This window comes from Callorhinus ursinus, unplaced genomic scaffold, assembly GCF_003265705.2.
Source record: "Callorhinus ursinus isolate GAN/ISIS: 27379988/994484 unplaced genomic scaffold, GSC_fseal_2.0 scaffold54, whole genome shotgun sequence".
NCBI classification, from domain to species: Eukaryota; Metazoa; Chordata; class Mammalia; order Carnivora; family Otariidae; genus Callorhinus; species Callorhinus ursinus.
The window spans coordinates 3690870-3834029 of NW_027397116.1; the positions used below are offsets into that span (position 1 = coordinate 3690870).

Here is a 143160-nt window from a genome sequence, read left to right on the forward strand (position 1 = left end):
GGGTGCCGGTAGCATCTGGGCGAGACTACTAAACTCCTGATGATATCCCGGTCTTACTTTCATAGCATCTTGTTAGAAAATACATCCCTGGGGATGGGAGACAAAATCGGAAAACCTCTATGGAGCGAAAACCTGTATGTTTACATTTTCTAAGTCTGGGAAACCTTCTTAGGGCATATGGGATTTCTAAAGTTGGGCCAACTAAAAGGCCCATGGGGCGCCTGGGTGGCTCAGTCGGTTAAGGGTCTGACTCTTGATTTCGGCTCAGGTCATGATCTCAGGGTCATGATATTGAGCCCCACGTCGGACTCCACCCTGGGCGTGGAGCCTGCTTAAGATTCTTTCTCCCTCTCCTTTTGCCCCTCCCCCCCTAAAAAAAATAAAGGCCCTCATATGACTATTATCTTTGCAGGGGAAAGCTGTATGCACAAAAATCAATGTGTTGAACTTAATGAAATTAACAAAACTTGAGTTTATGTAACATTTTATAGGTTCTAAAGTCTTCTAATGCTGCCTTTTTAATTTTCAGTCTCTCTGTGCCTTTGCTTGTTTCTGCCCCAATTCCTAAAAATCTCTTTCCTCTTCTAGCCTGCTGGTTGCAGCCTATTCTTTAAACAGCTTTATTGAGATATAATTCACATACCACATAATTCATCAATATAAATTGTACAATTCAGTGGTTCTTAGGATAATCAAAGTCGTGCAACCATCAAGATAGTCAATTTTAGAACATTTACCTAAAAAGAGGGGGGCACTTGGGTGGCTCAGTCGGTTAAGCATCTGACTCTTGATTTTAGCTCAGGTCATGATCTCAGGGTCGTGGGATCAAGCCCCACATTGGGATCTGTGCTGAGCATGGAATCTGCTTAAGTTTCTCTCTCTCCCCCTCTCCCTCTACCCCACCCCCCTGCTTGTGCTCTGTCTCTCTAAAAGAAATTTTTAAAAAATAAAAAGAGGGGTGTCCGGGTAGCTCAGTGGGGTTGTATGCAGACTCTTGATTTCGGCTCAGGTAATGATTTCAGGGTTGCGAGATCAAGCACCACATTGGGCTCTGCACTCAGCAGGGAGATTGCTTGAGATTCTGCACCCCCCTTCATTTGCTCTTCCTCGCTCTAAAATAGTAAGTAAATAAATCTTAAAAATAAATTAAAAAATTAAAAGAAATCCTGGGGGCACCTGGCTGACTCAGTCAGTAGAACACTGTTGATCTCAAGGTCATGAGTTCAAGCCCCACTTTGGGCGTGGAGGCTATTTAAAAATAAATAAATAAAAAGAAATCCTGGACTCATTTAGCAGCCACGCCCCATTTCCTTCCTAACCTTCCTAGCTGTAGGCAACCACCAATCTACTTTCTATCTCTGTAGATTCGCCTGTTCTGGATATTACCTTTTTTACCTTAAAGTGACCTTGGGGATTAGGAATTCTTATCTTTGAAGCTCCTAATCCCTAAATGGTGGGGCTTCTACGGGAAGAGCTGTGATCTGTGATCGAATAGAAGGGGAGAGAAATGGAATTTGACAACGGCTATATACCAATATATAGTCTTTATTTTCACAACCACCTTAAAAGGCCCGTTACCATTTAACAGTTGAAGAAACTGCATTCTATAGAAATTAAGTAACTTGCCAAAGGTTACAAAGTAGTAACAAAGCAAGGGTATAAACCTTGCTTTCCCAACTAGAGCTCATTGTCTTCTTTCCACTAGATAAGTGATTCTCAAACTTGGGTGGGTGCTTAGAGGTACCTGGAGGGCTTATCAAACACAGATTGCTGGGCTCCACGCACAAGAGTTTTGGATTCTTTAGCTGTGTGGGGATGGGGTCCCAGCTTTTGTATTCCCAGCTGCTCCCGCTGCTGGGGTTTGAGACAGCTCTATCATGCTGCCCACAGTATCTGAGAATGTACCTAAGATCACAGAGCCAGATGTAAGCAGCTCTTCAATATCATCTGGTCATCTTTTCAGAACAGTATTTATGATCTGTCCAAGCAATTACTGATTGATAAAAGGCAATACAGGCAACTACAATGTTTCGGAGAGAAACTAAAGTTTGATGACCTTTCTTTTTTCCGGTTTGGAAATGGGATAAGCAATTAGAGAATTAACCATGGTTTGTGAAGCACCCAGAGGTAGAACTTTTCCGATGGAGACCAAACATAGTGTTCCTTGCCTAGTTCGGACCTACAGCCACTTAGAGGGAGGGCAGGCAGACGAGGACCATGAGCAGAAATGTCTCTTGTTCTTTGACTATAGCTGCACACTCATGCTGACTTCATCCCCATATGTTAACTAGGCCAGAACTTGATCAGACGGAAATCTGTATAGAAACGAAAATGATCACAGATACCGAGAAAATAGTATTTCCTTGAATCTGTTCTAACCCTGGATTTTACTGAACATGTTTGATTTTTTTTTTTTCCTGGTGGGAGGGGAAGGAGGACAGTTAGAGATCCTTTAATTCAGAATCTGCAGTGTAATTGCTATAGGAGACTCAAACGTGATTTGAACATCCCCAGCTATGGGATTTGGTGACCAGGCTCCTGAGTGAGGATGACACAGCACAGGGAATAGCACAGACAGCCTGGCTGGCTTTATAGAGAACAGACACACAAAAGTCCTTGTCGAGGTCAGCAGTGCTCAGAATACTCTTAATTTAAATGGACTTGGGTAACTTCCTTACCTGTAGGTAAGGCAGCCCTAGGGACAGAAGAGAGTGAAAACAGGGAGTGCAGAGTGCAGCGGGATGTCCTTGCTAATTAGGCCTTACCTTTGTATAGACATCTTTTGTTTTTCTTTCAGGACACTTTTATGTATATTAACTTACGCACAGAGGTCAAAATTATTAAACAAGGTACAGAAAGGGTGCCTGGCTGACTCAGTACAGAATGTGACTCTTTATCTTGGTTGGGGTTGTGAGTTCAAGCCCCACATTGGGGGTAGAGATTACAAAAAAAAAAAAAGATAAATCTTTAAACAAGGTACAGATAAGTTTAATGGGTTAGCTCAGTTAATGAGTTGGTTCAACTAGGTAATAGACGCACATAGGGGACTAGCTGTACACAGTCACTTGGAATGCTGGGAAAACAAAACATTTGGAAATAAGAGTAGTAACCATGTAAATACCATCTAGGGAATACCACCTTTCATTCCAAAATGGTGGCAGTGAAGTTTACTTGTTGGTACTTTTTGACCTTTTCCATATTCTTCATTTGTTCATCCAATACAGTGAACACGTATTGAATGTTTCCTACCTGCCTGTCATTCTGCTCATTTAGCCTTGGGAATGTAGAAATGAGACATGGCGTTTCTTCATTTGTTCAACAAATATTTGCGAAGGCCCTACCAGTGCCAGAAACTGTTTTAGATGCTGGGAATACAGTAATTAAAACAAACAAACCCCCCCCCCAAAAAAACCCAAGAAATGTATATAAGCCACTTCAGACTAACCAGGTAAAGGCAAATAAATACTCCAATAAAAATGTTGTGCCGGATAGAGGGATGGGCCGATGACTAGTGTGATAAGTATGGTACAATGTTCATGGTAGAATCCAGATGGTCGTTATATCAGTGTTTATTGTAAAAAATTTCAGTGTTTGAAAATTTTTATGAAATATCATGGGAAAAAAAGCTAGAGAAGGAAGGTGGGGATTTGGGAAAAGTTCATAGAGGATGTGGCACCCTCTCATCCTCCTGTTCTTTCTCTAGCTACCTGATATCCCCTTAGCTCTGGGTCCATCGAACTGTCCAAGTTCCAACAGGCTTTTTTTTTTTTTTAAGATTTTATTTATTCATTCATGAGAGAGGGAGAGAGAGAGAGAGAGAAGCAGAGGGAGAAGCAGGCAGCCCGATGCGGGACTCGATCCCAGGCCCCTGGGATCAGGACCTGAGCCGAAGGCAAACACTTAACCATCTGAGCCACCCAGGCGTCCCCAACAGGCTTTATCTTGGGCTCTAAAGAGCTCTGCAAAAGTCCTTGAAGACTTAGATCTCTTTAGTGGAGAAAAGACGTTGGGGAGAAGAGGCAGCCTCCTGAATCAGCTACAACCCACCCGCCCCACAGCCCTGTGGTAAGGCACCCTCCTTCTAACTGACCTCTCCCAACCAGTGAGCCACTCTCTCCATCTTAGCCTCCTGTCTGAGCTTTTGTGGAGTTTGATTTTGGATGGAGACACGAAATAATGTCAGAAGTGAAAAGAACATTGTGCTTTCTAATCTTAATTTTATTTAGCAATTTTTTTTTCAAAATAATTCTGAATTTAAGGTAACTAAGTTTGAAAAGAATGCTGTTGACTTCAACTCTCTTTTAGCCTGTAGTAGCCAGTCAGCTCATCGGTTCCAAATTCACAGGGGCAGAGACTGGAAGCTACCCATCTAATCCTACCTCTCCCCCCTGTACCCCAACAAAAGTTCCCTTTGGGGTCCCAGCTTTGTAGGGGCCTCTTTTCTTCCAACTCTTACATAGGGCCTAGACTGTGCCAGCAGCTATTCTAAGAACTTTGATATAACTATTCATTTAATACAACAATCCTAGGATAGAGTGGCCATTATTATTCCCATGTAACAGATGAGAACACTGAGGCACAGGGAGATTAGGTAACTTGCTGGTGGAACTGCCTGTGAATGGAGAAATCTGCCTTCAGAGGTGGGGGCTGCTGAGTCACCAGTGGATCCTGCCTTTCTAATCAAGTGACTAATTGCCCATCTCTGAATGAAAAACCAGTTCACTTAAAGGTATTAATGGGTCAAAATGGCATTATTATTTTAATGTTTCCACAAATCCTAATTCCACAGGAACCTCAGTATTTGTGATTTCAAACTATGGTTTGAAACTGCCTTGCTTTTTGGAGGGAGTGTGCCCTTCAGATACCCCCCCCCCATTACCCTTCTCTAGGGACAAGGACTCTAGGGAGTCGCCTGCTAAGGAGGATGGTGTTTCCAAGAGAGGAAATATTGAAAGCCAGCGTCTGACATATTTTGGCAAACGGGAGGGGGAAAATTTTTCATTTGGGGAAAACACAAGTTTTTAGCCTGAATAATGGGCAAATGACATTAACTCTTTGCTTCGTCTTAATCATCCCTGCTTGTTCGAATTTTGCTTCCCAAACCTGGGGCGCTGGCATTCTGCCCTGGTAGCTTCGTATCCCCTTTGAAAGAGGGGGTAGCACACCCAGTTAAAGCGCCGAGCGCGTGTTTGCCTTCCTTCGGTCCGCCGGAGGTCGCCGGGGAAAGGGTTAACCGGGCGGGTTGGGGGGAGGGCCGGGCTCACACCTCTCCGGGAGACCTCGGGCGGCGGCGGCGGGGCCCGGGAGGGGCGGAGGCTGGGGCCGGCCGCCTCGCCGCCTCCGCCTCGGCGAATAGCAGCGCGCTGCCCGCCCGGATTGGAGCATTAGCATCACGCTGACCCCCGCCTGGGCTGTAAACCGAGCCGGCCGCTGCGGGCAGAGGCAGGCTCTCGGCGCCTCCGAGAAAGGCAGCCCTACGGCCGAGTTCCGGGCGGCTCGCAGGGACCCGGGCAGCGCCCTGCGGCGGCTGCGGGGCAGCGGGGGAGCCCGACGCGGGCGCGGGCGGGGAACGTGCGTCCGTCGGCAGCAGCGGGAGGAGGGGCGGCGCCAGCCATGGCCGGGGACAGCGAGCAGACCCTGCAGAACCACCAGCAGCCCAACGGCGGCGAGCCCTTTCTGATCGGCGTCAGCGGGGGCACGGCCAGCGGCAAGGTACGGCGGGGGTCGCGGTGCCGCGCTCCCGGGCCTGGGGCCGGGCGGCGGCGCATGTGGCGCGGTCGCGGGCCGTGTCAGTTGCTGCAGCCACCGCGTGGCCCGCGCGCCTCCGCTCCTGGCCGCGCTCCAGCGCCCAGTCTTCTCCGCGCCGACTGCGGGCCGGCCGGCCGGGCGGGGATTCCGGTCATCGGGGTCCCAGGGTGCCGCCGACCCCCGGTCGCGGGGCTGGCGCGCTCCCGCTCGCTCTTTTTCTCAGCTGCGGTAACTCGTGGCCCGGCTCCTATGGGGGACCAGCTGGGAAAGCGGATGCTTATTGTTTTGCGGGTCCGACGGTGGGGGAGAGGGCTTTAGGCAGGGTCGCCGGCGAGCCCCCAATGCGCCCCAGCCCCTCCTGGAGGTCTCCGGTACCCAGGATGGGGCGAGCCGGGGAGCCGGACCTGGAGGGCTGCGAGAGCGCGCGAGGCGGCGTCCCGGGGACGGGAGCCTGTCTTGGGCTGGGGATTGCAGGGCTTTCTGGGGAAAATCCTGAGCGCCAACTAGGTGCGGTGACATCAACGAAATGCTAATAGCAGGGGCTTCTGGATTTTTATGGTTATAAGAGGAAACGTGGCCGGCTTCAAGGAGAAAGTTGTACTGGCTCCGTGCTCCTCGGTGTCCGGGGCTTAAGCGTCTGGGGTCCACCGAAAGGGGTCATCGTCTGGGTGTCCGACTCCCCTACGTGCCTCTCTTTGTTTTATCAGCAAGGCAAGGAGAAACTAGGGAAATGCTCTTTTAGCTTTATCCCGGGCTTTTTCTGCAGGTGGGGAAGGGTGGAGTCCTCCCAGATGTTTCTTTTTCGGCCCCCCCCCCCCATGCTGCCTTTAAGGTGTGGGTACTTGTTTCCTTGGGCGTTTAGCAGCTTCGGCTCGCGGTGGGAGCACGGGCTCCTTCCTGCAGGGGAGCCTGCGAGCTGGGGCCGTGCGCGCCGCGTCTGGCGACGTGGGATGCTGCCTCCCAGGGCCCGGGAGCGCGGAGCAGGAAGGCTGCTTGGCGCCATGAGGAGCGAGCCACGAGGTTCTCGCGCCGGAGCTGACTCCTCCCGAGCCCCTCCTCCATCTTGGCCTCGCAGTTTCCACTCCAGGTCCCGACTACCTGGGCGCGTGGGGCCCAGATCCGGCGGCTGGCGCTCTGAAACTTCTTTCTAGATCAAGTTAATCTCGTCTCTCTAGCTCCCGGGGCTAGGAATCTGGCCGCTTCAGGTCCCAGAAGCTGATGTGGCATTTGCCCCGGGCTGAATGCACCCCCCCCCAATTGTTCTCTGTTCTCTGCTCGTTCTGTTAGTCGTAATTAAAAAACAAAACCACGATGTCAGCTCTTAGGAAGTTTTCCCTATTCTTTTAGGATTATCCTTGCTCTCTTTTTATAGCAAATGCCTGTTGCATGGGACGTTTTTGTTGTTCATGGCTGTATTCCCAGCACTCCTAGCATGATGTCTGACACAGTTGGTCCCAAATATTTACCTGAGGTCCGGTCTTCCTGGGGGGAGGGAGACTTAAACTGGCAGATGAGTGTGGCATTTAGAAACAGTGTTCTTGGCAGTCACCTAAATGATAAAGTCACTGCGGAGGGGAAAACTGAGACCCTAAAGGGGGAAATAAGTCCATTCTCTTTATTTTTGTGGCCCTGAGTCGTCACCTGGTCGCAGTTGATACTCAGTGTAAGTCCTAAGTGTTAACTGCTATAATGTGTCAAATGGGAGCTAGTGGTTAGCCATGATGTGAGTGGTAAGCGCTGTCCCTGGGGTTCTCATCAAGGAGGAAGATTATAGAAACTCTCAAGAAAGGGTCTGTCTTAAAAACCAGGTTCTTGTATTTGCTCCAAAAGGACAGGTCTAGCGAGAGCAAGAAGTCAGCTGGAAGAGAAGAAAAGCAACAGCGTAAAGCATGTTGTACGCTTTCGGCACTGATAAATACTAGTCATTGTTTTAAGATTATTTTAATCATTTTTTTGTTGTTGTTGTTAAAAAAAGGTCCAAAGGAGCATTGGACTTCTGTAATTCCATATTGTAGTCCATTTGCTGCAATTCTATCTTGGTTCTCTTATTCCAGTCCTTAGTGCCTTTCCTGCAAAGAATTCAGATATTCAAAGTTGCTTTTTTTTTTTTTTTTTTCCTTTAGAAGATGATCAGCATCAACAGGCTGGACCTCCTTTGGCAGTCTGAGCATAGTGGGGCAAGAGGATCTGGAAGCAGGATTGATCCTCTGCTCCCTGGCTTTTTATTATGCGCCTGTTAAAAGAGAATTTGGAAGAAGCCAAAGGATCTAAGAACATCATCAAAAATGACAATCTTAGACCTAGAAGGCACCTCAGAGTCTCTGGAGTCCAACATAGTCTCATCACTTATAGATGAGAAAAATAATGTATCCAGGTCATATATTTAGTGGCGGCGCCGGTTTCTAGTTTGTAGACTGGTGCTGTTCGTTCCCTGCTGTTGCCTTGTTGAGGAAGAATTGACTAATATGGAAAAATAAGACTTAAGGTGCTGGGGGGCAGGGAGGGACACATGTTTACAACCTTCACCTTGGAAAGGGGCTGCTTGGAAATGGCTGTGGAATGATTTCAGAAGCACTTGATCCAAAGGGAAATGGAAATGGAGATTGCTTTGTACCCTGGGCCCAGCCCTGTAGATCTTGATTGTCCCCCCCCATCCCTCCTTTATAAGAAAAAACAACTCCCTGTTCAGCTTCTCTTGATGGCCCTAAAATGTCTCAATGTTGTGGCTGCCCTAAGTACAAGTATTGTCTCTCAGACTAAATTATTTTGGTTGTGCAAGGCAAAAATAGTGATTGCAGCTCTGTAGATACATTTTTTAAATTTGTTTTATAGGTGAAGATGAATTAGAACTTGAGAGTAAGCCTTGCCAGGCTGACATGGCAAGTCACGGTTAGAAACTCATCTCAAAACTGTAGTAGGTTGAGAAAGTTGTTCTGATCTGTGTTAAAAACCAGGTTCTCGTGTTTCCTCGGAAAGGACGGGTCTGGAGAGAGCAGGAAGTCACTGGAAGAGGGAAAAAGTAAACTTCTCTGCCTGCGTCTATGTCCATGACAGTGGGGGCCATTCCCTCTCCTCCTTGCTGTGACTTCTTCCCCAGACGATGCAAATAGCTTCTCAGTCTGCTCCTTCACACTGCCATCAGAGTGGGCTTCCTTGGCTGTAGTTCTGACTGTGTCACTCTCCTTTCTGGAAACCTTGGGCCACTCTCCATCACCGAGACTGCTGGTCAAATGTTTCAGCACACAGTGCACATCCCCTTGACCCTCATTATTCCCCACCCCCCAACCCGAATGCACACAGACACATCTCTGGAACTGCTTTCACTTACTTTTGCTCTGGGTCTTCTCCAGAATGACCTATAATCCTTTTAAGCCTTCAGTTCTGCAAATACTTGCTCCAGGGAACTCTGTTATTCACTTCCTTAGTCAGAATTGTTTTGTGTGTCTAATGCTTCCCTAGTTATACCGCAGTTTGCCTTGCAGTGTGGTTGCCTTGTAGTGTGGCTACCCGTAGACTACTTCCCACACCCTAATGGAAGTTCTATAAGAGCATCTCACGTATTTATTTGAGCCTTATTTGGGTGTTTGATACAGCATTGGTGTTTGGTGTGTGTTGAACTGAGTTAGGCAGGCCAAAATTTTTATTACTCTTTTATTATTTAATTCATAAGACTATTTGAATTAGGATTTGAGGCCACAGTGGAAACCCTGTTTAACTGTTACTCATGTTGCAATGACCCAAATATAAAAAGCTCCCCAAACGCTAATACATTGGTATTGCTTATTCAGAGCCTGGTATTTATTTAATATGTACTAAGTAGGTACTTGCTGAATGAATGTCATTGTGTGAAATACTGTATTAAGTGTTTAAAAAAAAAGATTTTATTTATTTGAGAGAGAGCCCATGCATGGGGGTGGGGGGGGAATGGCAGAGGGAGAAGCAGACTCCCCACTGAGCAGGGAGCCCGATGCGGGGCTCGATCCCAGGACCCTGTGATCATGACCTGAGCCTAAGGCAGATGCTTCACCGACTGAGCCACCCAGGCGCCCTGTATTAAGTGCTTTTGAAGAGAAGTCAGGATATGAGGATACCTGAGAGAAAGTCTCTGTTAGTATTTATAGTTAAAACTTGCTTAAACCAAGCAGTTTATCTTTTTTTTTTTTTTTAAGATAGTTTCTCTCCATTTTTTTTTTTTTTTGAAGTAATCTCTACTCCCAATCTGGGCTCGAACCTACAACCCTGAGATCAGGAGTTGAATGCTCCACTGACTGAGCCAGCCAGGTGCCCCTAAGCCAGTTCACTTTTAAATCCTTGGATTATCTCTTCCCTTTGAAGTCAGACAGGTGTGTTTCCCCTTGATGGATAGCAGAGGAAGATGAGGTTAGAGTTTTTGACTTGCCTGACCTCACGTGGCTGGTAAGTGATACTTCTTGGATTGGAATCCAGATTTTTCCTTTCCTAAATCTGTGTCTGTTCTGAGCTGTCTTCACAGGCAGCAACCAGTCCGCTGAGGTATTTTGGGGGAGGTCGGTCTGACTGTGTATCAGTAAGACAGACCAAGAAAGGAAAACTGCAGTCCCCTCAGAGGTGTGGGCTGTCACCTCAGCTCTCCTTGGCCGTGACTCAGCATCTGCTTTGGAGCACTCTTGGAATATGCTGTGGGCCCGCATCTCCTTGGCTCCGTCACCCTGTTCCTGAGACCTCAGCAGCCATCCCCATCTGGCCAGCTTGTTCACTCCACACTGTCCTTCTGTAGGTACTTTGAGAACCACGGGACTGGTTTGGTCCTGCTGTTTTTCTCAGAGACCACCCTGAACTGCTCCCATGGCCATCAAGGCCGTGTGTGATCTGGCCCTGCTGACCTCTTGCCCCTCTCCCCCTTTGCTCTCTCTCTTGCAGCCATATTGGCTGCCCAGCATGCCTGGCTTTCCCTCTGCCCCAGGAATACTGCTGGCTCTGCGGGAAATTCTCCTATTCCTTGTGCCAGTGCCTAGCATGGTTCCTGGGAGAGGGAAGCAGCAGCAGCCTGCCTTGAGGTGTCCGGTCGGTTCCTCTTCTGCTGCTTGGCTTCCCCCAGCTGTGCCTGTGCTCAGCTGCCTTCTCTTTCATTCCTTGCTTGTGTGTCTTTGAAGTGTGGCTTCTGATGCTCGCTCTCTGTGGTCACCTAACTCCAGCTCGCTCTATAGCATTTGCTGAGATCTTCTGCCTGATGTCCTCATTTTTTTGTTGAGTCTTGCTTTTATGAAGTTCTGGGCTGGGGACAGATTGTATTGGGGAGTTTCACTGTTGAGGGCCTGACGTTTCTTGCTAGTGGGCTCTGAGATGGTTCTATTGGACCATTTAGATCTGTGAGGTCTTCCAGATGTGTGTCTTCAGTGTTTGAAACCAGTAAGAAAGCTTGAAGGGTGTACTCCTTTGCACGTGTGCACGCTTTCTTGTCCATCAAACCATTTTTATCATTAAGCCAACTTACTAAAGGATTTGATCATCTCTTTATCATATATCGTGTATAAGTATATATGAACTGCATAAGTATAATCTGTAACTATAAAACAAAAATAGGAATTATAAAACTGAGGAAAAAGAAACACTTAAAATGGTTTCTTTAATGGTATAAAACTTTTTTTTTTTTTTTAAGGATTTTATTTATTTATTTGACAGAGAGAGACAGTGAGAGAGGGAACACAAGTGGCGGAGTGGGAGAGGGAGAAGCAGGCTCTCCGCCGAGCAGGGAGCCCGATGTGGGCCTGGATCCCAGGACAACGACCTGAGCCCAAGGCAGGCGCTTAATGACTGAGCCACCCAGGCGCCCCCGTATAAAACCTTTTGATTGTTACTAAAATATTTTTTCTTTGTGACTAAAGAGTGTTTTATTTTTAAAAATCTTGTCTCATACATGATGATTCATGGATCTTGGATGATCTTGGTGATATTAGTCTTGGTGACTACAAGGCTGAAGGTTTGGTTCTAAGTTTAGTCCTTTGAATCCTTTTTTTTTTAAAGATTTTTTAAATTTTTATTTATTTGACAGACAGCGAGAGAAGAAACACAAGCAGAGGGAGAGGGAGAAGCAGGCTTCCCGTGGAGCAGGGAGCCCGACGGGGGGCTCCATCCCAGGACCCTGGGATCATGACCTGAGCCAAAGGCAGACGCTTAAGGACTGAGCCACCCAGGAGCCCCTGGAATATTCTACAAGTTTTAACAAGTTTCTGTTTACAGGTTTTATAGGTGCACACACAGTTTTTGGCAACAGAGTTGCTCAACAGTGGAAGCATTTTCAAATCTCTAACAGATAATTTGGTCATCTAACTTAAATAACTGTATTTGTTTTCTTTCATTCCTCTGTAAAACTAGAAAGTCAAAACTTTATTTACTTATTTTCTTTAAAGGTTTTATTTATTTGAGAGAGAGCACAAGCCGGGGGAGTGGCAGAGGGAGAGGGAGCTGAGCCAGGGAGCCCATTGGGGGCTTGATCCCAGGACCCTGGGATCATGATCTGAGCCAAAGGCAGATGCCCAACCGACTGAGCCACCCAGGCATCCCTCAAACCTTTATTTTTAAGAGAAGTATTTCTAAATGAACAAATAACTGCAAAGTTTACATGAAAATAAAAAGGGAAAGACAGGAGTGTCTAGCTTGTTTTTTTTTTTTTGACAGAGAGAGAGAACGCAAGCAGGGGGAGCAGGAGAGGGAGAAGCGGGCTCTCCGCTGGGCAGGGATCCTGATGTGGGGCTCGATCCCAGGACCCTGGGATCATGACTTGATCCAAAGGCAGATGCTTAACCCACTGAGCCACCGAGGTGCCCCAAAGACAGTTTCTAAAAAACAAAATAAAAGGGGAACAGTTGGTAGGCTTTTTTTTTTTTTTTTAAGATTATTTATTTATTTATTGGACACAGAGAGAGAGAGAGAGAGAGAGAGTGCACAAGTAGGCAGAGCGGCAGGTGGAGGGAGCGGGAGAAGCAGGCCCCCCGCTAAGCAGGGAGCCCGATGTGGGGCTCGATCCCAGGACCCTGGGATCACGTCCCAAGCCAAAGGCAGAAACCCAGCTGACTGAGCCACCCAGGCGCCCCATTTGTCAGGTGTTGACAAAAAAATACTAATCTGTGTTTAGGTCACATGCTTACAGAAGTTGAGTAAACATGAAAGTTCACACAGAGAAAGCCAAAGTACTTAAAAATCATAAAATTGCCATCAGTAGACGAGTTAACATAATAACCAAAAAGTCTGAAGGATCCTAGAAAGCACTGAACCTTCAGGCCTCTCCTGAGCAGTAATTTGATGAGATATGGGGGCATTGGTTCTAAAGTGGATCACGTGTGCTTTGAGAAATTTGAATGATGATGGGAAAAAGTGATAATTCTAAAAAAATGAGGGTTGCTCTGTTTCTGGCTACTAAAAGTGGTCTTTCCATGGTATAGGGAAAAAGCAGTTATTTCCATATGGTTACAAGCTCTGAAACTGCAGGAGAAGTAATCAGGAGTGTCTCTGAACCTCCCATACCTTCTGTAGTAACCTTGCCTCCCCTACATGGTAACCTTGAGTACCCTGTGGAGCAGGTGGTCAGCAATTTTATTCCTGCCCTGTGTGGTCCCCCACTTCATTTGTGGTAGGGTATTCCTTTTCACAGGAGTGGTGATGGAGGGTTCTGCCACATGCCCTTTGTGTGACTTGTGGAAACATGGGAGGACTTCTGTAGGACACTAGATCCGAAAGAGTTTTGTGTGTGCAGGTGAAGTGGGGTTGTGCTTCTTCATTGCTTTAATCAGTCCGTAAGTGTGCTATCTTTTCTTAAATTTTGGCCTTTCTTTTCCCCTTAGCTGAAGGGCCATTCTGTCACATCCCAACACACATTTGCTGTCGGCCTGTCCTCTAGGAAGCCCCAAGTTTTGCAGATGTCTCTAGCATGGCCTCCTTCCCCTTAGTGGAGGGTGAGTGCTGTCTCTGCCCTGTCCAGTTTGGTAAGTCTCAGGCTATAGAGAGAGAGCCTGTAGAAGAAGGGCAGGCTAAGAGTCCCGACTTGTGATTTGCACTCTGGTCTTCAAACACGTTTGCATCCTCTAACAGCTGAAAGAAGTTTTGGAGAATTCTTGATCCCATTGCATACTTTTGCTATAAGTGTTTTTCACCCTGATTAAAGAGTTGCAAAGGATATATTTCTGATATATTGTAAATACTGACACTCTGAACTAATAATTGTTTCATTCTTTTAAGTGTATCTAGTGGGCTCTGAATACTGTAATAATTTGGCCTATTGTTATCCATTAAAAAAATACACAAATAAGCTCTTATTTGAGCCAGAAAGCTTCATTTTTCCCCCTCCATGAAATCACACTTCAATTCCATTTTCCCCGCAAAATATTAACTTAATCTCATCTATTTTTATGCAATATTGATGATTCTATCATCCTTATGCCATAAAAATAGATGTGTACATTGGAATGATTTTATTTCCCATTACAAGTCTCTTCAGTGTTAAGTTCTTTCAGATTATATTACTGTGGTTTTTGCCGTGAGTTAATTAGAACATGTAGATAAACATTTTGATAAATTCTTAAAACATAGAAGGTAGACTTTTGTTGGAAAGCAACTCGATGAGATCGATGGAGCTCCCCCACCCAAGTAGGTCATGTATAGCTGGGTTATTACCACTTAATGCTAGAAAAGATTTTTCTCTTGTATAGGTAGAAACTTCAGGAAGCCCTGTTGGCATAAGTAGATGGGAATGGGAGGGCTTTTGTTATATCAGGGTCATTCAGTTTTTACCTTTCAAAATATGTGTCAGAACCCAGTATATTTTGAGGACTCAACTAGCTTGCCACCCACCTCCTATAATTTTGTCAAAAGCAGAAAGTAAGAGACCTTCAGATTTGTAAAAGGGTTTTGTTACATCATTAGCCATTCATTTTTTAGTATCAGCGCTCGTATTTCACATTGCCCCCCTTCGTATGGCCACTCATTTAGGGAACATGGGTTCCAGCCTAGCTTTGCCAGGTACTTAGTAGCTATCTGTATATTCATCTCCAGGAGAGGCTCCTGTCATCCCTTAACATTTCTCAATTCTGTAGCTAGCCTCGCGTTCTATAGTGGTTTTCTCACCATTGGTCACACATACCAAGTACTTCTCCCGTCCGCACCTGCACAATGCAGTTGGCGTTTGTGATCTTGTGGTGGGGTCCTAAAAGGCTTTTAACCTCCTGCCATGGGCCAACATTCACTTCTGCTGGATATTAACTGGGTTTCTCGTAGGTGGGGGACCCTGTATCTTCACTGTCAAAGATGTTGCTGCTAGCGTCCCTCCCTCTACCCACCTTCCTTTTCCTTACCTGGGTAACCCCTGCTCATCTTTCTATATGTGTTCTCTCTTGGCCTCACTTGGGAAGTCATCCCAGGCATGCTTGGGTGTCCCTCTTCTGTGTGGCTGAAGCATCCTAACAGACCTCAGTCATAGGATTTCCCCCAGCCCGTGTTGCCCTTGCTTGTTGAGTCTGTCTGCCACTCTCGAGACCGAGTCTCTGCATCAGAGACTTTGTTTCTCCTCACTGTTCCCTGAGGCTAACACGTGGGCTAGAAAGTCTAGGTAGGTCCTCAATAAATATTTGTTGAGTAGCCAGATATTAAGGACCTCTTTCTGAAACTCCTTGCCATTTTCTCTTGGGATCCCCACGAGAATCTCGGTATGGCCAATATTTAACTCCTGAGCTTACCCTCACGTGTGTTCACCCTGCCCCCTTCCCCATCTCGGCTGCTACAGCTTCAGCCTTCTTCTGGTTGCTGAGACCTCAACCTTGGAGTCATTCTTGACTACTCTCTTCCATTGGTTTCTAGTGCATTCAGAGAGTTTGTTGGTTCTACCATCACAGCAGGTCCTCAGTCTGTCCCTGTTCGCCTCCACTGCTTCCCTGCCTCGGTCTAAGCCACCATCTCAGAGTTGGGTCATTGCAGTAGATCCTGGCTCCTCTCCCCCTCCTGCCTCTGTCCTTGTACATTCCACTCTCCTCACAGCGGCCAGAGTGATCCTGCTCAGGTGAAGATTGGATAATAATTTCCCTGCTCTGCTTAAAACCCTGCTGTGGCTTCCCATTTTACTCCCAACAGAGAGGCCAAAGTCCTCGCCAAGACCCACGGGGTCCTCAAGATGGCTTCGCACTGGCTGTTCCTTCTGCCAGGATAGCACCTCCCTCAGATAGCAGTATGGTTGGCTCTCTCACCTCCTCATGGTCACAGTGTTTAAAATTGCAGGGGTGCCTGGGTCGCTCAGGCGGTGGAGTGTCCGACTCTTGGTTTGGGCTCAGGTCCTGATGTCGTGGTCCTGGGATTGAGCCCTCCATCGGGCTCTGCGTTCAGTGTGGAGTCTGCTCCAGATTCTCTCTCCTTCTCCCTCCCGCTTGTGCGTATGTGCTCTTCCTCTCTCAAATAAGTAAATAAACAAAATCTTTAAAAAAATTGCACACGGTAGGCACTCAATTACTTGTTGAATAAATGGTTGAAGAATGTATTCCTTCTTCGCTCAGTTATCTCTTCTAATATTTAAACCTGGTTGCTTTGGCTGTTGCCGGGAGATGTGGATAGTTGTCCCTTGGCTGTTCATACTTGCACTTCTTCTTGGGGTCCCTTTACCTGGGTAGGATTACTGGCACATTGTCAATCACAGAGCTCAGTGTAGGTGTACATGCTAGATGGCTTAGGTGCCTGTTTAATGGTGCATTTGTAAAAATATGAAATCAACTGGAGGGTAACCTTCACATCTTACCAAATTCTTATTACGGATGCTACCTATTTTGTTTGAGTGCTTGTTCATATGAACTGGATCTTTAACTCAAGAAATGCAAGTAGAAGAGTAGATCCTTTTTTTTAAAAAAAATATTTTATTTGAAATATTTCAAATACTTATTTGAGAGAGAGAAACAGATAGCGAGAGAGAACACAAGCGAGGAGGAGGAGAAGGAGGCTCCCTGCCGAGCAGGAAGCCTGACTCGGGGCTCGATCCCAGGACCCTGGGATCGTGACCTGAGCCGAAGGCAGATGCTTATCCGACCGAGCCACCCAGGCGCCCCTAGAAGAGTAGATCTTTTAAGCCAAAATGTTCATCTTCCCTATCTTAGGGGAAGACACATCCATCATCTCTGGAGAAAAGCTATCTCCACTTTGGGGCAGCTTGCCTTAGTCTGAATACTAGGCCTTCTGTAGCTAGGATTGGAGCCGGGAAAGGGCTGAGCAGAGCTACGGGTGGGGGCATGGTCGCTTTTTAGCTTCTGAGTTTAGTGTGGCTTGTACGGAGTAGCATATATATCCTTGTTGAGTTGTAGAGATTTGACATGACAAAGACACTTTCCAAAGCTGTCATCCTATTGGGATTATTAATGTTCTTCCGTTCAGCAACACAGACGATAAGTAATTACATGTATTATAAACTTCAGTTTCTGCTGTAAAACAGCAGTTTTAAGATCTGAGGTGCTGCCATTTAAAACATTTTTTTTTTTTTTTTGGACAAAAGAAATGCAAACACAGTAAACTGGAGTCGTTAAGGTCTTTACTGTTCAAGTCAATTTATGACAGGATTGGTAATAAGTACTTCTGACTGAGCAGGAATAGAACTCAGAACCCGGGGAATATACCCAGGGGCCGGGGGTGGCCTGCCCCATCTGTGTGGCTCATGGGTTGGCATCTCCACCAACAGGTGCCTGGGAATCAGTGGACATTTATCAAAGCAGCTGTGGCATGACTGCCCTTTGTCTCTGTGGGGGCTTCTGAGGGTGTGTTTCTCTTGGGTGGCATATTGGTTGTCTAAGAGAACTTTCTCCATGCATTGAGTTTGCTGAGGAGATTGGCCAAGAGCCTTGCCCTTTAGGGTGAGGCCTATCTCCTAAGGATCTATTGATTTTTCTACTGAGGCAAAACATGCTGTTTTGACAAGTTAGTGGCTTTATTTTTCTCCACGTCTTGGTAGAGAGAGTAAATATTTGAAACCAGACAGGACAGAATAGTATTTGACACATAGTATTGAACACAGAGTATTTGAACAAGAGAGGCAGTGAATATTCCTCTGGAAGGAAATGCAAGCATTAGTGCTCTGCTTGGCTCACTATGAAGGACACAAGCCTGTGTGCATGCTGGGTGGGCCATTTGGTTTCTGGAGGCTGTGATCAGGAGAGGTCACGCTTGACCTGCAGAAGCTTGTGTTGTGGATGTGTCCTCTAAGAAGAGCTAAATCAGGCCTGCGACGAGGCTCCTTTTGCAGTCTTGGTGGGGTTTAAGGTCTGTATGGTGTGATAGAATTGAGGCTTAATGAGGTCTCTTCTGGAAAATGCTTTCTTGCCCTAAGTCCAGACAGCTTGTAGTGGTTGAACAAACATGGGCTTTGGAGTCAGCCACGATTGTGTCAACATCCCAGCTCTACCACGTTTAATCTCTTTCTCCTGAACCCATTTCTACATCTGTGAAAAGCAGATACTGTCTGGTTTGGAGAGTTGCTGGGAGGATGCAGTGAGAAAAGGCATGCAGAAGTTTCTCCATTGTTCCCTTTCTGCCGGCGGGGGGACCATGGTTTGTGCTCCAGGCAGGTGTGTGGCTGTCTTGCTCTCTGTCCGCTTCTAACCAGCCCAGCTTCCTGGACGCGTGAGCCAGATGTGTCCAGGTGTGTTGTCACTGATAACGATGAGGACCTGTTAGGACAGTTTGATTTCTACTTAACGAAGGTGATGTGACTTGCTTTAGGCGGTGGCCCTTTGCTGATAAAGTGCCCAGAGAGTCAGATACTGGCCACTCCCTTCCGTGGGCCAAGGCGTCTCATCTCTTCTCTCATTACCAGCTTGCTGGAGGCCTTAGCAGTCCTTTTCTGCCCTTGTCAAGTTGGGCCTTTTCTTGAAAAACAAGCAGACTTGTTTTCTGATGGGTGGTTAGGGGAAGAAAGAGCAGCGTACTCACACTCCTTTTTAAAAACCCTCCTAATTAAAAATAGGACCTGTGGCAAAGTGTACAGATTTTAAGTGTATGGTTCAGTGAATTATCCCAGCGTGAACACACCTGGGGAGGTACTTGCCAAGTCAAGGAATAGAGTGTGCCCAGCACCACAGGTAGCCCGTTGTCATCACTGCCCTCACCGCCCCTTCCATCAGTGAATTGATGAGATGGTAGAGACAAGGCCTGTTTTATGGCTGTGAGATCACCAAGACTTACTTGTGTGACTCTAGGAACTTGGTCTTGTATAGAAGATACATTAGAAAACATTCAGTCATCATGTGCCTAGCAAAATCCTGCTGCTCCTCAAATCCAGATCACGGATGCCTCTTACTAAAGTTTTTACCCTTGGGGGTGCCTGGGTGGCTCAGTGGGTTGAGCATCTGGCTCAGGTCATGATCTCAGGATCCCGGGATCGAGCCCCGCGTCGGGCTCTGTGCACAGTATGGAGTCTGCTTGAGGATTCTCTCTGCCCCTGCCCCTGCTTGCGCGCGTGCGCTCTCTCTCAAATAAATAAATTTTTTTAGTCAAATTAAACAGGTTTATTGGAAATATGCATTATAATCTTCAGAGAAAATTATGTGCAGCATTTTACAAATGTGTTTGACAGCTAACCTTTCTGCAAATAAGCACATTAACATCTCTAAGTGAAACACAATTTGGAAGATATTGACTTAATACATTTATTGTGGAACTAGATTTATCAAAACACATTCAAATTTTTAATATTTCCCATTGGTATCAATTCCTAGAAAAATACACTATATTAGTGTAGTAGCACTTTTATTTATGTAGCACTTAATTTTCTTATAAAAGAGTAGCATGTATCTTTTTATTTTATAAAATAAATAAATAAATCTTAAAAGGTTTTTACCCTTGTCCGCCCCTGAAAGAATAGGTCATGTCTTCCATTCATTTATTCATCCAGTAAATGCTCACTGATTGCTTACTAAGCACCAGGCGCTGTTAGGTGCTGGGAATACAGCAGTGCAGTAGATAAAGCCCGTGACCTCATGGAACTTACATGTCCGCGTCTGACTCATCTCTGCTCACCCAGGGCCCAGCATAGTACCTGACCACATGGCGGGTATTTCATAAATGTCTGCCAAACCCAACTGAACAGCCTCGCCTCACTCTCTGGTAGCATTCATCCTCTTATGTTGTGGTCGGCTGGCAGATCTGTGACTGCTGGATTCTAGGGTCTGGATGGCAGGCTATCCATCTTTGTATCCTTAGCCTTGCGCACAGAAAGGACTTTGTTCTGATTATGGAAGGCGTGACAAGGGCCCCGTAAGTCTGTCGTCAGTCAGTAAGCGCTGTCGGAGATCTAGAGGAGTGGGAACGTGTTACCGGCTGTTGGAAAAGCTTCCCCAGTAGTCCCCTAGTCCCCACGTCGTGTTAAAGCTGTTGATAAGGAGCTCACTTTTCTATAACATTTGACAATGACCATTTTCCTCCAGGGAACTTTCTTTTTATGTCCCCGCTCTTGGCTGGTTTTCTGCCTCTCTCCCTGTTATTTTCTCAGCCATCTCTCTGGGTTCTTGTGTGCCTGTGACTGCGTCGTGTTTCAGGACCCCCTGCTCAGGTCAGTGGTTTTCTCCTGCTCCATCTCTGGATCCTCCATCTGTCGATGACTTCCACGTGATTTCTTGTCCCGAGTCCTTTTCCCGTTCATCCAGCAGTCATGTGTCACCTCACCTGGTACCACGCACAGACCTGCGCCGTCTGTGTTGTCTTTCTGCACAGAAACCCGGGGTCCAGCCAGCGCTCCTGCATCTTCCCTCATCCCCCGGAGTCTGGTCAGTTCTGCTTTCTCCTGAAATTCACCTCTCTTCCCTGCATCCATCATTTCTTGCCCAGATCACTCTGCAGTGGCCAATTGCCAGCTGCCAGCCTGGACCTTTTTCAAAGCATTCTCCACATTGGAGTTGGAGCAGAGCAGCCTTTTGAAAAAATGCAGCTGTGATCAAGCCTGTCACTGCCCAAAAATTCTTTGGCAGGGGGGGTTCTCCTTCACCTTTGGTCTTGCAGTCAGCACTGCCTGCCCCCCCCCCCCCGCCCCCCAGGCTTCTAGCTTAATCTCTCCAGTCTTCCTTCCTGCCACCCTCCCTGTGCCATCCTGTCCTTTCACAAAACTCATTCTCAGCTCCTTCCTGTTCCCAGATCTCAGAGCGCTCACCTCCGCACCTCTGGACACGTTGCTGCGTGTCTTACATGCTGTCCCCTCCTCTTCTGTCTGGTCACTTCAAAGCCAGAGGAAGTGTCTGTCAGTCCCCTATAATTTTTTTTTTTTAAAGATTTTATTTATTTATTTGAGAGAGAGAGAGAATGAGAGAGAGAGAGCACCAGAGGGAGGAGGGTCAGAGGGAGAAGCAGGCTCCGTGCTGAGCAGGGAGCCCGATGCGGGACTCGATCCCGGGACTCCAGGATCATGACCTGAGCTGGAGGCAGTCACTGAACTGACTGAGCCACCCAGGCGCCCCAAGAGCAGTGTCTTTATCTCTACCCACCGTGCTTAGATTATCATAGGTGCTCAGAAATACTCGAGGGAGTGTAAGGAGGTGTTGTTTTTGTTTTTGTTTTGTTTTGTTTTGTTTTGTTTTTGCCACGAGCATGGGATGGGGTCACATACGGAGTTCATCTGGCTTGTTTTTTTGCTGTTGTTGGTGGTGGTGGTGGCTTTTTGTTTTTTGTTTTTGCTTTTATTTTGTCTCGGGCTTTTCATCTGATTTTGAGATCTGAAAAGTTAATCTTACATCTGTAGTTCTTGGTCGATAAAGCTCCTCATCGTCACGGTGGTTGCTCTCCACAGAGCTGAACGTTAGGCTAGTGTGGGTGAGAAGTGTTCTTGCAGGAGGCCCCCTTGTTTATGTTGGGAACAGTTTGCCCTCTGCCTTGCTTGTCTTGTGAGTTGGGCCCCGTGAGTGTGTAGGTGTGTGGAGGGTGAGGGGGGTAGGCGTGGGCGGAGGGATGGCAGACGGACTGTCACTGTTGCTTTGGAACACAGGACTGGTGCAAAAGACTTTGACCTTGTGAGATTAAAAACTGTTAGTTCATATGAAGAGTTCTTGTGGTTCAGTGTGGACAACTCAGCTTTAAGTGAGCCCTGCACTTAGAGCAAAAACCATAGCTATTGGGCTCTTAGGCAGTTGTTTGAGTTTCAGGTTTGAATTGAGGTATTTTGAGGGGTGGCGCAGATTTTTAATTTATTGGAAATAACTTTCATCATGTCTTGCCAGTTTTCTTTCTCAATCAAAAGTGATACATGCTCTTGCAAAACATTGACATTACTAACAGGGCATCTCTGCATTCCACTGCCTTATTTTATTTTCCTAATTTAATGCCATCTGAAATTATTTATATGTGTTTATTATCTGTTTCCTTTCAAAATCCATCTGCTACTAAAAGCTCAACTTTCTGAGCACCGACTCTGTGCTAGGTGCCATTCTAAGTGTTCAACACGTTCTAGCTCCTTTTAATTCCTCGACAGCCCCAAGGGCTAAATGACTGTGATTGTCCCCAATTTCCAGATGAGCAGATGGCAGCCCAGAGAAGTGAAGTAACTACCTCGTGGAGGCAGCACTAAGTGGTGGGACTGGAATTTAGAGGGTAGCCGCCTCGCTGGAGTCCACTCTGCTGTACTGAGTCTGCGCGTAACCTCGCATCACAGATCCTCCAATCTGGTTGTTTTCCCCAACACAAGAGCTCTTTCTTTTCAGTTACAAACATACGCTTATGCACAGATACAGTCTTTTTTACATAAATGTTGCCCCTCTTGGGAAACATATTTTTTCCTCCATGACTCCCTGGGGACCCTGTCCCTAGAGGTGTGACATTATCTTAACTCTACAACAATTAACAGGATCTGAGGTCAATTTATGGTACCTAAATTTGTCAGTCTCCTTGAGATTTGGGAAGCATTTTAGCCTCAGCAGCAGTATCCTGGGGAGAGGGATGGTCTAGCAGATGGTTGCTGCTGTATCTTGCTGCTGTTTTTTGCTGGTAGATGTCATCCCTGTAAAGAAAGTCAATGTCACTGAACTCTAAGCATATACCTTATTTGGAGTTTTGAGCATCCTGGGTACTGACTGATCTTTTCTAGGTTTCTGTAATTGGGCTGGTAGGAAAAAAGACTGCTCAAAAATTTTTTGTATTATTTTATAGTAATATTTAGAAGGTGGTTAAGTCTTGTCTTTCCTTTTCTTCCCCTCCAGCAGGAGCACAGGGTTGTCCTGTAGGGGAGGGGTTCTTAGACTAGCCTGGGGTCCATGGATGGGCTTCAGAAGGGCTGTCAATCTCTTGAAACTTTCGTGCAGAATTTTGTCAAGTGTGCACATTTTGCTGGGGCAGCATTCCATCCCAGGACTGTGAGGACTGCAAAGAGCCATCTTTGATATGAGCATTAACATACTCTCAGTCTCTGGCTGCAAGAATCCTGGAAACTGGCTTGATTTAAAGATTAGAAATCTTTTTTTCTAGTCCCTAAAATAAGGTGGTGGTGTGACTAAAACTCAGGAGTGGATAGTTTGGACTTTTCTCACTAATCGGGTGGATACATGGGCTTGGCCTGTTATAGGGGGGCACCTATTCAAATTAAATAATCACATTTTGGTGTGACAGCACTGTTAACGCTTTGTCCGCATCTGAGCCTTCTCTCATGGAGACTGGAAATAGCTCACACCCTCATGTGTAACTGCTTTTCTTATGTCCACACGCTACTGCTTGTGTGCAAGTACACGATTAAAAATAACCTGGGGGGCGCCTGGGTGACTCAGTGGGTTAGGCATCTGACTCTTGAATTTGGCTCTGGTCATGATCTCAGGGTTGTGAGATCGAGCTCCGCGTCGGGCTCTGTGCTGAGCTTGGAGCCTGCTTGAGATTCTCTCTCTCTCCCTCTGTCCCTCCCTCTCTCTTAAAACAGACAGACAAAAAAAAAAAAAAAAGATTTAACCTGTATATTGTTACTTTGGTAGACATTTAAAAAAGTATATGGTGGGGTGCCTGGGTGGCTCAGTCAGTTAAGTGTCTGCCTTCTGCTCAGTTCATGATCTCAGGGTCCTGGGATCGAGCCCCACGTCGGGCTCCTTCCCTGCTCAGCACAGAGTCTGCTTCTCCCTCTCCCACTGCTGCTCCCCCTTCTCATGCTCCATCTCTCTCTCTCTCTCAAATAAATAAAATCTTTAAAAATAAAAAAAATAAAGTATATAGTATAAAAAGATAGTATTGCCTCAGCTCTGCTACTTCCTAGTGCAGTGATCTTGGGCACGTGACTTGCTATGTGCCTCGTTTTTCTCATCTGTAAGATAGGTACAGAATAGTGCCTGTCTATCAAAGGTTGGAAGGATTATATGAAATACTAGAAAGCAGTTGAAACGCTGTTCGGTAAGTGGGCAGCAGCCAATTAGTGTTAGTTCTTAGGAAGATGTTGACGACAGTCAGGACCGCTTCTCCCCCACCCTGCTGTGAGGCCAGAAACCAGTTGGCCCTCCTCCTTCACCCCATCCCATTTTCCCACTTCCCAGAGACCACCACTTTCAGCTCTTTTGTTTTTTCCTCCTTTTATTTGTCTCCGTATCACATTCACATGGCATTATTCTGATTTCCCCCTCTCAATACCAGGCATGCATTATTGACTTCCTATGGTAGATGATTAGGTTTTAAGTGACAACTTTCCCCTTCCCTGCACGTCTCTTCTGCTATGATTATATCAGGTCTGGTTAGAGCGACAAGTAGTGTTTTACATTACGATCACATAAACAATGTTCACAGCTGAATCACGGAATCACGTGTGGGGGTGCCTAGATGTTATCGAACATTTGAACTGTGGCTCTGAGTTGAAGAGAACCAGAATGGGGAATTGTTGATTTGCCCTTAATGATGAGTGAAGTTAAAGTTGGCCATGTGGTTGCTGTCTCTCTAGGTTTATTCTCCTCCGATGTTCAGTCTGAACTCATTCGTTTGTATAACCGTTCTAGAATCTTAGGAAGAACTGGTAGAAGTTAAGCTTCTAGAAGAAATGGCGACAGTTAAGATAGACTGGGAGCTTGGAGTAGCAGTGGATGATCCTTAGGTCTGCGTCAACTTTTGGGACTGGCTGCCCTTCACCTTCTTACCCTTAGGCTGATTTCATCTGTGGATAGAAAGCCTTAGCTCCATGGGGGAGTCACAGGAAGGCACAGAGATGGGACTGCCTCAGTGGACATGGAACAAAATAAGCTCATTGTGGGAAAGGGCAGATGAATGTGGTGATGGAAAAGTAAGTAAGAATGATAACAGGGAAGAGCAGAGTCTTAGAAGTGCCCTCGACGGAAGGACTAGGCAGATTCTCACTGTTGGAATGTCAATATTGATTTACTCGGTACAGGTTACCAGGGTGGGGGGAGGGGCAGGGGATTAAGGAAAAAGGTGGAGTTGTAGTTCTGTGGTTCTCTCTTGTTTACCAGTGACCCCGATGGAGGAGGTCAGGTGTCCTGCTCTTAGAATCACAACAGGAGGCAAAGCCTTGTGTTCTGGATCCGGGAAGGAGTCGGGGGAAACCCAGAACAAGGCAGAGTTTCTCTCTGAAGCCGCACTAACAGCACTAATGTAGGTGGTGGTCCTTGAGTGAACTTGGTTCTGGGACTTCCAGGCCTCTGAGATTTCGAGGGAAGGGGGCAGGGCAGGGTGGTGGAGGAGGTGGTACAGAAGCAAGAGGAGAAAGCCAGTGCTTGGGTACTAGGTATAGTTTTAAACAAAATTACAAGATCCAACATTGGCAGGAAAATGAGATGAATTTCTGCGTCAAACAGTTCCTTCCCCATCTTTGGCTCTAAAGTTTTTGTGTCGAGAGTTAGAGGCCAATTTTATAGGGTGATGGTAGTGAGGGAATCTGAACTACCTGTAGAAACTGGAAAAGCTAGTTTTCAGCAGGAAAACCTGTCCCTTCGAGTGAGTCGCAGGGAGTTTTCTTGTTCGGGGTAGTTTTTCTTCTCTCCTATTCTTGGTGTGGTGCCTCAACTCCATGGTTTCACCCAGCCTCTGCTGGGTTTTGCTGAATAGCTACTAGCAAGTCATAAGCTTCTGCAACTTTGTCATCTTCTGTACAAAGTGTGATTCACAACACCATGACTCAGGGAGATTGACTGGCTTAACAGGTAAGAGATTCGATGAGGGGGACCGAGAATGGCAGGAATGGCCCAGAACCTGAGATCTCGCCATGTCCCAGAACAGTTGCCCAGTGTTTACCAGATTTAGGTGCTAGTGATGTCACGGAACCTCTTCATTTTACTCTCCACACCCTAACTGTGTCTCCCTTCTTGAGTATTTCACAACTCGGGACAAATGAGTTATCTTCTTGGGAGCTCTTCACTGACAGGCAAGCTCAAGGCTCTGGCTACACAGGGCTTTTGGAATGTCTGTTTATGAGAGCGGTTTGTACTGAGTTAACTTGAATGTAAAGATTTCATCTTGCCAAGTGTCTTCCTTAACAGTTCCGGCGTCTGGGGTCCTGAGCTGCCTCCAACCTGCTCAGCCAGAGCTGTGTGTACAGTCAGAAATCCGTGCTCTCTGGGCAGTGTGAACGTTCAGGCCCCTTTCCCAGTTGCCTTCCCTTTGGCCCTGAGGGAGAGGCAGGAAGCAGTGAAGCAGTGGTTTCTGGAATGGTTTTGCCCAGGGACCTTGGAGCACCTTGGAGGCTTGAGAATCCCTGTGCTGTCTCCCACAGAAAGCCTGGGCTTGGTCTCTGAACTAGCCCTGCAGTAAGGGATGTCGGGTCCTGGGATAGTCATTAACTTCATTCAGGTGATTCCATGCACGCTGTGGGAAGGTGAACTGTGATTTCCCTCTGGGACCTGATCACTGGAATGCGGAGAACTGACAGGCCGTGTAAGTCCCCGTTACTAACCTGACCAGGGCAGCACTGTGTCTGTGGCCTTCTCAGTGATGTGTATCCCCACCCCCAGGCCCTGACTCCCTCTCTCAGAGTTCATGACTAACCCGGTATTTTATTTTATTTTATTCTGTTTGTTTTATTATTTTGGGAAAGGGAGAGAGTGTGGGGGGGAGGGGCAGAGGGAGATGGAGAAAGAGAATCCCAAGCAGGCTCCATGCCCAGCGTGGAGCTCGCTGTGGGGCTGGATCTCAGGACTCTGACATTATGACCTGATCAAGAGTCAGATGCTCAACTGACTGAGCCATCCAGGCGCCTCTTGATCTTTTGTTTTTTAAAAGATTTTATTTTTAAGGTACTTGGGAGTGAAGCCTGCTTAAGATTCTCTCCCTGTCCCTGTGACCACCCTCCCTTGCTCTCTCTAAAAAAAAAAAAAAAAAAGATTTTATTTCTAAGTGATCTCTACACCCAATGTGGGGCTCAATCCCATAACCCCGAGATCAAGAGTCGCACGCTTCACTGACTGAGTCAGCCAGACACCCCAGTCTTTTTTTTCTTAAATGTAATTTTGGAATCTCTTTAGATTAAAAAATGTCTTTTCCTATATTATTGTTGATTTTTGTTCTTTAAGTCACTCTGAAGCAGCTCCCTGCTAGCCTTTACTACACCACATCTTTTTTTTTTTTTTTTTTTTTTTTTAAACCATAGCGAGAGAGGGAACACAAGCAGGGGGAGTGGGAGAGGGAGAAGCAGGCTTCCCGCGGAGCAGGGAGCCCGATGCAGGGCTCGATCCCCGGACCCCAGGACCCCAGGATCATGACCCGAGCCAAAGGCAGACGCTCAACGACTGAGCCACCCAGGCGCCCCTACATACATCTTTTCTAGTCCATAGATAATACCTTTCTTTAGTCCAGTTCACAAACTTTTTCCTTTGGGCTTCTGTTTTTCTAATAGATCCCCAACATTTATTACACCCTACTTTGAGAGCACCTAATTGAGAAGGTTTTAACTGGGTTTGAAAAGTAACTTAAGAACAAGAATTCAACCAAGTGAATTAGAAGATCTCGTTGGCTTTATTACATGATTCATAAATCGGGCAGCATCCCACCTAGCAAGTCGAGGGGAGTTTGGAGGAGTTGTACAAAATGGAAGGTTTTTATAGGAAGGAGTGAGGGCGAGGAAGTTACTAGCAAGAGAAAAGATTGTTCCAGGCATTGTGACCTTCCCTTAGGGGAGGGACTGGGGGTCTTATTAGGTGGATGACCCGCAGCTTCCCCCAGGGCCCATGAGACCCATTCCCTCATTGGTGCTTAACAAAAAATTACTGACAGGTTAAGACCACATTTCTGGGGAAGATGGAAACCACAGTTAGGTTAGGCCTTAAGCCCTGGTTTGATGACCCGGCTTGGCCCAAGTGATGATGCCATTTTGGGCTTGTGGTTTTCTTTGTAACAGGTGTTTCTAATAATTTGCTAAATACCTTGAACACATGGACGCTGAAGAGAGAAGGGACAGAATCTGTAAAGTATCTCACTGGGGGAAATGAGGATTGCCATTTTTTTCAGCTTTGAACAGTAAGTAGTACAGAATGTTTGGCAGCGTCTGTTGTTTTCCTTGTTTTGAACTGTTCTCCCTTGGATGGACACTTGTAAAATAAATACATGAAAAGGACCCTCTTTATCTCTGGAATGACATAGATTGAAATTGGCAGGGTCCAGCTAGCTCTCTTTAGGACTTCTTTCCAGAAGTAGCGGACCTGAGTGTGTGAAGGTTAGTTGCAACGAGTCAGGCTTCCTGAATTCATCCTCATTTAAAGCCTATTTCCAGTCCCTGTCTAAATCTCCATTTATTTTGCAGCAAAGATGTCCCCAAATAAGGCGCTTATATATAGCAACAGATCCTACAGCCTTGCCATCTTGTTTCAGAAGAGCTTACTGTTCACACATCTTAGCAGGCACAGAATTCACCATGGTAGGAAGTGAAACCGTCTTTGCATAACTCAGACCTTTCCCAGTTCCTGCATCTTCCATCTCCAGCTTCTTCTGTCCTGTCTAACAGGGACCCACATAGCCTCTGTCAGCTGGCCATTACATGCACGCAGGGCAGTAGAGTATGTCCTTTTTTTTTTTTCAGATCTTATTTATTTGACAGAGAGATAGAGAGAGCCAGAGAGCACAAGGCAGGTGGGGGGAATGGCAGAGGGAGGAGGAGAAGCAGGCTCCTGCTGAGCCGGGAGCCCAAGATATGACCTGAGCCAACCTGAGCTGAAGGCAGACTCTTCACCGATTGAGCCACCCAGGCGTCCCAGAATATGTACTTTTTTTTTTTTTAGATTTTATTTTTATTTATTTGACAGAGACACGGCGAGAGAGGGAACACAAGCACGGGGAGTGGGAGAGGGAGAAGCAGGCTTCCCACGGAGCAGGGAGCCTGATCTGGGCCTCGATCCCAGGTCCCTGGGATCATGACCTGAGCCGAAGGCAGACGCTTAACGACTGAGCCACCCAGGTGCCCCGAATATGTACTTTTTGAACCTTGCTCCGGGTGGTGTGCCAGGAGTCACCGCGTGTGACACTGTGGTGTGCAGAAAGCAGGGGCCACGTGTGAGGTACAGCATGGAGGTTCTGGGACAGCTGGTGGGTGCAAGGGTGAGGATGGTGAGTCTGTGCAGCATCCTCGAGCTGCCCTGGGCGGGGAAGACCTGGAACTCCGTTTCCTGGCCCCGGCCGGCATGGGGCAGGGGTGAGAGTCGCTGAGTAGAGCAGTCAGAATACTGTGACTGCCCCTGCCCAGCCCCTGGGTGTGCCCTGGTCCCAGCCAGCTAACCCCCACAATTTTCGATCCTCTCTGTAAATGCAAGGTGTCCCTGGCACCGTGGTGTTGAGAGAAGAAAATGTGAGAAGAGGTATGAAAATGTGTTTGACTCATAAAGAACTCTCCCTTGGCAAAGTGGTGTGTGTCTTCCCGTGCAGAAGAAACTGTGTATTATATGTTCTAAACAATAATGTTACATATTATATAAATTGTATAACCATCCCCACTTATAATAGGTGATAAAATGAAGACTTTAGAAGTTTCTTACCATGCCCACACAGCTAGTCCCATGCCCACACAGCTAGTCTGTGGCATAGCCAGTCCTGCAGCTTCGAAGCCTGGTTTCTACTAACCTAATCAGGGTCCCCTGAAGTAGTAGGCAACTTATGGTTAACACATTAATTTTTTCAGCAAACATTAAGTGCCTCTTGTATCCCTAATACCTGACATTTGAGGTATTTTTTTTTTAAATGTGTATTTCTTTTTTCTTTTTTTTTTTAAGATTTTATTTATTTATTGGAGAGAGAGAGACACAGCGAGAGAGGGAACACAAGCAGGGGGAGTGGGAGAGGGAGAAGCAGGCTTCCCGCCAAGCAGGGAGCCCAAGGCAGGGCTCGATCCCAGAACCCTGGGATCATGACCCGAGCCGAAGGCAGACGCTTAATGACTGAGCCACCCAGGCGCCCCTGAGTTTTTTGTTTTTTTTTTTAAATTTTTTCCCTTAAGTAACTTGTAATGAGCTTTAAAGGCTCAAAAAAAAAAAAAAATCTTCCTCTTCGTAACCACTCCACCCGTGTTTCTTAATTTCTTAGTTGACATTCTCGTGTATATTTATTTATCTTGCAGCTGGCCAGGGGGGTGTCTCTTAGGAAAAGAGACTTGGACTGACTTCAGTGAGCAGATGAGGAGTTGTGACATGTGTCAGCTTGCTTGTGTTCCAGTCGGCCAGGTGGTGATTTAACTGTTGGCCTTCCTGGCTCCAGCTTTGGGCTCATCCAGTGGGAGTGGGAAGGCTTTAATAGATGCATTAATTGGAAAACACTGTGAGAGTCAAATGTCACTCCTTCAGCAGCTGCACCTGTTGACAGAGACCCGTATTAGAGCCTGAGAATTAAGGATGTATACATTAAATACAGCCCTCTGGGAGATCTGAGGCTTGGGGGCTTTCTTTTTCACGTTTGGTCACATGTTGACGCGGATGAGACTCAGAAGCAGTCCGACCTGTGCCGTGGCTTCATTCTCTGCAGACAGAACCTTTTGGGGGCTTGGGGTGCCTGGGTGGCTCAGTCCTTGAGCGTTTGCCTTCGGCTCAGGTCATGATCCCAACGTCCTGGGATCCAGCCCCGCATCAGGCTTCCTGCTCAGCGGGAAGCCTGCTTCTCCCTCTCCCACTTCCCCTGCTTGTGTTCCCCCTCTCGCTGTGTCTCTGTCAAATAAATAAATAAAATCTTTTTTTTTTTTTAAAAAGAATGGGGGCTTGAGAAAACATTTGGACTCGAGCGCTAGCAGCTACTAGCCTTCTCGCACCTGCTTGCTTTAGTGATCCTGAGGTCAGCCACAGTCATGTGAAGTAGATGGCCTTATTCCTCTTCCTTCTTTTAATGTGTGGTAAAACTGAGGTGTGGAAGTGAAAATGTCTTCCTTAGGCACACATAGCTGGCACTTGCTACTTGACCCCTGTTCTCTCTGAGTCCCGGGGGCTAGAAGCTGACGAGGTGCCTTGGGTAGGCAAGCTGCGGCCCTGAGTATCACCCCGAGTCCCTAGTGTATTCAGCAGAGCCAGACTGCCTGTTGTGTTCCTCATCGAGCGATGAGGACAGGGATCGGATAGAGGGGGTGGCCGTGCATCCACCTGGTGACTTGGTGTGACTCGCAGCGCGGTGTATGCTGGGAGCGCCCAGAGGGAGACAGGCGGCTGAGGTGATGTCCGAGCGGGAGTAGGAGGGATGAGCAGTGTGTGCTCCCACCTGGTCCACAGCAGGGGTGAGAGGCAGGAACAGCAGTGCCAGCCCCGCTGGACTGGCCTGTGTGCCAAGCCACGGTGTTTGAATGGTGTCCTTGACATGTCCTTCACCTGCTGCTCTGGCTGCCCTCTGAGGATCATTCTGCGTACCCACCCTCCTACCCCCCCAGCTCTCTTTGTCCCTTTTACCTCTCAGCTCTTGCCTTAGGCTGTTGGTGGCCTCGCGTATTAAAGGGTTAGTATTGGGGACACCTGGGTGGCTCAGTTGATTGAGCATCCAACTCTTGATATCAGCTCAGGTCATGATCTCGGGGTCCTGGGATCAGGCCCCCCATCGGGCTCCCTGCTCTGCGGGGAGCCTGCTTCTCCCTCTCCCTCTGCCGCTCCCCTGGCTCGTGCTGTCTCTCTCTCTCTAAAATAAATAAATCTTAAAAAAAACCTTAAAGGGTTAGATGCTGTCACCAGGCCAGCCCTGTCATCTGGGAACAGCTTCCCTTATGTCTATTTCTGCTGGAGGGACTGAGAGAGTGGTCTGGAGGAGTTCCAAGGATCCTAGCCTCTAGAATTAGCACTCTGAGGAAGTGAGGGAGGTGAGCGTGGTCTGAGGACTGGAGAAAAGTGGTGGGTTCTTCCAGACCATTACAAAAAAATCTCGAGGTAGGCAATATCCAGGTTTGGGCGTGAGGTAGGCACATAAGGGACCACCAGCATTACTGAGTGTTGGAGCCACTTCTGCCAGATGAACATACAGATTAAAAGGTGCCCATTTGGGGCGCCTGGGTGGCTCCTGTTGGTTGAGTGTCTGCCTTGAGCTCAGGTCATGCTCTCAGGGTACTGGGATCGAGCCCCGTGTTGGGCTCCCTGCTCAGCGGGGAGCCTGTTTCTCCCTCTCCCTCTGCCTGCTGCTCAGCCTGCTTGTACCCCCCCTCCCCCGGTCAAATTAATATATAAATAAATAAATTGGAAAAAGAAAAGGTGCCCATTTACTTATGTCTGAGGTGTAGGCATTGGTCTTCTCTTTCAGGGGAGGGAGTGGAGTCTGAGAGAGGTTTTAAGTAATCTGCTCAAGGTGGCTCAGCCAATGAGGGGTGGAACCAAGCGTTGACATGTGGGTCTGTCCAGTTCTTCCTTCGTACCTCCTGCACCTCGTGCATGTGTCGTTGCTCTGTTGGGACTGGCCCTGTGTGTCACACAGTGAGTGACTGTGGTTCCCTGTCCACCCCCTTGGCAGCCTGGCCCATGAGGCTCAGTTTTGCAGACAGACGAACAAGCAGGCCGCCGGCTGCTCTGACAGGCCTGGGAGCTTGTCCCTGGGGAGACCGGCCAAGTCCAAGAAGGTTATATCAGGCTTTGCCGCGGAAGTGTCTGGGCATGCTGCAGGATCTGCTGGGTCAGCAATACCTGTTTCATCAGCCATTCTGCAGGTGTGCAGGTGGTTCCTGTGCTGACTCCCTGCTGCGCCTCCCTCTGCCCAGGAGAGGACCACCGGCGGGAGGGAGAGTTTCAGACTTTGCACCTGTGCCAGAGGAACATTCCTTCCTTACCTCCCAGAAGGTGTTCACAGAGGCCAAGGCAGGCAAGAACACAGATCAGTGGCTGATGGGCCGAGGGTGACCTAGGCATTCCAGCTCTGTTCAAAGCAACAAAAGTTGACCGTGGGAGCTGGTGCTGGATTCTGGACTTATCTGTCTGAGGCCTTCAGGGTGAGCAAGGCCTGTTCGGTTAGCAAAGTGAGCGTGTCGAAAGGGGCTGAGTAAACTCTTGGCTTCTGCTGGATAACCTCTGCTGGGGTTGCTTTTTGTTGCTACGACGTGTTTACTAACCATACGTTTTGAGGGATGAGCGAGGTAAGATCGTTTGCTGAGTTCTGACACAGGGAATGAAGGACTATAATGAATGAGGTCTAGGCCAGCGTGGAGCCCGGTGTGGGGCTGGAACTCACGACCCTGAGATCAAGACCTGAGCTGAGATGAAGAGTCGGACACTAAACCGACTGAGCCACCCAGTAGCCCTAAGGCCTTGTTCTTCACGTGCACTTTGAACATCCTGGGACAGGTGTTCGAGTGGGTGCCATCCTCTCCTGCTTAAGGAGGCTGCCGGTGGAGGCTACTGGTGATTGGAGAGTGAAGCGTGACACCAGTGGCTACCCCTGAATTTGTGGGATGTCTAGGGAGAGGCTCATAGCTGTCACCTTCCTCCTTTTGTTGGAGACTCTTGGCCTCCATCCTTAGCTGCTCTCAGAATTGGTCCTGCCCTCTGCTGCTGCCTGTTACGTGCTCTCCTTGTTACGTGTTATGTGTTCAGGCAAGTGTCATTTGTCCTTTGGGTCCCATCTCTGAACCTTCCCCTGCATTTCAGACCTCAGTAGCACCCTGTTAAAAGGGTCAACTGGATCAAAAGCGAAAGACCCATCCCCAAAATGATTTGTATCAGCAACAAGCAATAATGGGATTAGCTATGGTTTATTGACCACTAGGATGTGCCTGTAAGGTAGGTGTCCCCTACCTGGCCATCTTAGGAGAAACTTAGGCCAGAGGAGGTTAACCGCTTGGCTCAAGGTCACCCAGCCGCATCTGGATGCAAACACAGATCTGTGGAACTCCAGCCTAATTTCTCTTCATCATGCTATCCAGTCTCCAGGGAAATAATACCAATTTCATGATACCACTTTTATCATTTCAGTAAATTATGTTACATTTTTGGTAAACTGATAATTATCAGGTAGCCCGTGGGAATAGAAAGCTGGGCTGGAGGTCCCCATCATTTTTATTCTGTAATGACTCCCACTTGAAGGTCGTTGGTCATTGGAAGGAAAGTGCTAAGTCCTCCCATCAGCCTTGGCAGAGATCCTCACTAAATACTTGAATGAAACATGAGAGTCCCCTGCTCTGTGCTCCCAGCAGTCTCTCTGCTCATGTTCAATCCCTTATTCTCCATCTTCGCTTCCTTCTGAGTGGTCTCAAGAGAGAAAAGTCCTGGAAGCTAAGCCCTGCACCTGTGCTCTATAGTGTGTCTTCTGCTGCATCCCGAACACTCTTGCCCTTGCTAAGGCAGCCCCGGGCCAGGACCGAAAATGTCCCCAGGCTGTCTTCTGGCCACACCTCCACTGCTCCGAGGTCCTTGGGAGGAAAACCCCCATCAGCCCTGAACCTCAAGGCCATCGTGTTTCAGATACGCCTCTTTCAAGTCCTGACACCTTGGAAGACTTCAGTTGTAGAGAGAAATGATTGAAAAGGATTCTAAGCACCTTTGTTTCCATAAGGAGCAGTTAGTGAATGGAACAGCTACAGTCTGAGACTTAAGTCAGCTTTTTTTTTTTTTTTTTTACTGCCTTAATTGTCCAGTCAGGTGGTTGCTGGCTGCTGGCCATGACTCAGCCTCCGCTGACTTCAGCACCAGCCAGGTGGCGCCTAGTTTCAGGACCCAGGTCTGAATGTCATTGCTGAGTGGCCTTGACAAGATGCTTAAACCTTAAACCATCAGTGAGAAGAAAATATTGTCCTACAGAGAAGCTCAACAATTGTTACCTTTCCTTTCACTTGAAATCTGGAAGAGCATCTTGTTAAGAGTTGCGTGTAAAAATAACGCATAAATAACCTCTAATTGAGGATCTCCCAGCATAGGGAAAAAAACCACAACAAAGCTTTATTTAGATTAGGGACCTTGGTAAGCATTTGGCTGTTTAGAGTTTTTTTTTTTTTTTTTTTTTTTTTTTAACTATCTGGTTCTCAGCTGCCCCAGCCAGATCTGGAACCTAGAAAACATGTAATTCCGTGCAAGCCTCTGGGCGCCAAGAAAAGAGATGCACAGGTTCAGGGATGTCCATTCAGAGGGCACTGCCTTTTCCTGTGCCTGGAGCCAGCTATGCTAGAGGTCTGCTTTGCACATTGACCCTAAGAGGTGTGATGCACTTGAGGGCGTCCCTCTGGGGGGATGCACAAAAAGTGGCAGGGCAGAGAAGCACGGAGGAGAACAGTCTAGAGGGAAGTGGGCTGGTTGTGTGTTGAACAAGCCACTTCAGAATAACGCTTCAGAAACAGAGGTCTTTCTATATCCTCAAGCACCAGCATTTACCTGTACAGATTCTCTTTTTTCCTTAAATTGACAATCGCAGCAGCATTGTTTTCTCTATTTTGTAGACAGATTGTCAGTATTTTGTCAGCAGTATGGGTCAAGTTGACATCAGAAGCTATGCTGGGAACCTAATCCTTACTCATTTGTACAGAAAATGTGTTCCTGCCTTTGCACAGCCCGTGAACTTTCGGATGGCAGTGTGTTTTTAAGTTGGGGGCTACTTGTAGGGTATTTTGTAAAGAAAGAAACCACCTTTTCAAGCCAAGGCCTTCCATGGGTTATAGGGGAGTTGTCATTGGAACCCGATGCTAAAAAAGCATACTTGAAATTATTTTGTTTTTTTTGTTTTGTTTTGTTTTGTTTTTTTTGTTCTTAAGTAGGCGCCACCACACCCAGCGTGGAGCCCCCAACGCGGAGCTTGAACTCATGACCTAGGATCAAGACCTGAGCTGAAATCAAGAGTTGAACACTTAACTGACTGAGCCACCCAGCCGCCCCTAAATTAGTTTTGGAATTGACCTTGATAGGGCAGAGCCTGAATAACCTTAAACAGGATGTTCTAGAAATGAAGAATGTTGGGGGCATAGAGATCATCTGGTCTTCCTAACTGCTGGATTGCAGACTGGCTTTGTCATTGATAAAGATTACGTTCTCCAAAATGTCTATAGAAAGCACATTATGTGGGGTGCCTGGGTGGCTCAGTTGGCTAAGCGTCTGACTTCGGCTCAGGTCATGATCTCAGGGTCCTGGGATCGAGCCCCCACATAGGGCTCCCTGCTCAGTGGGGAGTCTGCTTGTCCCTTTGCCCCTCCCCCTGCTAGTGCTCATGTACGTGCTCTCTCTCAAATAAATAAATCTCAAAAAAAAAGATAGCATTTATGATGTATGTCAGTTACATTATGTATTTGTTAAACATGGCAGTCACCTTGCATGTATTATAAAAATCATGTCATTTATTTTTTAATAGTTCCTGCCTTGATTTTTCCAGTTACCAGGTAAGCGGCCCCACGTATCACGGTTCTGGATCTGCCACCTGTTTTTGTGCATTCTTTGGCTTTTGTAGTGGTCAGACTCGGAGTGCCAAATGAGAGTAGGAAACCACAGACATTTTCCCGTCTCCACACAAGCACCACATATCCTAACGGTAATGGATGGTAAACCTCCCCAGAGAGCATGGCTTTTCCTCTTAGCGGTCATTTTTAAGCGTTGTAAACAGCCTGATTTTTTAAAATAACATTTCAGACACAAATGTCATTTTATGATTTGCATGAGTATTGGCATCTCACATGTGGGATTTTGGGTTGGACCTCTTGCTGCCTGAGCTGTGTCATTTGGTGTATAAAAAATTAATTAGAATAGTATAAAGAAGAAAAAAGTGACTTCTGCTTCCTTCACCCAGACCTAATCTTGTTGAAACTGTTACTATTTCTTTCTGAACTTTAATATATATAATATCCATGAAACTTATTTTGTCTTCGGATAAGACTGAGAAAAAAATAGTTTTGTATCATAATTTCTTAAACTTCATGTCTCCTGAGCATTTTTCCATATTACCAAATACTCTTTTTTTAAAAAAAAAGATTTATTTAGTTGAGAGAAAGAGAGTGTGTGCGCTGGCTGGGGGATGGGGGGAAGGGGCAGAGGGAGAGAGAATCCCAGGGCAACTCCCAAAAGCACAGAGCCTGTCGTGGGGCTCGATCCCAGGACCCTGGGATCGTGACCTGAGCCGAAGTCAGACGCCTAACCGCCTGAACCACCCAGGCGCCCCCCATATTACCAAATATTCTATGCAAACGTGACTAGGTAGCCAAGACTTACTGAACAATCCCACCCTCCTCATTGTTTGACCGGGTAGGTTGTCATCAAGTGTTTTGCAGTGATGGACATTTGGTTCCTCTTTAATTATTTCCTTAAGATCGATTCCTAAAAGTCGAATTATTGGTTAGAGGGATGAACGTTTTTCATACTGCTGCCTGGCGGGCAGAATTCTTGGTGCTTGCCTTTGGCAGTGCTGTGAGTGGTTTCTCAGGACAGCCGGGTCCCAGATGCAGGGTGTTGCGCGGGGTGGCAAGGCAGTGAGCCTCCCCCAGCAGGCATGGTGAGAGCCACTGGAGAAAACACTCGGAGAACTGTCATTCCTCACATTTTCTGTTCTTGCCCTTTTTTTCAAGATTTTATTTATGTGCCAGAGAAGGGGGGGGGTACAAGCAGGGGCAGCGGCAGGCAGAGGGAGAAGCAGGCTCCCTGCTGAGCAAGGAGCCGGATATGGGACTCGATCCTTGGACCCCGGGACCATGACCTGAGCCGAAGGCAGACGCTTAACCTACTGAGCCACCCAGGTGTCCCTGCTCTTGCCTTTTTTTTTTTTTTTTTTGGCGGAGAAAGGGGGCTTGGTGTTCTTTTTCACTCAGCCCCATTTATATATTCCTTACCTTTTTTCATGTAAAAAGATAGGCTTGTCTCATACTGTCTCTCTCAACCTCTCCCCCATAAAAAAGTGAGCCAGTGGCTATGCATTCCATTTCAGTAGGAAGCTCTTCAAACAAAGTGTCTACCCTGAGAGCATCATAAAGGTGATCTGAAATGAGCACACTTGTGATTGTCACCAGGGACCCCGTGCGAACACTTGGAGGAGGAAGGGGCATGGTTAACGAGGATAACCCCAGCCGTAACAACTAATTACAGAATACCCATAATCAGACTCAGCTCCCATCAGTAGTGACAGAAGTCCTGCCAGGATTCTTGGTTCTAGGAAGGTGAGACCAAGCTTAATGCTTCCGCCTGCTTAGCAGAAGGCTCTAGTTCTCCTTCACTAACTGTTTCTTCCACAGATACTTGGTGTGTGGCCGGAAAGGGAGTGGTTGTCCGGTGTGGGATCAGGGAGAGTAAGAAAAGGACTAGGAGCAAAAGTACTTGTGGGGGCAATCCTTTAAATCTTCCTGGAGGAGGAAGTTATCTCTGGGAGATTGAAGCCTGTGCTTGTGTGTTCCCCATGCCAGGAAGTAAGTACCCCTTAAGAGTGGGGCCTGAAGTTGGTAACTAGTAATACAGGCTATTGATTTGTTTTAATTAAGTGTTTGTTAATGAGGGAATTGATTTCTGTAGTTGAGAGAAAGGTGTTTTGATAAGGTTTTTCCCTCCTCCCCCACATGCCCCTGTCATGGTTTCAGTCCTCAGACTCGGACCCTGGAGGACATCTTGGTTTTAGAGACTCTGCCTGAGAAATGTGACTTCGGTTCAGAATACTTTTATTGAATGGTTGGCACTGGGATAGGTGTACAAAGATTAAGGAGATGAGATCCTTGCCCTTGATTTAGTGGTAGAGAAGAGAGTAGGAATATAATTATTTTATCATGGTAAATATACATGACATAAGATTGCCATTGGAGCCATTTTTAAGTGTAAAGTTCTGTGGCATTATGTGCACTTACATTCTTGTACAACCGTCACCACCATCCATCTCCAGAACTTTCTCGTCTTCTCCATTTTATTTATTTATTTTTAAAAAGATTTTATTTACTTACTTGAGAGAGCAAGAATATATGAAGGGGGGAGGGTCAGAGGGAGAAGCAGACTCCCCGCTGAGCAGGGAGCCCCATGTGGGACCTGATCCCGGGACTCCAGGATCATTACCCGAGCCGAAGGCAGTTGCTTAACCAACTGAGCCACCCAGGCGCCCTCGTCTTCTCCATTTTAAACTCTGTACTTGTTAAACAATAACTCCTCATTTCCCTCTGCCTCCAGCCCCTGGAAACCACCATTCTACCTTCTGTCTCTATGGATTTGACTACTCTCAGTACCCTCAGTACCTCATTTAAGTGGAATCGAATAGTATTTGTCCTTCCGCGATTGGCTTGTTTCATTTGGCTTAATTCTTCGGGAAATTCTTTCAAGGTTCATCCGTGGTATAGCATGGGTCAGAATTTTCTTATTTCTTTAGGGTGAATAAGTATTTCTTTGTATATACCACATTTTGTTTGTTTATTCATCCATCAGTAGACACTTGGGTTGTTTCCATCTTTTCGCTATTGTGAATAATGCTGCTGTGAACACAAGTATACAAATACCTACTCCTGCTTTCAATTCTTTTGGGTATATACCTACAAGTGGAATTGCTGGCTCTATGGTAATTCTATGTTTAATGTTTTGAGGAGTCGCCATATTGCTTTCCACCAGTAGTGCACAGGGTTCTGGTTTCCCCATATCCTCAGTAACCTTTATTATTTTCCATGTTTTTTTTTTCTTTTCTGATAGTAGCCATCCTAAATGGGTGCAAAAAGATATCTCATCCAAAATAGGTGCGAAGAGATACCTCACTGTAGTTTTGAATTGCATTTCCCTAATGATTAGTGCTGTTGAACATCTTTTCATGTACTTACTGGCTGTCTGTATATATTCTTGGGCGAAGTGTCTGTTCAAGTCTTTTGTCAATTTTTTAATTGGTTTTTTGTTGTTCACTCATAGGAGTTCTTTATATATTGTGGATACTAATTCCTTATCGGATATGAGAATTACAAATATTTTCTCTCATTCCTTAGTTTGCTTTTTTACTCTGTTGATAGCATCCTTTGATGCATAAAAGCTTTTAATTTTTGATGAAGTCCATCTTAATTTTTTCTTTTGTTGCCTGTGTTTTTGGCATCATATCCAAAAAATCATTGCCAAATCCAGTGCCATGACGCTTTTCTCCTGTGTTTTCTTCTAGGACTTTTATAGTTTCAGCTCTTAATATTTAGGCCCTTGATCCATTTTGAGTTAATTTTTGTATATTGTGACAGGTGGGGTTCCAGCTGCATTTTGTGTGTGTGTGTGTGTATCCAGTTTTCCTAATAACGATTTTAAAGGTAATTTTTTTAAAAGTGTTTTTTAAATTTATTTTCTTTAAAGATTTTATTTTTTTATTTGACAGAGAGAGAGAGAGAGAGCGAGAGCAGGAACACAAGCAGGGGGAGTGGGAGAGGGAGAAGCAGGCTTCCCGCCGAGCAGGGAGCCCGATGTGGGGTGGGACTCGATCCCAGGACGCTGGGATCACAACCTGAGCCGAAGGCAGATGCTTAACGACTGAGCCACCCAGACGCCCTAAAGATAATTTTTAATATATGAAAGACGATGCTTAGCTCCTGCTCACAGGGGTTATTGAGCCAGTCTCTGGCAGGAGGGTTCTGTTTGAATGATGTAGGAAGAAGAGATGCAAGACTCTCACTCCGTTCTGGAGAGTGAGCACACTATAGGATGCTTTCCCAAGGGAACTGTCTTGAGTACCGTTTCCTGGAAGTGTGCAGGAGCCATTTCAAGTGAGATGGGGAAGGGGGGTGAGGATATCATTAGGGTAGATTATAAACACTTGGTATGCAGTGTGCTTCTTCCTTTCCTGTCTTCAGTTATGGATGCATCATTTATGGAAGGCTTGTTTGGACTGAAACTCCCCATGGGTCTGTAGTTTGTGGTGTTTTTTTTTTGGTGGGGTTGTGTGCTTATTTTAGCTATTTGCCTTGGTAGGGAGAGACAGGATTTCATACTCTTAACAGAATATCCTGCACGGGGTGGGAAAAATACACCTTGTAAAGAAAGGTAACTTTACACATGGCCTTCGTCTGTGACGTACCCCATACTGGCTGCGCATTCCCACCCTTACTGTGGGGCCACAGGCCTGATCCCTTAGCCTGTGTGCAGCTGTGGGCCTGAGGGTTGAACGTAGAGCCTTTGTCTCTTTCCGGAGGAATTCCAGAGGGACACAGCTGCAGGTTTTTCTATAACTGTTTGTATGTGCACAGGAAGTTCTTACAACCCACAGTGCTACATCTCATTTCCGTTCAGTTGCTTGCCGTCCGAGTCCCTGGCCGTCTGGCTGGAAGCTCCTCATGCCCTCTCGTGGTCCTCCCTCGACCCAGGCAGGATCTCAGGAGCTGAAGGCAAAGCAAGGGTGTGAGGGTCATGGAGGAGAAGACATCATAGGGCAATTTATTATAAATTTTTGTGTAAGGAAGTTCTCTCTAACTATAACAGGATAAAGAAACATTGGAAAATGTATCAATTTACAGAAATAAAATCTTCGGGAAATACCACTTCAAAGTAAAAAGACAGTAAACTGGAAAAAATATTGGTGATACAATGAGAAACAGCCCATTTTCTTAGTATATAAAAACCTTTTGTGAATCAGGAAGAAGAGACCCATAACTGAGCAGGAAAGTGAGGATAAGGTATCAACAGCGTGGTTTCAGAAAAACAGAGGGATTTTAGGCATATAAAAGATGTTTATTCTTACTTAAAACAGTGGTAAATTAGGTCGATAGCATGACGTTAGATATTCCTCAAGAGTAGGAGGAAGTATGTGAATCATTGAAGGGGGCTATTGGGCTTATGTATGGAAATTTTTAAAAATGCAGATTCTTTGCTTTAGCAAATCCAGTACTAGAAACTTGTCCTATTTATATAAAGCTTGTTTTATTTTTTATTTTTATTTTTTAAATATTTTATTTCTTTATTTGAGAGAGAGAGAGAGACGGTGCGCGTGAGATAGCTAGCACGAGCGGGGGAGGGAGAAGCAGACTCCTCGCTCAGCAAGGAGCCCGATGTGGGATTCAATCTCAGGACCCTGAGATCATGACTGAGCCCAAGGCATACCTTAACCCACTGAACCACCCAGGCATCCCTGATTCTCATTTTAAAGGCCCTGAAGCATATTGCTAGACCTAGAAGCAACTTCTTGGTCATGATGCAAACCATAGATTAAGTTCAGTGCTGTGCAGTTTTACTTTTAAGTATAGCTGAAGTGTTCAAAAATGGGTTGAATCTTGTTGAGGATGCATGATGATGATTAACCAGGATATTTGAGGAAGTCGACACTCGATAATGCCAGTTAGTGATAGTTTACCCTTAGAGCAAACAGAAACACCAGGAAAAATTCTGCAGGAAAAGATTGTAAAGTGAAACGGTACGTCATTATGGCACATAGCCTCTGGAAGAAGAAAAAAAAAATTGTGTCCGGGAGTATATAAAAATAGAAGTTGAAGAAAGTGCTCACATCCTCTGTGATTAAAAAAAGAGAGAAATCGAGCCCACTAAAAAGTGACAGGTGCATTCACTTCCTAGGGCTGCAGTAACAAATTGCCACAAATGTGGTGGCTTAAAACAAAACAATTTTTTATTCTCTTAATAGTCCCAGAGGCCAGAAGCCCAAAATCTAGGGGTTTGGCAGTGTTGATTTCTTCTGGAGGTTCTGAAGGCAAATCTGGTCTGTGCTTTTCTCCTGGGTGCTGGTCGAGTTCCTTGGCTTATAGATTCTGGTCCCTACCCCTGTCTTGACATGGCATTCCCTGTATGTCTCTGTGTTTTGTCCTTTTCTGTTTCTTTTAAAGACCCTTGTCGTTGGGTTTAGTATCCATCCTAATCTGGGATGATCTTGAGATTCTTAACCTTAGTTACATCTGCGAAGACCTTTATTCCAAATAAGGTCACATTCTGAGGTTCTGAAGGTTGGAACATAGTCCTATGTTTTTGGGGGCCACAATTCAACCCACAATAGTCTGTTCTTTTGTGCTCCCCCCCCAATTCCATGTCTGTCCCACATACAGAATACATTCACTCCATACCAATTAGTTATTTGGGGTTTGTGAGAAAAAATAATTTTGAGAGGGGAGAGCCTGAATTTCTGGTATTAAAAAACACATTGCAGAAGACGGAGGATCATTTAACTTTTTTTTTTTTTTTGAGATCATTGTCCATTCACATACAGTTGTAAGAAGTAATACAGAGGGATCCCATGTACCTTTTCCATAGTTTCCCCAATGGTAATGGCTTACAAAACACAACCAGGGTATTGATATTGATACACAGTAAAGATACAGAACATTCTCGTCACCCCTGCCTCTCTGCACTTCCATTCCGTCTTGTCCCTAATTCCTGCCAACCACTAACCTGCTCACCATTTCCATAGTTGTCGTTTCTAAAATGTGATGTAAATGGAATCCTACAATATGTACCCCTTTGGGATTGCCTTTATTTTCCTTAGCAAAATTATCTGGAAATTTATACAGGTGGTAGTTTGTTCCTTTTCATTGCTAAATAGTGTTCCATGGTATGGACACACCACAATTCGTTTAACCATTTACCCCTTGAGGAACATCTGAGTGGTCTCCAATTTTGGCTGTTAGGAATAAAGCTTCTGTGAATATTTGTGCACATGTTCTAGGGTGAGCATGTGTTCATTTCTGTGATATAAATGCCCAGGAGTACAATTTGCAGGGTCATATGGTAGTTACATGTTTAGTTTTTTAAGAAAGCGCCAAATTGTTGGGGGCACCTGGCTCTGTCGGTAGAGTATATGACTCTTGATCTCGGGGTTGTGAGTTCAAGCCCCACGTTGGGTGTAGAGATTACTTAAAAAAATAAATAAATAAGAAAGAGCCAAATTGTTCTCCTGAGGAGATGAACTGTTTGCATTTCTACCAGCAGTGTATGACTGATCATTTCTCCCTATTGTCACCAGCATTTGGTGTTGTCACTATCTTTTCTTGGCTATTCTGATGGGTGTGTAGTGACATGTCGTCTTGACTTTAATTTACATTTCCCTAGTGGCTAATGATGTTGAATATATCTCCATGTGCTTATTTGCCAGCTGTGTATCCTCTTAGGTGAAATGTCTCTTCATGTCTTTTGCCCGTATTCTAATTGGGATTGATTATTTGTTTTTCTGCTGTTGAGTTTTGAGAATTCTTTATGTATTCTAGATACTAATCCTTTGTTGGACATGTGTGTTACAAGTATTTCTTCCCCATCTGTAGCTTGTTTGTTCATTCGAAGAATGTTTTCACTGAGCACATTTTATTTTATTTTATTATGTTACGTTAATTACCATACATTACATCATTAGTTTTTGATATAGCGTTCCACAATTCATTGTTTGCGTATAACACCTAGTGCTCCATTCAATATGTGCAAGCACATTTTATTTTTGATGAAATTCATTTTATCAATTTCCCCTTTTATGGACAATGCTTTTGGTATCAAGCTTAAGAAAACTTCGCCAGTGGGGTGCCTGGGTGGCTCATTCGTTAAGCGTCTGCCTTTGGCTCAGGTCATGATTCCAGGGTCCTGGGATCGAGCCCCGCATCGGGCTCCCTGCTCTGCGGGAAGCCTGCTTCTCCCTCTCCTACTCCCCCTGCTTGTGTTTACTCTCTTGCTGTGTCTCTCTCTGTCAAATAAATAAATAAATAAATAAATTCTTTTTTTTTTTTTTAAGTTTTTTTTATTTATTTGTCAGAGAGAGAGAGCGAGCACAGGCAGGGGGAACAGCAGAGGGAGAGGGAGAAGCAGGCTCCTCACTGAGCAAGGAGCCCGATGTGGGACTCAATCCCAGGACCCTGGGATCATGACCTGAGCCAAAGGCAGACACTTAACGACTGAGCCACCCAGGCGTCCCAAATAAATAAAATCTTAAAAAAAAAAAAAAAAAGAAAAGAAAAGAAAAAGAAAACTTTGCCAAGCACTAGATCCTGAAGATTTTCTCCCGTGTTTTTTCCTTAGTAAATCTGATCAATTTTCTTTAAAGATTTTATTTAGAGAGAGAGAGAGGGAGCACATGAAAGGGAGGAGGGGCAGGGGGAGAAGCAGACTCTCCACTGAGTGGGGAACCCAACAGGGGGCTCGATCCCAGGACCCTGAGATCATGACTTGAGCTGAAGTCAGACACTTAAGCGACTGAGCCATCCAGGCGCCCCAAATTTGATAAATTTTTGCCTGTGGTCCATTTTTTATTTTATTTTATATTTTTTAAGATTTTATTTATTTGTCAGAGAGAGCACAAGCAGGGGGTGTGGCAGGCAGAGGGAGAAGCAGGCCCCCCGCGGAGCAAGGAGCCCAGTGCGGACTCGATCCCTGGACCCTGGGACCATGACCCGAGCTGAAGGCAGCTGCTTAACTTACTGAGCCGCCCGGGCGCCCCTGGTCCATTTTTTTTTTTTTTTTTTTTTTTAAAGATTGATATATTTATTTTAGAGAGAGTGTGAGTGGGGGAGGGGGAAGGGGATTTTTGAATTCCTTTCTTCAAGGCTATGAAGAATAAACACTAAGTTGAGTTTTCAAAGACACTAAGAGAGACTTTCAAAAAGGAAGGGAAGTGGGTGCTTGGCACAGTGTTTTCAGTTTCCTTTCCTGCTGCTCTGTATTTAGGCCTGGGTGCTGGAGGAGACCTAAAGAGGAAATTAAAAAAAAAAAAATCTTTTGATAACCTGCTAATTTGACTTCCGGTTTTCCACAGCGTAGATGAGGCTTGCTGGGAAGGAAGAGTTAACTCACATAAAGCTGGTACAACAAAGCACCGTTGTGCTGTTAAGTCTTCATTAAACGTTTACCCATGGGTGGCCTTCAATTTGGAAAGATTCAGCAGAGGATCCAACTGGCACATTGTGCTCTCCTTTATCCCATTTATTTTATTTTATTATTATTATTTTAAACCGGGGGAGAAAGTCAGCTTTTTTTGTGTGTCTCTCCCTCAGAAGGACTTTGAATCCTGGGCCATAATTTCTGTGCTAGACCGATTATTCTTGTCCAGTAAGCCAGACTACAGCAGGTAGGCGGGTTTGGGTATGCCTGTTCAAAGACATCCTTGTCTTTTCCTAGGACAAGGGGCTTGGTTTGCTGGGTCTTAACCCTCTCAACCAGCCTCCTGACCCTCAAGTAAAAAAAACGGGAGGGCGCCTGGGTGGCTCAGTTGGTTAAGCGACTGCCTTCGGCTCGGGTCATGATCCTGGAGTCCTGGGATCGAGTCCCACATCGGGCTCCCTGCTCTGCGGGAAGCCTGCTTCTCCCTCGGCTTGTGTTCCCTCTCTCTCTCTGTCAAATAAATAAATAAAATCTAAAAAAAAATTAAAAAAAAAAAAAAGGGGGAAGGAAATAGATCCAGCCTCACTTGGCAGCCAGGAGGCAATAAGAATTGACCGGCCGACTTCCTCTTCGTTCCCACCTTTCCAAAAGGGCTTCCTAAGCAGCTAAGTCATCGAAGCTTGCAGTAATCCTAGATGCTTTAAAGAGTGTGTGTACGTGGTGGGGGTGCCTTCTTGTGCTTATCCTGTGAGGGATACAAAGACATAGCCACAAATTGAGTATTCAGGCTCAGAATCAGCCAGAGGAGACTGGAATCAATCACTGTTTTGTACTGAATCATTTTAATCCAGTTGTGAGGCCTCCTGGCTGCTTGGGGACAAGCACAGTCCTCTCTTGCCCGATGTTTGGCCTTTGTTTGGTGGCACCTGTTTACCAGGCTGTGGATGAAACAAGCACTTGGCTTTACAGGAGGAGCATGGGCACTACCCCTCCACCCCTCCGCCCCCCGGCCTTTTTTTCCTTGAAGATGCTGTCGAAGAACTACAGCAGTGTTCAGTTTTGACCTGTTTGCCTTCCAGATTTCCCCCATCATGTTCACGTATATGTTACATGGTTATGGTCCTGGTGTGCACACCAGTCTGTATTCTGTTTCCTGCTTACACGTTGACATGTCATCTTCCTGTAATCCTCACTGATCCCACCGTAAGTTTGATACCTGGTCAGAGGGTTGGAATGTTCACGATCCTTTCTCCGTACTGCTTTCTGGAAGGGTTTCACCAGTTTGTAACATGCCAGCGCGTGTGCCTCTGTTTTAACGTGGCGAGGTTTTATTTCATTTTGTTTTTAAGATTTTATTTAGAGAGTAAGCATGAGAGGGGAGAGGGTCAGAGGGAGCATGTTTATGTTGGTGACTTGATCAACCAGGATTTTTCTCATGCAGTTGAATACCCGGGTTTTTCTAGGCTAAACTACCTTTGCATATGGATCGGGAATTAAAACTGAGAGCGTCTGTTGTGGGGAGTTTCTTATCTGGTATTGTTTATGTTCTGGGTTCCCCCCTCCTAGGTACTGCTTCCTCTGTGGAGCTTAGCCTGTAGCACAAGCAAGTACAGAAAGGTGGGGAGGGTGTTGAATTCTGCTCTGACACCTCAGGGTAGATACAGAGATGCTCGCAGGTGGCAGAGAGGTGCCCAATGGTCCTCCTCACTCCACCTTTTAAAACTCATGACATGGAAATGACTTGGCCGATGAGATATCGTGGCTTCTCTGATGAGTAAGGCAGCTTCATGGCCCAGGACATGAGCTTTCAAGAGAATATTTACACTGAGGCATACTGGGTATGTGAGGGTTGACCTCAGTATTAGGGTCATGTTGGTTGGAGAGGACAGAAAACCCCAAGTGACAGAGTTTAAGCAAGATGAGTTACCTCACTGTCCTTCCTCTCTCAGCTCTATGATCATTGGAGTCTGGGACTCCCTTAATTTAGCTGCTCCTTTAGTCACATACCAAGGCTGCGAAGTGGCTACTTGTCAAGCTCCAGCTGTCCAGTCTGCATTCCAGCCACCAGGAAGGAAAGTTGACAGGGACCCTGATGCTTTAAGGAGATTCCAGGAAGCTGCCGCTCCACACTCCGGCTTATCAAATTGATTAGAACTTAGCACAGTCACCAGAAGCAGCAAGGGAGGCTGGGAAGCAGGGCCGGGTGCCCAGCCAAAACTGTTGGGAGTGAGAGTGAGGTGCACAGCTGGCTGCCCAGGCCTGAGTGCTTTAGGATGACGTGGAGGCTCGTGCTCAGAATGAGGGCAAGGTATGCTTTTACAAATAACCAGGTGTGGGGGCGCCTGGGTGGCTCAGTGGGTTAAGCATCTGCCTTCGGCTCAGGTCATGATCCCGGCGTCCTGGGACGAGCCCCATGTCAGGCTCTCTGCTCAGCAGGGAGTCTGCTTCTCCCTCTCCCTCTGTGCTCGCTTGCGCTCTCTCTCAAATGAATAAGTAAAATCTTAAAAAAATACCAGCTCTGATTGAAAAAGAGGTCTGCTGGATGAATTCAGACATTTTCTGTGGTAATTGTGACATACATTTGAACGAGCCCTCCAGGTGCCCAGTCCTGCCAAGCTCTGGGAGCGAATGCTGAGTCACAGTTGGTCTCTCTGCTCCAGGGGTCGTAGGTTATTGGATTGACCTGTGGCTGCTTTTTGGTACCTAAGACACTTTCATTACATAACAATTCAGTGAGTTTCTGACTTAGGTGTTTATATATGGGGGGGCGGGGGAGGGGTGGTGGTGCCAGGAAAACCCATTTGCAATGCATGGGTTCTGGGGCATCCAGGTCCCCAAGACTGATGGCCTTACAGATATACCAGAGCACATTGAATGCCACCTCCTGGTTGCTACCATGTGGCAGTTTGATTGGGAATCCCATCAGCATGTTTGAGCTTTGTTTTAGTTTATCCAGGGCAAATTACTGGTGCTTTAGTTTTCTCGTGCCTGTAAATTAGAGCTTCAGAGCTGGGGTGTTGGGCAACCTCTGCCCCCAAAGGAGTGATGTAATGTCTGGGGGCCGTGCTAGACGCCATATCAGTTAGTGGTGTGTTTCTTGCTTAATCTTAGGGACAGTGAAAGCTGCTGTCTAGAGTAATTGGGGTAACTTGCAAACAGTCCCAGAGTGAAGGAGCTAGATGGGGTGCTCCCTGCTTGAAGAGGCTGAGCATCTGGCCTTCTTGCCCTGTTAGCTAATGGTGGTGGCAAGTTCAGGGCAGGTGTTAAGGGACGTCCACAACCCATTCCTAAGGCTGGGGAGGACATGGTGAGTCAACGCACTTCACCTGGAGCTGGCTGGCTCTTTGCAGCCCTGGGTTGGGTGGTTGCTAGACTTTTCTCTGTCTCAGCAGCCCTCCACCAGATCCTGAAGCAGCTTACCGAGAGTGGGATAGGCATCTTGTTGGGATTCCTAAATGTTGGGCAGCACGTCCCTTCGTCTGTGTTCTTCTATGAGGCAGCGCTTATGAAATACCAGCCCATTGCTCTAGGGACACACCCAGCCTGAAGGCCTCCTGGGCTCTCTGCTGGCCTCCATCGAGCTAAGTGTTGAGGGTGGAGGGCTCTTAACAAAGAAGCCACCCAGAGCTCCGTTGCCCTGTTTGTTAGTTTTACTCTGTCAGTGATACTGGAACTGGACAGAGGACCTGAAGGATTAGATATGTGTGTGTGGAACAGACACACACCAGCAATAGCAGTTAGATGGTGTCCGGGCCGTCCGAGCCACCTCCTACATGAGAATCACTTTAGAGAAATCATACTTCCTATGGCAGGACAGGAACCTGCGGCCCCTCAGCTGCCCTCTTGGAAGGGCCAGCTGAAGTGTCTGTTGACTGCTTGCTCCTGGGGCTTCCCGAATAGGAAGTGTGTGTCTCTGAGAAACGAGGCTAGCGCATTGTTCACATCTGAGGGACTGGCCTGATCATCGAGTCGAATGCTGGAATGTTCTCAGAACTACAGAGCCTTTGGGCTCCCAGTTACCAGCTTACTTACAGCTTGGTTCTTTTGAACAGACTCCAAATATCTTGAATAGTGTGTGTGTGTGTGTGTGTGTGTGTGTGTGTGTACGTGTGTACTTTCAGCTTCTTTTCGATAACACAAATCCCTTGGCCTGCCTTTAGTTCTCTGAAATTCTATGACATTTACCATTATGTTGTCTCATGATGCTGTGGGACAGAGCTGTGTTATATTCCTAACCACTTCCCTCCGTGTCTCCTTTCCCCCATCGCTGATCTCTGGAAGTAGAGTCTGTTTATGGAGAATATCGGGGCTTCGGTTCTGGAATAGTGAAAAGAATTGGGCATTTGAAGTTAGAAGAGCTATGGTTTTGAGATTCAGCTCTGGGACCTTGAACTAGGCATTTAACTGATGGACTCTAAGCTTCAGGTTCCTCATTAGATAAAAAAGAGATAAAGTAGTAACATCTTGTTGTAATGGAATTAAAGGAGATGGTGTCTTCAAATGCCATACAGGTGAAGAAATTGTAAATCCCCTTCACAGATATGTGTGTGTCCGTGCGTGTGTGTATACATACATATACTCACGCTTTTCTAAAGTTAACCCCATGTTGACCTGGACTTCACTTCATATTCAGACAGCAACCCACAGTCCTAGCTGGCTTATTTTCCACCTCCTCACCTCTAGAAAAATGTTCTAGAAGTGTCAGGAACAGAATATACTCTGGATACGTTGCACTGAATATGGAGATACCACATAAACTAAGCTCAGCTCCGGCTCCAGTGGGCAGTAGATGTTTGCCTGTGGGGTGCAGCCAGTGAGGGGGTGAGCTCTGGGGTTTGGACCACTAGGGTTGAGTCCTGGCCCTACCAACCATGCCCTGTGCAAGTCATTTAACCTGTCTGCATCTCAGTCTTGCCGTCATTGGAGTGGGTATTGATAATCCTTTCTATCACAGAGGGTAGCCATAAATAAGTGAGATCATTTTAAAATACCGAGCCGAGTATCATCTAGGAAGAAAACTGCCCATATTGCTCTTCTTATAATAATAATGCTTGCTTTTAATTGTAATCCACACGTTTGGTGACATTCACCACCTTAGCCATATTTAGGAGTACAGTTCTGTAGTATTAAGTACATTGTTGGGCAACCAATCTCCTGAACTTTTTCGTCATGTAAAAGTGAAACTATATCCATTGAATACCTCCCCACTTCCTCCCCTCCCCCAGCCCCTGGCAACCTCTATTCTACTCTGTTTCTGAGAATTTGACTATTCTAGATACCTTCTTTAACTGGAATCCTATAGCTTTTGTCTTCCTGTGACATAATTATTTTAAATCTTAGCCCACCACACCGATTGCACCCTTGCCCACTCTTGGCATTTTCTGTAAGCTCACGACTCTGCCTTCTCCAACCCTAGTCATTAATACCTTATTTCTTTTCTTGAGCGAACGAGACACCTTGGAGTTCCAGTTCATCCTTTTGAAGAGGGCGGGAGTAGGGGAAAGGGAAATTAATATGAAAGAGACCTAAGAAGAGGACATTAAATAAGGCAAAGACCATTCGGTCATGGCACCAGGCAGTCTCTGTAGGGCTCCTTCCCTCCCGATCTCATGAAAATTCAAACCTCTCCTCAAGTAGAGGAATAGTATAACGAACTCCTGTTTACCTGTTGCCCCCAATTCAACAGCTGTCTAGATTTTTTAGAGGCCATTTTTGACAAGTTCCAGGAGGAAGAAAATACTGGAGAAGTCTAGACTAACCTGGAGACAGGTGTTTCTTTGCTTGTTCACGCAGTGGTGTTTATGATAAAGGATTTCTGCCTTGGGACTTCTGACTACCCCATAGGTTCAGGCCGAAAGGAAGCAGGATTGTAGGCAAGTCATTTCACCCGGTTTCCACATCTGGGAAGGACAGCTCTTGTGACTTACAAGGGTGGTTGTCGTGGAGCACTTAGCCTGGGGCCTGACTTTAATAAAATTTGTTCTAGGTGATGGTGGTGTGTTTGTATAAAGTAGAATCACCAGACAGGCCCATGAAAACATGGAACCGAGACATAACAGCCGTGGACCAACAAAACAGCCCGAAGACTTTATCCTTGATAAGAAATGGCGATGAACACTGGCTTTCTAAATGTGCTCATGAACCTGGTTTTTTTGGCCATTTTATCCATTTGTCCTAGGTTGTAAGTGAGTGAAGGGAAATGATTGTTTACCTGCAAAATTAGGTAATGTAACTTCTATTATATACACGTTTTTTGGTCGTAGCGAGATTGCTACTCATATTTTTTCTAAAGAACATTTAATGGGTTTTAACTAGAAGTAAAAAATACCACTTTTTGAATAATCAAGTAGATTAAATACATTTGGCTCCAAGAAGCCCTTTTCATTTTTGTTCTGTCTTCTAATAAAAGCTACAGGTGTAGACTTTACCCTGCATAGCCTTAGGATGTAAGAAACAGATGTAAGTTAGGAAAAGGAAATGATGAGCTTGTACCTGTTTAAAAATGTATTATTTATAATTGTTTAGAGGCTTTGATTCTGTTGTGGTATTTTCATTTTTGAAACTAGCTTGTCTTGTGCAAGTTTTACCTTTCTCTGATTTTCTGTGATTTTCTCTGATCTTTTCCCGGAATAGGTGCTGTTCCAAAAATCCTGTTTTAAATGCTTTCTGATAATATGTGAAAATGTCAGAAAGGTAAAATAGTTTTCTTTTATTTTTTTTAAGATTTTATTTATTTGACAGAGAGAGCACAAGCACAAGCAGAGGGAGAAGGTAGGCTCCCCGGTGAGCAGAGAGCCCGACGCAGGGCTCGATCCCAGGACCCTGGGATCATGACTTGAGCTGGAGGCAGATGCTTAACCAACTGAGCCACCAAGGTGTCCCAGTAGTTTTCAAAATAATTAGCAATTGAGTCAAAATATTGTTCCTCCAAAGATCCTTAAATTTTTTTTATTTTTTTGCCAGAGAGAGAACACAAGCAAAGGAAGCAGCAGGCAGAGGCAGAAGCAGGCTCCCCGCTGAGCAGGGAGCCTGATGTGGGCCTTGATCCCAGGACCCTGAGATCATGACCTGAGCCGAAGGCAGATGCTTAACCGTCTGAGCCACCCAGGCACCCCCCTCCAAAGATCCTTATTTGGTTGTGTGTCACAATTTGTGCAACAGGAAATACTGTGCAAAATAGTTTGATGTGGATTGACTAGGGCAACAGGAATGTCCAGTTTTCCTTATGCTTGGACAAATCAAATACGGAGCTTATGAGAAATGGAACTTCTAAAGTGTCCTGGTTTTTCCTTATTAAAACCAGTTGGTAAAGTAAGTTCGATAGTGAAGCAAGCTCCCAAGACTGAGCCCAAGAAATCTCTAACTATGCCACTCTTTTCATCTCTTGTAATTAGGTCAGCCAGCTCCATAAGGAGGCTTGGCTGTGGCTTGTAGGGTTTTCGTAATGTAGGCATTCTTATTTTTAAATTAATCTGTATACAGTGAATAAAAGGAATGAGTTAATTTGGTAACTACTGTCCTTCACTCTCTCATTCTTTTGAGTGCACTGAGGTAGATTTTAGGTTCTGTACCCAATTGCAATTCCAGTGTGTGTGTTTGTGGGGGGGGTCCTTCCACACATCAACACACATTTCTCGGACACGAGCAGGTTATCTGAGAATTCACCCCAGTAATTCTGACACTACCTGGAGATAGGCTCAGGCAGCACAGGTAGGGCTCAGTCCCGTGAGACCGCCCCCCACCCCCCTCTGCCCTGCCGTCAGGTGTCCGTCGAAACACCTGTTGTCACCTGTTTACTGGCTGGCCAAAGATTGAAGGTTCTAGCTGCCCCTTCCTTAGGTTTGATTAATTTGCTAGAGCAGCTCACAGAACTCAAGACATTTTACTTACAAGGTTAATGGTCGATTATAAAAGGATATAAGGCAGGACCAGCCAGGTGGAAGAGATGCCTTGTAGGCCCAGGTGTGAAGAGGAGTGGAGTTACCGTGCTCTCCGAGCGGGCCACTGTCCCATTTCCACGTGTTTACCAACCAGAAGCCTCAACAGACCTCATCCATTTGGGTTTGTGTGGACGCTTCATGACATACGCATTTCTGGTTACATCGTTGTTGTTGGCCCCTGACTCAGCCTCCCCCTCCTCCCCTCTGCCTCCCCTCCCTGGAGGTCAGGATGGAAAGTTCTAACCTGCTTCTCCACCAGGCTGGTTCCCCTGGCAACCAGCCCCTATCCTTAGGTACTTTTCAGAAGCCGCCTCCTTAACATAGCAAAGTCGGTGCACTGCTCCCCTCACTTAGGGAATTCAAGGGTTTTAAGAACTCTGTGCCAGAAATGCAAGGAGGACTAAATACGGTATTTCCTATTTTCACAGCATCACAGGTAGATATGTGTATTGCTGACAACACGACACAAAGTGTGTAGGTTTGAGTTCATCTGGAAGCGGCTGTCCCCTTCGCGGCAGGGATACCCCATGTTGGTTTAGGGGTTGGTCACGTTTTGTGTCCCATGTCACTCCAGCTCATAAGTGGTGGTGCATATTCGTGAAGCAGCCACGAGGCTTACCATGAGTGTGAGTGTGAACAAGTCCATGGCGAGGCACTAGAGCAAAAGTAAGCCACGGAAGTGGGACGAAAGCCATGACCTTGGCCTGCTAACTGGCCGAGTTCTCTGGCCCGTGTTTTTGATTCCACATGTGTGCTCCATCACTTCGTGACTCAGAGCCCTTTGAGCCATCAGCAACATCATCAGTGTGTCTTCTTTTCTACTTTCTGCTGTTTTGTGAGTGTCTATCCAGGGCACAAGCAGGGATAAATAAATTTGTGTTCCTTTGTATTGGTAGCTTTAGGAGAGACTTTATGAAAGAGGAGGTAAAAATTACTGCCCTCCTCCCCCTGTGGCCCCTGCAGATACCTGCAAGTAGTAAACTGTATTCAGGAAGGGAGGAAGAGACTCTGGGACACCCCCTGCTCAGCCGACTTTCTCCTTCAGGCTTCTAATCCATCATACAAGATGGTAGCCCCCATCATACAAGATGGTAGCCTCCGGATTCTTCCTTCCAGAGGGCCCTGGCGCAGGGCGTGTGCATCTGTGAGCGACTCTGCACGCCCCTTTAATCCTCGGCGTTCGTTCTCTCCTACAGTCTTCCGTCTGTGCTAAGATTGTGCAGCTCCTGGGACAGAATGAGGTGGACTGTCGCCAGAAACAGGTGGTCATCCTGAGCCAGGACAGCTTCTACCGCGTCCTTACGTCGGAGCAGAAGGCCAAAGCCCTGAAGGGCCAGTTCAATTTTGATCACCCGGGTGAGTCAGGAGTTGAGGGTGTGTGTGTGTGTGTGTGTGTGTGTGTGTGTGTGTGTGTGCGTGTGCGCGCGCACTGAGAAAGTGACCTCTTGGAATCTGTTTCTATTGATAAAATGGGGGATGTATAAATACCTTGCAGGGTTATGGTGGGGCCTCAAGAAAGAATTTTGAAACACATTTCACAGTTGCATGGCTCAGTAAAATATGGATTGAATCTGCATCTGAACGAGGGTGACTCCTTGTGAGCCTGTTGTTTGAGATTGGCCAGACATAGGACAGCACAAACAGAGCTGGTTCTTCTGCCTCCTCTGATCTGAAGCAGCCCGTGCCCCCACCCCCCCTTCCCACACATGCGTGCACATGGCAGGCTGTGAAACTCACTGACTGGCGGAAAGGACAGTGGAGGGTCCAGGATGTCTGCCTGCGTGATGTTTACCTTGACAGTCCCAGATCAGCACATTGCCTTTTAAGCTGGTTTTGGTTCTTTTTTTTTTTTTTAAGATTTTATTTATTTGTCAGAGAGAGAGAGAGCACAAGCCGGGGAGCGGCAAGCAGAGGGAAAAAGAGGCTCCCCGCTGAGCAGGGAGCCCCATGTGGGGCTCAATCCCAGGACTCCAGGATCTCATGACCTGAGCTGAAGGCAGACGCTTAACCGACTGAGCCACCCAGGCGTCCTTGGTTTTGGTTCTTACAACTGTTGGAATCAAAACTTGGTGCCCCTTACGGCTCCCCGAGTCGTGTGTATGCTTTCTGGGTGAACGTATTCCAGCTCCCAAGACAGCAGCTGAACTTGCGGGGAGAGAGGTGGCTGAGGCCAAGTGTGGATAGAAAGGTAGAAAAAAGAAGTGAGTTTCTTGGAATGCATTCATACATTTCATACATTCTATTTTGAGATCCAGGGAGTTCACCTTCTGCTTTGGGTAGAGATTTGGGTTTTTTTCGGTGGGGGCTCCTCTAGGGTGGGATATACGTCCAGGAAATAGATGTGGATGATTATAGGAGAAATCATTTTAAAATTCAGCAGCATTTTTTTTTTTAAGATTTTATTTACCCATTTGAGAGAGAATGAGAAATAGAGAGCATGAGAGGGAAGAGGGTCAGAGGGAGAAGCAGACTCCCCGCTGAGAAGGGAGCCCGATGTGGGACTCGATCCCGGGACTCCAGGATCATGACCTGAGCCGAAGGCAGTCGCTTAACCAACTGAGCCACCCAGGCGCCCAAAATTCAGCAGCATTTTAACAGTCTGATTTCCTTCAGATGCCTTTGACAATGAACTCATCTTCAAAACACTCAAAGAAATCACCGAAGGGAAGACGGTGCAGATTCCCGTGTATGACTTTGTCTCCCATTCCCGGTAAGTGAGCTTTTGGGGGCTGGGCGTTGCTCCTCGCAGCTCCCAGAGCAGTCCGGTTTCCCAGGCTGCAGGCTGTGTCCTCCCCTCCCCTGCGCCCACGGCCGTCTGTGTGAGTGGCAGCAGCGTGCGCTGCGGGTGTGCACGGGTTGGGGAGTTTACCTGGCGCTTCCTGGAACAGTCTGCTCATCACGTTTTGCTGACTCTGAAAGGACAAGCTCATGAATTGGAGCTTGGGTGAGGTGGACAATCTACACTTGTCCTGATTCACAGCCCTGAGCGATTGTTCCCGGAATAAGATGTAAAGGGGCCGGGCAGAGGACACAGGAAGAAGAACAAAGAAAACTGTTCTTTCTTCTCTCCTGGTTGGACCGGGCAGAGAGCTGTGAGGGCGCTGAGGTCACCAGAGAGCAGCCGCTCAACTCCCAGGAGAGTTGAGTTTCTTGGTCGGTCGTGTCCTTTCTGCTGATCTGTGTTCGTGCTCCTGATTAGGTCTAGAGGAGTCATCTTCTTTCCCTCTGAGTGGTTGCCCAAGGCTCCTAGAAAGAAGAAGTCATCTTCTTTCCCTCTGAGTGGTTGCCCAAGGCTCCTAGAGGACTTCACGCCTGCTGGCCAGGCATCCAAAGCTCCCTCGAGCCTCCTAGGACTCTCTACTCACTCTGTCTCCTTGGGGACTTCCCAGGCAGACTCTAAACTCCTGAATGGCATTTAAAGCACGCGTAGCTGCTCCTTATTCTGGGCTAGTAATTGCTCAGTAAGTGTTGTTTTCAGCCCTGCGCTGTTCTGAAAGTTTTCTCCCACCTGCCTTTCATCCTTACCACTTGGTTCCTTTCTTTCATTCTCTCGAGTGGAATTTTTTTTTTTTAATGGGAAATTAGATTTCATGCATCTTTTAGTACCAAATGCCTCTGTAATTAAAAGCCCATCTTTATCTCCCTGTGTGTTCCTTGAGTACACATCTCAGCCAGCCTTTGATGCGGGATTCCTCACATGTTCTGTGCCTTTCCCAGAACTTGAGGGTGTGGCAGAGATTGGTTGGAGGAGGAAGAGAACACAAAGTGAACACATTGTGCTGGAAAGCCAGGCTGCTTAGCGCCTAGCCTTCATCCCTCACCAGTATCTTCTGAAGCGTGTCCTACTACGGACCAGATGCTACTGTGCCAAAAACTCAAAGAACAAGATGCACCTCCAGCCTCAAGCCACCACAGACCGTGCAGGAATAAAGGGGCTTAGTACGGGAATTGGAGCTTTTAAGAGTGTTGGGGGCTGGGGGTGCTGGGAGAGCTAAGATCCGGGAGGCTGTAGTCTAAGGGTCTAGGGTCCATGGCGAGTTCAAGAAGCTGCCACATCTGAGCCCTAGCCTCCAAGGGGGGCGACTTGCAGAGTAGCTGCAAAGTTGCCTTGTGTGGCTATTAAGGTCTCCTAAAAATTAGTTGCGTTTTGTTTCATCTTCTACATTTCCCATTGGCAAAGGACCCTGGGACCCCAGAGGGAAAAGGATTCTGGGAATTGTAGTTTCTAGCCTTAGCAGGGAGTGGTGGTGATGTCTTGTCCACAGGAGACACAAGGGAGCCCAGCAGCTCTCAGGTCCAGGGCTGGGCGGGCACTGCCTCAGAATTAAAATGCAGCTGACAACTAAAGTAAGGCCCTATGGAGGAGTGTGAAGGAGGGAGGAAGGCCTGGAGTATTTAGAGCAGGTTGTATAGAGGAGGTGATCTTTAAGCTGTATGTTGGAAAGCGTAAGAAGTCGTTGGGGGAGGGGATTTTCAAGGTAACGGGTGGGGAAGCATTTCAGGGACGAGCTTGGTGGGGAATCGCAGCTGGTTAGGAGTGGCGGGATGGGGGTGAGTGTGCAGGAAGAGTGGCTGGGAGGCAGGCAGGCCCCAGAGAGGAGAGGCTGGGGACGCCAGGGCCAGAGCGCGAATGTGTTGGCAGTAGGGAGTCACAGACGGCTGTTACGTGGGAGCAGATCATTCTGGTGGCAGGAAGAGAGGATCCACGATGCTATTTATGAAGCCCTTGGAGTCGTAGCCCAGGCGAGAGACTCCTGAGGGCCTGAGGTCAGGCGGCGGAAATCCGGGTGGTTGGCAGGAGGCAGGACCTGACCAGATGGAGGAGGTGGCGGGGGGAGGGGGTAGCGTATGCAGCATGAGCTCCATCAGGTTCATGGATTAACCACTGAAACCCCAGCAGAATTCCCCATCCAGATGTGATTCACCCCCCGCCCCAATTCCTTCGCAACCATATATTTTATAGCCTTATTCTTTAGTGGCCCACAGCCCATTTCTTTGTGAAACTCTGCCTGACCACTTTTGGCCACAGCAGTCCCTCAGCTCTCAAGGGCCACTCGTTAGGGACCCAGCTGTTAAGAGTTTACTGCTCCCGACCCATCCACGGGCCTTTCATGGTTGACATACAAACAGATGTTGGACTAGACAGAGAAGACTCTTGTTTGCGGTTAAATACCCTTCTCTGGCCTTGCCCCTCCTCATAAGCCAAACGAGAAGCTTGGATTCAGGTTACCTCAAATGCTCTAATTGTCTCGGTATCTTATGTGGACTTGCCAGCCAGACTCTGAACTTCTTCACGGAATATTGCACCAAGTGTGGCTCCTCTCGTGTTCTGGGCTGGTAGTTGCTCATTCGATGTTGTTTTTAGCGCTGGGCTGTTTTGAAGGGTTCTCCTCCCTAGATGTACATGTGCACTTGGGAAGGGATCGATCCCAGCTTCTTGGGGCATCAGCAACAGCACGGACAGCATTCTCCTTGCTTTCCCAGGATTGAAGAGACATGTTTGTTGAGTTGGAAAACCACCTGTTCCTTGTTCATAATCACCAGCTAGGTGTCCTGATTGTGGTGTGAGCACACGTACACCTAGCACGGTCACAGTGCTCTCCGGTAGAGTGTTTTGTAGAGTGTTTTCCAGACGGAGCCCTGGGAGTTTCCCCTCCCCCACGGAAACGGAAACATTCTCCATTTCCTGGCAGAGACTTTTCCACCCTCCTTCATGTAGGGCAGTTGCCTATAGTGGCTCATAATTTCACTCACTCACTGATCCTATTTTCTAGCCCATTTCCCTTCTGAGCTCTGTCCAGTTGGGTTCTTTATCCTAAACCACAGTGGGCACCCTGTTTTCTGGTAGCTGACATTCCTCCAGACTGGTGCTCCTCACCGCTGGCCGCATGTTAGAAACACCTGGGGCGGTTTTATAAAATAACTAGCGCTCTGACTCTACCCCAGGCAAATGAAATCAGAGCCCTGAGGGGTAGGGCCCAACTATACATTTTTTTTTCTTTTAAAGATTTTATTTACTTATTTGACAAAGAACGCACAGCAGGGGGAGCAGCAGAGGGAGAGGGAGAAGCAGGCTCCCCGCTGAGCAGGGAGCCTGATGTGGGACTTGATCCCAGGACCCTGAGATCATGACCTGGGCCAAAGGCAGACGCTTAACTGACCGAGGCGCCCCAGGCATACATTTTTTTTTTTTAAGATCTTATTTATTTGAGAGAAAGAGAGCACATGCGCCCATGTGCGGTGGGGGCGGGGGGTGCAGAGGGAGAGGGAGAATCTTAAGCAGACTCCATGCTCAGCACAGAGGCTCAGTCTCAAAACCCTGAGATCACGACCTGAGCCAAAACCAAGTCCGAACCGACTGAGCCACCCAGATGCCTCCAGGCATACATATTTGTTTAAAGCTCCCCAGACGGTTCTGTGTGCATCCAGAGTTCCATCATTGCTCTAGAAGTCTCATCATACTCACCTGGTCCTCTTCTGTTATCTTTTATGCCTTATGTTCTGCCACTTGGTAGTTGCTCCAGCAGTGCCCGCCTTAGAACTTAGACAGGAACCCAAGGGTCTGAGCTAATAAGGAATCAAAGGGTGTTTATGGGAGGGAAGTTCATGCATCCTCTTGCATGGGCAGCTGCTGATGTCCCCGTGTTTGCACAGATAAAGCCATTGTCTTAAGGAACCTTAAAAAAATGTTTTATTTGGTTTAATTCCTCAATGTCCGCCTGAGTAGTAAACCTTGCAGTGGAAACTATTACCTTCCTTTCAGTGACTTGAGCAAGAGGCAGTAGAGGATGGTTAGGACCGAAGCAGATGGCGACCCTGTGGGGCAGATGGGGAGGTAGTGCGCACCCCTGCCTCACTGAGGAGGAGGGGGAGGCCCTCCAGGCCCAGACCCACAGCCACAGTGCTGCTCATGCCCGAGCCAGACCAGACGGAGCTCGGGACGCTTTCCTTCCCTGTAGAATGCTTCCTCCCCTCTCTTCTCTGCAACTTCCTTTTTCTGCCGCCTCCTCTCCCATCCCTTCCTGCCTCCTTCACTTGCCTCTGGACAAGGGGAGGGGGTGGGGCTGTTGGGAGAAGACTGTGAATTTCTGTTTGTGAAAGTTCAGTGTTAGCTTCCATGAATGCCGGGCCTGAGAGCATTCCCGGAGACGCCCCCAGAGAGGAGAAGAAATCACATCTGCTTCTGTCTGTCTCCACTGTGTGTTCAACAGCATGTTTTTTTTTTTTTTTTTTTTTTAATCCCAAGGAGAGGGATGACTGTCTTCTCTTTTTATGGTGAGAGCTCAGAAGAGCTGGTCAGAGAGACCTTGGCCCCAGTCGTGAGGGCCCTTTGGTCGGTCTTCAGTGGTGGTCCAAGGGCCCTGCAAGGCTGCGTTATAGCTCCCCCTTTCGGTCCTGCTGTAGGTCTACAGGGAGGGGGCGCCAGACTCCCAGACAGACACTGCTGCCGTCCTCCCTTTGCTCACTCTGCCTGGTTCGGCCCACCATCTGCTCTGTGCTTTGCAGGAAGGAGGAGACGGTTACTGTCTACCCCGCGGATGTGGTGCTCTTTGAAGGGATCCTGGCATTCTACTCGCAGGAGGTGCGAGACCTCTTCCAGATGAAGCTTTTTGTGGACACAGATGCGGACACCCGGCTCTCCCGCAGAGGTGCGTTCTAAAAGCCTCCAGTGGCCCTGTTGGTGGCCCAGTCCAGCTGAGTCAGTTCAGCCCCAGGATGTCCTGCTTCTCAAACACTTGGTGACATCTGAGAAGGGGTTAGTCGCTGTGTTGGGTAACGAGAGGCCTGTGCGATCACGGAGATGCGATCAGAAGTTTACATTGTGGTTTTGCTGGAGAAAAGTTTGGTTAAATGCCCAGTCCTTTATGGTTTTCCCACAGGCATCATAATCAAGACAGGAACTAACTAGGATGTCTGGGGGCAGGAATCCTAGTGCCCGCAGCACTGGGCAACTTGTCCCACCAGCCCACTTCTCTAGCCCTTTTTATTTTTCAGAAAGCTCTGTGGAGGTTTGGTGACTCTTGTCCAGCCAGCTGCGGAGCAAAGTTGCTCGGTCATTCCCTCTGTAGGCCTTACTGAGGGTGTGCCTGTGCAGGTCCCTGTGCCTGGTGTCCTCAGGGACAGCTGCCCTTCGGTGGGGAGTGGAGCCCGTGAATTCAGCCCTGCAGGACATGGAGTGGAAGCCCCCCACCGCGGGGATCAGGAGGCTTCATGGGGGATGGGGTAGGGTGATGGCAGACAACCCAAGAAATTACATGGTGCAGATACAGACACATTGGGCTTGTTCCGGGAAGCAGGGGGCTGGAGTTCCTAGAGGGCTGTCCGAAGAGATGCTGGAAATTGCTTGAGGCAGATTACGGGGACTGTGGCTTCCCATTTGGTCCCTGGTCACGAAGGTGAGCTCCCAAGGGGTTTTGAGCAGGGCAGGTGAAAGGGCCTCAGCTCTCTGTTGGGAGATGACTCTGATGGAGGGAGTAGAAGTGAAGACTGCAGGTAGGGCTGCTGTAGGAGGTGGCAGGGATGAGAAGGTACCAGCAGAGTCAGAAAATGACAACCGCCCCCTGCCCGGTGGGGGCCATAGGGGTGGGGCGAGGAAGAGAGCAACAGAAGGTGAGGAAAGTGAGCCAGGCTTCGAGTCCCTGTTGCGTGGAAGAGGAACGAGACCCCAGGAGTGACAAGGTGGCTCCTAGTCACAGAGCAAATCATGGGCAGATTGGAATTCTATAAGTTCCAGCCCAGAGCCTTCTGACCTCAAATCCTGTGACGTTTTCTCTTCTCAGTTCGGGACAGATTTGTGGTTTATCCACTTAAACGTCCTCCCTTTGCAAGAACTATAAATGGAACCGGCAGAATATAGAGAGACGAGTCCCTGGGTTTTGTCCTCCCAGGGAGGAGTGTCTGCACGCTATTAGGTGAATTGTTGTTACACTCTACTCCCAGGTGGGGGGTGAGAGGGGTAGAACTCCTCGATGGAAGAAAGGAGAGTGGGGGGCCCAGATTCTAGTCCCAAAGCCTCCGGCTAGCTTTGTGACTTGGGTGGCTCTTGGGACTCGTGTGACCTCCCAGGCTTGGGTTTCTTTATGGGTAAGATGAAGGAAACTGGACTATTTTTAGGGTCATGACTTTGGCCAGGAAAGAGTTGCATGGTCTTTTTTAATAGATAATCGAGGCCCGAGCCTGATAGCCCCTCGTGCGTCTGCCCCAGGACCTGGCTTACCACCTTAGTCCCCAGACCCAGGTCCTGCCGCGGTTGATCTACTCGATGTCCCCATCAGTCTGTCAAATCAGGGAGGCAGCATGTTGCACCTGGGGAGAAATTGGAGTCAGATGAACTGGACTTAAATCCTGATTTCACCATTTAGTAGATGTGTGACCTCGGGCAGGTTATGTTGTTACCTCGTTGTACTTCATAAGTAGGGATACTCAAGTTGGTTGATTACATATTGATCAGTATCCCTGGGTTGTGAGGATGAGCCGTAACGCAGGTTAAATGCCTGGCGGTGCATTAGCTGGTAACAGTCTGTGTTAGATCAGGCTTTGCCTGAGACGGTAGGTGTTCTGCCTGAGTTTTCTTCCATCAGGACTGGTCAGAGCCTCTGAGTTGTCATCGCATCCTCAGGAGCTGGGACACCGGCCTGATCCCATTGTTTGGTCAGTACATGGTACTGAAGTCCCGGGCGGTGCAGTTACTAACGCTTGAGGGAGGAGCGCATGCGAGCCGTGGCCCAGGAAAATAGAACCAGTTTGAGAAATACAGAATTCAGAATCCTTGGAAATCAGACGATCTTGGCCTCTTAATTCAAACAGATCATCGTGGCACTGATGACACGGAAAATTCTCCCTTGCTCTCTTATACTTGGATCATTGTGCGAAACGGGGCGGGTGGGGGGAAGGAGACAGGAGGTGATGGTGGCTTTCTGTGGGGTTTCTCTGGCCGCTTTCCCTCTCAGACCTCTGTCTTCTCCTGTCACCTGCTGGCGAGTCACTTTCTGGTGGGCTTGTGCGGCCTTTCCACATGCAGCTTCTACAAGTTCATTCTCTGTCCACGTAGGACAGAAAACATACCTGGCATGTGCTTTGTGGGATGGGAGGGTGGGTTAGTCAGGAGCAGCTGCTGGGCCTCAGAACAGTCCTAGAGACTTGAGTTAGTGCCGTGGTTTTACCCTTCCACTGTCACAGTTCCTGGGCTGGTGACCCTCGAGGTCAGTGTTGACTGTCATGTGGCACGGGGGATTTGCCTTTGAGCCATGCAGCCTTGGAACACTTACCTCCATCATGGGAACCCCTCATACTTTTGGGGGTATTGGTTTCTCCCAGCTTTCACCTTCCCTCCGTGTGTGTTATTTACTCTAACCCACCCTACAATTCGGGGACAGGGAAGAACTGAGACGGGACCAAGGAGGGCTGACACCTACTCTCTCTCCTGCTACAATTCTCTGTGTCCAGTTCCCATAGCTTCAGGGCTGCAGTGGACCTTGAGATAGTCTGTTCTGTTACTAGAGTAACACATTTCCTCGACTAATTGTTAAAGTGAATCAGTTGAACCATTGAGGAATTGTATTTATTCTGGGTCCTTCTAAATTTCGTTCTTGGCTTTGGCTGACCAGAGGAGCCCTGGTGGCTTTGGAAGGGCGGCCGTGAGAGCCAAGCAGGGAAGGTGGGCAGACGGGTAGTTTCCTGCCCTTTCCCCCCTCTTCTGAAAGGGCCTTTCCTTTCCAAGCAAATGTGCTGGGTCAGAGTGATGATCAGGGAGCCGGTTTTGAGTCCCTGGAGTTTCCGGTTTGTGCCAAGACCTTGTTCTGACTCAGGCCTTGGCTTGGCCCTATTTCCTGACTTCGCCTGAGGAGCAAGGCACTTAGGTGCAGTGAATGGGCTGGCCTTGTGTTGTCCTTGGCTCGAGGAGGGGTCTCGGGCTGTTTGAGGTGGTAACTCAGTGGAAGGCTCTTGGGGAGCAGAGGTGGGGGATGCCTTTTGATTTTACACGTTCCCAGTGTCTGGGCAACATTCTCACCCGTTTCCTGTTTTCCTTTTTCCAGGGTAGAAACTGTAGGATGGCTCCTCCCTGTCTTCCCTGTTCGCCCTCCCCACTGTGTCTTCCCATGTGTCTGTGCCCTGCTGTCCCTCCCGCACTGCACCCCCCACTCCCACCTTTCCTGCTGTTCTGCGGGACCCCGCTCTCGGCTGGGTCTGCTGTGTTCCCCTGGGCTCGCCTGAGCTCACAGATGCTGCCCTTCCAGGGGTCTGCTCTGTCAGGGAGCCATCCCTCTCCTGAAGCTTCCCAGATTCTGTTACCATGATAATCCGTGGCAGAAACTCAGGTTTATTGAATGCATACTATATGCCAGCCACAGCGCTGAAGAGTTTCATGTCCATCCCCCTGTATTCCGAGGAGTAACGACTTGATGAGAAAGCCTCTGTGTACTATGTCTCTATTTTACAGTTAAGGAAAATGAGAGTCACAGAGGTATGAGTGGGGTCAGGATTCCAACCCGGGTCACTTTTGCCTGCATTGCTCCCGATGGCAGGCCAAGGGGCAGCTCTGGGCCCTGGAGCAGCCTCAGTGTGACTCTCCTGCTTCCCGCACTTTTCCCCCGGCACCTTCCTCCTGCAGTGGCCTGGCGGGGGGAACTGTCGGGGCTACAGGTGACAAGGGGGCCGCAGGCCTGGGGCCGAGGGCAGCGGGAGAGCGTGAAAAGCATGTCTTGTGAAACAAGCACATCAGGCTTTTGCAGGGCTTTTAAGTAAAGGCTGCCTGAGTGCAGGCGTGTGTTTGTTTTTTCCCCCAGCTCTGATACCCTTTGCCCTGGCTTCCTTTTTTCTTTGTACTTTATCTGGGGACGTGAAGAAATTGGAGGCCACACTGGCTGTGTGTTTTGGCCCAGGGGAGCCTGCTAGCCGGCGTGCCAGGGCTCCTGAGGCCTGTGGGGGTGAGCCACGTGGCGGCTCTTCGGCCTCCTCCTTGGCCCCGTCTCCCTGGCAGAGCCGCCGGCCCCCGGCGCCCGAATGCCCGAGAACACCGTTTCCCAGCTGGGGGAGGCACGTTCACCAGCCCCGGGGCCGGGAGGGGCTGTGAGGCAAGTCCTGACAGCGCATTAAAGGCCAGGGTTCATGTGGAGAAGGCTCCTTGTAAATGGAGGGGCTGATGGAGGAGGCAGGAGGTCTAGCAGCAGCACCTCACGCTCTGGAATGTGGTCTTCTAGTCATCTAATCCTCACAGTGCACGCCAGCCCGAATCCTACCCGCGACAGCCTCCCTCTTTCCTGCCCCTGCGTGCATGCGTGTGTGTGTGTGTGCGTGCGTGCGTGCGTGCATGTGTGCGTGTGCACGCATGGAATTATCTAGAGACGTGGCTGTCCAGAAATTCACTCACAAGTGTTCCCTAGTTCGTTTGCACTGAGGTGCATCCCTTGCTCAGTCTGTAACCTGAGCAGTGGTCGAGAGGAGCCAAGGGGCCTTCACAAATGATTGTTGATGGACAGGGTACCCTTTCAAGGTGGGGCTGGAAGACTGAGCAGCCGTGGTACTAAGATTTACAACACCTGTTAGGGAGGCACTGTTTGGACGGAGAGAATCTCCTTCCAAACTCTCACTACTGAGTTTGGGGGGAAACTGAGGCTCAGGGACATTAGTGCCGAGTGGCAGAGCTAGGATTCCAATCCCTTAGATGGTCAGACCCCTTTTCTGTTTTATTTATTTATTTATTTTTGACAAAAGACTATTAAAATAATAAAGGTGTTGGATGAAAGTCCCTGAATGACACTGTCCCAGACGAAGAAGGTAGAAGATGGTGAGTGTGGATCAATCCGGGTGGCTTTACACCTCCAGCCCACCATTTCCAAAACCATGGTATTGCCATCTTTCACTAAGTGGTTTTCTATTTGGCAAGCCTCCGTGCTTGAGGTTAGCAGGAATGGCTGACCACAGCTGGACCCTCTGTCTGCCCTCCACCCCTATAGGGGCTGGAATGTGGGGGGAGCCAGGCACAATAAGGTGGCACATCAGCAGTAGGTCAGTGGACTGCACACAGGTAAGTGCAAGGGGACAGCATCCAGGTGAGCAAGGGGCTCCTTTGCCAGGGAGCCCCACCACCTCTCTGGGCCCCGTCTACTTCCTGTTACGAGCTCCGCAGGACTGTCCTGCTTTTTATGCTGTTCACACTGCAAATTTATTTGGGTCAAATGCTGCTTGAAACCAGAAGACTGTTGGCTGAGGCTGGACAGCCTTTGCTTCAGAGATCCTTATGTCATAGCCAAATTTGACTGTAGCAATAAAAATGTAACTTGTTTTTCTTGAAGCTGCTGCTGACCTGCTCTTGGTCAAGTCTCTCAGGAATCCGGCTTGTGAATCCCAGAGTAATTGTGGAGTCCATGTGAGCCTGGTCTGCCTCAACGAAGGGCGGACATGTGTTGGCTCATGCACCATTTTCTTGATTCTTGTTTTTCCTTTTCTTATAGTATTAAGGGACATCAGCGAAAGAGGGAGGGACCTTGAGCAGATTTTATCTCAGTACATTACGTTCGTCAAGCCTGCCTTTGAGGAATTCTGCTTGCCAGTGAGTTGTGTTCCTGGTTTGTTTTTTGTTGAATTTAGAATTTAAAACTGAATCGCACACATAAAGATATGTAAGCTGATGGAGCCCCCAGCCTGAATTTCATCCCTCTCTGAATGAGCCTGTCCTCCCTCCAGTCCCAAGAAAGGGCGACCTTTGAGGCTTTGTGTTCTCTGGGAGCTGTAGGTCACCGTCTTTGTCAGAATGGCCCTTCAGGGTCCTGCTGTCTGACTCCAGCAAGTTCTGCACTTCTTGCTTGGTGGGCTCAGGGTGTGAGGGTGTGCCATACCTAAGCACAGACTCAGCCATTTGGATCTTCAAAAGGTCTGTGATGGTTGCAGTATTGGTGCAGGGAGGGCTCAGCAATAGGGTATTTCCTTCTGAATCTCTTCTGCCACTGCATTGAGCCTCCCCGCCCCTTTGAGCTTGTCTTGGGCCCCTGGATACGTTCCCCTATGGGAAGTATCCTGCCATGCTCGAATAAGCTTCCATACTTCTGCCCTGGCTCAGGTTCATCATTCCTCCTATGGCAGCTGGGAACTCTGGGGAGGTGGCTTTCAGAGAAGGAAGGTTGGGGATATGGGGAATTTTCAGCGTTTAGTGAATTAACCCTTAGCACAGGTAACACTCTCAGCTCCTTGGGGACAGACAGGTGAGTGTTGAGGGAGGACCACTTGGGACAAGAAGTGCAGAGTGGTGGTGGGGGCGGGGGGAGTGGTAGAGGAAGATGTAGGAGATGATGTTGCTTGAGACGCCTGCACCTGTGTCGTGTGTCTTCACCAGGTTGGCCTCACCACGGTCTAACTCCCTAACGATTTATAATTAAGCTGTAAGTGGGAGTGGGGAGACATTGGGGCTTAGCCTGAACTTGGGTGATCTCTTTTTTTTTGGGAGACTGGAATCTGACGGCATCGAGAGTAGAGTGAGGCTGAGTGTGGAAATTTCTCTCTTTCTCGTTGTAATGAACTTGTCTTTCTCCTGGAAAAGTATGATCTCAAACTATCTGTTCCTTCGAGTCTCTTAGAAGGTTTTGCGTCAAACCAGACTAGACTTTTGTTTCAGATTGGGGACAGGTGGACTTTCTGAGTCAGCCTGAGTAATGCTGATGCCCTAGTCATTCCCCTGGAGAGGATTGGGTCACATGATTAGGTTTCTGGGCAGAGGGCAGAGGGAGTGGAGAAGCCAGGAAATTCTATCTATCCATCTGTCCATCTGAGGACTTCTCCTGCTCTTTTTACCTTAATAATAGCTCAAGGTAAACTTACTGGACATAAATTCGAGTTAACTGCCAATTTTCTGCTGTTTCACTTAGTTGTAATGAGCTTAAAATTCTGCACGTTTTCTGGGTGGTTTCTGCTTGTTCCCACTGTCCAGCCACTCTGTGCTCAAGGAAAGGCAGCAGCTTGGATCTGATAAATTGTCTGCCTAGTTCAGGTTGGGTTTGGGCCTGACACAGTTGCATTTGAATGGTTCTAGTACAGAAGATGCTCACGTGCTGAAGGCATTTTTTTTTAATGTGGTCTTATCCTAAACTTGGGTCATATACCAGAATATTTAAGTGTGATAAGAGAGCCAATGAAAATGGTCATGGGGGAGGTTATTTTTCTTGGCTTTACCCTTGCGTTAGGATCAATGGTGTCACCTTTCAGACTGTGTGTAGAAGTCCAAGGTGAACCACTTCCCTTTTTGATTTGGGTTTTTCTAATTCATATCTTTCTTAGTAGGGTGGAGGCAGTTATAAGTTTGGTTTCAAAGACCACGTTTTCTGTGCAGGTCATAAACTTAAAACAGTATTAAAGCATTAATAATGAGAAATCAAGAGAGCTGATTTATTGTAATTGAGATAAAGGGGATAGAAAATACTATGTTCACAGCCTCAAGCTGCCACCCTCTGGGATCAGTGGTAGAGAGGCTGACCCTTCCCTCATGGCCCCTCAAGAGGGGCTTGGGCCAGTTTCTCTGGAACTCCTCTTTAATGAATTGTGAATATCTTTCTCCACAGACAAAGAAATACGCTGATGTGATCATTCCTAGAGGTGCAGATAATCTAGGTGAGTCCTGGTTGGGTTGGGGGGTAGGGGGTTATCCCCTGGGGCATAACCTATACCCTATGTCAGTTGTACTTTGGGACAGGATGTGGTGACCGACCAAGGCTCCATGGATGTGGCTGAACCACTGGTCGGCAATTGGGAGCCAGAAAGGAATTTTTGCCTGCACGTTTAGCCTTGGGAACAGGCCCCTGTGCATACGTGTGTATGGGCATGGTGACAAGCAGGAATTCGTGCTTCTCTAGCAGAAAGCAGAGGGCTGGAGACTCTCCTCTGCTGTCCCTCCCAGTGATGACACTTTGGGGCCTTGCATCCAAGGCCACCTTTTAGCAAAAGCACATTTTCTTCTTAATTTAGAATGACCTGCCATCAAGGCAGCCTTTCCAAAAGGGAGCTGTTTGCATGTATTTATTTATTGGTTTGGGCTTGTCTGAGAAGTAGGGGTACCTCTGGACTGAGGCAGGCTGGGGCATGATCTGTGAGAAGTCCCTACCTTCTCATTCTCGTTTTTAAATTAATTTCAACTTTCCTGCATTTAAACAGTTCATTTTTTTTTTTTTGCTGAGCCATTTGAGAGCCCATCATAGCGATGAATATTTCACTGTGTATTTCTTTTTTTTTTTTAAGATTTAATTAATTTATTTTAGAGAGAGAGAAAGGGGGAAGGGCAGAGGGAGAAGAGAGAAAATTTCAGACAGACTCCCCACTGAGTGTGGAGCCCGATGAGGGGCTCGACCTCATGACCTGAGCCGAAACCAAGAGTCGGATGCCCAACCAACTGAGCGCCCTAGGCACCCCTCACCGTGTATTTCTTAAAGAGAAGGGCATTTTCATTCATAGCCATGGAACAGCCATGCCATTCAGGGAAGTGAAGATTGATAGTCTCCTTTGACAGATTTGAGGAGTATAGGCCCGTTGTTTTGTAAAATGGCCCTCAATTTGGGTTCATCTTTGTTTCCTCGTGATTGGATTCCAGTTTATACAAGCTGGGGAGAATACCGTAGGAGAGATGTGTTGCGTGTTCTTCGCAGCATCTCAGGGAGCACTTGATGTTTATTCCATGTCTGGTGATGTTACCATCAATCACTTGCTTGAGATGTATCATTTATTTCTCACGCTAGGAACAGAGAGTCCCATATTACATTTCCTTTAGAGGAAAGAGCCTTCTGCGGGAATCAGGCTATTTGGGACGGGGAGCTGGTGGGTTCCCCGGTAGAAGGCTTGGCTTCTCCCCGCACTGTCCCTGACGCGGCCGCTCTTTGCCCCACAGTGGCCATCAACCTCATTGTGCAGCACATTCAGGACATCCTGAACGGAGGGCTCTCCAAACGGCAGACCAATGGCTATCTCAACGGCTACATCCCTTCACGCAAGAGGCAGTCGTCCGAGTCCAGCAGCCGGCCCCATTGACCCCTGTCTCCTTCAGGCCTGGCCCCTATCTTCAGGAGACAGGAGGAGGGATCAGGAGGCACTGCTCATCCGTACATGTGCTTTCCTAGGACATTGCTGTATTTAAGAACACACCATGGAGATGACATGCCTTTGTTTTTCCTTTTTTTTGTTTTGTTTTTGTTTTTTGTGCTTTGGAGCGGCGAAATGAAACCGAATTTGACCCTGAGCTTAAATGACAAACTGTGCCAACTACTACTGGTGATGCCTAATTATGAATCCAACGTGTAACCAGTTATAAATACATATATATATATAAAAGGATCTATTTTTGTGTAAATGTACAAATACTGTAAAGCTGTTTGCTGTTAAGTATTGTGCAGGAGGGCCTGTACTTGAGTGTTCGGGACTCGAGCTGGATTCTCACCGAGGGGCCATGGTCGCGGTGTGGCGGGGGGGTGGGGGGTGGGGGGGGGGCAGTGGAGAAGGGAGGCTCCCGGCTCATGATTCTCAGGCCTGTGTGGCTCGAGGACGATGGAGTTGGGAGCCTTGGATTGCCCCTGCCCTGCTAGATGCCACATTCTTGGAGCTGGAGCTTAGTGATGTGTCGACAAGAGATAATTCTTTTCTTCTTTCTTTCTTTCTTCTTTCTTTTTTGAGTTGAAATTAGGCAAGACCTCAGCTCAAAAATCAAACTCAGGGAAGACGCCCACTGAGGAGAACAAGTCTTCTGTGTTTTCTTCTTGCCCAGTGCCCCACCTCTGGCTGCCCGGGTAGCTCAGCCACTCCCTCCTGACTCACCTGTTTCTCAGTCTCTCCAAAAGCCAAAGCTGCCTCTCTCTCCTTCCCTGACAGGGATTTGACAGGCTCTCTTCTGGTAAGATGGGGAAGGAGAGAGTAGAACGGTACCTGGTGTGGGGTCTGAGGAAGTGCTGGCTCCCGTGCCTCCCAGGGAAGTCTGCGATCAGACTCCTTGGGCCTTTTCCCAGAGGGTGGCGTGCACAGTGGCCTCTTGAGTCTGGGCTTTGGTTGAGGACTTCTGCTGGCAGAAGGACAGCCGACAGCCCTTCGCAGGGGGGCATGGGGAGTGAGTGGTAGTTTCTGCTCACTGAGACACAGGGCCTGGCGACGGGGTGAGGACAGTACGCACCTTTCAGCAGGAATGCTTGCTAGCAGCATGCCAGCCAAGCGGATGGCCATGGTTACCGGGGAGAGACTCCCACCTCTCCTGAGGGCTCCCTCTTTGAGAGAAGTACAGATCCCTGAAGATTCCTGGTGGAGGAAGTAGGGGGACCAAGTGAGACCCAGAAGGGATGATGCTCGGGTCCTAAAGCCTCCACTGTTAACTGCAGACGAGCCAGAGCCTTTCATTTCTCTGTTGACCATCTCAGTGCTCGGCAGGCCATGCCCGCAGCCTTTCCACCGCCTGAAACGTTTTGGGGGAAACTTCTGTCCACCCACCACCCCCGCCGGTCCACCCACCACCCCCGCCGGCTTTCCTAGCCTGCTGGGGCCATTCGGGTACATCTGACACCATGTCTCTCTAGTCACACTGAATTGTCCCTCAGACTCAACCGCCATCCAGTTTTGATTCCCCCTTTCTGGACTCAATGTGACTCTCACTCTGGCCGTTTCAAGAAGTCAAACCTCCTCCCCGGCAGAGCTTTGCCACCCCCGAGACATTGCGGAGACAGCTGCAGGCTCTGGAGGGGGCTTGCTAGGGTTGGAGCAAGGGAAGGCTCCTGAGGTGCCTACGTCTGAGGCCAGTACTCACTGGGATGAATACGTTCTGGAGTGCTTCAGAATCAATACTCTCTTTCTCGTCATGCCTTGCATGGTTCTGAGATGAAGGGTGGGTGGCAGGCCTGGGTTAGGATCCTGAGGACTCAAGGCCTCTGGCCTTGATGGGGCCTCTCTGTGCTCAGGGGCAGCCCACCCCTGTCTGGGGGAGGCTTGGCCTTTCGGTGGGTAGCACATTCAACTTTACTTGAAGCTCCCAGGTGCCAAACCATTTAGTGCCTTGGCTGTCTGTCCCACTGCCTTGGAAAATGGAGTCTTCTCGTCTCTGAGCCTTGACGTCCTTAGCTGCTTCCTCATCTACCTGTGGTGTTGGGACCAAGCCTCCAGTCTCTCTGAGTAGCCCAGTCCTAGCTGGGAAGAGGCTCTAGGGCTGCCTTGCCTCCTGGTAAACACTGTCACCAATTCTTGGTGGCTTGGTTTGGGGCACTGGGCTGAGCTCACTGGGCAACGCTGACAACTCCCTTGGTTCTATGACACACTGGGGCAAGGAAGGGATGAGAAGCTCCGCCCCTGCGTGGCCCCCTCAGCATTTAGCCAACTATCTGAACTTGAGCTTTCTATAGGACAAATCTGGACTTGGTATTTTGAGAGTCATTAGATCTCTGATTCCACTGGAAAGTCGGCAGTAGGATCATTAGGCCAGAAACCATGACCCGAGTCCTCTGGGTCCTCTCTGCAGTCCAGGGGGGGAGGTACCAACAAGCAGGGTGGGGTAATGTTGGTCATGTGTGCACGGGAGTCCTGGGTCTTAAGAGCTGCTCAATGGTGCTTGCTTCTCTCCCCCCGCCCCCCCCGGGTATTACCCATAGACCAAGTGTTTAGGGAACAAGCATCCAAGCTTTGTGTCATGGGAAGACCTCACACTCCTTCATGCTAATGGAACTTGTGTAAAAACCCAGGTTTTTTTCTTGGGCAGCCTGAGGCCAGTGGGGGCAGAGAGATTGGATTCTGTAGGAGGAGATCACAAGTGTTTGGAACTTTGGTTTGGAGTGGATAGGGTAGGCCCTCAAAGAGGCAGTGGTTAGACAAGGGGATCCCCGAAGAACAGGCCAGGGGAGGGTGGTAGGGGAAGGACTCAGTTCATCCTTCAGAGCCCATCATTCCTCCAACAACCCACTCTGGTCCTGGCTGCCCGGTGGTCATGTGGATGCCGCCGTCCTGCCTCTCCTTGGCTCGGCACTGAACATTTGCCTCCGTGCCCAGGGCAGACTGCCAGTCTCTCATGAGGCTACTAGGTCAGGCTGAAGGCTTGCATGCTGCTCAGAGTGGTTGGGAAGCAGGAGGGCCTGGAGCCCAGTCGGTTTGTATCACCTCCTTCGCTGTCCTTGTTCAGCGCCCATGATCTAGCAGCCTTGACCTGGGCTAGCACCTAAGGCCAGCGGAGGGAAGTAGTAGTCCCTGGCAGGGCGGTATTTTCTTCTGCTCTGGAGTCTCGCACCTGCCTCTCAATGGTTCCAGCACCAAGGACCCGCGGTGGGTTAGGCAGGCTAGGACAGGTCCTGGATTGCAGGGCTCTGCTGCTGGGGAGGACCCGCTGGGCTTCCCTGACTGCCTTTTACCCTGTCTCAGGGTGGAGTGGGGGAAACAGGCTTGGTGTCCGGTACAACGAGGCAGAGAGAGGTTGGGAAAAGCATTGGGGTCAGTCTGGAGCTCAGAGTCCCCTTCTTTGATCTTTTGTCTCTGGGCCCTGTGCTGCCCTCCTTAGGCCAGGTGGCTGGTGTTCAGATCAGCTTCCTTGCTGCTCTTAGAGGTGGTGACTGCCTCAGGAACAGGGTGAGTAGCTAAATAAAGACGTAGGCTTTTTTCTTTCTTTCAGATGCTTGCTCTTCCTCCTTTCTACCACCCTGCCTTTATTGTTAGTAGTTACAAAAATGACCACATACTATGTACTTTGCTGTAAATAAAGACTGGACAAAAAAAGAGCCAATTCTTGTCTCCTTTGTGGTGTTTGGGCAGGAGGAGCGTCACTGAGGCCAGCAGGCGTGAGGGCTCAGCGACTCAGTGGATGTGACTAGGAGGCTGAGTGCACCCAGCCTGCTGTTGCTAAGTCTCGTGGTGTGGGGCTGGACCCCCCAGAGCTCAGCTGTCCTGGAATGCTGGTGAGACGTGCACTTGTGCATTTCTCCTCTGTCCCCCAAAAGCCAGGGCCAAGGTTTCTGGGAGGCTTCTGATCTCTGGGATGTTCTGGCTCCAAGTCGCCTAGCTCCTCCCTCACTGCCGGCCCTGGGCCATTCACCACCCCTTCCTTAACTCCCACATTGAAACCCCAAGCAACCCTCTAAAGGAAGAAAACTTTATGGGCGTGGGTGGAGGAAGTTTATAACAAGGTGAACAACTTCAAGAGAACTCGTGTGTGTGTGTGTGATTACTCTGAATATATCTCTTGATACATATCAATGTAGATATTCATACATCTCCCTGTTTTTTTATTTTTTTAAGATTTTGAGAGAGCGCGTCTGTGAGCCAGGGGAGGGGTAGAGGGGGAGAGAATCTCCAGCAGACTCCCCACTGAGCACAGAGCCTGACTCTGGGCTCGATCCTGGGACCCAAGATCATGACTTGAGCCAAAACCGAGAGTCAGACACTCGACTGACTGAACCATCCAAGCGCCCCATACATCTCCCTGTCTTTAAAAGACCTAGATCACCCATCACCAAAGATTGTAAAATAATTGGCTTTTGTGCTCTTCTTAGCCTCCAGTCCCCCACCAACCCTGCGCCTCCTCGGCTTCCATCCCTTCACCACTGCCTTCCAATCACCTTCATTACCGTGCAGTGAAAATTAATAAAGGGAAACCTCGCTAAAATGGAGTCAGGAGGTCCGGCAGGGTGTTCTCGCACCCTACCCACGAACCACTCCTTGTCAACTGCAAATCCAACAGGAAGAGAGGACTTTGCACAGGGATACTACTTAGCTATCCCGAATGGAGGAAAAGAGGCTTACCTCCTCTCCCGCCAGCAACAGCCCAACCAATGGGAGATCCGCACAGCTCAGCCAATGAGAGACCCGCATAGCTCAGCCAATGAGAGGCCATGATACTTCCCACCCACCCCCAGTTTCCTCCAATGGACTTGTTTGTAACAGCGCTCCCGACTTCCGCTTTCCTCTATAAAAGCCGACACCTCTCCTTTGTTCCCATAGTTGGTTTATCCCAGCTTGGAGGTCTTTGCTGTTCCCGAATAAATCCATCTTTTGCTGGTAAAAAAACTGGCGGTTTTATTTTTAAGGTTAACAGTGCAGAGCCACTCTGCTGTTTCTAGGCACTTGTTTCACGGATACATGCAAACCCATCAAGGAATGTAGCAGATCCAAGGGAACTTTCACTTAAGAGGATCCACCCTCAGAAGGCTGCTGTGTTTTTAAATAACACCTAGGTGCCTCTACAAGAGCTGCTATTATCGTCAGGCAGGACTGTCCTCTTCAGGCCAGTGAAGACATGATCAGTCACGGAGCAAGTGCCTTGCCTGGTGTAAAACAGGTAGTGCTTGTGCAAGCCGATTTAGCTGTGTTTCCCCTTTGCCTTGCTCTCCACCTCCTCAGTTCTTGGCGGACCACCTCTGGAGCTGGGTGCTTTGCTTGGGACTCAGCCCGTTCCTCAGATTTCAGTTCTCCCTTGTAAGTGGAGGGACAGTGGGGCAGGCCAGTGAGGCCCTTAGCAAAATTTGCTTTGCTTTGTCTCTCCACCCTCTGTCGCAACATCCTCCCATCCAACCTAATGCTCCACAGCTTGGAGACGCCCGTTTGACTAGTGCTGCTTTAGTCAAACCCTCCCTCGGTTCAGATGAAAATAAACCTGTTCGAAGGTTCTACGGAAGGGGGAGGGGTGGAGAAAGGGACCTGGGAGGTGGAAAAGTTCACATTTCTATCATCATGTGGTGGAAGATGTTTAGAATTTTTTGCTTTAAAAAAAAAAAATTGAGAGAGTGCGCAGGCGTGGTGGGAAGCGCAGAGGGGGAGGGAGAGAGAATCTCAAGCAGAGTCCCCACTGAGTGTGGAGCCTTACCTGGGGCTCGATCTCACAACCGTGAGATCATGACCTGTGCTGAAATCAAGAGTCGGAGGCTTAACCGACAGCCACCCAGGCACCCCCATTTTGTTGTTGCTGTTTTGTTCTTTAAGATTTCTCTTTTTGAAGCTGAGTTTCAACAGATCACTTGCTTAGAATGAAGTTAACCTCGAATGAAGTTAATTCACTTGCTAAATCTTGGGCGATGCCTCTATATATACTCAAGATATTTTTTCAATCCACTGCGAACCTAAAAAAAACATAGCCAAATGAGTCCGCTTGAGTTAGGACTAAACCCAGACATCCATTCGCAGTGCAATGAGTGGAGGTGAGGGGCCGGAGAACATGCCACTGCCTGACACAAACTCACTGTTCTACAGTCCAGTTCCTGTTCAGCATTCATTCGCCTCTGATACTGAGGGTGCTTGGGCTAGATCAGCGCGTCCTCTGATGTGTTGCAGAATGACAATGGCCTGGGGTTCAGTGCGATCTTTGTTGAATGCAGACCGCCCGCGGCCAGGGAAAACCAGCGTGGCCTCTGCCTTCAAATCTCACGTGTCTCCGTGGGTTTTATGCTGAAAAGTCCAGGATTCTCTCAAGTAAGGTAATAACACCTGTGGACGTTTCAAGATGCCTCTTTATCAGTGCCGTGTACTTTCTTTTCAGTTCGTGAAATTCCCGACTTTCATGGCAGTACTCCCTTCCGACTTTTCCAACCTTCCGTACACCTTCACTGTGCTTCAGCCTCCTGCAAGGTATGTAAGGAATGCGGTCCTGCTCGGGTTTCGCCGCGGAGGGGACGGATTTAACCCGGAGCTGCTGGGAAGGAAGCACCCTGGCAGGTAAGGCTGTCTGGTGCGTGTCTGCCATCTTGTGGTGGGATTTGGATCGCAACAGGAGGGTGGCCTGGCGTGGCTGGGCTTATGTCCTTTGCTTGGCTTCTGTGGTTTTAAGAGAGTTGTCAGTGTCCCCAGACTTCTGACTGCTGATGTGATTTCTCTTTTGTTCTTCCTTGGAGGGCCTTTATGAGAGCCTTCATTAGGGCCGATCAGAAATGATCCTCTTGGTATCTCTATTGCTGTAACCTATTGGAAGTGATTCTCCGAGCTGGTCATCACGGTCAGTTGGGGGGTTGTTGAAAAGATCACTGTGATCCCATTCCTGGGAATTCTGATTCTGTAGGACTGGGGAGAAGATCTTTTATAACAAACTGTGCAGGTGAATCAGATGCATAGGCAGGGCTGGAAAGGAAGGGCCTTGTGTATCTCATCATACAGACCGTTCGGATCTGTGGTGTTCATTGCACTGGGGGCCCCATTTCTCCCAGAAATGTCTGTGCTGTAAGGCCCCTCTCTGCTTGTGTGGGGACCGGAAAGGTTTGAGTCTGCTCTTAAGCCCATTCAAGGCCAGCACTGCCCTCTCAGGTTGCAAGACCCCCACCCCGACCCCTACCCCAGGAGATGCTAAACTGTGGCTTCCCGAGGAGAGTTCCTCAGGATGTCCTCAGGGGTGGGCAAGGAGTCATCCTCAAGCAGGTTTTAGTCATAGTGCCCTTCGCGACATTTTATCTGAAGTCTCAATAGAGAAAACGGAAATGTGGTTAAAGTTGGCAAGAGGGCGTCTTGAGAATCACGCAGCCTCTCCCTTGGGAATTCTGAATTTTCTTGGGATCCAGGAATCCAAGGCCTTCATTTTACAGATGAGGAAACCAGGGCCCAGAGGCAAAGTGACTGGGTCAAGATCCTACCACCAGGGCACTTGGTCTGCAGTGGACTTGATTAGGGCTTTAAAAAAAAAGAATTCCCTTCTCCTGGGTTTCATCTTGGGGCTTCTCAGGGGCAGGCATTGTTGGCAAAAGTTGGGATGGATCTCCGCTCTTGGACTGATTCTTTTTGGCAGGAAGAAGGACCTAAGTCATACTCACTTGGTCGGCAGAAGGCAGCAGAATGAGAAGAGAGAATTGAATGCCTTCTACTTAAAAAGTTTAGTGAGTTGGTGTCAACTGAATTTTGTGAAAGGGGTTCCACCTGCGTTTAATGATTTTGGTGTTGTCTAGCTTCTGCTACAAGGAGAGCCAGCCAATTGGGGTAAATAACTCTGGAGTCAGCTGACCTAGCTTAAGGTGTGTGCTCTTTCACATAATAGCTGGGTGGTATCGGGCAGGCAGTAACCGAGGGGCAAAAGCCCCCTGCTTGGCCCAGAGTATGGAATGAGAGTGTGTAGGCAGAGAGGCAGGACCTTGCGTGGTGTAAGTGCCCAGTGAGTGGTGGCTGTTTTTGTGCTCTTGGGAATTGGGCTGCATGGATGAGACTGAGTTCTGGGAAGGCCATTTCTTCTCTGGAGCTCAGGGAATCTGGGAGAAGCTGGCTGGCATGGGGAAAATCCCTAAACTAGAATTCTCTGCAGCTGTTGCTAAAGCCCTGCCCTGAGGGTAGCCTCATCTATTGACAGAGGAGGGTTTGACAAAACTGAAATAGGCTCTTTTGCTGTGGAGACATGCCCCAGGGCTCTGAGCCGCCCAGGCTGAGACTCACCCCTTTCTGGGCGTCTCCTCAACTCTGATGCCTCTGTGATGTGGGAGGGATGGAGTAAGGAAAGGTATCTGTGTAGGTATTACCTAGTAATTTAAAATGGATCCGAAAACTTAATGGTGTGCTCTTTAAGACCTCAAAATAGTATCGGACAGTCCTGGCATCAAAATGAAGGGGCCGGATATCGTGTCCTCTGGTTCTGTAGTTGAAGAGTCTGTCTATTGGGTGGACAAGCTGAGTGGGCACTGGGCATCTTCAGTGGGACAGCCTGTGTTGTGCCTGGCACGCCCTTCAGGGCGGTGTCCCCCTCTCTCAGGATGTACCCGGGCTGATGAAAGCACCTCTCTTTTCTCAATTAGGGTTTTTAATTTCTTTCTGTCCCTAGGCCTCTCTAGCAGTGTGCCTTCTAAGGACCCCCTCTCAGGATACATGAAATAACACCCCAAAACACTGAAGGAAAAAAATTATATATATATATATACAATTTTTTTCTTTATTTAATTTTTAAGATTGTATTTATTAGAGAGAGAGCACAAGCAAGGGGGGCAGGCAGAGGGAGAGGGAGAAGCAGACTCCCCACTGAGCAAGGAGCCCGATGTGGGGCTCCATTCCAGGACCCTGGGATCATGACCTGAGCCGAAGGCAGATGCTTAACCGACTGAGCCACCCAGCTGCCCATATATATATATATATATATTTTAAAGATTTGTTATTTTATTTATTTGAGAGAGAGAGTTTGTGCGTGAACAGGGGGAGAGGCAAAGGGAGAGAGAGAATCTCATGCAGACTCTGTGCTGAGCATGGAGCCTGATGTGGGGCCTCATCCCAAGACCCCGAGATTATGACCCAAGCCAAAATCAAGAGTCGGACGGACGGTCACCCGACTGAGCCACCCAGGCGCCCCAGGAAATGAATTATATTGAAACACAGTTACTGAAATATAGAAACAAATGCTATGATATGGTAATACATGTGCTTCTTTCTTTCTTTATTTATTTTTTAAAGATTTTATTTATTTATTTGAGAGAGAGAATGAGAGAGAGAGAGAGCACATGAGAGGGGGGAGGGTTGGAGGGAGAAGCAGACTCCCTGCTGAGCAGGGAGCCCAATGAGGGACTCGATCCCGGAACTCCAAGATCATGACCTGAGCTGAAGGCAGTCGCTTAACCAACTGAGCCACCCAGGCACCCACATGTGCTTCTTTATTAACCCATCAAATAACAAGATCTTGTGTCAGGTCTAAGAACTAGCGCAATAATGTAGAATTAATGAACCTAAATGATATTTCGAAATTCTGTAACAACTATATAATATGTTATGAAAATGACTGATTTCTACTGCTGATAAACAAGTATAAGGACAACTAATATTCCTGTGGTTTGTTGCCTACATTCATAATGTAAGGAAATGCAAACATTTCAGAGGCTGGTGAAAATAAAGAGGTAAGTTTTAAATTCATAGACCACCTGAATTTTGCCCTTCTGTCATTCTGTCCTTAATCCTCAGACTAAGAACCCCTGGGTGAGATCCAAATCTTACGAGTCACCTGGTGACTAAAGTGGACAAAAGTGTCCCCTTTCAGTACATGTCTTAAGCAGGCCAGGCCCCAGCCCTGGCGCGGGGTGGGCGGTGCAGGATGGGCACGGAGTCAGGCAGCCTCACTCTGGTCTGAACTTGCCTGTGATGTTGGCAGGTCCTGTCATTCGTCCTGCCAGGCTCTCCATCTGGGAAATGAGAGTGTCATCTCTGCCCTGCTCCACTTAATGGTTTAGTACATGATGGGAGAGTATATATAGAACCTGAATTAGAAACAGTAAAAACTATGATATAAGCATAAAATGTGTTATTTATCTTCAGTGTAAAGTGTAACGAGGCCAAAGCGGTATTTAGAAATGATCAACCTTGACTCAGGCCAAGTGCTGGCGAGGAAAATAAAATGTCTGTACACACACAGCCAGAAAGAAGAGTAGAACAGATGAAAACAGTGAAGTGAGTTCATGGAGTCCAAGCCTGTAGCAGCCACTCAGAGACTGTGGCTTTGGGGCAGCAACTGTGACCTGGCCACAAGCACGAAGACAGTGTTCATTTCTTTACCTCTGGTCAAAGAGGTCTACGATCCATTTTCTGTTAATTTTGGTTGATGGTGTGAGCTGTAGATGGAAATTCATTATTTTGTGTGCAGTATCCATTTGTTCCAGCACCATGTTGTAAAGACTTTGAATTGCTTTTGCACCTTCCTAAAAAATCAGCTGTTTATATTTGTGGGTCTGTTTCTGGACTCTGTTCCACTGATCTTTTTGTCTATTTTGGTGTCCACACTGTCTTGATTACTGCAGCTTCATAATAAGTCTTGAAATCAGGTAGTGTTTGCCTTCTAACTTTGTTCTTCTTTTTCAAAATAGTTTTGGCTATTATAGGTCCTTTGCATTTCTATATACATTTTAGAATCAGTTTGTCAGTTTCTACAAAATGTCCTGCTGAGGCTATAATTGGGATGGTGTTGAACCCATAGATTAAATTGGGGACAATTGATATCTTAACAATGTTGTGTCTTTTGACCCCTGAACAAAGTCTGTCTGTCCATTTTTTTCATCTTCTTTGATTTGTCTCAGCAATGTTTTGTAGTTTTCAATTTACAGGTATTGTACATCTTTTATCAAATTTGTTTTTACGTATTTCGTATTTTTTGATGCTATTGTAAATAGTATTTTTTTAAAATTCCAAATTCCAATGTTGTTGCTAGCATATAGAAATATACATGATTTTTGCATACTGGTCTTTCATCTTGCGGAACTCCCTTATTTGTGTCAGTATTACCTTTAGAGTGTTTTCAGGAAGAAGCAGAGATAGAACAGTGGTTACATCTATTGTGTTTAACCAGAAGTTCTTGAGATTTCTATATTCACTTGTATCATCTCTACAGGTTTGGAAATTACACATTATATTTTTCTTTTGTGATTATCTTGTAAAATTAATGTGCAAGCATTAGCATACTTGACAGAATCCCTAACCTCCTCCTCCCAAACAATGTAAGAGCTTTAGAAAGCCTTAACTCTGATCACACTGTCCATCCTACACGTTCGTGTTGCTAAGTGTTTTAGTTCCACCTTGTTCTTTTATATCCCGTAAGTTAGTTATCATTATTGTTTTTCAAAAATCGTTATTGCTATATGCTGTCAGTGCTTGTTTAAATTTACCCAGAATTGTGCTAAAATGCCTTTACTTCCAATGTCATTTTGCCTTATTCTTTGTTCTGGAATCGATTTTCTCCCTAAAGTACATCCTGTAAGTGATCCCCTCACAGAGGGTGTTAGTGGTCTATGCTTTGTTGGAAAATGTCTTTATTTCACTTTCACTTAAAAAAAAATTAAAAAATTTTTAAAAGATTTTATTTTTAGATAATCTCTACACCCAGTGCGGGGCTCAAACTTAACAACCCCAAGATCAAGAATTGCGTGTTCTACTGGCTGAGCCAGCCAGGCGGCCCTTACCTTCACTTTTCAGTGAAAATTTAGCTGTGTATTTTCTCTCAACATTTTGAACGTATTTTCTACTTTCTCCTGTCTTTTTTTTTTTTTTTTAAAGACTTCTCTTTGTCTTTGATGTTCTGCAGTTTGTCATGAAGTGTTCGGGTATGGATTTATTTTTAATTATCCTACTTGTGCTTTCTAGTAGCAAGATCTCCGTGTTTCCTCTAGTCTAGAAAATCATAGCTGTTACCTTTTCTCGTGTCTACTCACCTTTCTCTGTTCCCTCCCTCTAGCTATGTGGTTACATAGATGTAGGACCCTTTATTCTCTCCTCTGAGTCTCCTACTCTCTTTATTTTTCACGTTTTTAGCTTCTCGAGGCTACATTTTTGCAAAGTTTCTCAGATCTATTTCCAGTTGCCTTATTATTTCTTCAGCCATGTTTAGTCTGCCATCTAAAATGTAACCGTCGAGTTTTTAATTTCATTGACTTTATTTTTAGCTTTCAGAAAAACTACTTCATCATGTTACAAGTCTGCTCATTGATTTTCTACAGTGTCTTATCCTTATGTTTCAATTCCTATTCTTGGCTCCTGTAAAATGTCTTCATCTTCTTGTTTGTTCCCCACTGCATTAAGCAGGGCTTTTTAATATTTTATCTAGAATTTCTAAGTATTTTGTAGCAAGAGGGTTTTCTGTTTATCTGAATCATCATAGTGAAAAAAAAAATATAAAAGTATGCTATTCGTTTTCTCAAATTTTTTGCTCCAGAAAATCTTTGCTTTGTCTACTGGGTCCAATGTCACCTGGAATTTTCAAACTTCCGCTGCTCTAAGTGAAGTGTGCTGGGATGTTGGCGCTGTGGAGTGTTGACTCCAGATTAAACTGTAGGCTCTTTAAAATCAGGAACTGGAAGTGTGCTTTTCCTGTATTTTAATGTGCTCTAACATATACTTGTCCACATAATCAATGTCTACCTGTTAGCTGATTTCCTTATTTGACTTTTCTTTTGGAGCCAGATACTGTGCTAGCATGAGATACACATATATTTTTATTTTTATTTTTTTAAAAGATTTTATTTATTTTTGCGAGAGAAAGAGAGCACGAGCGGGGGGGAGGGGGGCAGAAGGAGCAGCAGACTCCCCACTGAGCAAGGAGCTGGACACGGGGACTCCATCCCAGGACCCTAGGACCACGACCTGAGCAGAAGGCAGACGCCTAACCGACTGAGTCACCCAGGCGCCCGAGATACACATATACTTTTAAAGTGGGTCGTGGAAATCTGTGCGTGAATCGACTGTGGCCTGGGGGTGGCCCTGCTGGCAGATTGGGGGTGGGGATGGGGCGGGGGACACGGCTCCATCTGTGCTGTTTCTTAGAACTGGCCACGAGATGGCAGCAGTGAGCCACAGTACAGTCAAGTCTTGCTTTCACCTTCAGATCGGCGGGAGGACAGTCAGTTCACAAATACCATTTACTGTGTGCCCGGCACTGCGCCAAGCCCTCCCTGCCCTCAGGGACCTCACACATGGCCAGCAGCCACTCACGTGTAGACACAGCACTCGTATGGAGCAGAATGGAGCATCCACAAAGAGGGATGATTCTGGTTCCTGGAGGTAGGAGAAACCATTGACACCTTCCCAGCGGAACCCATGTTGGTCACTAAGAAGGAAACCTCCAGTACCTGTGTCACCACCTCTATCTCATCCAACCCCTTATGTGGTTTTTCCATGTGAGCAAGTCTTAGCATTCCCATTAGTTTTCCGGCTAGAGGCCTCCTAGGCCTGGTTTTGCAAGTGACTAGTTGCGTGACCCTGGATTAACTACTTCCTAAGCCCCAATTTCCTTATTTTTGGATGACAGAATTGGTCGTTGCTGCTTCACAGGGTTGTGTCATCTTTAAGTAATAAAGGTTCATGCTTTGAACATTCATTAGTGTCATACATTTATGAGGCATTAAGATAATTGTCCATATGCATTTCCCTTCAGGGCCGGTTGGGACCATTGTGGGCATTTACTGAGCTGATTGGAACGTAAAGTCTTCCAAAAGAGGAGACCCATAACCAGCTGATGCATGCCAGGCTGGTTCCGACCAACTTCAGAGCGGAGAGAAGAGCCGTGTCCCTGACGTGCTGGGTTTGGCGTCAGGCACTGATGCTCCCCGGGAGGGGGCTGGCCTGGCCTTCAGGGGGCGGTGTGTCTCCCACAGTAGGAGCTCCTGTGTCAGGCCGCCCGGGGAGGGCCTGCCTTTCCTTCCCCTGAGGAAGAGGAGATGGGGGGCAGTCGGGCTGTAAGGGTACAGGGCCCCTGAAACAAGCTCCCAGCAAGGAAAGCCACAGTCGCCTTTCAGGACCAATGTGACAAGGGCCGGCTGGCTAGCGGGGACTTTCCCATCCCTGCTCGCTCTTGGGGGGAGACTCCTCCTCCAGCCGATGGGAGGTTTCGGGTCCCTGGGAGGAAGGGGCAAGAGGCAGCCTGCAGAGGTGCCCATGCCTACCTCCCTGTCACAGTGGGGAACATTCCAGTAAGACCGCTAGGTCTTCTGCCACCAGAGTGTCTTTTAAAAACAACCTGTCAATTCGATCACAACCAATGTTTTTAAAACTTCACTTAGAGTGCGGTTTCCGGGCAGACATTTGGGTGTGAGTGTGTGTCGGTGTGAGTGTCGGCTGCTGGAGCGGGAGTGAGCACCTGTGTTAGAAGAGCATTTCCTCTGAGACTGTTCTGTTAGAGATTCGTTTGTTCCTGCAAGGATCACTCAGTCAGCAACAGCATCCTCCAGTTTACTAACAGACATTCTGTAACGTGGCTTCTGGACACACTCAGATCTGGAGACTTCTCTCTTGGCTGCATTTTGTATGTGTGAGCACCGGGAGAAGCGGTTAGCACACGGTTGCCTCCATAGCATCAGGGAGGATCTGGCAGAGGGGTAGCTTCTGTGTGTGTGTGTGTGTGTGTGTGTGTGTGTGTGAGAGAGAGAGAGTGTGAGAGTGTGAGTATGTAGGTGTGAATGTGTATTGTGGATGTATGAGAGTGTGTGTGTGAGTGTGTATGTGTGTGAGTGTGCATGTGTGAGTGTGTGTTGGCCACAACACACCCTGTAAGTTACGCCATCTCCTGAATGCTCCTTTCGTTCTCCAATGTGTTAGGCTTCAAGACTCCACCAGGGGGCGTGACTGAACAGTCTCCCAATCCTTTCATTCATCTGCTCCTACTGTATGTATGTCACTGAAATTCGTTAGTTTCAAATCTCGCTTGACTTCTGTGAAGTGGATTACATTACCTCATTTCCTGCGAAAGGGACTGAGGTTTAGGAAAGGTTAAGTAAATTATATCGAGTCAGCAACGCGTGGAGAAGCTGGGATTCGACCTGTGCTTTTCTGATTGCAAAGCTTAAACTCTACACCTCACTCCCTGCCGCCGCCTCTGTGTCATGCTATCTCAAAGACCACCCTCCCCCACCTGGATGTCCTTCCAAGGGCCCTGCCCCGCACTAAGCTAGTGCCCCTTGGAGGCCCCTGTTCACCTTACCAGCAGGTGATCATTCCCTCCAGTCCCCAGGTAGCATCCCCATCTGGGACCGGAGCATTTGTATCTGCGATGTACGGGCCCTCATCGTGGACTTCTCCAACTCCACTGCCTTTTAACTGGCTCCATGGCTGAGCGCCGGGCCCCTTTGGGTACCGCTCCTTGGACTCCCAGCAGTCTGTAGGGGAGGGGGTGTTACTCCTCAGACCGTTTCCAACCCACAGTACTCAGTCAGGTGAGGGGAAGAAGGACCTCGATGGATGCTGCCTGAGAAAGTGAGGGGTTGATCTTGTCCTGAGTGGAAGGACACAGGAAAAATAAGGTTTGCCGAGAGGAGAGGGATCAGCAAAGGCCAGGCCCAGGGCACTGTGTGTTGAGGGTGTGGCTGAGATGTGCCTGGGGGTGAAGGAAGCAGCAGATGGCTTAGGGCTTGTGTTGCTCAGGACTTCAGAAGAACCCAGGCTGATCATGTTCTCAGCAAAGTTTGTGCCTTTTTTTTTGGCTTTGTACCAGAACACAGACCTGGGGTTGGAGGGCGTGTGAGGTGAGGGAGTAGGGGATGAGTCTTATTATCCAGTTGAGAAACAAGAATCTTTGTATTTTATTTTGCTATGACTATAGAGTTTTCTTTACATCTCACAGGTTAAAACCCTTAGCTTTGAGAAGATGGTTACATCTATTCAAGGACACCGCTCAGGGATATTGATTTACTCTCTCCAAAAGGACATACTTGTCATTAGATCACGTTTTCCTGAAGATGGAAAGTGGGGGAAACCTCACTGACCTGCAGTCTGCGCATGGCCGTGAGCTGTGTCCCTGAGCACAGGAAGGGGCTTTTCTGGACAGGATGCAGGCGGCTCGGCCATCGGTTTCCAGAACTCTCTTTAGAGGGGTCACCGGTCTGCCACTAGCCACCAGGGAGCCTGCAGGGAGCACCGTCCAGATGGAGATGTGGTTGGGAAAACAATGCTGGCAACCATGTGCAGACCTGACCAAACTGGGAAGTCTGCGCACTGTTATCGTGCCCACAAAAAATCCTGTTGTCTGGGTTCCCACAGACCTGGGTGCGAATCTCAACTCCAGAAACAAATCTGTGGAGTCAGAAGTCAGCATAGATTAAAGGGCTTAGCTTTGGGGAGGGGAGAAGGAGAGGGTTGGGGGCACCAGGAGGGAGGTTCAGACGGATAGGATTCTGTTTCTCGACCTGGGTTGTGGTTACTACATGTATCCTCTTTGCGAGACGGCATCCAGCTGTACACTAAGGGTCTGTAATCTTTTCTGTGTGTGTTGTATGTAAGCAAAAACATTTATTTAAAAAAAAATCTCCATTTCTCCTCTTACTAGCTGTAGGGTCTGGGTCAAGTCACTTAAACTCTCTGAGCCTCAGCTTGCTCCTCCTGCCTCCGGGTGTTGTGAGGACTCCGTGAGCAAATGCCTTCAAGTTCTTAGGGCCTGCCTGGCTCATCGCTCAGCAAATGCGAGCTGTTTCTGTCGTGGCTGCAGTTGCTCAGGCCTCTCAGGGCTGCTCTGCACATACATGTTCACATCTCGTGCCTCTGTTCACACATGGTCCTGCCCGATTGCCCCCTCCCTGCCCACTGGCACCAAATCTTGTTCAGGGCACACACCGAAGACCTTTTCCTGGTCCTTTTCCCTCCACCCTAGATTCATCCTTGCTCCTTCCCCTGGGGCCCTGCAACCCCTCTCCCACCATCAGACTGAGAACCCAGCACCCTGTAATGTACTACTTGGCCCCTCAGCAAGCACCTGGCAAGCAGGTGCTCTCAAGAACATGTATTGAAATGAAGCGTCATTAGCTCCTCAGTGGGACATAAGGCCCAGCTCCCCGGAAGCGCCTCCCCAGAGTTGTGCCTTTGTTCCACCATCTTGCATTAAAGTGGCATGCTGTGTTTTCACTACTGGGGAAATGTCATCTGAAAAATACACAGCAAGTGTTAGATGGTGCATCTGGCCTGCCATCTTGAAAGGGAAGCCCAGGGCGGTTTCGTGGCTGGTGCTGGGCCTCCAGCTGGACAGTCTGTGTGATTCCGTGGTCTCCAAAGCAGAGGTCCCCGGCCAGGGCTGAGGGAGCTGCTTCCAGAGCAGGCTCATCTCTCAGGACCGGTCACCCCACACACTGCACACTCATCCTCCCCTTCCTGCTCTGCGGCTCTGGGTTTCCTCTTTTGTTTCGGGGGATGAAACCCACCCCCTTGTCTTCACAGGCAGGTTGTTAGGATTACGACCCTGTTAACTATCCTGAACCCTTCACTTCTCAATATGCCCGCTTGCTTACCCTCTTGGCACAGGCCGCCCTGGTCTGGCAGATGCAACACTCCCGTGGCTTCGTCCCTGGGCTGGGCTTCCTGCTCCCATTCTTGCCCTTTACAGCCTGTCCCTCCATAACAGCTGTCACCATATTTTAAGAATATAAGTCAAGGGGTGCCTGGGGTGGCTCAGTGGGTTAAGTGTCTGCCTTTGGCTCAGGCCATGATCTCCGGGTCCTGGGATCAGCCTGACGTGAGCCCCATGTGAGCCCCACATTGGGCTTCCTGCTCAGCGGGGAGTCTGCTTCTCCCTCTGCCCTGCCCCTGCTCCTGCTCTCTCTCAAGAAAATAAATAAATAAAATATATATTTTTTAAAGATTTTATTTATTTATTTGAGAGAGAGAATGAGAGAGAGAGAGCACATGAGAGGAGGGAGGGTTAGAGGGAGAAGCAGACTCCCTGCTGAGCAGGGAGCCCGATGTGGGACTCGATCCCGGGACTCCAGGATCATGACCTGAGCCGAAGGCAGTCGCTTAACCAACTGAGCCACCCAGGCGCCCCAATAAATAAAATATTTTTAAAAAAAGAGTATAAGTCCAATCAAGCCACTCCCTTGTTCCATAATCCTTCAACTCTCAACACATTTAAGAATAAAACCTCAAATGCGTCCTGTGATCAACAAGGCTGAATATCCCTTGGCTCACCCCCCGCGTCCCTCCCCCAGCCCCCAGCTCTAAGACCTCACCTCCTGCCGCCCACCTTCTTGCCGGTTTCCATCCAGGTCTTACTTGCTCATACTGGATCCCTGCATTGCTCCTTTCTTGGGAACTTTGCTTTGGCTGTTCCCTCTGCCTGGAATGTTCTTCCCCGAGAGTCACATTGTCTGACTTCATTTGGGTCTCTGCTGGAGGTGATGCTCAGAGTAGTCATCCTTGACCGCTCAGCCTGTCTCCAGCCCTGGTCTCATCTTTAAACTGAGATTGTCTCTACGCGCAGGGCTTGCTCCATCTGCCTACCTTTCCTTCTGTGTAGATAATTCCGTTGGGTCTGTCTCTTCACTCGCATGTAAGTTTGGCGTGCAAGGACTTGTAGGGTTTTTCTGCTGTATCCTCTGAGGCGGGAAGATTGGCACACAGCCATGCTCAGTACATATTTCCTGAGCGGGTGAATGAAGGCAGGGAGACCGTGTGTGAAATCTCCCTGAAAAGTGAAGCGTTACCCCTCGGTGGGGGTTGCTGTCTGTGCCTCTGCTTCCAGGGCCAGTAAAGTCTCCTGTGGGTTGGGCCCTGGTTTCTCCCAGGCCAGCGCGGAAAGCGTGGGCTGTGGACCCCAGCTCTGCAACTTGCTCGCTGTGTGAGCTTCGATAAGCTACCAGATCTTTGGGCCTTCGTACCCCTATCATTAACTCATGCCAGTCACGCCTGTCCCAGGCCTGGTCGGGGAGGCCTGGAGACAGAAGCCGCATGTCCCCCTGCCACTCACAGATTCCTTCCACCTTCACGCCTCATTCAGGAGGGACAGAGGAGCGATATAGTAGGGCCCCCACTCTTGGCCGTAAATTCAGTCCATGTTCTCCAACTCAGCTCTTGCAATAAATCGGACTTAAAAACAAAACTATTTCATCTTTGTCTTTTTTTCTCATTCGTTCTGAGCTCAGGAGGGGCATTATTTACTTGCCCCCCAGTGCATGATCTTGCTTGGCCTTCCCAGCAACTCCGTAGGATAGGGAGGTATTACTTTCCTCCCCCTTTCTCAGGTGAGGACACGGAGGCTTAGGGATGGCGTGGCCTGAGTCAGGCCACACACTTAACAAGTGGCAGAGCTGGGAGTCACACCTGAGCCAGCTAGCTCTGAGCCCTAGTCCCTTTCCATTTTGCCACGGGCACGTGTGGGTGACATGTGGTCATCCCATGCGTCGGGGGAGGGCACGGTGGAGGACAGGCACGGCAGGTCTGCTCTGCTGCTGGCTGGGGCCCAGCAGTCAAAGGCACTGGGTCTGAGACACAGAAATCCAGTTTGGGGAGGAGGTGGCCAGAGTTAGGGGGAGGGAGGCAACAGAAAGGGGCACTAGAGACGCCTCCCAGCCTTTCAGCGCGGGCTGGGGAAGGAGCCAGGGGAGCCTATTAGCCAGAGCCCCAGCTGAGGCTAAGCTGACTGGCTGAAAAGGGACAGGCAGGGGGCCCTGAAGCCAGCCAGCCCTTCCCACCGCCGCTGGGAAAGAAATGAGAGGCGGCCTTAGTGGGAAGTCTTGTGGAAGAAACAGAAAAAGAGCACTTGGGGAGTCAAAAACTTTGCTGGGTGTAGGAGAGGCCCTGCTTCTCTCACAAATACATCCCCATTTCCCCAGTGTGGCAATGTGAGGATGGCCATTAGGATGCGCTGTGACCCAGGAGGGCTGGCATTCCCAGCCACGGCCAGCTGTGAGGCTGAAACCGGCTTCAGCTGGCCAGTGGGGCTCTGATAGGCCGCTGGGGCTGGGGGGGGGGCTGGGGTGGGGTGCACTCCAGAGGGCCATTTGTCCTAGGCGGGGCTCGTTTGGACCCCATGAGCTCTCCCTGGATGCGGGCTGCGGTTCCTGGCAGAGAACACCTGCCTCCCTGCTTTTCTTCCTCTGGTTGCTTCAGCTCCACCCCACAGGGTACGGCTTCAGGGTCTCGGAGCGAAAGTGAGTTCGGTGGTGGAGTTGGGGCAGCCTTGCATCTCCAGGCTTCCCCTCCCCTATATCCTACATCTCCAGGCCTCCCCCTATAACCTGCATCTCCAGGCTTCCCCTCCCCTATATCCTACATCTCAAGGCCTCCCCCTATAACCTGCATCTCCAGGCTTCCCCTCCCCCATATCCTACATCTCCAGCCCTGCCATATCCTACATCTCCAGGCTGCCCCCCTATATCCTGTATCTCCAGCCCTCCCATATCCTACACCTCCAGGCTGCCCCCCTATATCCTGCACCTCCAGCCCTGCCATATCCTGCATCTCCAGGCTGCCCCCCTATATCCTGCATCTCCAGCCCTCCCATATCCTGCATCTCCAGGCCCCCCCCAATATCCTGCCTTTATTCCCCCTACATTTCTTACATGATGCTGCAAATTTTCACATTTGTTGTTTCCTTGGGTTCAGAAATGGTCTCCAGAAGATCTATAGGTGAGTTCTCTCTATGTTTACTGAGTCAGTGTTGCAAGGAGGGGCCACACTGGTAACCTGCATCCACTGACCCCAGCCCCGGGGATAGCTAATCCCACCTAGTTAGCTATTGACAGCAGGGAGGGGACAGAGAGAAAGACACAGGCTGAGTAAGCATTGAAAGATGTGGCTAGACAGGCCTAGACCATGGGAGAAGTCTTATCTTGGGGGAAAGAGTAACAGAGAAGCAGTGTGGTGGGGCCAGGTGATGCTCTGGAAGAGGAGTGGTGATGGAGGACCAGAAGCAGACAAGGGCCGGGATTGGCTTAGGGCTGTTGGCCCCATGAACTGAACCCATGATGTTGGGCCTGCAGAGGCTGGGGAGCAATCTGCCATGTTGACCAGCCAGAAGCTCACAGCCATCTTCTAGAAGACTTCATCCAGAAAGGACTCTGGTTCTCAGAGGCCCTGGGGCAGCTCTGGGAGTCAGCTGCAGAGCCAGGCACTCAACACCCGTTCCCGGAGTGCCCTGTGTTCCCAGAACCCAGCAGTGCCTGGCACAAAGCGGGGCCCACTCCACATGATTGCACAGATGAACCAGACTTGGCCCTGCCCTCTAGGAGCTCTCGACAGGTCCCAGCAGGACCAGCCTTCCCACCCCAGCCAGCCTCACCTCCTGCCTCGGTCACACTTGTCTCTTACAATGTACTGCTTGGGGTAATGAAATAGTCCTAACGGAACCCTGAATATTTAATGCTCAGAGAGCCACAGCCCTGTACCATATGGAGCTAAAGCTAAGTCATCCCAGAGAAGACCTCGCTGGGCTCCATTTTCTCTGCTTTAGCTGCCTTGCCTATTGGAGCTTTACTTTGTGAGTGGATTGGAGGCCGTGTTTGATGGATCTCCTCGTGCCCCCATTCATTTTCCTTGGGTAAATTCAACAAAAAATCTTGAGGGCCTACACTGGGCAGGAATTTTTGTCTGATTTGTTCATGGCTGTGGCATCAAGGTGGATAATGGTTCTGGCACAGGGTAGGGTGTCCATAACATGTCACCTCAGATGCAAGTCCCCACCATGGCCCTACAAAGTACTCATATCATTCTCAGTCATAGATTGTACACCAAGGTCACAGTGTGACCCGCCCAGATGTTATCCTAAGTGGACCGCCAACTCTGCCGATTGACTGAATCCCTGCACATGTTTCTGACATTTAATGGTCCACTTGTGGGGAATTGGAGGAACTGGAGGAAGCAGTAAAACTGGAGGTAGACTGGCCTCCCAATACTTGGTTTATAGCCTGAGGAGAAGGACTGTCCTTAGTTTCTTTCAAAAGTGGATCTACCTAAGCATGAGGCCAGATACATCAGGAATATTCTTCAAGATGGAGTTGAGCCCCTCCACCCTTTTATGGTGAAGTCACCAAAAGTGTCTTCACACATTGCCCAATGTCTCCTCTGAGGCAAAATTGTCCCTTTGAGAACTGTGGACCCAGACCCTTCCTTCTCAAACGTGGCCAGTGGCCCAGTAGCATTGGCCTCATCTAGGAACTTGGTAGAAACAAAGATGCCGGCCCCACCCCAAATATCCTGAATCAGAATTGGCCCTGAACAAGGTCCTCAGGTGACTCATCTGCAGTTAGAGATTGACACACTGACCTAAACTGACTGCCTCATTTTACAGATGGGGAGACGGCACTCTAAAGGGAATGACTTCCTCAAGGTCATGTCTCCAAGGTCATGTCTAGGTGCTCGTTTTCTTTGGTTATTTCTGAAGTTAGGAGAACTGCCCACGTGGATCCTGAGGCCACAGTTTTTGGAGGCCTTGGGCACAGAGGGACCTCTAGCTGTGAGCTAGGCTTCTTCATGGCAGTGTCCATAGTGGCCGGTACGTACAGCGATTTTGAGATCTGATTTGATCTTTTGTAGACTGTTCCGCAGTTGGGATTTGTCTGATATTTTTCTCATGATTAGACTGGGATATGGGTTTGGGGGGAAACCATAGAGGTAAAGAGTCACTTACCTCTAATCATGTCAGTGGGTAGATTTTACTTCTTTTTCCCAATAACTGTTTGTATTTTCCAAAAAGCAAAATGCTCAGGTATTCCCCCCCCAACACCCCCGCCCCGCAGCTACCCACCAGCAGAGCAACTTTACTTTGCCTTGTTGGATGCAAAATAAATCTTGTATGATAAAGTGCTTTTGCAGTGTTCCAGCATCTTCTGCCCAGAGCCTCCTGTGGTCAATGAAGGCCGCCAGGCACTGGTGGAGCTGTGACTTGACACAAAGTCCCACCTTTCATTCATTAATGGGGAGTGATAGGCACAGCCCTTCTGTAATGAGCAGCCAGCCGCTAGTGATTTTCCTTTTAAGGTTCCCGTTTCCGATCACTGCACCATCCTCATTAGGCAGGTTGACAGCAGACTCCCGGAGAACAAAGGCGGCAGCGGCAGATTCCCGTAGAAAGGCAGTGCGAGGACCAGAAAGCCCCGTGAAGGGTGAGGTTTCTGCGTGGCACATTCTGGCCTGGTCTTCTTAGGCACCGGGGTCAGAACTGCGTCCTGGGTGCCGTGTTAACTGCCCTGGGAAATTCTCTCCGGCAGAACAGACTGTTGCCATTCCGATGAATATCCCAAGTACTCCGACAGCCCCTCCTTACAACACTCTCCCGCTCACACCCACAAGACAGGCACCAGACACACACATCTCCCCCACTGGCCTGACAGATTTGACAAAAATTTCCTCTGTTGAAAGAAATGCCACTGAGTTAAGATAGTAAAGATTTCTGTTCAAGTTGCGAATGTTGTTTAAACTCAGTGTATCAGTTTTCTGTTGCTGCTGTAATAAATTTGTACACACCTAGTAGCTTAAAATTATGCAAATTTATTATCATTAGAGTCTGGAGGGCAGAAGTCTGAAATGGGGCTGATGGGGCCAGATCAGGGTGTCAGTGGGGCTTCGATTCTTCTGGTGGTTTGAAGAAAAGCAAATCCCTTGCCTTTACAGCATCTAGGGCTGCCTGGATTCTTTGGCTCACAGCCCCTTCCTCCACCTTCAGGGTACACTATTCCAGCCCCCGTTTCTACCATCACATCTCCTCCCTGACTTGGATGTTTCTACCTCATTCTTGTAAGGACACTTGTGATTACCCTGGGCCCCCTCAACAAATCCAGGATAATCCCCCCATCCCAAGATACTAATCACATATGCAAAGTCCTTTCTGCCAGGCAAGGTGGCAGATTCATATGTGCTGGGGATTGGGATGTGGGCATCTTTGATTGGGGCATTCTTTGGGCTACAACTCCTGATTTATTCTGTTTAACAGCAATAATAATAATAATATCTATTATAAGTACTAAATTGTGAGTTCTTTCTTCTCTTCTTTTTCTTCTTCTTCTTCTTTTTTTTTTTTTTTTTTTTTTTTAGAGAGGGAGGTACTGGGGCAGAGGGAGAGAGAGAGAATCCCAAGCAGGCTCCATACCCAGCATGGAGACTGACACAGGGCTTGATCTCATGACCCAGAGGTCATGGCCTGAGCTGAAATCAAGAGTTGGGACACTTAACTGACTGAGCCTAAATTGTGAGTTCTAAATTAGATCCTGTATGTCCTTTGTTTGGCACAGGTCCTGGCACATAGGAAGCCCTCAGTAACTGTTAACTAGTTATTATTGGAATATTGAGTTACTCTCTACCATCGACACATTGGTATTTTATCAGCCAGCCATTTGGAAAGGCCAGGTGGTGATCAGAAGTGGAGTGGGTCTGGTTTATGTGGGAGCAGGACTAAGAAGGTTGGAAATACGGGCATTGTCTCGGGCAAGACAGGTGGAAGTGGGGCATTGTTGAGAGCAGGCAGTGGGTGATGTGGGTGGGGAAAGCCGGTGTGCAGGGCTGTGTAAGCAGTACCACGAGGAGGGGAGGGAGGAGACAACTGGAAGAGAGGCATTCTAACATTTTTCTCAAGTCTCCCTGACTGCTGGTTGGTGATGGCTTATCTCAGATGCCCAGTGCTACAGCCCCTCACTCCTGCCACAGCCCTGAAACCTCCTGAAACGTGGTCTTCCTTCAAGGTCTCGCTCAAGCATTGCTTCCTCCTCCAAGAAGCCTTTGCTAATCATTCAGTAAGCATGCACGTCTCTTCTCCTAACGTCAGGAATGCTCCACATCAAGCCACTGGCATGGCATACCCTTGTCTAGTTTTTAACAATTAGATCATAAAACATTTTTCTGCCCTCTGAGTTGCCTGCAGTGTCCAGCTCAGGGCTTGGTTGGCAACTGTCAATGTGCCCAATCCTGAACTCCTCTCTGCTCCCCTCCGGAATTCAGCATCAGCCTGTGGTTTCCTGTTCTGTGTTTAAAGCCCTCTTCTTTTCCAGTACCCTAGGCATGAAACCTCAGTCACTTTTCAGCCTGCAATCTCTATTATCCATAACTCCGTGGTAACAAAGTTTTGATGATTCTTTCTTCTTAACAAAAATACTGGGTGATTTGTGTGCCACGTGGATTTGGGAGAATGCTGGCATAGTGATTGGCAAGAGCAGTCCCAGGAGTCAGGACTCCAGGGTGCTGGTTGGTCCCATTTCCACCCTTAGGGAGCCACACATGACCTTGGACAAGGGCCCCTCCACACCTAGCCTCCACCTTCATTTTCCTGGTGCCTACAAGGAGAGCACTGGGCCAGATAGTCTCAGAGCCCACTGTGGGCTCTTGCAGCTTTCCTTTCTGTGTGCCCAGCCCACGTTGTGCCAAGGCCCCATGCTCAGGGCTGTTGACTGCGTGCCCCCCCCCCCCCCCCGCCCCATCCCTGGTGGAGGTGGGAGAGGACAGAGTTGGTTTTCAGACATCTTAAGTTAGACCCAGGCTCCCTCCCTGCAGAGGATGAAGTTACTGATTAGGGAGCAATTTGTTCAGGAGACACTGAAGATAATTGGCAAGAGAGGAGGCAGTGCATCCAGAAAAGAGTTTTTCTAGTCCCTTAGGCATTGATCAGTCAATTCCATGAGCACTACACTGGCTGGTCAGGACTTCGATGGGGCAGTAAAGTCAGCACCTTCGCAGGCACTAAATAGATTACTGCAAGGAGGCAGATGTTGGTGTCGTTTTACTTGGGGGGGCTGCTGGATGCCCAAGAGAGATGGGGGACATGCTCGTTCGTTTTCCTTTCACTGAACATTTATTCATTCATGAGAACAGTTTTGAGGGCCTAGTCCATACGAGATGATGTCACTAACGAAAGGGACTCTACCACCTACCCTAACTGGGAGAAACTTCACACAGTGAGAGATCAGACAGACGGCTCAGTAACTGCTGAGGGGGTTGTCACAGTAACTGTGAAATGGGATGTGGAAGACAGTAAGCGAGCAGCCCCCACACCCACCCCAAAGTGCTGTGGAGGTCGGGCAGAGGTGAGCTGTGGCTTGGTTGGCGTTAGCACTGCCTCCAGAAGGATGGCCAGATGCGCAGTAGGCACAGTGAGTACCTGAGGGTATCAGAGGCAGAGGGGCTGACACGAGCAAAACTGCTCAGGAGGAATAATGAAGGGCAAGTTCAGAAAATGAACGATGTTTGATTTTGTCTGGATCACAAAGCCCTACGCAACATGAAACGCCATTAGAAAACCGGGTCAGGTTCGGCTTGTTTTGAGACCTGAAAAGATGCTGGGTTGAATTTGCTGGCAGTGGGCCGGCATTGAAGTTTCTTTTGGGCACGGGGTCGCATGATATATAGAGTTATACATTAATTAACAAGTGAGAAGGAATATACTCCCATCTTGTTCTGAGACGAAACCAAGAAGCTGTACAAAAGGAAGATGGCAGCGTTTCACATTCCTCATAGTTCCGTGAAGAGGAAGAAGTGGCCAAACCAAGCTCCTTGCCGCCATTTCTGAAATCCCTCATGATTCCCGGGACTGCGGAGTGCAGAGAGGTGTGACGAGAAGCTGTTTTCCCCAGTTCACTCAGTTGCCAGGTGCTGTGTGCATCTGGCTTAGGAAAAACAAGCACGTGGAGAGCTGTTTGTTCCTGAGTTCCCTCTAGGTGGCCGGAAACAGCCCCTATAATGGTTAAATGAAAAAGAAAGAAAGAAGTCAGAGAAAGCATTCAAAAGTACTCAGCTGCTTAGCAGTGTTTGTGGCTGTTAGAAGAGATTTCTTCTGAGGGTATTCAAGAGGAGAAATGCCTGATCCCTTCAGTGCCTATCTGCCAGGGGTCTGGTGGGGATTCTGGGGAAGTGGGAGTGAGTAACATTCACACCGATGAAAACCAAAACAAAATGACAACAAAACTAAACCCTGTTTAGCAAGGAATAGTCCTTGGGATTGCAGATGTGCTACCCGTAGGACAATTTCCTCATTTTCCTCTTGTGTGCTGCTTCTCGCAAGAGAAGAAAGTCTGAATCTGGGGTGCTCAGCTTTGGGAGGGAAGAAAACCGCCCCCAGCCATCATCCCTGGTCTGTGTGCTCTGTGTAATGCCTGGTCACTTCCCATCCTCTGGACCTGTAGATGAGCCAGCAGAGCTGGCTGACCTAGGGTGTCCTGGGCCACCCAGGGAATAACCTGAGGTCCCTGGAGACTTGGTGGGGGGCACTGATAACTGGTGGTTCTAGGGTTCATCAATCCCAAACAATCACAGTGGGACAGTGAGTTAAAGTTGCTCAAACCAAAAAAGAGAAAGCCAGAATTCATTTAAACTAGTGAGTTTTGATAGCTTGGATGAGGGGAAATGGTTGTAATTCATCAGTTACCTGAAGGTTTTACAAAACAACTTTTTATTATAGAAAAATGGAAACACCTACAGAATAAACAGGAGTGGCATCATCAAAAATGACAGAATGGGGAACTCACACATTGTTTCTTGACTAAAGCAATGGTTAAGCAGGCAAAAACTGTCAGGATCAATTTTTTCAGAACTGTGGAACCCTAATAAAAAACTTTCAATGACTAGGGGCATGCCTAATGAAGAAAGAAGCTGCTGAATTTCAGGAAGAGAACACTGCATTGTGTTAAGTTAACCACTTCCCAACCCCCACTCCTCAATTGGGCTGCTGTACTAGAGGGAGCAGTGCAGACCTTCTTTTCTTTCTTTCTCTTTCTTTCTTTCTTTCTTTCCTTTCTTTCCTTTCTTTCCTTTCTTTCCTTTCTTTCCTTTCTTTCTCTTTCCTCCCTCCCTCCCTCCCTCCCTCCCTCCCTTCCTTTTTCTTTCCTTTCTTTCCTTTCTTTCCTTTCTTTCCTTTCTTCCTTTCTTTCCTTTCTTTCTAGATTTATTTATTTTAGAGAGAGAGAAAGAGTGCATGAGCAGGAGGGGCAGAGGGAGAGGGAGAGAGAATCTCAAGCACGATCCCTGCTGAGTGCAGAGCCCAACACAGGGCTCAATCTCGCGATTCTGAGATCATGACCTGAGCTGAAAGCAAAAGTTGGACGCTCAATGGACTGTGCCATCTGGGCGCCCCTGTGGACCTTATTTTCAAAGGGTTGTGGTGTGTGTTTTGACAGATAGCTTCCTGAAGACAGGCTGAATGGCTTGCTTTTGTTTCTCCTTCTTTCAAGCTTTCTCAGGGCTGAAGCAGCTTCCCTGGATGGGGTTTTTTGAAAGCACTGAAAGGCAAATATACTAGCTGCAGCCATCTGCTGCAAGAGATGACAGTGAGGACAGGCAGGGACAGACAGGAAATCCCAGAAAGGAAAAGGCTGGGAAGGAGATACAGAATAAGGGTTTTGAAAAGCTCCCATCTACCAGGGCACCTAGAAGGCCACACGTGTGCCCAAGGATGGACACATGCTCAGAAAAGACCTGAGAAGACCTAAGCTTTCACCTCTGGGTAACCTTTAGGTTCCATCCTCTAGGAAGAGAAGGCTAAGGTAGAGTTGTAAACACCTGGCTAAGTACAGAAGGAGTAACACACAGCCAAAATGCAAAAATCAGGATAATCTTTTTTAAAAATTTATTTATTTATTTATTTGAGAGAGAGGGTGAGCATGCATACACACATGAGTGGGGGGCGGGTAGGAGCAGAGGTAGTGGGAGAGAATCTCAAGCAGACTCTGCACTGAGCACGGATCCCAATGTGGGGCTCAGTCTTAACGACTCTGAGATCATGACCTGAGCTGAAATCAAGAGCTGGACATTTAACTGACTGAGCCACTCAGAGGCCCTGCATACAATTTTTTTTTTTTACTTTACTTTTTTGCCTCTAGGTGTTTAAGGACATCTCTGTCAAATCACTAGCTAAGTAAGCATTAAGCCAACAGAACAAACGTCAGTGGCCACACATGACAGAAAATACAGTCTTGACATATACACAGTAAACAAAATAGTATATGTGCCCAGCATCCAGTGTCCAAAATTATCAACATTTTGCCACCCTTGTTTCATCCATACCTCTACCTACTCATCAACTTACACTCCATTTCATTATCCTTTGATGGTTATAACATTTGTATACATTGAAATGCATAACTTTTATCAGTTCAATTTTGACAGATCTTTATGTCCCTGTAGCCCCCATCCTTATCACAATATAGAACTTTCTATTTTCCCAGAAAGTCCCTCATGGCCTTCCTAGTAAAACCCCTCAGAGTTTTCTTTTTATACTTCACGTGCTCCAATATCTTGCCTTGTCCCTGCCCCCACCCAAGCCTGGCAATCACTGCCCAGAAGAGCCAGTGTTTCAGATGGGAATGTGGGAGGCTGCCTACGTATCTGCCTGACCCGTCCTTCCACTGTTCCATGTACAAGTAGAGTAAATACTCATGAGAGCTTTGGGAGAAATGGCCAGAGGTTAAGTGGTGTCCCTAATAGATTTGGCAGATGATGTCATTGTAGGGTGTGACTGGTGGTAGGGTAGTAAGAGCACTGGCAGCCGCAGCAAGGGGCTCCTGAATGGGGAACATTGGGAGTAATGTTTGGTAGGAGATTCTGGAATGGTTTAATTCTTCCAAGCCTTTTCATATACCATTCCTTTGTCCTGTATCACCTCTTATCAGACTGCCTCTTAGATATCCCTCAAGACTTAGTTCAGCATTCCTGATTAGACCAGATAGCCTCCTTTTTACTCCTAACATGCATTTCCATTATGATAACATATCATACTAAAACTGAATGTGTTGGTGCCCTGGAACAGACTTAAATTTTTTTTTTTTTTTTTTTTTTTTTTTTAAAGAGCAGGGAGCCCGTTGTAGGGCTCGATCCCAGGACCCTAGGATCATGACCTGAACTGAAGGCAGATGTTTAACCAACTGAGCCACCCAGACTTAAACTTTTTGAAGTCAGGATCTCGGTCTTATTTATCATGGTATTTTTTAGCCTCTAGAGGGCTGGTATATAGTAAGCACAGAACACAGGTTTTAAAAATAGGTTCATATTGCAAATTGGCCTTCACCTTACCTCAGTCAATGGGCCATTTTGTGGACTAACTCTTCACCTTGTATCTTGGACCGTTATATTGCAAGAGCATGCCATTTATCACAAGAGGAGCTTGATGAGACTATGGGTCTGAATCAGTTTTGTTAAGGTTTAGGGGGTATATGCAAAGGATAGCTAATTTTGAAGTCTGATGCACTCTACTAAAATGTAAGCTCCTAAAAATCAGGCACAATCTTACTGTTGTATCTTCAGTAAAGGGCCAAGCGTGTCATAAGGACCCACTAATGCAAGCACTGCTCCATCAGAGGCCGGCTGGGAAGTGGCTTCTCATGGTGCTCTAAATTGAAGGGAACCTTATAGCTTCTCTGCCTTCTCCCCCCTCACACACCATCATCCTCCCTGAGAACTTAAGATAACAGTTTGTGTATAAGTCATAAGCTAGCTTTCCTAGGTTGGGACAGAGGAGCCTGGCCTACCAGGCTGATAAAGGCTTTTACTCTATTTATTAGAGAGTAAACTTTCTTCACCTTCCATTGTGACTCCATTTAAAAAGTTCCTGGTTTCCTCTCCACCCTGTAGCAGGGAGCTGGCTCTGAGGCAAAGTCTGAAGCAGGCTTTGTGGAGACAGGCTGAACAGGGCAGCTAGGAGGTTGTCAGGAAGTTATTTTTGGTCATTTATGATTGAAAAGAATCTTGGCCTGAGTTCCCTAGGAAACAGAGCCTGAGGCAAAACTTATGAGCTAATGCTCACAGGGGTGCAGGAATGCAACCCCAGGGAAGTTAAGAGTGAGGGGAAAGTGAAATAATGCAAGTAGGAAGGGAAAGCAAATATGGGGAGGAGTGTTAGCAAACTGGCTGCAGTTTAACCAAGAAGGATTACTATTGATTCATCAAATGGGAGGCCCCTGGAGGGGACTCTCGGGTGCCTGAGTGGCTCAGTCAGTTGATCATCTGACTCTGATTTTGGCTCAGGTCATGATCTCAGGGTCCTGCGATTGAGCCCCGTGTCAGGCTCTGTGCTCAGCGAGGAGTCTGTTTGTCCTCCTCCCTCCCGCTGCCCCTCCCCTTGCCTCTCTTAAATAAATAATAAATAAATAAATAAATAAAATCTTGTAATAATAATAATAATAAAGAAATACTGAGTCTGATAGTAGTCTGTTGGGAGGAGGAAAGGAGAAGAATTGATCCACTGTCTCCTTCTTATCTTCCTGCTCTGATCAGCCAAAGTTTCCCCATGAGGCCTTAATTCCTTTGTATTCTCAGGCTGTGTTACCTGCCCCTGTGGGCAGCTGCTGGGGAATCCAGAGCCCATGACATAGGTGGTTATGGTGTGAGCCAGAGGCACACCTTCCCTCCCTGCCTGCCTATAGCAGAAGCTTGTGGGCCAGCCAGTGTGTATGCATAGCAGCTCAGTGAGACTGAGTGGGTGCTGCAGTGTAGGGGGTTGGGTGCATGAGGCATGGGACATGGCATGCGATACATGAGCGACACTGCCATACCAAGCCTGGAGCAGCATAGGAGACCAGAAGCAGCTGCAGTGGTGGGCCCAATTGCCCGTGCTGATGAAGGGAGCATGCTGGTTGATGGGAGACAGAAGAAGCAGGGACTGGGTCCCTCTGAGAGCAAAGGATACAACTATGGTATTGGCTCTCTGCCTCTTGCTTATGGTTTATTAGCTCCTGAAAAGCTGGAGCCATTTTCAGGTCCTCACCCTGAGTGCAGCATCTGACTCAGAGTAGGGTCTCTGCAAACAAAGTGAGGAGGAGACAAAGTGAATCCACCTAGGAAAAAGCCATCCACATCATATCACGCAGCACCTGAGCAGGGTTAAATGACTCCAGTACAGATGGAGGTCTGCCATGGTTTCCAGAGCCAGGGAGGGAGGGGTCGTCCCAGTGCTGCCGGCTGCCTGCACAGAGTTGTGATTTACAGGATTTTATAGCCCTGTTTTCAGATGTTCACTCACCATTTACTGCTCTGCTGCTAATAAATATCTTGTCATAAATGATAAACGGGGCAACTTGAGGGGGACGTGGGAGCCATGTTTAAAGAGACTTTTTCTGCAGAATAACCAACCCTGCCTGTGGATTAGGTGGCCCCAAATTTATTTTTTAAAGTCTGTCTGTCTTTATTGTTTATGTGACTGGACTCCAAGAGAAGCAAACTGCCTAGCTTTGCTGGAAATCTGAAACGGATGGGCTGCATGGCGGCAGGGAGCTGTCCAAGGTCCTGGATGGGGTGGGAGGGAGCTGCTCAGGCGCTGCGGGCCTTCCTTCCAGGGTGCCCAGTAGGATTTGTTTAGGAGGAAATGGGAGCCCTCCTTGAGGGCAGATTTCCTTAGGTTCCAGGAGGGTAAAGTACCACATTCCACCAGCTGCTTGGTTGGAATATGAATCGAGGCAACTGGCAACAGCTTGGCCCTCATGGTACAGCAACAGGTGCTTTAGGCTATGACAGAAACTTCTACAACCTGTGCTTCTAAGACACAGCTGGTGCTGCATGCCACCACCCTGTGGATTCAGAGTCTTCTGTTGGTGCCCTCTTGGCCCTTCTCCAGATACTCCTCCTCTCCCTCCCCATACCCTATCTGTCCCTCCCATCTCCTTTTTACCATATCCAAGTTTCACACCTGCTACATGCTGGAGGGCTGAAATGGAAGAAGGGCCAAGCAGCTGCCTGCAGGTGGGTATTGTGTTGTTCAGGGTGGGAGGAAAGAAAACATCCAAAAGAAACTGAAAAGCTTCAAAGTGACTGGCACTGGGAAGAGGCCTGTTTGGGCTGCCAACTTTGGATTCAGGCAGATAGGAGGCAGCTGGTGGAATGCCTGTTGCCCCTGACACTGGCATTTCATGAGAAATGAGGAAAATGTAGAGCTGTCAGTTCATTCAATAGGCCTCACTTCCTTAAATTGAGGTTTTCATTTGAAAATGGCAAGAGATATACTTTACTCTGATGCCATCAGAAATGGAAAGAGAAAGTTCTGTGGTCCTGGCAGGAACTTGGAGCTTTGGGCAGCAGAGTTCCTTGGTTTAGGACAACTCTTAGCATCCCTGAGTGTTGGGTAGAGCCTCCACAGGGTCTGAAGAGACCAATCAGGTTGTGCAGTCATAGCTCAAGGGCCTGGGCTCTTTCTTCAAGTCACTTTATGCAACAACATGTGACTTCTGGGCAGGGTTGGCACACTTCCAAAGATGGGGGCCAAGGTTATACCCTCTTCTAGTGTAGAAGGGAAGTGACTTTGGCAGCCACATGGAGGAGGCAGTAGAAACTACAAAGACCTACCTCCTCCCCCGCCCGTGCCCCCCATTACAATATTGTTCACACAACTCAACCAATTATAGATTCATCGGGGTAAAAAAAATGTTCTTCCTTTAAAATTTAAATATTTCCTGGAAGGGCCAAGACTCACACTTAAATGAAGTTCCTCACATTATTTATACTGAGCAGCTGAAGTTCTGGGGCCTCTTCCCAGTTGGAATGGCCCATGGGATGCAGGGAAGGAAGCAACTGCCAGCTATATCATCTTCTTCTGGCACGAGAGTTTCTGAGATGCTGGGGGTCTCTAGCTCCTACCTTGATCCTGCGGGTGAGCTGAAATTTCCACAGCTCTGGGGCCACAGGACAGAGAAAGTGCTGACAGCTTCTGGCTTTATCTTTTTATGTCTTGGCAACATGGTGTAAGAGTACAGACCTCGTAATCACAGACCTTGTAATCACAGACCTCGTAATCACAGACTTAGGTTCAGATCTCAGTTTCCCTGCTTAATGGTGAGGAAGACTACTTATCTTTACCTACATGAAGAAAGATGTCACTCTTAACATGTTGTGGGAGTCAGAGAGGTCGCGTATCAGAAGCATCTGGAACACAGGCCTCTGTTAAGGGTTAAATTCTCAGCAGGAGAATAAATACACTATCAATAATGAATTTCTTCTTTTCAAATGGATGCTTTTTATTTCTCTTTGACGTCTTATTGAATTGTCTAGAACTTTATGAACAAGGTAATAAACTGTAAAGAAAATGGTGGGCATCTTTGTTTAGGGCTTCTGGTATTTTATACACAACAGTTATGTCAGTTGGAAATAGGATCTTTTTATCCTATTGAGAAACAACACATCTAGTCTCACATCTTAAAATGTTTATTTAGAATGCATTCAAGTTTTATCAACTGCCCTTTTCATACATTTTGTCAGATATAACTGGTGATATGATATAGTCATAGGTGTCTTAATGTTGGACTATCCTTATGTTTATGGGATAAACTTTGCTTTATTATTGAGGATTATTTTTAATGTACTAAATCCCCTTTGTAATATTTTAATTTGTCCTCCTGCCTCTACTCTTGAGATCCAAACTGCACAAAACAGCCAGAATTATCTTTCTATAGCATAAGTCACATGATGTCTTTCTCCTGCTTAAACACTTCTAGCATTCCATTGTAATGGGAATAAAATAAAACTCTTTGTCTTGACCTGTAAGACCATTTATTGTTTAACTCCCCCCTAACTCTCTCTCCATGTTCCCCCTTGTTCCCTAGTTCAGCAGCGTTTTTTTGTTTTTTTGTTTTTTGTTTTTAAAAAGGAGAAAGAGAGAGAGCACAAGCATGGGGAGAGGCAGAGTGAGAGGGAGAAGCAGACTCCCCACTGAGCAGGGAGCCTGATGTGGGGCTCAATCCAGGAACCCTGAGATCATGACCTGAGCCGAAGGCAGATGCTTAACCGATTGAGCCACCCAGGCACCCCGGCAGCATTGGTTTTAAACATACTAATTTTCCTCTGTCCTGGGCCATATTCTCTCCCCAAGTCTTTTTTGAGCTACCTCTTTCTCATGGGTCATAACCCAATTCAAATGTCACCTTCTTAGAGAATGGATTCCTGAGCTTTCTGGTTAGGCTGCTTCTCAATGCCTCTATATCATTCTGTTTAATTTTCTTCTTGGGATTTAGTGGTACCTGAAATTACTTTATTGCATTTTTTTGTTTGTTTATGTGCTGATTGTCTATCTCCTCCCACTAAAATGCGTGTGCCTTGACGGTGAATATTTCTGGTCTGTACTGGTCACTGCTCCTAAGAACTGCTGACTGGTAAATGATGAGTGCTCAGTAAATAGATTCAGAGGTGCAATTGGCTTTTTACATTCTTGACCTTTTCTTTTTTGGTCTTTGTCATCTTCCAATAACTGCAAAACGTTGATTTGTTTTCTTGTCATATTTTTCTTTGACTGGGATCACCTTACATAGTACAGGACCCTCAGAGTGTAACAGGACCTTATAGATTATTTAATCCTTGGACTTGTTCAGTGCAGGAAGCCTCCTGTCCCATCCTGGAAGATGACCTTCCAACCTTTGCAGATCTTTCTAGGAGCTGACAAGAGTATGAAATTGCTCTACTTCCATTCTTGCTTTTCAGGGGGAAAGATTATTGCAATGGGGAGACCTGAGGACTTTTTGAGACTAATGGTAGGAAGACATGAGTTAAGCCGTAGAGTCTCTTGTCAAATAAGGGAGGCAGATGTCTGATCTGAGTTACGTTTTATATGCCATAAATGTTTTTGAGCTGTGGCAGGAACCTCTGGTTATTGTAGCCAATTCTCCCAGGGCCTGAGTGGCTGTGACTTGTGCCCTCTTAAATCCTCTAAGTTTAGTTTGGGGATTCCTGTGCTCACACATAGATATCGAATTCCCTTTTCTTTTTTTTCTTTCCTGCATTTATTATGACTTTCTTCTTTTATCTCAGAAACATTTTATTATTTATCCATCACCCTTATGGTGCTTTAGGATCTTGAGGACATTGGAAAAGAAGCAAACTAAAAGAAGTCATCCAGCTGACTACCCACCTGTGTCAAGGAATCTCCCACCTGGTGGTACAATTACTCTTGATGTCTTTGTTTTTATTTTTCCTCTAGACTGTGAGCCCCTGGGAGAGGGATGGTGTCTTATTTGTCTTTGGAAGCTCAGGGCCATTTTAGTGTCTGTCACAGAACAGAGACTAGATTTGTGCTGGTTAAAGAGACCCACATTGTTAGACCACCATGACAACATGATACGTGTGTGGCACCCCAGAAAACCCTTACGCTCCCCCTTTGGTCAGACTAAGGTTTGAATCTTTAAGCTGCTACGTACTGCTTGTGTGATCTTGGGCATGCTGCTTTAGTGTTTTCTGGACTTTTGTTTTTTTTCCCATGTAAAATGGGAGTCACAAAGCCTACACCTTGTAGGGCTGTAGGGAGGATTAACCAAAAAAAGATTTGTAAAATGCCTGTGCTTAGTAGGTGCTCCATGACCAGCAGCTACTACTATTAATATTTTATGCTCTCCCAGACTTCTGAGCAGGGCTCAGTTTATTTATCCTGACTAATTATCCTCGGCAGGGAGGCTTCCCAACACCCTCATCAGTCGTAATTACCCCAGTGAAGTCATCCGCAGGGTGCAGAGCTACCATCTGCTCGGAGGCCTCCTGGGCTGGGCTCCTCTCTCCCTTCTGGAGCCTGGGAGCAGATGTGGGAGGCTGAGCAGACAAGACTTCCGCTGCTGCTGTTAGCAGCTGAATTTCTGGAATTCTTGCTAATAGCTCAAATCAGAAAGTGAGAGCCGCTGTATATTTCCTTGGGGCCTGCCAGGGCTTTGTACATGCAGGATGCCCCCTTTTCATTTTTCCCCACTCCCTACCAACTTTCTTTCCTTCTTGCATTACTGGAATTTTCTGTCAATGATGATAATATAGGAAAGGAGATTGCTGTGGGCATGTGAACTTTTTTAGGATGAGGACACCCAGGGCAGAGGGAGAAAGAGATAGGGATGGTGGTGCAAGGTGGGCCTCAGCAAAATGGCCTTTGGGGCCTTCGATCTCAGTCTCCAGGAGATGCATGGTATAGGAAGAGCAGTAAATGGGGTCAGGAGATCTCGAACGGGGAATCCACATTCTTCTTAATGGATCTGGGACTGTGGACAAGTTCCTTCACATCCCTGGGACTCAGCATCCTCATATACACGATGAGAGGTTGACCTAAAGGACTTCTAAGGTCAGCTGTCCTCTTTGAGGTCTAAAGGCTAATGATTCTCTTTCCATATTTTTGGGTCTCTCTCCCGATTATCCCAACATGGGATAGTGGGCCTAATCCTATGCCCCATTTCCTAGGTTTGTTCTGGCTACAAATCTTCTATTAGATATTAGGCGATGAAGGCTTACCTTGTCACATAAGCTTATTTTCATTTCCTTGGGGCCTTTCTTGGACGGATATAATACTTCCAAACATAAAAGATAGAATTTCTAGTGTTGGAATTTCAGACACTAAAAGGAATTGGGTTGACTAGCATGTGTGTGTGTGTGAGAGAGAGAGAGAGAGAGAGAGAGAGAGAGAGAGAGTGCGAGTGAGCACCAGGGCTGGAGGGGCATGGTGAGAAGGCAGAGGTCTTACTGATCATCCCTTAGATCCCACCATGGCCACTAGGTTAGGGCACCTGTGTGTCCACATGTGGCCTGATGGAGGCTACCTTGTAACAACAATGGTTGTCACTTGTCACTTGAGTACCTGTTGTGTACTAGGCATTGCCCAGACTAGTCTCTGATCCTCACAAGAACCCTGCAAGGTGAGAATTACAATATTTATCACTTACAGTTTCAGCAATTCTGGAGAAACCTGGAGGTCCACTGTATGCGGCAATCTGTGGTGTTGCCAAGGCGGAGTCTGTGAGGCTGGGTGCAGACGGAGTTACTCAGCCAGTGAAGGAGGCTTTCTCACTGCTCTGTGTCCGCACCTCAACCCATCAAGAAGTCATAACTCATTAAATGATAACAGCTTACTGTCTTGTTGAAAAATGGTCTCTTCGAAAGAAAGCAACAGGGCACCTGGGTGGCTCAGATGGTTAGGCGTCTGCCTTCGGCTCAGGTCATGATCCCAGAGTCCTGGGATCGAGTCCCGCATCGGGCTCCCTGCTCCTTGGGAGCCTGCTTCTCCCTCTGCCTCTCTCTCTCTCTCTCTCTCTGTCTCTCATGAATAAATAAAATCTTTAAAAAAAAAAAAAAGAAAGAAAGCAACAACTAGTATTGAGGATGGAGGCAAAGTGAAGGTTAAGACAGTGGACCAAAAAGTAGAAATTTGAGATAAAGACTGGAAGGTTGAATTTAGTAGCTGCTTAGATTTATAATGTGACTGAGAGAGCTCACCATATTTTCTATATAGACACACGAACACTGGTTTCGGGAGTGTTCCAGCCTGTGCAAATGATGTGGAAGGCACTCAAAGTGCGGATTACATGGAGTGTGGGTCCCAAAGATCAATGAGACCCAAAGCCCTGTTCTCAAGGAGTTCATAGTCAGCAGGAACATAGTCAACAAATAACCAAACATTTTAGAAAACTCCATAAGATAAATACCCATGAATGGGACACTGAAGGGGTTGTTGGAATCCACAGGAGGACTCATTTCTAACTCAGGTCATCCAGGAGGGCCTCTTGAAGAGGGAGTTGCTACGTGGATTTTATAAGCTGGTAGGATTGAGATGGGAAGGTGGCATTTCAGGCAAGGGGATGAGCATGAGAAATGGCCTGCTTGTCAGATGCTGCTGGATATGTTTGGAGCATGGTAAATAGACCAGTTTGGCTGGAGTGTAGGACTCCTGTAAGTATTGTGAAAGAAAAGCCTGTACGGGTAGGTGCTCTGATACATGGGGAGGCCTTCGATGCCAACCTAAGGAATTTGGATGGACTGCAGTCTGCTGTAGGGACAAAAAGACTAAAATTGTCAAGACTTTGAATCAACAAAGCTTCATTTTAACTCATGCTACAAATCCACCTCAAGTCAGCAGGGAATCTGCTCCCTGTCTTCCTCACTCTGGCTCATGATAATGATGGAGCTCGACCATTTACAATCTTGTCATTTGTAAGAGGGAAGGGACACAGAAATTTACACATCAGTGCTTAAAGGCTTCCACTCAAAAGTAACATGTCACTTCCACTCACATTTTTTTTGATCCAAGGAAGTCATATGGTCATGGGGAGGGCAGGGAAGGATAGTGCCACTGTGGACGTGGAAAGAAGAGAACAGGGGTACTGGTGAAGAGAATCTTGATTACTACAGTTAGGGAGGACATGGGATGTGCTTGTAAGCTTTTGGACAGGAGAGTGGCATGACCCTCTGAACTGCCTGGGTGCCCAAAGTTCACATGCCCATTGTTGCCCATATTACCCTGAATGGTCTGCTCCATGTTGGTTTCCAGGTCTTATTCATCTTGTCCCTCAATGGTCCACAGATTGGATGCTCAAACGAGATTTGTTAGGTAGACAAGTTTATTTTTTGAAGGATAGATTAGAGAGAAGGTAGATTGAACCCTGGGGAGGTGAGTTACTGTACTTGTCCCGCTTAACTTTAAAGAAAGGAAGACACTCTCCTTAGAGTTGATTCTGCCTTTTTATTGGGAAATATTTTGTCATTTCTAGTGTACATGGCCATCAGTGTTAATAATTAGAAATCAAGCAAAATAGTAATTTCCTGGAGGCAGAAGAGAGCTGCTTGCTCCTCTCATCAGGCGCTTCCCTAAGGGGCCTATGCCCAATTTCATCATCTGGGGACTGTTCCCATCTGGTCTGGTGTATCTGGAATGCTGGCCTTCTTACCAGTCCCTGGTCTAATGGGTACATGAGTCTGGTAGCTTCTGGCTCCAGAGAGATTGATTCGGGCAGCTCTGGCAGGGACAGCTCAGGAGATCAAAGTGTCCTTTGAAAGCTGCATTGTTGCTGACAGCCCCAAGCCTGATTAGATTGTGCCTGGATTAAAGGGCCCTGATGCAATTAATGGCTTCTCTTCCTTCCCCACCCAGGGCAGGCAGAGGCTGCCGTGCAGGGCCAGGTGGAGACAGGGGTATAAATCCCCTTTCTGCCTCCCAAGGAAGGTAATTTGGTTTCAGTCAAGGCAGTTGCCCTCCTTGGGTTGCTCGTATCACTGTCCAGGTCACTGTCCATGTCACTATCCATGTCACTGTCTGCTTCTTGGCAGCCCAAGCAGGATCCCAGCTGTTCTGCCTGGTCACAGAGCAGCTCTGGTTAAGGACTCAGCAGAACAACAACCCCCATGTAGCAGTGTTCTGTTCTCCAACAGTCACTGAGCATGGATACACAAATACGTTTATTCCCTCAGCTCTCAGCTAATATTTTTCCAGGATGTACTGTGTGCCGGGCACTCTGCTAGGCATTGGGTCTGACTGCACAAGGCAGTTCTGGTTCCTGCCCTTCTGGGAGCTTCTGTTTTAGTAGAGGAGGCAGATAATAAGGGAGTAAATGGCAAAATAAACAAAATTCTTGGAGATTGTTATAACTACCACAAAGAAGATAAGTGGAGGGCTGTGATATGGAGGAAAATGAACCTTTCTCCCCCAACTACTTGTAGCTTCTTTCTCCTCACCCCCAGGTGATCATGGAGCCTCATGCCATACTGAGAAAATAGGCGCCATCAGATTTAAACTCCTTCATCTTCCCGCCGTTAAATCTCAAAATGTAAACACATTTTCTGCCCTGAGTTAGCAATAGGACATGCATCTGTTGCTCATTAAGAGCCAGTCTTCCCACTGCTCTCTGGGTCTCCTCTCAGTTCCCTCAAGGGTCACACCCTGTCTGACGGGTGGTTTCTCTCCAGCATTGCACCATCAACGACTGTCTCTCGTTGAATCGTCCCTAGACTATACAGGGACACTCTGACAGCTCCCAGGCTAACAAATCTTCTGTGGACCTCACTTTGCTGTCTAGGTACTATTACAATTCTCCGCTTCATTTCATACCCAGCCTTTATGAACAGGTCTCAGATACTTCCCTGCTTCCTCCCCTCCCCTTCAGTTCTACCACTCACCATTTCTCTAAATTAACTCTCATCAGGGTTGTACTTGATTCTGTCCCTGTCACACTTGACCTCCCAGCACAGTGAAATCATTCTTGAAACACTCTTTCCTTTTGGATCTGCTGATACCATGCTCTCCCCTTTTCCTCTTCCCTTACTTGTTCCCCACCAGCCTATTTGCTGGCTCTTTCTGCTCTACCTGACCTCTAGAGGCCAGTGAACCTTAGGACTTGCCTTGGGTCATCTTCCAACTTCCTGTAAATTCTTTCCCTAAATAGTTTTATCTGGTTCCATAAATTTAAAAAGACATCTTGGGGCACCTGGGAGGCTCAGTTGGTTGTGTCCGACTCTAGATTTTGGCTCAGGTCGTGATCTCATGGTTGTGAGATTGAGCCCCATGTCGGGCTCCACGCTGAGCATGGAACATGCTTAAGGTGGTCTCTCTCTCTCTCCCTCTCCCCTGCTCACATGCTCTCTCACTCTCTTTCTCAAAAAAATAAAAAAAAGATATCTCTATGCTGATGATGACCACATTGACCTCCCCAGCTCACAATTCGACTTAAAACTACAGAATTGCCCATTACCTACTTTCTTGATCATCTCACAGACTTCTTCGATCATGTCTGAGGGGGACACTTGACTTCCTCTCCCTCCCCCACCCAACTGACCGCAGGTTCTCCATCTTGCTCAGCACCACCATCTACCCAGCGAGTCAGTGCAAAACCTACACGTTATCCTTTGGGTCTTCCCATTCCTTTTCTCTTAAAAATAAATCTTAAAACTGTTCCTTTTCATCCTCACTGTCACATCTTAGTCCAGGAAACCCCTGTTTCCCTCCCGGGCCTCTGCAACCACCTCTTCCTATGTCTCCCCCCTTCCAGTTTTGCCAGTCTCATATCATTAAAACAAATTAAACAGCATCTTGACCCCAGGTTCCAAATATTCTAAGGATTTCATAACCCTTTATTTCTAACCTTTGCCCATCAACTTCTGTACTATTGTTCATTCTTTTAGTTATAACCTTTTCAGTCCCACAAATTAGACATGATTATTATTTTACTTAGTATTCATTTTAACTTGTCTATGTTTATTGTTTTCTTTGCTGTCCATTCTTTTTTGCATCTTAAGTCTTCCTTCCTTTCTTTTTTCTTTTTTTGAAGAATGTCCTTTAGTTTCTTAGTAGTAAACTCTCCCAGTTTTTGTTTCTCTGTAAATGTTATTCTTTTTTTTAATATTTTATTTATTTATTTGACAGAGAGAGAGAGAGCACACAAGCGGAGGGAGAAGCAGGCAGAGGGAGAGGGAGAGGCAGACTCCCCACTGAGCAGGGAGCCCCATGTGGGGCTTGATCCCAGGACCCTGGGATCATGACCTGAGCCAAAGGCAGACACTTAACTGACTGAGCCACCCAGGTGCCTCTGTAAATGTTATTCTTTTACTCTCTTTCTTTAAAGATAATTTTGCTGGGTGTATACTTTTTTTTTTTTTTTTAAGAGAGAAAGAGCTTGAGTGGGAGGGTGGTAAGGGGCAGAGGGAGAGGGAGAGAGAGCATGGAGCCTTACACAGGGCTAGATCTCACAATCCTGAGATCATGACCTGAGCCAAAATCAAGAGTCAGACACTTAATTGACTGAGCCACCCAGGTGCCCCTGGGTATATACTTTTAATTGTCAGGTATTTCCTCTCAACTTCTTTAAGTTGTAACTCCACTGTTTCTCATTTCTGTTGTTGCCATGGAGAAGTCAGCTTTCTAATGACCACTTCCTTGTAAGTAATCTGTCATTGTCAGGCTGCTTTCAAGATGTTGTCTTTGGAGAGGCTGGGTGGCTCAGGTGGTTAAGCGTCTGCCTTCGGCTCAGGTCATGATCCCAGGGTCCTAGGATCGAGTCCCACATCGGGCTCCCTGCTCCTTGGGAGCCTGCTTCTCCCTCTGCCTCTATCTCTCTGTCTCTCATGAATAAATAAATGAAATCTTTAAAAAAAAAAAAGATGTTGTCTTTGTCTTTTGTGTTACGCGGTTTTACTACTATGCTCAGTGTGGATTTCCTTTTCTTGATCATATCTGGAATGTTTTACTTCCTGAATTTTTGGATCAGTACTTGTCATTAGCTCTATCAAATCTGTGGAACCATCATCATGTTAAATATTGCCTCTCCTCCATTCTCTCCTCTTGGGATTCCAGTTGTATACACGTTAGCCTCTCTCATTCTATTTTCAATTCCTCTGAGGCCCTCTTTTATATTTCCTTCTTCTTCATTTATCTTCACTATATTCTGACATTTCTCTGGATACCTTCCACTTCACTAATTCTCTCCCAAATTGCATCTAAACTGTTGTTTTTGCCAGTCTTCTGAGATTTTGATTTTATGTATTTTTAAAAAAGATTTTATTTATTTGACAGGAAGAGGGAAAGAGAGAGAGAGAGCAAGCACAAGCAGGGGAAGCAGCAGAGGGAGAGGGAGAAGTAGGCTCCCTGCTGAGTAGGGAGCCCAATGTGGGGCTCCATCCCAGGACCCTGGGACCATGACCTAAGCTGAAGGCAGACGCCCAACCAACTGAGCCACCCAGGCACTCCTTTATGTATTTTTTAAAAATTTTAAATGGTTCCATTTGTTTTTCCCCCGAAAGTTGTTTCTCCTTTCCTAATAGTTTCTTTTCTTTTTTTTTTAAAGTTTTTATTTATTTATTTATTTTAGAGAGAGAGAGAGAGAGAGAGAGAGAGAGCTCAGGGAGGAGTAGAGGGATAGGTACAAGCAGATGCTGCACTGAGCATGGAACCTGATGCAGGGCTTGATCCCACGACTTTGAGATCATGACCTGAGCTGAAATCAGGAGTCAGATGCTTAACTGAATGAGCCACCCAGGTGCCCCTTTATGTAATTTTTTAAATTTTTAAATGGTTCTATTTGTTTTTCCCCCCTAAAGTTGTTTCTTTCCTAATAGTTTCTTATTGAATGCTCATCTTTGTAATTGTATCTTTTATTTCTTTAATATAACATAAAAATGTAACTTAAAAAATACATTCTTATATTTTTGGGGTTCTGGGTATCTAAATCTAATAATTCTTCTTTTTAAAAGATTTTATTTATTTATTCATTTGAGAGATCGAGAATGAGAGAGAGAGAGAGAGCACATGAGAGGGGGGAGGGTCAGAGGGAGAAGCAGGCTCCCCGCTGAGCCAGGAGCCCGATGCGGGACTCGATCCCGGAACTCCAGGACCATGACCTGAGCCGAAGGCAGTCACTTAACCTACTGAGCCACCCAGGCGCCCCTGATTCTTGTTTCAATGCTGATTCTCACTCAGAGTGGCTTTTCCTGTACTTAAGGCTTTTAAAAATGTAGCTCATTGCTTGATCTTAGTTTGTAGAAGTTCTGTAGGCCCAACATGGGAAACTTACTGCAGAGATGGTTTGCTTTTGCTTTTCTTAGACAGTGGACAAGGGCTGCCTGGAAACAGGACCATTTAAGCCTACGTAGAAGGTTTGGCTCAGAGCAGGAGTCCGGATCTCAGCTTTCCCACCTAAATTTATTTACCTAAATATCAAAATCCCCTCAATAATCTTAACAGAAATCAGTTAAACTTTCACATTCTGAATTCCTAACAATCTAGGCTAGCTCCTTACCACCTACCGAAGCCCTCCCACTCTGAATCCTTGCCTCTTAAGCTTTGGCCTCCCACCTCTGTGACCTGAATTTTCAGACATTCCAGACTAAGCTCACATTCATATGTATATATCTGGGGGGAGGCATCATTTGTGGAGACCTTCTCTTTCTTCTATGAGATCTCTGATGACAGAGAATGTGTCCTCATGTTTTGGTCTGGTTATGGGCGCGGGGAGGTCTTCAGAGCTCCTTGTCAGCTAGGCTTCAGTCACAATGTGCACTGTGTGTACTTGCTGTACATGGTCAGCTCATGGGGCTCCTTGCTCATAGCCTTTCAGCAGCTTCCTGTCACACCTCAAGTCAGTCCATGCTTCTCACTGTGGCTCACAAGGCCCCAGGGGATTTTTCCTTGTTGTCTCTTCAACTTTATTATTCATGACTCTTCTCCTTTGCCTATACCTCCAGTCACACTGGTCTTTTTGAGTTCCTAACTACCAAGCTCTTCCTGCCTGTGGGGCTTTGTGCGTGGTCTTCCTTTTGCTTAGAACAGTCTCTCTCCTGCTCTTCACATGGTCCTTCCAATCTCATCTTAAAATTGCCATTCTGAAAGGCCTTCCTTCATCACCTCCTCTAACTTATGCTTTCATTTGTTACTCTCCACCTCAGCCTCTTGCTGGTGGGTAACTTTTGTTGTATAGATATTCTAAGTTACATTTTAGATTTTTTTTTGCTTTTATGATCCATGATTTTGTGTGTTGTTTAAGAAATGTTTTCTTATCTCAATATCATAAAGATGTCATGCTTATTTTCTCCTATAGTAATTCTAATTTGATTTTCTTCCACATGGAAAACCAGTTGTCTTATCAATATTTGTTTAATTTCCTATCGTTTCATGCTGATGTGTAATTTTTTTTCCAAAGAGAAACAGAGTGTTATGTGTGACCAAATAGGCTTAAGTCAGTTACCAATAGTCATATGAGGTTTGGGATGCTCTATTTGTATATTCAACAGGAGATGTCTAGTAGTCAGCTGGTTAGATGAGTCTGAAGTTTAAGGAAGATGTAGAGCAAAAGATACGTAAATCAGTACTATATGGTTTTTAAAAAACATGGGACAGGATGGGATCATTTAGGGAATGCATGTAGATAAGGCAGACAAGGGGTCTAAGAACTGATCCTTGAGGCTCTGCAACATGCACAAGTAGGGAGGTGAGGAGGAGTAGAAAATGAGGCTGAGAGGTCACGAAGAAGAAGTAACTAGTGATGGAAGAGGAAAGCCAAGAGACTGGTATCCCAAAAGTGAAGTGAGAAAAGTTTCAGGAAGGAGGGAGTAATCAACTATATTGAGTGCTGCTGGTGGGTCTTGTCAGCTAAGACTGAGAAGTGGCATTGCTTTTGACAACATGAAGGTCTTTAGTGATTTTGATTAGCACAGTTATAGTGTAATGTTGGGTATTAGCTCAATCAGAATGGGTTGAAAATAAGAGGATGAAAGGAAGTAGAGGCCATGAGTATAGACAAACCAAGACCAAGTCTTTGCGATGACAATATAGCTGGAAGGAGACATGGGGTCAAGGGAGGGTTTTCTTTTTTAAATATTGGAGGTATTACAGTGCTTTTGTATAATGATGAAAATGATCCAGTAAAGAGAAAAATAAAATGATATGGGAGAGAATAGGAAAATTGCTAGAGTGATGTCCTTCCATAAGTGGCAGGGAATAGGATCCACTGTATAAATGGAGGCTTGGCCTTAGATTAGGAGCACAAATAGACTTATTATTGGCAACCATTGGTTCATGTGCAGACTAGGATCAAGGAGGAGCTCTGGGTTGCATTCTTCTTAGGAACATCCAGAAACCTCTGACCCAAAAAAGAGTACTCATGTTCTGCATGACACCTATCATAATTGTCCTCTAACTCTCTGACTGCCCCTAAGACTAGAAAGACCTTAGGCTGGTTACTAATTTTTTAACAACCCAACAAGGAGTTTATCCACATGGATTGAGGAGAAGATGCCAGTGAGATGCCAGGGTGTGGCTTTAACTTTGGGTAGCTAGACACATAGAGAGTGCGTATACCTACTTAAAGAGAAAAGCTAGAGAGAGTACCTTGCACTGTTGACCAGCAAGACCCTTATCAGGTTCTTCTAGTGGAATGAGAAGTTTAAATTTAATTCTTAAGCATGGCTCTTGGGAATTTTGCTTCAGGATGTGATATCCTTTATTCAAAATTAATTGGGTACCAGCTCTATGCCAGGTCCTGGGGATATATCATGGGTGAGCATTGTCTTTGCCCCTTCAGAATTCAGACCCTCGTGGAGAGACAGATACCTAGTCCATGAAGCAGACTGAGAGAAGCTTCCCAGTATAGATGTGAGCAAAGAGCTACAGGAGTCGTGGGGAAGTGGCTGCAGGACTGGGAGCTAACTGCAGAGGGGTGACATCTTCTGCTGATTAATGAAGAATGGAGGAGAATGAAGCAGGCATGGCCTCTGCTGGCTTGGCAGGGAGAATGCCCAGGCCAGCAGCTTCAAGGCTAATTAAGTGAAAAATGATGCGATTGATTTGTTTGCTTCCAGCTGAATAGAACTTGATCAGCATGGAAAACCAATGAGTTTAAAATTTCTCCACTCTGAGTCCACAAGATGACTTCAGAATCTTCCCTCAACCCTGCATTCCAATGTTGAAATGTGATATAATTTAAATATTTCAAAATGCATCACTGCAGCTGCATGAGTGGACCGCACCTACCAGCAGAGTATGAGGGTTATCCTTGGGTGTGTGGAAGTAAAAGGGGAGCTGGGGATGTTTAAGGGATGGTAGGAAATGACATGATTGGATCTATTTATGTAGATCGTTCTGATGGTGCTGAGGAGGATGAATTGGAATGGGTAAGACAAGAGGCCAGAGGCCCAGGAGGAGCACAGTGCAATTCTTCAGTCAAGAGCTGAGGAAGGTGGTGGCAAAGGGGAGGAACAACTATTTCTCAGGAGTTGATAGGACCCAGGATCTTATTTCATCCTTGGCAAATTCGCCGCAGAAAAATTAGATGCCTGCTGTTTCATTATGAGGGTCAGATCTTGAACTCAAGCAGTTTACTAAATTTGCTGAATTTGAACAGTTTATTACTAAATATTGCTTTTTAAATTTAATTTCAACAATTTTTAAAATAGCAATAAGGTGCTAAACCCCAAGTGCTTGGTTTTGAAGTTACAAAGATGAAGACTACGTAGGCCTGTGGCTGTGGATCTTCAGTCTCACCTGGTTGAGGAGGGACAGACACATGAGCTGCACTCACAGTAGTGCAGGAGCTGGCTAAATGGGCAACAGGAGCAGAAGAGATGTTTAGACAGAGAGAACAACATGGACAGAGGCACAGAGGTGTGGCAGCATCTAACAGGCTCAGAGACATATGGTGTGCTAGTTAAGGGTTCAGAATCTGAAGTTAGCTCAAGACACAACTTTCTGTGCCTCAGTTTCCTCATGTCAAGTGTAGTTATTAATAATACGTTTCTCATAGGGTTGTTATGAGGATTATTGATACTTGTAAGTTACTTATAACAGCACCTGGCACATGGTAAATCCTCAGCAAATGCTAGTGGTTATCATTTGACCAAATATTTAGGAATTAAAGGAAGAGGGATGGGGGAGAATGGGACGCACAGCTATTTTTACTTTTCCTTAAGAATATTCATGGGTGTCAAATAATATAGGGGAGAGGGTCCTAGGACCAGGTGAAGATTTAGTAAAAAATAGCTGTTAAATTATTGCTATGGACTAAATTGTGTCCCCCACCCCTAAATTCCTATGCTGAAGCCCTAACCCCCAATATGATGGTATTGGGAGATGGGGCCTGTGGGAGGTAATTAAGATCAGACAAGGTCATAAGGATGGGGCCCTCATGATGGGATTAATGGCTTTATAAGAAGAGGAAGAGAGAAGGAGATATCATTCTACCATGTGAGGACACAGCAAGAAGGTGATCATCTACAAGCCAGGAAGAGGACTTTCACCAGGAACTGAAATGGCCAACATCTTGATCTTGGACCTCCAGTATCCAGAACTATGAGAAGTAAATGTCTGCTATTTAAACCACCTGGTCTGTGGTATTTTGTTATAGCAACCCTAGCTGACTAGTACAGATATTGGTACCAAAAAGAGGGGTGCTTTTGTAAAAAACACCTAAATGTGTGGAAGCAGCTTTGGAATGGGGTAGCGGGTAGAGGCTGGAAGAGTTTCGAGGCATGCTATAGAAATTTTTTTTAATGATTTTATTTATTTGAGAGAGAGAATGCACACAAGCAGGGGGAGGGGCAGAGGGAGAGGGAGAAGCAGACTCCCCACTGAGCGTGGAACCGGATGTGGATATGAGGCTTGATGCGGGGCTTGATCCCAGGACCCTGAGATCAGGACCTGAGCCGACGTCAGACACTTAACCACCGTGCCACCCAGGCATCCCAGAGGTGTGCTATAGAAATGTTAAAGGTGATTCTGGTGAGCCCTGGAGAGAAAAGAGGAACATGTTGTTGGAAATTGGAGGAGAAGCAATCCTTGTTAGGAAGTGGCAAAGAACTTGGTTGAATGATGTTCTAGCGTTTTGTGGAAGGTAGAACTAGGGAGCAATGGAATTGGGTATTTAGCAGAGGAGGTTCCTACGCAAAGTGCTCAAGAAGCAGCTTTGTTCCTTCTGAATGCTTAGAGTGAAAGGGGAAAGGAAAGGTGAATTGAAGAAGGAACTTTTCAGCAAAAGGGAACCAGCACTTGGAGATTTGGAAAATTCTCAGCCTATCCATATTGCAGAAAGTGAGAAAGTTTGTGAAGAGAACAGCGTGGCTGAACAACCGTTTGATAAACAAATCATGGGTGTGACTCATGGACTTAATCAGCCATTTCAACAGAAGCCAGGAATAGAGCTGGGATTATGCCAGCAAAGACACTGACAGTTTGAACTAAAGGGAAAGAAGAAATGCGACAACAGGGAGGAGGACTGTCAGCCTTCTTAGATCATATGGGGCAGGACTGTAGCCAGTCAGTGGGGAACATGCGCTACTCTTCAGGAATTGGGAAGGACTGTGAGGGTGATGGTCAGAGATGATTGGGAACCACCACGTGTGACAAATCCACAGCCACTTGGTGGTGTTTTGTGGCATTTCATTACAGTAGCTCGAATAGGCTAATACAATCATTTACAACTTGGGAGAGGGAAGGTGAACTCCATACAGCTGGTGGATCCTGGGCTTCCATCCTGGGCATTTTCAGTGTATTCTCTAGAGCAAATCAACTAATTATTCACAAACTGCCACATTTCAACAGCTGGATTCAAACAATATATTCCCCTGCTGAGTCATTCCTCACTCTTACTGAATTTCAGGCCAAGGCTTGTCTTATAAACTAGAGGAAGATAACAAAACGTGGGCCCCTGATGTGGACTATATGTGAGCAGAGGACAGCACATGGGGTTTCACTGGGCTGACCTTTCAGTTGATACAAACTAATTGCACCCTTTTTATCCCCAAGTTCTGTCTAATGACCATGATGCTAGGAAATGCTGGCCTAGCTGAGACCCTGAGGCCTCCAGTAATGGAAAAGATGGACATGCTGAGATTACTCACTGTTTCACTTGTATAATAGTGTGTCTGTTGGGTCTCCTGTTGGTCAACTTGCTGAACTGATCATTTCTGCTTTTGGGGGCGGGGGATGAGAGGGTGACCATTTTAGGATTTTCCTGTGTCTGTCCTTGGACTAAGAGGTGTCTATGACTAGTGAGAGCTTCCCTCCTTCCTTCCCAACACCCCCACCTTCCCACTCTGGACCCATCAGTGTTGGCCGAATCTCACTAGAGTAACGTTGTTGTGGAGGGGCATTCACCACACTCTGTCTATGGGTCTGGAGCCTGAAGCACAGCCATGGACCAGAGCAGCAGAATTACACACCTACTGTGCTCTCCTCCCTGCAAGGCACTGTGAGGAATAATAGCCATCAATTTATTGAGTGTTTGTGTGTATATGCATATGTGCATGCCAGGCTCTAAGCACTTAAATTAATTACATGCATATTCTCATTTGATTTTCACAATTCTGTGGAATAGGAATGTTATGCCCAATTTACTGATGAGGAAGCTGAAGCTCAGAGATTTTAAATAATGTATTCTAGGTCATTCAGCTAGGAAGAGGCAGTATTGGGACTTGAATGCAAGTCTTTCTGACTCCAGAGACCTCTCCCTTGACCACTTTGATGTCCTGCCTCCCTGATACTAAACTAGTACAAGCCTTGGTCCTTGCCCACAGAGAGAGACACTGTGCCACAGGCCTACTTCTTAGAGAGGGGCTGTGACCTGGGCAGATGCCCCACAAGGTGGCTACTGAAGAGGAAACCAAAGTACCTGGGTACTCAGGTAGCAGTTGTACTTCCTCTGGACAAAGGCTCAAATTTAGAAAAGAGGAGGCAGGGAGTCCTGGAAGGTTCTTAGTGATCACTCAGTATGACACTTCTCGTTTTACAACTGACGGAATGCTGGCTCAGAGGAGGTGGCCTCTGAAAAGTCACACAGCATGTGTTCGGGAAGCAGCCAAACAGGGTAAGAAGCTTGAGAAGGGGCTACACCGAGCCAGGACTTCAACCCCAGGACCATCCTCAGATGAGCAGCAAGGAGGTGAGGGAACTAGTCTCTTGAAAGACAGCCCTTTGGTTAGACATCTTCACCAAACTCTTCTCACCCTCCAGAGACAAGTCGGGGCGGGGACAGCTGTTTCTCCACCCATGGACGAGTGTCTATGGTGTTTAAGCCACTCCCTGATCACCTGCAAGCAGTCTCAAACATCACTTTGAGGTGGAGGGCTGATGATGGTGATGGTGATGGTGATGGTGTGTGTGTGTGTGTGTGTGTGTGTGTGTGTGTGTGTATAGGGGGTGAAGATTCAGGCTGGGGAGGAGGCAGCATAGCATAGAGAAGTGGCTAACAGAATCAGTTCTGGAAGTGGAGAGGTGTATGTTCAAACCTGTGTCTTGCCACATGCTGTTACGTAACCTCACCAAGTCTGGGCTTCTTCATCTGTAAACCTGGAGTGCCACTAGTGACTTCTCACAGTTCTCATGAAGGTTGACTGAGATTATACGTAAGGCCCTAAGCACAGTACCTAAGTGTTCAGTGAGTGGTCTTGCAGAAATATCAGCTCAGTTCTCACAGGAGAGTTTATAAGCTGCCATCCTAATCCCAGCCACCACTGCATTGGGTTGGGAGGGACCTCCCTGCCAAGGGTCACAGCCAGTCATAGCAGAACACTGATCTACACGTGCTTGCCCTGAAACAAAGAATTCAAATAGTACAAAAACACGAAGAGTGGAAGGTACGCCTCTCTCTTACACTATAGCCGTGAGCAAACTCTGTATCCTCCTAGACATCTCTGCAGGTGACGTGTTTGCCTTTGGAATCTCCCTACATCATTATAGTATTTTTTAGAGTATGAGTAGAGGATATTCCCTGAGACTTTTGGCACCAGGTCAGGTGCCTCCTCTTTGAAGAGCCCATGTCCCTAGATGGTGTTCATCTAGGAAAGGCCAGCTTTCCCTTTTCTCCCATGAGGAGGGTCACTGGAACTTCCTGCAAGAGCAGTTGACATCAGACTTTGGAACTCAGAAAAAATACAGGCCCTGGGGTAGCCCCTTATTCCTGCCTGTCTTCTTCTCCCTCAGAATAATAAGAACAAAGCAGGCCTAGAAGCCCAGACCTGTATGAGATTCTAGCTGTGTAGATATAGTGTCAGAGAGAAGAGTGTGGTTTAGAAATCCATGAAGTAGGATGAAGCAAGAACTGACAGGCCTGCTGCTTGGGGTGGTTGGCAGAGAAAGACAGATGGACTCATGGGAGCATTTGTATAGATGGCTATAGATTTCTCTTGATTTAATTGTCACAAAATGACAAGAAGTAGGAAGTAGATAGTTATGCATGTTGCAGACAATGAACCTGAGGTCTTTGGAGAGGTGAGGGGATTTTGCAAGGGTTGTCCACATGGACACCTGACCCATTGTGCGTGCCCCGAGCATCCCACCTGCTCGCCACTTACTCAGCAGCCGAAGACGCTTGGAGGGTGGGGAAGAACGTGTTTTGCAAGAGAATTGTTAACCTGACTAAGGTGGCTTTAAAAATTGGGGGATAAGGAGCAAAAGCAGACTATTAATTGTTAACTATAGAGAACAAGGGTCCTGATCCTGAAGGAAGAATAGTGGAAAGGTACAGCTATTCTAAGGAGGGAGAAATAGGGAGTTTGACACGGACAATAACTAAGATCTCATGTACAGATCTAGTGATATGCAGGATATAGAGAATCAATAAGGAAACTCTAGCATTTTAACAAAGAAAGATCGCAGAGTATCTCAGATACAGAAACTTGATGAGGAAGCAAGAGGGCAGGTATAGCCAGGGGGAGACTTGGGCGCAAAGTGACCCCACAGAGGGCTCCTGCATGAACTCAGATATATAAAAGCCTTGCATAAAAGATAGAACAATTGCAAAACAACTAGGAAAGCACAAGAGAAGTACGAATGTACAAAAACCATATCAGAGTAGGTAAAGCCCAGGATGAGATGCAGCTTGCAGAAGTTGTTCCTGACCAAAAACAACAAACAAACAAACAACAACAACAACAAAATTGAAGCTACCTCTGAAGCAAGAAGCTGAAACAAGGGCTGAAATGCTAGGCCAATAGTATGATGTAAACAGATGACAGAGAAAGCAGTTGGTTTTGCTTCTGTCTTCTCTATCAAGCAGGATGAACTTAAAACTGCAAAGGGTAGAACAGACATGATTAAGAGGGAACTGAAATCTAAGATAGGTCAAGTGATAGTGCAAAGCAGCTTTAAATGAGTTCAAACCCCCATGATTTACTTCCAAGGGAGCTGGAAGAAATTGCAGATGTGACAAAGAAATGCTGCCCTGAACTCTGAAGAATCATGGAGAATGAGGGGGGCACACAACTGTGGGCTTCCCTCTCTTTCCTAAAGGGAAAACTTGGGTTCCCAAGACCTGGTACTGATACTTGGCAAGATCCCCGAGCATACCATGAAGTCAAAGTAGACTTAGCAGAGGAAACAGTGTCGCTGTGGAGCTGGTATAAGTTTATTGAAACAAGGCAAAGTAAGTTGAGGTAACCATAAGACCTCTCTTGGGATGAGAACTAGAGTGGTGGATAAGAAGAGCATGTGGTCAAAGAGGTTGGTGCTGCTCCTCAGAATGAACCTGTGAATGAGAAGAAGGAGTACGGTCTGAATGACATCTCCAGGAGGAAGCAGGTTGAATGCCTGTTCCCAAAATGTGTTGGTAAAGGGACTGATGGTGCTAGGGTGTGAGAAGGCTCCACGACGAGCACCTCCCTTCCCCACCTGCGTTCTGAACATGGAGAGATAGAAGACAAGAGAGTCAGCAGATGAGACCTGAAACATCATCTTTATTAGCGATAAAGGCCAAGTTGGAGGACTTAGCTTGGTATGAGAGCCAATTAAACCTCTCAACTGGACAGACCTATCCACTCAGCCACAGACAGCATGGACCCCATGACAAGCACCTCTCTTCCCTACCTGCATTCTGAATACGGTGAGATAGAAGACAAAAGAATGAGCAGATGAGAGCTGAAACATCATCTTTATTCATGATAAAGGCTAAGTTGGAAGACTTAGCTTGGTGTGAGAACCAGTTAAACCCCGCAACTGGACAGACATATCCACTCAGCCACAGGTAGCACGGACGAGAGCTGGCCTCCTGGAGAAGAGCAATGAGAGGTGGGGGGGTGGCAGGAGTGTCGCAGCCACACATGGACAGAAACAACAGGAGCAGGAAGAAGTGCCCCCCACCCCCCCAGCCCGCTGTGTCATTCTTTAATTCTGTACCAGTCTCACTGTGACTACTATTTACTTGTCTTCCTCCTTCGTCAACTACCTCCCTCAGTCACTTCCTGGCACATGGAGTGTCCTCCATTAAATATGGAATAGCATAATGTTTTTTGAAATATTAACTGATTTATTTTTTGTTCTTGGTAAATCTTGTTTGTTCCTAGTTCCTACTTTCCTCAAGGGCCTCTGCCCGTTAAATCAATAGTAGTCATTGTTTCTAGAGAAAAATAAACATGGCCTAGACAAAAGAATCACTGCTCAGTTTTGTTTCAAAATAGCATTTTGTTGAAAAATAGAGTTTAAGTCCATAGCAGAGACAGCAGTCTGAAAACTGATTTGCAAGAGCCAGGCTGACAAAGTCTGTTGGCATCCAGAGAAATAAACATGGCCTATTTTTATTATTCAGTTTGCAAATTGGGTAACTTGGACTTGAATTGTTCCTTAACTCAGAGTATCAGGGATCCCAGGCCTCCCAGGTAGGTTAGTTTGGTTGTATGAAGCACTTTGTCAAGATGGAGGTGGAGGATTATGTTCTCCTATAGTTCAGCTGAACGGGGGTGGGGGAAGCTAACAAAAAAACCCCTTTGCGTCAATGTCATATCCAGTTAATGGTGGAAGCTTCATGTGCCAGGTCCAGGTTGGAATTGAAGATCTCTTGGTATGACTGTGGGCAACCTGCTTAACCTTATGAATTGAATGCTCTGCCATGGCTCCCTTGACTGGTGCCAGCCTGCCCACATCAGTAGCTGTGGGCACCACATGAATCCAGCCCCAAACTACAGCTTAGGGAGCCCTCCAGATGTTGACTTGTTGGCATCCTCTTCAAATGTTCTCATGAAGAGGGTCCCCTGGGCCACTCACTCTCTTGACTGGTTATCTCTTTTCTTGGTTAACCTAGTGGGATTTGGCACCCTTACATCAGCTTGTCACTTCGGTTCAGGCCAGATACCCTCATAGAATAGGTCCAGAACCCAGCAGGTCTCCTTGGACACAATTAGCCAGGCCACTAGGGCAGTGTGGGCCAGGCTTTCTGAATGCTCTGGCTCTGCCTTTTTGGGAGGGAAGTCAGACAATTTATAAGATTGTCATGAAGAGTAAGTAAGATTTTACAAAGTGCCCAGTACTGTGTTTGGTATATAGTGGGTGCTTACGAATATTGGTTCCCATCAGTTTCATAGTGCATTCCAAGGGGCTGTCTCAGTGAGGAGAAAGATGATGGTTTTTCTATTTAAAATTCATAATTTCAAGAGCAGTGGAGAGCAGAGAGAGCCAGTGTGGAAAAAGGGCTGGAGAAGCAGGGCTTGTTGCTCTTTATCTCTGCTGAGATGTATCTCATAATAGCTACTTGGCCCACTGACGCTTAGTCACTTAATTCATAGTCACCTCCATTAGTCACTGCTCCTGGGCTAATTCTTATCACAATTATGATTCCTTTGCTTTATTTTTAAACCCAATCTCACTGCCATTGGAAAAACCAAGTTGGAATCCAGCAAAGCCAAGTGAGCAAAACCTGCAAGAGGGATGACATCTTAGGATCAGAGGGACTTACCAGTGGAGGGTTTTGAAAGTAAAGACAGGGTTTTATTGGGTAGGGGTAAATTAGGAAGTCAAAGGAAGATAGGCTAAGGTTTGGTCTCAAAGAATCCAGCATGGCAAACGCCTTGATTTGATGCCCACAAGCAAAGGATCTGATGGAAGAGCCCCAGGCCAAGCTATTCATCTCAAGGCAGTTCTTCAAGGTGGACTCACATGGTAGGGCTGCAAAACTGACACTAAAGGATGCCAGAGGGTTTCTGGAAAACCAAATAAATAGTGTTACTGCTGCTGCCTCTCTGGGGTGGGGGGAGGGGCTGGCTGTATGGGAGTGAGACCTGCACAGTCTGCTCTCAGAAGGAGCCAGGCTCTTGGTTATGCTCTGCTGTTACCATCTTGGAATTTGTAATGATTTTATCATTGAACTTGTGTTTTGTAGGAAAGTCTGATGGTACGAAGGAGCACGCATGTGAGCAGAGGAGATATTCCAGGCAGCACACATGCAAGTGTAGGCCAAGCCTCCAAACATGGCAGGCAGTGGGCAACACACATGCTGAGCAGTTGGCCTGACTATCTCCTATGCATGCCTGGGGCACTCCAGGGCACTGAGGCCAGACGGGTGGTGATTGTTGCAGCCACAGTGGTAGTGCGTGACTGGGAGACAGGAGGAGCTCCCCATTGGCCAGTGCTGGGGTCTGCAGTTGGAGCCTATCCCAGTGGCCTCTGCGCAGATATTAACTCTGAGTGCCTGGATAGGAACTGTAGGCACAGGCAGTAAACTTTGTGAGCAAATTATCACAGAATGAAAGCATCCATATGGGCATTGCAATAAAGCGTACAAGAGAGCTATTACAATTCTTCAAAGACTTTTAAACCTCTGGGTTTGAAAGCTGTTGCAGCATTGCAAAGTAGACATCCACAGGCTTAGAAATAGAAATTAAATTTAAAGATCATCACATTCAATGGAAAAGAACCATATTTTCTTTTTTAAAAAAAGACTTTATTTATTTGCGAGAGAGAGAGCATGAGCAGGGGGAGAGGCAGAGGGAGAAGCAGGCTGCCCACTGAGACATCTCAGGGCTCGATCCCAGGACCCCGGGATCATGACCTGAGCTGAAGGCAGATGCTTAACTGACTGAGCCACCCAGGTGCCCCTAGAACCATACTTTCATATGATGCTTTGACTGAACCTATTATTAATAAAAAAGAAAATTGAAAAATTATTTTTTCCTTGTAATTGAGATCCAGCCATATAATTCATGTGCAGACATTTTGAATGATACACAAACCATGATGCCACTTTTGATTTGTTGTACATCTTCCATAAGTTACAAGAAATGTCAGAAGAAACATTCAAATGCCATTGTATAAGTTTGTATTTAAAAGTAAATTCAGACTTACACAAAACTGAATTATATGAAGAGTTAAATCATTTTAGAAAAATTATTTTGCAAGAATTATCAGCTCTAGATGGACTAACACTTCTATTTTGAAAGAATTTATCAGAAATGCATCCCAGTGTTGTCACAGCTTATAAAATACTCTTAACAGTTCCAGTAATAGTTGCATCATCAGAAAGATCCTTCTCAAGATAAAAAATTACCAAAAGTTATTTGCAATCTTGCATTTGCCAAGAGAGACTATTCAGAATAGTCCTATGTAAAGCAAAAATGAAGTTGCTGAAAGTATAAATTTCAATAACCTAGTAAATGAATTTCTAGTAAAGCAAGCCGGAAAAATATCAACCAAGGTATTACATTAAGATTATTTATTAATTTATATTTATTATACTTATTTATATTTGATTTATATTATTAATGAATAATAAAGTATTATTTAATGTGTTATATAAAATTATGATGCCAAAATATTGGTTTTGTAATTTATAAATTTATGTTATTCACATATCACTATCCTGCCTATTATGGTTTATAGGTAATACAATATTTTTTTTTAAAGATTTTATTTATTTATTTGAGAGAGAGAGAATGAGAGATAGAGAGCACGAGAGGGAAGAGGGTCAGAGGGAGAAGCAGACCCCCTGCTGAGCAGGGAGCCCGATGTGGGACTCGATCCTGGGACTCCGGGATCATGACCTGAGCCGAAGGCAGTCGCTTAACCAACTGAGCCACCCAGGCGCCCACAATATTTTTTTAATACAATATTTTTAAAGAGAAAAGCTTTATATTTTAGTACCTTTAGTTGCACTCCCCCCTGCTTTTTGAATAAGGGTCCCTGCATTGTTATTTTGTGCTGGCAGACAAATTATGTAAATAGCCCTGCTCTGAGGGCTACTTCTCAGCTAGCCTTAGGACTCATTGTGGAAAAATGATCACTTTTCTCATCTGCTTTGGTAAAAGTCTTGAGTTCATTCTTGTCAAAGAGAAAGCTCTGGAGATTATCTAGGGGCAACAGGTGGCCCCCTCTTCTGAGGTGAGCCACCAGGAGCCAAGCGGTCAAGAGCCCATTCATTCACTGCTGACTTGCCAGTCCTACTACATGGCCTGGCCCAACTCAACAAACATTTGTGAAATGGAGGAATTGTGACTGCCATCCTAAGAATGGGGAGTCTGAGTTTCAGAGAGCGTAAGCACAATATTCAAGGTCATAGAGCAATGGGTGTATGGGCGTAGTGGGGAGGGGTGAACTGACTGAGACAGGATGAAAACTAAGGTATCCTGACTTATTCACGTGTGGGATTTTCAAGCCTGTTCCTCAGAACACTAATTCTGGCTATGTTAATGGGGCAGTCATAAAATCAGGGTACAATGGCAGAGCAGATTTGGGAAATGCCACATTAAACAAAAGTAGACGGGTTTTGTTTTGTTAAACTACAGTGTTATCCACATTGTTAACGTTCCAATGTGCATTGTGACTCACCAAGAAAAGAATATGCTATGTAGTCTTCAGGTTGATGATCATGAGATCTTTATTTGGTTTTCACTGTTCCTCAGACATAACCTGGGAAATGATCATCTGGTACCTTCCTTTTTGGTTTCTTCTGGGTGGGGTCTCTAGCAAAAGACTAAAAGGTGATGCTGAAATCCTTCAGCAGCCAAACTCTGGGATCCAAGCTGGAGTGCAAGGTTAGCTCTTGACTCTTGAGCCAGGCAACATGGTGCCAGGGGAATATGAGCATGGATCTAGAGCCTGGGAGCCCAGTGCTTCTCCTCTCCTTAGCTGTGTGATATTGGATAAGTCAACTCACCTCTCTGAGTCAGTTTTCCCAGCTCTAAAATGGCAACAATAAAACCTATATCCTGGGTTCCTGGAAGCTTAAATGCAATAATGTATGTGACATGGTGGAACACGAGGCCAGGCACATGACAGCTGTTCAGTAAGTACTGGATCTCAAATTTCTGCAACTAGCCTATTTTCACTGGTAGTGTTTTGCAAATACTTCCAAGGTGGCAGAATCATTAATTCAGATGACATCTTTCAAGGAGACCAACCTAGAAAATGGGTATAAGTTGGTATAAAGCACGTTATCTTATTGCAGGGGGTTGGGAGGCAGAGTTCAGGGACATTTTCCATAAGCTCAACCTCTGTTTCTAACTGTATACTTGGCAGTTCCATTTTGATTTCTAATAAGCATCTCAAAATAAATTTCTTGATTCTTTACCCTCAAAGCTGATGCCTCCTCCAGTCATTCCCATTTCATAAGGTGGCTCCAGTATCCACCCAGATGCTTATTAGGTTCCCACTCCAAGAGCCATCCTTGACTTCTCTCTTTCCATCAATCCCCACACAGCTAGCAAGCTATGTCAGCTCAAGTTCAAATCTCTCCACTTCCCACCATCTGCAGCACTATCTCCTATTCCAAGCCAGCATTACACTTGACCTGGTGTAGCAGATGATGTTGATGCCCACTCTTCTCCCTCAGACTTGGTATCCCAGTGCCTGAGGGCTGTCCTCCTCCAATTCTGAAAGGCCACTCTGCCTACCTGCTGTAGGCTAGAAGTGCTGGGGGGTTAATACCCACTGCCCCCTAAGAGCAACCTCAGTTTGGGAGTTGGTGCCTAAATACCCCAGCTCCCATGCCTTTTAGGTGGGACTATTCAGAGGTTTTTAAAAAGCATTTCCTGAGTTTCTCTAAAGGATTAAACTTCAGATACTCACATGGTAATAGTTGTTAATGAGCTGTTTGTTGCTTGCCTCCCCTTCTCTGTATCACTTTCCCACAGTCCTACCAAGGGGCTGCTTCTGGGGGAACCCAAACTAAGACTGTTTTGTTGAAATAGCTTCTTCTCTCCTACAAATCCTTCTCTGCATATTAGTCAGACTGAAACTCTAAAAATGTGAAGTGGATCATGTCCTTCCTTCTTATAAGTCTTTGTTCATTTCCCACTCCACTTAAATTAATATCCTCAATCCTTCCTGTAGCTCAGCATGGTACAGATTCTGGCCCCATCGCATATCATTCTTTCTCTCTTTCATTTCATTCTAGCCACACAAGGTTATTGTTTGTATCTTGAACTTAACAACTCACTTCTGCCTACAGCCATTTGCACTTGTTCCTTCTGTCTACAAAATTGATTGCAGAACTTCAGGGGCCAAGCTGCCTTTTAAAATTTCAATCCCTCAAATATCATCTCTTCTGAGAAGTCACTCTGAAGTAACCGTACCTTCCCTCCATTACACCCGTTTCCAGTTATCTCGATATCTGTATATTTACTGTTTGTTTATCTTCCCCTTCTTCTTCTTTTTTTTTTTTTTTAAGATTTTATCTGTTTGACAGAGAGAGCCACAGCAAGAAAGGGAACACAAGCAGGGGGAGTGGGAGAGGGAGAAGCAAGAGGGAACACAAGCAGGGGGAGTAGGAGAGGGAGAAGCAGCCTTCCCGCGGATGTGGGGCTCGATCCAGGACCCTGGGACCACGACCCCAGCCAAAGGCAGACACTTAATGACTGAGGCACCTAGATGCCCCTGTTTGTCTTCCCTTTCTATAGGGCCCCGGCTGTTAGGACGAGAACCTTATGTGTCTTGTTCTTGTCTTCAGCACCAAGGACAGGGCTGAGCACTTAGCATGGACTTGATATGTATTTATTGCAAGCATGCATGTACAATATAATATCTTATTTGTCTTTAATTTTGTCAAACGATGGCCCATCTGTTAATAATTATCATTTGTATTGATTATTATAATTATTTTCCTTAAAATCTATTTAATAGAAATAAAACAAATGATCACTAATAATGAACACTCATTTACCCAACAGTTATGGAATGTCAGAGATATACCAGGCACTGAAGATATCAGATGAATAAGACGGTCTCTAGTGTTTCATGGAAAAACTTGTGACATAATTGAGACTAGAAAACTGGAAAAGCAAAAGTTGTCTTATGTCTAACAACCACAAAAACAGCAACAGCAACAACGTCCCCCAGAGGATGATTTTCAGTTTTCCTCAGCACCTTCACTTCACTGTTGTGGTCAATCCTCATGGCAGTACTGAAGGCAGCCCTGTTCTTCAGGCAAGGAGACTAAAGCTTAAAGGGGTGGAGAGCCTTGCCAGAGTTCATGCAGCTCCCAGGAGACAGCAGTGGGACAGGAACTGGATTTAGGGATTCCAGAAGCCAAGCCTCTCACTGCATCTCCTGCTCACGCACAGCCAGGGCACGGAACAGATGCCCCTCAGGTGCTCATTGATGAGTGGAAGGATGCTTACAAACATCATAGGGAGCATCTTCTACATGGGAGCCCCTTGGGTGGCTTGACCAATAGACATGCCATCTGCTGCTGCTGCTGATTGTCCAAAATTATCTGGTCATTGTGAGAAGCATTTGGCTTCTTGTAAAGCAAATTTGCTATTGGTAATGAATAGTTGGGGCAGATGCAAACCTGCTAGGTAGATAAGTTATGTTTTTAGGTATTGTTAGTTGAACTCACTAATGAAGTACATTGGTAAAATCAATAATATGTATAATCCGATAATGTGTGTTGGTGCCTAGTGCAGTAAGCTAGTCTTAAAGTACCAGCTATTAAGAGAACCAGACTGTTTAAGACATAGATTTGCCCTATTTGAGGATAAGGCATTAATAGATTTCTTCTTTTTATAAATACTAGATTGATCTTTGCTTTACTAATTTAAATCTGTGATGTAGCATTTGCCTTTCTACCTATTGCTTCAACAAAGCCCTGCCACATGTTTGCCTGAGCCGAGAATGCAGTACTTTTGTGAATCAAGTAACATACACTGCAAGGCAGGGACAAAGGGAGGAGAGTGTAGAGAAGAATGTACCAGGGAGAAGTCAGGTGGAATCAGAAAGGGCCATTTGCTTGCTGATTGCTAGGTGAGATATGAAGGTAAGGATGGGTGTGGGAATTTAACTCTTTTTGAGGGATGGGATGCCCCAGTGGAAAGTCAGTGTGCTGTCCAGAAAGGAACCTTAGACTGGAGAGTTACACGCTTAACTGGTTCACTGATCCCATTATTTAGAGGGGAAAAACCCCTCAACAGGCCTTACAGGCCACCTGGTCTCCCTTTCCACTATCACAAACCTCACCCAAAAGAAAAGACACTGTTTTGGTCATCAAAGGATGATGTCTTGCTTTCATTAAGTGTGTTGTAAAATGTTTACCAGAAATATACAATCAAAGGATCGTTGAACTCACAGGACTGTATCTATTCCTACTCTTTAGAGCCTTAGGTAAGAGGTGTAGGGTTTTTTCCAGAGCCCCACAGACTCTGCCCATCTTCCTGTCCAGCACCTTCTTTCACATCTCTCTCTCTCTCTTTCTCTCTCCCTTTGCAGCCCTTAGCTGTCCTCAGCTGTCCTCATGGAGCATGCTGATTTGGGCCCTATGTGGGGCCCAGGGAAGCCAGAGCAAATTCTCTCCTCAGTTTTCTGGCTCTGTATGCACTAAAGCAGGGAAATAATTGCAGCCCCTCCCATAGAACACAGCATAGGGCAGGTGGAGTGTGTTAAATGGTGTGTCTCAGGGCATTCTACCTATTCCAGGCATTCCAATTATACTGCCAGGTGTTGAGCTCTTCTTGTTTTTGTCCATAAGCCTAGATTCTTCAAAGGGGCTCTGTGTCAATACTTGGGGACGAAGTGACTTACTGCTACAAAAATTTAGAAATGGGAGAAACAGGAATGCCCTCTGAAAGGTGGAATGAGCATCCATGCATACACACCCCATGCCCCTCCTCCCTCCTCCTACCTTCCTCTTCAGCCTCATCTGCCACCCCGCTCCCCCCAGTACTTTGCATCCCAGCAAACAAACATCTTTCCACTTGCTGTCCCTGTCTGGGACATGCTCCTCCTTCTCCCTGAGATACTTTCCTTCTCTCCTTCTCCCCCTTCCCTTAATCCCTTCTCTTGACTGGGTCCCATATCCCTGGGGGTGGACACCATAGGGCTCCGCCCAGATCCCCTTTTTGGCGTCAGTGCACTCACCCCCAGATGCTGGGCATGGCAGCAAGTGCTGCAGCTATCACTGAGATCTGCTCTGAGCCACAGGAACCACCTCCCCAAGGTTGTGCCCTTTCCGAGGGGCAGCACACAGTCAGTGACCAGCTAGTTTGGGAATTAGAGGCTTAGCTCCCTTGCCTCTGTTCAGGCCTGCTCTGCAAGGCTGTCTTAGCTCCCAAGTCCCCATAAAATTGGCGGGGACCTGGGCTTCAGCCTCACTGCTGTCCAGCTTCCCCGTCTCCCAACCCTGCCTTCCTCATTTTCTCACACGTGTATCTCCTTCGAAAACTGTCCACTCAACTTTCTGTACACACCTGTCCATCTTAGTCTGTTTCCCTGAAACCCAAGCTAAGACAGTTGGCGTCAGGCATAGTCCTTGAGGATATTAAAATGCCATCTTGGAGCTCCCACTAACCAGTCATCTGGTAATGAGGACCTCAACACTGATGGCAGGAGGAGGCAGGAGGGCCCCAGGTGTGTGCAGCAGTGCAGTTCTCAAGCCTAGGATAGGATACTGGTGGAAGGGGCTGCACTGGCTCATGTAGTATCTTGGGCCCTAGAGAGGTTTGAGGGCAATAGTAACTAGTAGGATTATGGAATTGGTGTCAGTCACTGAATGCCATTGTTTCACTGAAGAGAGATAACGGCAGGCTCAGAGCGGGATTAATCACCGATTCTAGGCAAAATGTGAGAGCCAGAGGCCTCCTTGGCAGCATTTAAGACAATCCTAATCTCTGTAGAAGGGCCAGGAAGAATGGAGAATCAGGCTCAGAACTCAGTTGTAGGAGGAACAGATCTTCAGAGAAAGATGAATTCTAGCCCTGGCGGGTCTGTAATGCCAGAGTCAGGGCCCTAATAGAGAAGAAAGTGACCCTGAGACCAAGTGGGGAAATTGGGGTAGATGCAGTTGGGAATTTTCGGCTTACAGATTCCCCTGGAGCCACAGACGTGACCCACTCCTCTGCTGGGTGGATGCTGATGATTATGTGGAGGCTTCCGTTGAGGCGGGTGTCTTCCAAGATGATGCTTGTTTCTCTCAGAATCTACCTCTGGCTCCTCTCCTGGCAACCAGACCAATCACAAGGGCCAAATCCCAGCACAACTCGACAGAGGGTATGCTGGGCCCACTAAAGAGGAGAGGGACTGATTCTACACTAAAGTTGCTTCAGGGTCTGTCTGACAGGTACCAGTAGGAGCTGGAGGACTGCACTTGGGACTGAATCCTGAGGTGCTAGGTCAAGGCTCCAGAACATGAAGTTGGGTAAAGAGGTATTTATTTAGATACAGGAGCACTCTGAAGGGCCTTCTTAATTTCAGAGCTCCCTGTAGGATCATCTGAAGCTCAGCTTCTCTCTCTGCCCAATTATATCATTGTCACTTCCTTACAGATCCTTCAACCTTTTCTAGGTGACCCTCCAATCAACCTTCTCACGCAGCTCTCCATCCCAGAGTCTGTTCCAGGTTCTCTCCTGTGTGCCTCCAGTCCATTCTGTGCTTCCTCCATTGTAACACTTGTCACACCTGCTCCCTCTCCTGCCTCTAGTGCCTACCATAGTGCCTTGAGCCCTGGCACATAGTAGTTGCTCAATTAGTGATTGATTGTTGAATGAATGGTGAAATGGGTATGAGTTGGAGAGACAAATTTCCTCTTAGGCCAGAATAAGACCTAATGGAAATAGGGACCATACCTAAAGAAAGAAGGGGGCTGGGCACCTCTGAATAATAATAAAAAGCAGATCTTTGAACAATGCCCATCCAAGCAGCATACAGGAGGAGGTGCCTTTGCCATGGAATTTTGCTTGTTCCGATCCCATTAAGCAAGGCTGTATCTAATGTGGAGATGTAAGAAAGAGTTGCAGCCACTGGGTTTATAGAATTTCTGTAAGGTGAGACCCTGCTATGGAAGTAGGTGCCCCAGAGGCAAACTTAACCTATTGTCATTGCACATTTGATCCATCTAACACCATTTTCTGCTTCTAGGCTCAACAAATAGCCTAGCTGTGGTATGGTTTCCCACATAGGTCTCTCCCATAGGTCCTGGGGACCAGAGTATTCAAGTCCATGGAGCAATTATAATTCCTCTTGTAAGTGAATGAACTTACATTCTGATTTGATACAGTGAGTCTGTTCTCTCTGTACTGGCAAGCCATGTTTCTGGCCCTGGGAGGGCCAGGGCCAGAGCCCAGATTGCGGGTGAACTCACTTAAGTAATGATGCACCTTTCAACTATCCATGTTGACTATGGGGATCCTGTTGGCTTTTTCCAGAGACTACCCTGACCTCACCATTTGCTGAGAACCTATTCTCTATTTTGGGATTTCCATGAAGAGTAGGGCAGGGACTGGGTAGTCAACTTCCTTTTCACCTCTAATAGTATTACCTGGTGCTGGACTCCTAGTCATTATTTAACAAAGACCAGATGAACTAAATGTCCCTACAGTACACGGGGTCCCTTGGAATGAGGGAGTTCCTGCATCAGGATGACTGGTGGACTGATGAGGTCTCAGGGGCCTGTGAACTGAAGTGGGTCCTCTGTAGGATTTCACATGGGATCTGGGTTGCTTATTGCTCTCAGGGACCCTGGGAAGGCAATTTGGGTGTACAGGAGAGCTCTGAACCTCAATTTCAGGAATACTGGTTAGAACTAATTTTGTTTCTTATGGCTTGGAATAAAGCCACTTGTATACTTTATAAAATCCTTTGTATTTGTATGTAGGATTTTCTCCATTTTACTTCAGGAGAAACTGAAGCTTAAAATTACCATCACCATAATCATGATCAAAAGTCTTTGGTAGCAACTAACTGTTCTCTACTCCGGCTATATGGAAAATTTCACATTGTAATCCCAACTCTAGCGGATGAATGGTATTCTGTCCGGCAGTGGCAGCAGCCTAGACACATTGACCCAATCAATGTATAGGTGTTATACTTCATAGATTTTAAGATGTACATTTTTTTCACATTTATCATCTCTGAAATTGGGATAAATCTTGTAATCGATGTCATGTCAGAGTTTAAACTGGAAACAATTTTTCTTTCATAGTATTACATAAAACTGGTGTCTTACAATTGATGATGTCTTCGATTAAATGAAATATCGTGAGTAAAGTACTACACAGCATTCTTGGCTGAGGGGAAGCTAGGGATTGTGATTTTTTTTTCTCACTTTTGTCTTTCATACATTAAATATTTTGTCTTACGGGGAGGAAGATAGTTGTCTAAAAGGAAGAAACACTTCCTAAAATAAAACTAAGAGGAAGACAATCCCTGTTCCAGGATGAAGGGTGCTGGCCTTCTTGCTGTCACTGCACTGGCCTGGGGGGTGCCCATTCTGTGTTTACCTGGGTCTCCCTCTCTCGGTGTCCACCTGGAACCTTCCTATTCCTTCTCTCACTCATAAAACCTTACCTTTGCTATCGCTTAGCGTCACAGAATTGGCCAGTCTGAGCAAGAATTCCGTGAGAGTACTCCATAGCAGTTAATGCTTTCTCCTTTTCCCTTCGTTCTCCTGAATCATGTGCATTTTAATAGTAGTTTACTGGAGTCACATACTGTGTCAGTCCAAGGGAGCACCTCTTATGGTGGCCCCTTAGAGGCATCAGTCACAAGCTGATAGAAGTCAGGTTTTAAGTTATAGCTTCCCTAAAATCACACCATTTATTATGGGAGCTCAATTTTTATACTGCTTTGTGGTTCTTAAAACATATATTGGCAAACATTTTATTTTTTTTAAAGATTTATTTATTTATTTTAGAGAGAGAGAGAGCACAAGCACAAGCAGGGGGATGGGCAGAGGGAGAAGGAGAAAATCTCAAGCAGACTCCCGGCTGAGCATGGAGCCTGACACAGGACTTGATCTTACCTACCCATGAGATCATGATCTGAGCCAAAATCATGAATCAGACACTTAACTGACTGAGTAACCCCGGCACCCTGGCAAACATTTTCTTATTAGAGGCTTACAAAACCTGGTGAAGTAGGCAGTAGACTTTACCACTTTTTTTCCGATGAAGAAGCGGACGACTGGAGAGATGAAGTGGTGTGGTCAATAATACTCAATTGGCTAATGGAGGAAATAGGACCAGAACCCAGGTATTCTGATTCTAGAGCCATTGTTCCTCTTTCTAGGAAAGAGACCCCCTTCATACAGCTGCTTCCCTTGCCTCTGACTAGATGGGCTTCAAAGAAAGCTAGATTATTCAGAGCCTGGTAGGTTAGGTCAAAGATGTGTGTCTTTATCCCAAGAACCCTAAGTCATTGAAAGATTTTAGGTGGGAGAATAAGATGAACAGATTTTTGTTTATTTGCTAAAGAGCTATCTGGGTGCAGTGGGGAGAATGGATTGTAGGAAGGCAGGAGTGGTAACATTCAGGAGGCAGTAGTTAAGGCAAGAGATGATGGTGCCTTGTCTAGACACATGACAATGGAGGGGAGATGAGTAGAAGGAATTCTGGGAAGATGGTGGCTAGAGCAATTATCCTACTGCCTTGCTGTCCTAGCTCCAGTCCAGTTAATAATGCCCAGATTTCTTGGCACATCAGGAGATAGCGGAAAAGCCATGGGGCAAAAAGTAGAGTTATTACGGGGAGCTTGATCCGTGGAGATCCACTGCCCATAGAAAATCATTGCCAGCCTGGTGTGGTTCTAAGGGCACCTATTGGCGTGCCTGCTTCGAAGGAGCTGAGGTAGAACTGCAGCAAAAACTGGGCTCTTCCATCCTTGAGGGATGTGGTCTTTATTGCTGAGGAGATAGATTGCAGAGATGCTTTCTCCAAAGGTTTCAGCAGGTGAGAGACAACTCGTCACCTGGGTCAGAGGCTGCTGTGCTTTCCAGTGCTTCAAAGTTCATTGTCATCCTTGATAGGCAATGACCTGGGTTCTAAGACAGAACAAGCCAAGAGCTCACAAAGGAAAATGCAAGGAGCCCAGGGATGCACAACAGCTGCAGAGAGCAACAGTGAGTAGAACATTCAGAGAGGCAACTCCTTTGGAATAAAACTGCTAGAGGAGATAGACATCGATCTTAATTTAAAAATAATACAAGCACTTAAGCAGAATTGTACAACATTAAAAAAAAGAAAGACCTCCTGGAACTGGGAAAAAAAGAGAACCAAAACAAACAATAGTTACAATTTTTGAATTTAAAAATTAAGGAAGGGATGATCACTGTTGAAAACAATATTAATGACCTAAAAGTTCAAGTGAAAGAAATATCTTAGTACAAGATCAAAAATACAAAGAGACAGAAATCATGAGGGGCAAATAAAATTTGGAAAGCAGATACAGGAGGCTTAGCATGGGAATGATAGGAGTCTGGAGGAGGCAAACTAGGGAGAGTTTGGTGATTGGTGCCAGCAGGAGTGGATGGAGAAGAAATGACAAGGATGTCTCTCTCCTTGGCTTCTGGTTTGGACAGTTGGGTGGACAGCAGTGCCACTACCTGAAATGGGCTGTTCTGGAAGTAAAGTGGGCTGTGGACAAAGCCGGCAGCTGGGGGAATTATGGGTTCAGTTTAAAAGTATTGAGCATGAAGAGTGTATGGACACAGAAGTGGAGACGTTGAGTGGCTGTCGGATATACCTCTAGAGAAGAGAGGTCTGGGATGGAGACAGAATTGGAAACCACCAGCCTATCATGGCAGATGAAATAGAAGGCAGAGACAAGAGTGCCTTGAGTGAGAGGGAAAGAAACCGTCAAGAGACAGATGGCCATGTGTTCTTTCTCTTCTCTCCCTTTCCTTTGTACTTCCCACTCTTGATGTCACCCTGTGCCTGCATTCCATGTCCTTTCTTATCACATGACATGGGACTTGGTGGGGGAGGGGAGGGGAAAAGGGAAAGAAAGAAGGAGAAAATGGAGAAGGACTCGAGGAAGAGTCATGGGAAGGAAGCCTGGAAATGGAGAAGCAGTGTCATACCTGCCCATAGAGTTACCAGTTCTTTTTTTTTTTAATTTTATTTCATTATGTTAATCACCATACAGTACATCATTAGTTTTTGATGCGGTGGTCCATGATTCATTGTTTTCGGGTAACACCCAGTGCTCCATGCAGTACGTGCCCTCCTTAATACCCATCACCAGGCTGACCCATCCCCCCACCCCCCTCCCCTCTAGAACCCTCAGTTTGTTTCTGAGAGTCCATTGTCTCTCGTGGTTCATCTCTCCCTCCGATTTCCACCCCTTCATTTTTCCCTTCCTTCTCCTAATGTCCTCCATTCTATTCCTTATGTTCCACAAATAAATGAAACCATATGATAATTAACTTTCTCTGCTTGACTTATTTCACTAGGCTAGTGAAACAGACACATGAAAAATGTTCACCATCATTAGCCATCAGGGAAATTCAGATTGGAGTTATCAGTTCTGATTGCCTGAGCAGAGGGCTGATCTGTGAGAATGTAGTCTGTCCACAGGAGTGGCTTCACAGTGAGGCTCCATGGACATAAAGGGAAAGGTGGAATTAGCATTTATTGAGCAACTACTATGTATGGGGCCTTGGATATATTCTTTAACATTCACTTTCTTATTTAATTTCCTCCAATAGCCTTCTAAATAAGGAAAGTGAAGCTTAGAGAGGTCAAGACACTTCTCCAAGGTCAAAGAGTTGGTAGCAGAGTTGGGTGAATCTGTGCAACTCCAAAGCTCTTGCTTTTTCCACTGTACCACGAAACATCTGTACAGGAGAGACACTGGCAGCCAGGAGATTCACATTCTGACCCGTATGACTTTACTTGTATTTTCACTGGGCTTTTATTATCTCAGGACTTTCAAAGGTTTACCTTTTCTCTTCACATAGAATTGAGTACACACTGCCAGCCTGACCTTTCCATCTGGACTGTTCTCTGATTCTTCCAGGTTACTGGCCAGCTCAGACAAAGGGAGAAAAATGAGCTATAATTCTTTCCGGGAGTTGAATGGCTGCTTCCTTGTAAATGCCTAGAAAATCAATCCTCTGTGAATTAAACTCTTTCATCAGCTATCAGCCAGATTCTATATCATTGATAAGATGGAAGACCTCCCAATTCATTGATCAAAATCTTGGGGTTTTATCAACTCAAATAAAATAAAAGCCGTAACCTTTGGGACAATACTCAGCAATTACTCACTTTGAGAGAAGAAGAAATTCTTGCTTTCAACTTGGAAAATGCCTGATATTCTCAGGATTGACGTAAGTGACATTTCTTCTAACCCCATTTGTCATCCAAAAAAGCCACATTAACAGGGTTTCTTGTAAGTAGAGCACACTGTATTAGGTGCTGGAGTGTCAGGGGAGTAGCAGGTTAAGCCAGAGTGCTAGATTTCTTAGGATCGTCCAGATTTAAAATATTCACTTATGTGGTCCTCATCAGTGCACTGGAATCTGTCAGAAATTTCATCCTGACTTTAGTTTGGAGACTCAGGTTATTACAAGCATATCTTTATAGGTTTCCTTAAGGACTTGGCGGTTATCTCAGGGTGCCTGAGCATGCATAATATGCACTGGGCTTTCCTATTCAATTCAGCAAACATTCAAGGAATGATGTTTAGCCACATGTGTTAGGCACTCAAATTAGGGACAGAAGAAAAAAACATGTGGTAGCTCTTTGTTTACTGCCCTATAGCAGGCAAACAGGTAAGGAAATAGAAACTGAGCTTCCAAGTAAAGATAGACTGAATACAAAGCTTTATCTTTTCTCCCCCAAGACCCCTTAAAATAATATTAAATCACAAAAAAGTTATCATCGCTCTACAATAAAGAGAGAGAGAGTTCAACATTTTCTGGAAGATGGAAAATAGGTGGAAAAGGAGTACCAGGTGAAGGAGAGGAAAGGAGGGGCTACAAGGAAGGGGAAAGCTTAGACGCCCACAGGCACTGGAAGGAGAACCTCAGACGTAGCAGAGGGGCGCGTGCCTTGTGGGTCTGTCAGGGGAGGAAGTAATTGCAACTACATCAGAAAGTCAGCCTCTCCCTTACTCCCTACACTGAATGCCTAGCCTCAAGACACATACTCTCTCAACTTAGGCAAACAACCACATAAAAACAAAAAATGGGAATTATTGTTAAAGAAGTTAAATGAACTGAATGGCAGATCAAGCAATACAGGAAGTTCAACATCTGATTACTAGGAGTCCCAGAAAAAGAAAGCAGATAAAATCGAGAAGAGAAAATTGTCAAAGAAACAATAGAAGCAAATTCTTGGAGTCAAAGAGTAACATCTCCATATTGAAAGAGCCTGCAACGCAATCAGTGCAAAGTGACTCAAATCTGGACTTGTCATCGTGAAACTCAAAACTGAAGGAGCTCCTAAAAGCTTCCAGAGAGGAAAGAGGAAAACAAAAACAGACAAGGAAACAAGAAACAGCCTGGCACCTCCTTCTCATCAGTGACCTTGGATGTCAGTATTCCATTGAGACATGTCCTCAAGGTTCTGAGGGAAAAAGAATTTTTAAACCTAAAGTCCTATTATCTCAAACTAATCGTCACACATGAAGGTAGAATTATTTTTCGACTTGTAAGGGCTGGGAAATAGTATCTCCCATGCGTGTTTTCTCTGGAAGTTGCTTGAGAGTGCACCACTTTTGAATGTAGGGCTATGCTAAGACAGGAAATGATGCATCCAGCCCTGGAGAGTGGCAGAGTCCATTCAGCAGGCCTGGGGTGTGGCTCAGGAGATTGGACTTGGAGAGGCCTTTTGAGAGGGAAAGTTGCCAACTCTATAGTATGATTGTGTGGTATAGTATATTTTTTCAAATAAAGGTTTATTTATTAATTTGAGAGGGGGGGGCACAAGTGCAGGGAGGCGCAGAGGGAGAGAATCTTCAAGCAGACTCCCCGCTAGTGCAGAGCCTGACATGGGGCTCGATCTCACAACCAAGAGATCGAGACCTGAGCCCAAATCAAGAGTCCAGCACTTTTAACCGACTGAGCCACCTAGGCACCCCTGGTATGATATCTTTTCTAATACATCAGTGGTTTAGTTGAATCCCAGAAGTTTTGATAAGCAGTATTTTTTCACTGTTATTTAAGCTATATTCTAATTTTTATTGTGATTTCTTCATTGGTTATTTAGATGGTATAGTTCTTTCATTCTAAACATATGGAGACTTCCTGTAATCTTTCTGTTATTGATGTCTGGCCTAATTGCATTATGGTTAAAGATAC

The 143160-nt window shown here is 46.8% G+C and overlaps 1 protein-coding gene across 1 annotated transcript; it reads left to right on the forward strand.

Annotated features, from left to right (window-relative positions):
- The first annotated feature begins 5307 nt into the window (after positions 1-5307).
- Positions 5308-70999, forward strand: UCK2 (uridine-cytidine kinase 2). Its single transcript, XM_025892031.2, has 7 exons — positions 5308-5712; positions 54886-55045; positions 56303-56399; positions 61196-61338; positions 67144-67241; positions 69241-69289; positions 70557-70999. The coding sequence occupies exons 1-7, from the start codon at positions 5614-5616 to the stop codon at positions 70694-70696; spliced, it is 786 nt and encodes a 261-aa protein (XP_025747816.1). The 5' UTR covers positions 5308-5613; the 3' UTR covers positions 70697-70999.
- The last annotated feature ends 72161 nt before the right edge of the window (positions 71000-143160 follow it).

Bases quoted from the DNA above. Each gene is read 5' to 3' on its own strand.
- UCK2 (XM_025892031.2), top strand. From the start codon at position 5,614: ATGGCCGGGGACAGCGAGCAGACCCTGCAGAACCACCAGCAGCCCAAC. The intron at 61,339-67,143 runs GTGCGTTCTAAA...CTTTTCTTATAG, and splicing joins CACCCGGCTCTCCCGCAGAG to TATTAAGGGACATCAGCGAA. The intron at 67,242-69,240 runs GTGAGTTGTGTT...CTTTCTCCACAG, and splicing joins TTGAGGAATTCTGCTTGCCA to ACAAAGAAATACGCTGATGT.